Here is a 144179-nt window from a genome sequence, read left to right on the forward strand (position 1 = left end):
CTTAGAATATATTGTAATTAGTATGAACACAAAAATGAAAATTTAAAAATGGAATAAAATAAATATATATATATTTTTCTTTAACCGTGATGTTAGGTTTTTCTCAGTATAAGTATTGGTATACTATAGAGCAGACTGGATATTGTTGCTCACCTATAAATATTGAGTCATTGTTGATTGAGTCAACTGTTGTAATCTATAGGCTCTGGACCACTGTCTGTTTATATCAGTTGAGGTTGTGTTGGCGTGCGATGGCCGTGAGGGGGCTCATGTAGATGTTGAAGAGGGTGGGGCTGAGTGATGATCCTTGTGGTACGCCGCAGATGAGCTCGGTGGCCTCGGATCTGAACGGGTGGATGCGGACTCTCTGGGTTCTTCCGGCGAGGAACGAGGTGATCCACTCCAGAGCCCTCTCTTGGATTCCTATGTTGCTGAGGCGTTGTACTAGGGTACGGTGGCAGACAGTGCCGAACGCTGCAGAGAGGTCCAGGAGGATGAGGGCAGCTGTTTCCCCGTTGTCGAGCAGGGCTCGGATGTCGTCAGTGGCTGCGATGAGGGCGGTCTCGGTACTGTGTTTGGCTCGGAAGCCGGACTGCGAGGGGTCGAGGGATCCGTTTGTCTCGAGGAAAGCGGCAAGCTGTCAGTTATGTTGTTATGTTATGTTATTGGGGTTGCTTATACAGCGCACGGCTACTCCAGGGAGTGTCCCGGCGCTTTCTGACCCCAAACTGAGAAAGGAGATGGAAAAAACAAAACATAACAAGTTACTGCTTGTAAAACCAAGTTTTCAAGGCCTTTCTAAAGGCAAGCAGATTAGAGGTACGGCGCAGATCAACAGGCAGGGAGTTCCATAGTTTAGGGGCAAGATGTGTAAAGGAACGTCCACCTATCCTGACCCTCCTAATGGGAGGAACCGTTGCCAGGCCAAGACATTCAGATCGGAGAGATCTGGTGGGTTTATAGAAAAGAAGCCGTTTCTGAATGTACGAGGCCCCGACCAAATGGAGTGCCTTGTGGGCTAGAGTGAGAGCCTTGAAAGTAATCCGCTTCTTCACTAGGAGCCAATGAAGGGAAGAAAGCAGCTCTGAAGCCCGAGCTTGTCGAGGTAGGCCAAAGATAGCCCTTGCCGCGGAGTTTTGAACTACCTGAAGTTGATGCAGGAGGTAGTCCGGTAAACCCAGGTAGAGGACATTTGAGTAGTCAATCCTGGAACAAATCAAAGCCTGTACCGTCAGCTTCCTGTGGACTAAAGGGAGCAGAGGAAGAAATTTTCGCAGCATTTTTAACAGACCAAAACAGGTGCTGGTGAGACCTGTGATCTGTGTTTTCAGCGAAAGGGTGTTGTCGATTTTGATCCCCAAGTTTTTAGCAACCACAGAGGAAGAGGAAGGGGGTGACATACACACCGGCCACCGTTCCTGCCACAGTGGATCTGCTTGACAGCCGAAGAAGAGCACCTCAGATTTATCAGGGTTGCATTTGAGGCTGCTTCACTGAAACCAGTCGAAGACAGCCCCCAGGCAACCACGGATGCTCTCCCCGTCAAACTCCATGCCCTTCTTGCAGGTGAAGAGAAGCTGGGTGTTGTCAGCGTATGATATGATCTGGGCACCCATGGACTCCGCAAGTACCGCCAGTGGAGTCATGAAGATGTTAAAAAGGGTCGGGCTCAGTATCGACCCTTGTGGGACTCCAACATCCATAGGCGGCACCTCCGCGGAGTACGGCGGGGCCCAGACCACTTGTCGACGACCCGCTTGGTAAGATCTCAACCAGCTCAACACCGTCCCTCGGAGACCAATCTCGTGAAGTCTTCTCAAGAAGGCCTCATGCGGGACGGTGTCGAAGGCCGCCGACAGATCCAACATCACCAGCATAGCTCTTCCCCCTGCGTCGAGAACGTCCTTAATGGCTTTGTTTACTTCCAAAAGAGCCGTCTCGGTGCTCAAGTTGGAGCGGAAGCCAGATTGGGTAGAGTGGAGTAACCCCTGATCTTCCAAGAAGGAAGAAAGCACAGAGTGGACGTGCTTCTCGACGATCTTAGCCAGACTGGGCAGGAGAGATATGGGCCTATAGTTCGCGTGTATCTCTGGATCAAGGCCTGTTTTTTTTAGAAGGGGAACAACCATTGCCTTCTTCCAGGCTGGCGGAACCATGCCGCTGGACAAGGATGAATTCAAGACAGGGTAGATCAGGGAATTTAGAATCTTAGCATTCCTAGCTAGAAAACTCGCCGGACAGGGGTCAAGCGGAGAGCCTGATTTGATTCTGAGTAGGATATCCAGAGAAGTGGATTCCGATAAAGGTGGGAACTCCGATAGAATGGGGCAAGTATCAGATGGAAAAGACAACAGATTTGAATCAATCCTAGGTACATTGGGGACAGCTGGAGGAAAGGATTCTTGGATGAGTTTGATTTTCATATTAAAAAAGATGGCCAGCTCCTTTACCCAAGGTTCAGAAAACTTATGCTGGACTGAACTCGATTTGGGAGAAACAAACTCTTTGACAATGGAAAAAATTTCTTTACACGAGTTAGACGCAGCTTCAATTCTGTTGGCAAAATAATTCTTTTTGGCCTCTAGGATAGCCGCATGATAAGATTTGATAGATAATTTGTAAGCGGACTTAGCTTCCTGATCGTACTGTTTCCGCCAGAGTCTTTCAGCTAACTTACAGTTACGCCTAGCAAGAGTCAGTGATTTAGAGAACCAAGGAGCCGAGCTACGCTTGATGGATGAGCGAGGCGTTGAAAGAGGAGCAAGATCATCAAGCCTTTCCGTAAGCCATTTCTGAAAAGTTTCAAGGTCCCTCTCCAGATGGCCGGATAGGATACAGGGATGTTCTTGATACGCTTGAACAAGGCCCTCCTGAGTAATTTTATGAAAGGGTCTACTGGGGTGCCTCAGTTGGTCAGAGTTAGTACAAGAGATTTTTTGACGGTCTTCTCGATGACTTTGGCAGGAAACCGGTGGAGCGAGATGGGGCGGTAGTTCTTGAGGTCGGTGGGGTCTGCTGATGGTTTCTTCAGGAGGGCGCTGAGTTCGGAATGCTTCCAGCTCTCCAGGAAGGTGGCGGTGTTGAAGGAGCAGTTGATGACGTCTCGGAGTTGGGGTGCGATGACGGCTGCGGCCTTGTTGAAGACGTGGTGGGGGCATGGGTCGGTTGGTGATCCGGCGTGGATGGTGTTCATAGTGTGGAAGGTGTCTTCGGTGCTGAGCGGGGTCCAGGCTCGGAGGGTGGTGGTAGGGGGCGTTGGTTCGGTGGTTGGGTGCGTGGGCTGTGTGACGAAGCTGTTGTGTATGTCGGCAATCTTGTTGTGGAAGAACGAGGCGAGTGAGTCGCAGAGTTCTTGCGAGGGGGTGATGTCGTTGGTTCCGGCGCTGGGGTTCGAGAGCTCTTTGACGATGTTGAAGAGTTCTTTGCTGTTGTGTGCGTTGTTGTCTAGTCGTTCCTTGAATGCTGTTTTCTTGGTGGCGTGGATCAGCTGGTGGTGTTTGCGGGTGGCGCGCTTGAAGGCCGTCATGTTGTCTGTAGTCGGGTCTTTGCGCCAGGCTTTCTCAAGGGTGCGGCAGTTCTTCTTGGAGTTCCTGAGATCATCGTTGAACCAAGAGGCCTTCTTGCTGACGGATCTGCTGGGATGGTTTTTCAGGTTTTTTTGATTTGCTTCTTAGGGAGGTCACCAGATCTGTGTTCTAATCCACCATGGACTGAAGTATCAGCTCCCTCTAGGTTTGGCCTCTCTGCCGTGTATTGTGAGCATTGATGGAGAATGGTTTGATAAGCCCTGTGGGAGAATGTTTACAGTGGCTTATTCTTATGCATTAAGGGTTCAAATGAAAAGGTAATCAAGGCATGAAAACAAGGTGTATGCCAGGGAGTGTAGTGTGAAAGACCTCTCCTCCCTAAGCCATAATCACCAAATGTCACTCAAACACATGGAAGTCACCCACTCCAGTAGTGTGAAGGACCATGTAGTGGTCGTGGACCTAAGATGCACAATATTTAGGTGCTTATCCATTACTGCATTGAAGTCTCTCTTATTATGAGTTGGCTTGGGAGTAAGGTCATAAGGACTGTGGTTAAGGTTTACAAGGTGTCCTCAAGGAGGGTTGGGGCACGTAGACACTCAGCAGTGCGTATTTTTGAACATCCAGCAAATCTGTCACCAAAGCGTATCTACCTAATGGGTCTGTCTGGAAGTGATCTATTGTAATAGGAAATGATTTGTTTATCAGTTTTGCCACCCCCCTCGAACTGGTAGTGAAGCCCCCATTGTATATTCTGTAGTAACCGTAGCAGCCTGTAGTGCCCATTAAAAGGTTCTCTTGGATAAGTAGGAGATCTCGGCAATGGCGCTTAACGTATTGCATGACTGCACCTCTCTTTATTTCATTGTTGGACCCATTGACGTTTCAAGATGGTCTCTTATATGTAATGGGGGTGTGTGAACTGACTTGTTCAGCCATTAGGTGTTAACTTGTATTTACTAGCAATCATGCCTACTGTAAACTGTAAACAACCCTCCTATAAAAAAACTTGTAACTACAAATTCCACCCAACTCCGCCCTCTCTACACTTCTGCCACACAAGCATCTGTCACCCATGCTAACCTACAACCAAAGGGAAACCAATGTTAGAACTTAGCTACGTATGCCGGCCTACAATTCCAGCTAGTAACCAATGTAGCAAGTGGGACTAGCCTGGAATGGAAGTGTGCTGCTTGCATCATTGGTAAACATGTGAGAATGTCATTTGAAGGAAAGGGGATCACAAGCCTGTTCATTTAGCAATATATTGTCCATTGTGTCAATGGATGGGGAGGCTTCAGAAACATCCAAATGAAAGGCACACGCTGGCGTGGTGGTCACTCTGCAAGTTTTGATGGATTTCCAATTTTTCTCCCAGGATCTTTTAGTGCCTCGTCGTTAGAGTTTGACAGGGGATCCTCCCCAAACCCTCCTCGCCACATTTGGTTCTTTCTTCCTGTCTCTCCTCTGCCTAACCAGGAGAGCCCCGGCATGCATGTCTCCCCCACCTTGGCGTAAGGGTGTTTCCGGAAGGTCTTTTTTTGTGAATTGGTGACAACTGATGTTTTTCAGGATATGTAGGATGAGCTGCTTGTATGTTACATCCATGGCTTTGTGCTTATATTTAACCTCTGAGAAGGGATCTATGTTGCTGCTGGATGTTAATGATTCAATCTGGAAAGATCATTTTGGGGCCAGCTCCGAATGATTGGGCACACTTCTTCCTAGCTGCATGTAGTATATAATCCCGGCCTCTATAGTTAGCGAGACGTACTATGAAGCGCATAGGAGGCTCCCAGGGAGGGACCTATGGGCCCTTTCAAATGTGAAATATTGGAATTTATCTTCTACCAACGTTTACGACTGGAGTCACGTCATTATGTACTGGGTTGGCTGGGGGCCCTCCATCCCCTCTAGTATTCAAACTATCCTCATGTAATTTAGCCAAGAGCAGCCCTCAGACTCTTCAGACTTACCTGGGGGTATTAATAAGCTGTGTGACCTAATTCTGGAGTGTCTGCAGGTTATCCTCTGACAGAGATCGCAAACTCTCGGATGGTGTTTCAAAAAGGTAGGTACCTGTGCTCTATTGCTGGCTGGCACCCCATAGATCTCGGGCAACAGTATATCAGGATTTTTGTCTTTGTATGATGGGGGGTGTGGAGTCGATCCGGAAGGGCACAAGCAGCTCTTTGCTGCCCCAGAGCAGTCCCTGCCCTCTGCCTGCATCACTGGCCTAGTGCTTTTGTATTCCTACTGTTACAGAGCCCTAACAGCTATGTCTTATAATTGCCGCTCCAAGTACAGACTGATAAACAGGTCCAGGACGTCCATTTTCAATTCTAGGCTTGAGGCGACCACTCTTGCTCGGGCAGGCTCAGCTAGTTGGTGTTGAAGGCAGGGACACCAACACTGTCTCCCTCTGCATTTCTCAGTAGCTCACACTCCCCAGGTCTCCAGGCATCCCAGGGCACTTCCCCAAACAGGGCAGGAACCCACCTCTTCTGCTTCTGTGTGGCAGTGATCCTCCATTTTGCAGCTCATCTGCACTGCCCTGCAGGCCCGCATAAGATTGAATCACCAACCAGCCAGGCCAGGCCTTCCCAGATGTTCACCAGAAGATGCAAACGCTTCCTCTCTCGCCACATCCCAGTGGTCAGCCCTTCTTCGCTGGGGATTCAGGTACATTCCCACTGTGCCACCTGTGCTGGGTTCAGACCCCTGGCATTTGAGTCACCAGGCCACGCTCACTCCCAAGCACCCCAAGGCCAGGAGGCAAGTCCACAATCAATAGGCTGATCCAGGCCCCTATAGTGGGTTGTGGCAGACCTCTCCGTGCCCCTGCTTCCCAGTTGATTAGTTGCTTCACAGCCCAGCAGTCCCTGGGTGCTCAGTGGTCACCATACAGTCTTTTGTTCTCTGGGATACATTCAGATTCTAATGGACTTCACAGCAGCCAATGGGAGTCTACGGCAAGTATGGCTGCCATCTTCGCTGGTCAGGCTACACCCCAAACAAATCCCATTGTTGTCTGTCTTTTGAGCACATGGGGGTTGATTTATGAGCTTTGTGATCCCGTGCTGCACAGCAAATCACCTTGGTGCACTGTACCGTGTGACAGGGAAAGGGCAAAAATACATCTTATTCAATGGAATATGGCACATTCCTTATCTTTCTCATGCTTCGAGCCCAATGGGCTGCTTAGCGCCAATACAGACACCCTTGCATCACGGTACAAGGGTGTCTGCGTTGCATGCAGGATTGTTTGTGTGCACGAAGGACGACCTTGCTGCACAAAAACAATTTTGGAGGCATATTCCTCTTTCTATGTGTGCTGTAGAATGCAGCACACATAGAAAGAGGAAGAAACGAGGAGAAATAGAGCTATTTCTCCTCATTACACCTCCCTTGGGAAGGTGTAAGATTTGGAGAATACCCACGCAATACTCATGGAACGCCTTCCCAGGGCAGAGTAATGCAACACAGAGATTTGCCCTGCGTTGCAATACTCCCGATTTTTTAAGCCACTCAAAGCAACACAAACTGGCTTTGCATGGCTTCAAAAATCTGACATAAGGTTTGCGTCACTCTTGTACCATATTGCATGGTGTAAGAGCGAGACAAACCGAGTCATAAATAGGCCCCATAGAGTATAATTCTTAAATATATTTTTTGTTTCTCCATAAATTTTCTAAAATGAACAGCTGCTTCTCCACCTCTTGGTCAATGGGTTAGTGATATGGGAAGACACAAGGGTAGGAGAAGGAAAAGATAGAGGGCGGGAAGATAGCAGCGACTCAACACCAGCAAAGCAATTAAATATATTTAGCTACTAGCAAGTTTTCCCAGTCCTTCCTTACACATTATATGACTCTGTATGATAGTCAAGTATCACATCACAGCAATGCAGTTTATTACTTAGTGACAATATGCTGATCCAGCTGTTTTAAAACTAGTATTCCGTTTTGAATATTTAAGACATTCTGAGAATTATAGGGCCTTTTAAATATGGCCAATGTAGCATATGTAGCTTCACCATTGAGTCCCAAGAATTCAGGCACAGCAATGTGACCCATACAATAGAACAGTTCTCAAATTGCCACACCACTAACGTGATATATGCTATAACTTGCCCATATAGTCTTGTCTATATTGGCCAGACAACTCAGAAGAGCTGCATTAGGATTTGTCAACACCGGAGCCGTCTCAGGTGCAAAGTCATCTCAACTTCCCTGGAAGAGCCTTTCTCACAGAATCCTCATACCTAAAATAATCTTCAATGGCAAGTCATCTCTGTCATAACTCCACCCAGCAGAGGTAGCATCATTTTATCAATACTAAATAAAGAGGAATTGAAATGGAGCGGACAGTCTTAACTTGGCCTTAACAAAATAACTTTTTTATTATAATATCATAACTTGTCTACTGTATAAGTTGCTGCTGTTAACTGAAACAATATGCATGTTAATAACATAGGTTTTTTTTGCAAATCTCTGGTTATTCCATATTAATAACATATGAGGTTTTTTGAAACTCTCTGGTTTTTGAATATATCTATGCGATTTACATTTACAAACATGTGTTTATTTCCCTATTACCATTACATAGTGCGTCTACAATATGACAAAGGAATCCTATTTTATCTTCTTTCATGGCCCCTGTCACAAGAGTCTTTTCTTTATTTTTGCACTTCTACAGCAACCAATGTACAGCAGCTTCTGCACATGCTGCTGCTATTAGCAGAGACTAGGGGCCATATGTGGTAAATTCCAAATACCAAATTCTTAATACCGAATTTTACCGATTCGGTATTAAGAATTTGGTATTTCCGATGTACGTAAAAATTCGGTAACATTTACAGAATCTGTAAAAATCGGAAAAAATGTACCGAATCCTAAATACCGATCGGTATTTCCGAATCGGTAAATACCGAATCGGTAAATACTGAATCAGCAAATACCGAATCGGAAATTTAAAACACCAGCAATTGAGGAATCAGCTAATCCTGTGAATCCACCACCCCTCCCAACCAGGAAGTGGCCACACCCATGCAGGCACACTCAATCAGAACCTTTTGGAGAGGCTGGGAGTGCAGAGGAGAACAACTGAGCCACTGGGTGAACTTTTCCTGCAAAACTTGAACAATGGCTAGCCAGGACACAGAAAAGAAGGATGCGAAAGGAAGAGGAAGCTGAAATTAAGCCAAAGGGAGCTGCAGGTGCTGGTTGAGGAGGTGGTAAAACAACATACCAAGTTGTTTGGGAAGCAGTCCCTGCAAGTGGCTGAATCAGAAAAAAGGAAGATCTGGCTGGGAATTCAGGCACAGGTGAATGCCTTAGGAGTGACCCCTCGGGACAATGAGGTGCTTAAGAAAAGGTGGTATGACATCAGGAGCATCACCAAAAAGAAGATGGTGGAGAACAAAAAACAAGCCAGCCAGACAAAAGGAGGAAGGAACCTGCCCTGACTGCACTTGAGCAACTTGTGGAGTCCACCATAGAGCCAGAAAGTGTCTGTGGAATTGGGGTCGCAGATAGCTCAGCCAGAGCTGCTACCAAACAAGGTAAGAAGCGTGCACAGCAATGTGCACCCCCATTTCCCTATTCCAATCTCCAATTAGGCTGTGTGAATCCCACTCCAGTACAGGTTTTTGTAAAGACCAGCAATGCATTATGGGAGATGTAGTCAGTGAAACACCTATCATGACAGTAATCACACGGAACAAAAAGGCATGTGACACTTATCAGTGATAAGCAAGCAGAGGACATTGCAATAGTGTGCCAGAAATTTAAATTTATTATAGATATGCAGGGCTGCCGGACTACTGAGCTAATGTACAATTTCTGTCCACAGGCGAGACATTGCGCAGGTCTGCTCAAGACAAGGCAGGAAGGGGACCTCGGAAGGAAAGAGCCGAGGAGGCCAGTGCAAGTGCAGGGCACACCACACCACCACCACCGGCATTCCCACCACTGCCAGCCTCGCCACCACTGCCAACGTCACCACCACTGCCAGCTTCACTACTACTGCTAGCCTCACCACCACTGCCAGCGTCACCAATAGTACTAGCCTCCCCAGCAGCAACACCACCTGCAGTGGTAAGACCCAGGAGGCATGCTGTTGCCACGCTCCAGGAGATGGAGTCGTCCTCAGAAGACACAAGGGGTAGAAAAATCAACTGTGCCAGTGGATGGCAGTAATGCTGGTTTGCAGTCCACCTCTGAGAGAGCACACACAGGTGCCAGACGCCGCAGGGCCCGGGAAAGCAGTCCACGTTTATAGGGTGAGGATCATGGTGTCTTGGCAGGGCTGGAGGCAAACATGGTGAAGATGCAGCGCCTGCAAGGCAAGGCAATTCAGTCTGTACAGCGGCAAATGAAGCACCTAAACAACAACATGGGGAACATTGAGAAGGGCATCAGCACTATGACCTCCAAGCTGGCTGAGGGAATGAAGGAGATGGCTGAGGGCATGCAGGACATGTTCCAGTCAGTGATGCCGCTGTGCAGCGAACTGGATGAGGACAGGGTAGCACGGCGCAGGGAGAGGCAGAGGATATAACACCATACAAAGGCAGTGAACTGCCTAGCAACTGCCACTTCTCTGCTCTGCAGGCGCTCCGTGGCCATGCAGAAGGGGCTGGCACACTGCTGTGATGTCTCTAGGGGGCTGGTCAAGGTAACAACTGCACTTGAAGTGCTGCTGAAAACTCATTTTGCCAATACTGGTGCTGTGGATGTGGGGGACAGTGAGGAGACGACCAGTTGCAGCAGCATTACCCCCACTGCAACTGACACCCAGAGGAGCAGCAGACAGCATGGGACTGGCACTGAATCCACAGCCAGTGAAGACAGTAAGCTGATGGCATCCAGCAGTGTTGTGCATGGCCACAGACACTGATACAGCCCACACTTTGTGCACTTATTTGGGTGAAGTAACCCATGACATCCTCTTGGGGTTGTCATAATTTGAACTGGCTGGTTGAGCCCTTTGTGCAGTGGCGTAGTGCCCTATTATTAAAACTACGTCATTTACATATAACAACTGGCTGTGTCTCCTTATTTACTTAAAAATAGTTGCGTGTGATCTCTGGCCGTCTTTGTCTCCCATCTGGTGCTGGCGCCACTCCTGCTGTGTTGGGCTCTGGCTGTGCAAATTCATCATCATCGTCTTCAGAGTCAGTTAATTTAACTTCTGTTCCTTTCTTAGTGGCAAGGTTGTGAAGCATAGCACAAGTTGCAATGATTTTGCAGCAGATGATGGGTGTGTACTGACAGGCGCCTCCTTTTTTGTGGAGGCAGCAGAACCTGCTTTTTAATAGTCCAAACATGCGCTCCACAACATTGCGTGTTGATTTGTGTGCCATATAGTTTCGTCTCTCACTCGGGGTTGATGGGTTCAGGTAGGGAGTAAGGATAAATGACCCCACGGCATATGCGCTATCACCTGGTGAGAAAGAGAGTGCCATTAATTACATATACCACAACACAGTCATCTGCAGTATATATCAGGGTGGGTCACAATGATTTACCTAGCAGGTATCCTTCTCCAAATTCTTCTGCAGCCAGGCGTGTGTAGATCCCACTGTTCTGTAAGATGTATGAGTCATGGGTGCTCCCAGGAAATTTGGCCACGATGTCAGTGATTATGTTGGCAGCATCGCAGATTACCTGCACATTTATGGAGTGGGTGGACTTTCTGTTCCTGTAGATATACTCAGTGGCTGCAGGTGGGCAGATTGGAATGTGTGTGCCATCAATACACCCTATGACATGTGGGAACTGTGCCATTTGGTAAAAGTCTTTCTTGGTTTTCAGCAGTTCCGCCTGTGTGTTTGGGAAGCTAATATATTGATGCATTCTCTGCATCATGGCATCCAGGAACTTCTTAAGGAAACAGGACAGGCAACTCTGTGACACCCCGCCTACCGCAGCTATGACCCCCTGGTAACTGCCAGATGCAAGTAGATGTAGGCTACAGAGCACCTGCACATATGGTGGTAAGGTGTGCGCCCTTGGTGTTGGGTGCTCCAGGAGTGGGTGCAGGTCCCTTATCAAGTCCAGGATGATGTGGGGGTATAGCCTGTACCTTCCATGGATCTCAGCCTCAGTCAGTTGGAAGAGTGTGATGCGCTGTCCTCCCGTCTCCAGATCTTCACTCCTGCTGCCTGTAGCCGTAGCCGCCTTGCAATCACATAGAAAGTCGCCATAGTGATCACACTGTTGCAATTTGGGACTGCTTATATACACTGTAGCTGATTACCACCTGCTTTCAGTCAGTGTTAATTACCGACTTCTAAATACCGAATTTCATGAAATTCGGTATTACCGATGTTACCTACAATTCTTTTATCGTTTTTACTGTTTCTTATTTACTGATTCGGTAAATTAGGAATCAGTAATTCAGATTCGGCAATTGAGAAATCGGTAATAAGGAATCAGTATTTACCGATTCCTAATTACCGAATCCTTCCCTACATCGCGCATGCCATTTATCAGTCGGTAACGGTGAAATTTACCGAATTTCACCGTTTCCGACCGGTATTTGAGCCATCTACATATGGCCCTATATGCGTAATAATAACATATGTGTTTTTTTCTCTAAATCTCTGGTTATTGAAAATACCTTTGGAACTTACAATTCAAATGCATGTTGACCCACACAATAAAACAGTTTTCAAATTGCCACATCACTAACGTGATATATGCCTTAACCTGCCCATATAGTCTTGTCTATATTGGCCAGACAACTCAGAAGATCAGCATTAGGATTTGTCAATACAGGAGCCGTCTCAGGTGCAAAGTCATGTCAACTCCCCTGGCAGAGCCTTTCTCACAGAATCATCATACCAAAAAATATCTTCGATGGCAAGTCATATAAGTCATAACTCCTTCATAACTCCACCCAGCAGAGGCAGCAACATTTTATTGCTACTAAATGGAAAGGAATTGAAATGGTTCTTGTGAGTGGACAGCTTTAACTCCGGCCTCAACAGAAGGACTTCTTTAATATAATATCATTACTTGTCTTCTGATACGCTGCTGCTGTTAATTGAGACAATATGCATGTTAATAACATAGGTGTTCTTTAATAAATCTCTGGTTATTCCATAATAATAACATATGAGGTTTTTTGTAAATCTTTGGTTATTGAATATATCTATGGGATTTACATTTACATTTATTCCCCAATAGCCATTACATAGTTGTGTCTACAATATGACCAGGGAATCTTCTTTCATGGCCCTTGTCACACGAGTCCTTTCTTTATTTTTGCACTTCTACAAGAAACCAATGTACAGCAGTTTCTGTACAGAATTCTGCTAGTAACAGAGACTATGTGCATAATAATAATATATGTGTTTTTTCTATAAGTCTCTGGTTATTTAAAATATCTATGGGACTTTCAACTCAAACATGTGTTCATTCTCCAATAAGTACAAACATGTGGCAATTCTCCTTCAAGATGTCAGACAAGTTATTAGTCCGTTTTTTACCTTTTTCATGTCCCTTGCCATACTAGTAATTTCTTTATTTCTGAACTCCAACAGGCAACCAATGAGTAGGCCGGTTACAACATAGCAAGCCTTTTCCAATGGTTTCCACTCTCCCCGCCCTCACCATCCCAGTAGAGGACACCAGCACTGCTATCCTTGGAAGCATGTTTTTTTTTTTTAAATTTTTATTTTTGGTGCAAAACAAAGATAGTAGGTACATTGTCATCCATCGCATTTCCATACATAAGTTACTAGGTGAATGAGGTGATACAGTATTCACAAAGGCAAAACGTATAACATCCACAGTAGTATATAGCATTGCGAGTTTCGTTGACGATGTGATGAATAGGAATATACTTGTGTCGAAAAAATACAGTTTGCAATTTTGTGTTTTGTTGGCTACTATCTGTCTGAGTCTTGCCGTTCGCACCTTGCAATAAACATAAAACAGTAAAAACAGCACACTTTAGTCCGGCACGTACTTGAAGTAGTAGCTTTCGGCACTCGTGGCACAGTCCATCTGTAAAGAGAGCAGTGTATTGTTGCATAGCCCCCTAGTTCCCACTCCCTCCCATGCCACCGCCCACGGCTGCACCCACCCACCTCCGTTGCGCTCGCCCTGTTCACCTAGTTACAACCCAATCAACGTTCCTCGTCACTCTCTGACCCTCCGTCATCATCTTCCTCCAATGGTTCGCAGATATCCCCCCTGTATGCGTTCCAGGATTGCCACACCCCGTTCCATTTACGTGGGTTACCCCTCAATTTGTACACCGCCCTTTCAGTCAACATGAGCATGTCCATGTTGCGGAGCCATTGGGGTAGCGTGGGGAGATCAGCCGACCCCCACTTCTGTGCTATGTCCCGTTTCGCTGTTACCATCCCCACTGTGACCCAGGCTCTTGCATGAAAGGTGAGGTCTGTCGGCTCCCAGATGTTTAGCAGACAGAGCCGTGCGTCTAGGGTGAGGGTGGTATGAAGAGCTTGGGCCATCGTGCGTATTACCCGTTGCCAGTAGCCGACTAGCAATGGACATTCCCACACCGTGTGTATGAAGGTCCCTTCTGCCCCGCAGCCCCTAAGGCAATATGGATGATCCGCCCTGTGCAGTTTGTGAAGTAATGTACGGGTGTAGTAGATTCTGTGAAGAAATTTTAGCTGCACTAGGCGAAATTTAGATGATATGCCTGCTTCACGGGGGGATGCCATGGCTGCGTTACAGTCATTGTCATCCAGGTTACCCACTTCCGCCATCCATTTGTCCTTCAGTTTCCCCAGTGGATCAGGCATATTGTTAATCAGCTTGCGGTATGTCAGCGATGTCGCCCCTTCTTGCATGAAGTCAGTAAGTAGCCGATCCTCCAGAGGGGAGGATTCGGGCAGGGGTGCGTCTGGTGAGATCGCTGCCTGTAGTGCGTGTCGGACCTGGATGTATCTGTAGAGCTCTGTGTTCCCCAACTCATATTGGTCCTGCAAAGTGGCAAATGAGATCACTCCTTCCCTCGTCCACATGTCCCCCACCGTGGAGATGCCGATGCTGTCCCATTGTGCGAAGCCCTTGGAGCGCCGCAAATGGCCCAACGCCTTTGTGTCCCACAGGGGTGCAAGTTTCGTTATGACTCCATCCCACTTCAACTTTGCCTGCGCCTTGTACCATATGCGGACTGTGTGTTTCGTAGGCCCCGTGAGTTTTGCCGCCACTCCACGGTGATACAGTGGGGCCAATAAGGTGTTGGCACCCAGTTGTGCCCTGTCGGCCTTGTACGCTGGGTCTTCCTGCGGGGCATGTATCCATTGGTTAAGGATTTTGAGTTGGGCCGCCCAGTAGTACAACTGTACATTCGGGAGGGCGATGCCCCCGTCGTACCACCCCCTGTTCAGTTTAGTGTGGGAAATGCGGGCTGGCTGGTTGCCCCATAACAGGCCCGAGATTTGCGCCGTTATTTTCTGGAGGTTTGGAAGCATGTTTGCCGCCTTTTGCAAAAGAGAGAGCGCTGATGAAATTATCATGATCCTGAGTAGTCCACGTCACCGCTGGAGCCCTCACTTACCTCCCGAACGGCCTCCTTACTTTTAATGCTGCCTTGATTCAGAGATTTTCCAGTCGGGGGTGACAACATGGTTTGATTTAGAACTTGGCGGACAGGTTACTCCGTCGCAACAGTAACTCATATCCTGTCTGCTAAAATATAAATTTCATTACATCCTATGGAATTTACATTTTGACGGACGGAATATCCGTCACTATTGTGAGGGAGTAACCCATCCGCCGAGTTCTAAATCAGGCCCAAAGTCTTGTAACCTCCAGCTCCTAATTAAAGTAACTTTGAGCTCACTCTGTAATTCCTGCTTATTCTCTTCCAGTATTTGGTATCTAGCTAAAACAGGCCTTTCCCTCTACAAATTTTGATGATTGGTCACATCCTGTTAACCGATCTAGGTAACTTGACTTGACTATTCCTTTTGGAATTCACTGTGTATCTGGCTTCATCTTGCCTGTTCACAAAAATGATATACATATGAATTTCTAGTTCCTCTCTCATAGCTACTCAGCATGCCATTCCTGCGACAGTTGGTTTAACTTACAAGCATCATCCGATTATTCAGGTGTCTGTAATTGGGCCCCACTTGAACTACTATCTTACCTTTCAGATACAACTACTGTACCTCTCAGTCAGGGCCGGACTGGCCATAGCGGGCACCGGGCACTCTCCCGGTGTGCCGCACGGGTGGGGGCCGGTTTTGGGCCACTGGGGTCCGGTTTTGGGCCACTGGGGGCCGTTTTTGGAGCATAGCTGCAAAATCGGCCCTGTACCAAAATCAGCCGAAAACGACCCCGGCAAAGAGCTCGGTGGCACCTCCAACCCCCCCCCCCTCCCGAGTGGGGAGGGAGGGCTGGCCGAGCACTTTGCCAGGGCCGTTTGTGGTCCCAGTCCGGCCCTGCTCTCAGTATGCCATCCGTATATGAATCGATAGTTTTAAATAATAGAGGACGGTAATTATGCATGTACATTTGTATTTTGTCCAGTTTTTAATTTCCTTTTTTAATTTTCTTTTTGTGTTTGTAATTCTTTTTCTTCATGCATGTTTCTGTTTGTACTATAGTCTTGCAATTACTCCGGCCTACATTGTATCTATCCTGATGATGATCCTTTTATTCGTCTATGGATCGAAACACAGTTTTCAATATATACAGACCCAGCTTGCATTGCTTTATTGTACATCTTATTGGGTGAATCTCTGAAAATGCAATTGTGACACCGGCAGTGTTTTTTCTTTTCACACGTATTACAACTTTGCCTGAGCACTTCCCTCACTCTATTAATAACCTGGTATTTTTAAAGCGCAAACTAATCACCCCTAAGGGTCTCATGGCGCCGGGGGATGTTGGGGAGATTAAGCGAACTATTGCCCTGGCCGCTCCGCCTCTCTTCTCCAGTATATTCAGGTCACTTTGTTCACAGCACACTGCAGTAAATAGTTTCAGAATTTTATACATGAATTGGATTATTAAAAATATTGTTTTGATTTGCATATGTTGTTTGGCATTTTGTGTTGCCTTTTCTACCTATAGACCACTGTTGTTTCATAATATTTAAGAAATATGACATTAAAAAAGATGTAAAGTATTTGGGTTTCTTCTAGACTCTGAAAACCCTCTTAAAGTAACTGCTGTTTTGAGAATGTAAATCTACATGAATAGTGAAACAGGTCAATTTCATGACAATGAGACTGCATTTAAATATGCAAAGCTTTTCTTTGCTGCTGCAGAAAAAAAGATCCTCGTTTCAGTACCCCAGTTGGAGACATTACCACCATTTGGTCAAAATACCATGTCATAAGTGCCAGACTGTAGCACTGAACAGCTGAATGGTGACCATTTAACTTTTGCAAAGGGCCAAATGCTTCATTTACCTCAATCTATAACATATTTAGGTATTTTTTATCAGTATGAGTTAGGAACACGTATTTTTATTGAAATCTGAAAATGATGCTGCATATGGTGGATTCAGCTATGAGTGTGGGGAATTCATAATTACATGCAAAGCACAGCAGCAATGGAATTGCATAATGTTAGTGACCCTGACCAAAAGCCATGCCATGTATCCATTGCTGTGCATACACAGTGTAAGCTCCTTTATAGATAAGTGTGGCATAATAATCCACTGCTGTCAGTCAAACAGAATGACGTGCAATCCAGGAACAGGTTCTACCAAATTGTAAATTTTAACAGCAGGCAAACAACCCTCCGCGTTTTGGCCTCATCATGGCCTTGATCACGGATACAGGCATAGCGGACTACAATTCTTTTTGTGCAATGCAGGGAGAAAGCATAGAAAGTGAAGTCGGTGTGCACCACAAACAATTGATATCAAATGCGGGCGCCATTTTGGACTATAAAAACACATTGTATAAGTAGTTCATTCCCCATAATTCGTTGTCATATACACTCCTGTAAACACCAAAATGTGGCCTATAAATTTGAAAAACACATATTCTTCAATTAAATGATTGTACATTTTGTGTAGTTAAAAACACAGTGCAAGTCAAATGGAAAAAAAATATAGTCCGACAGGCTAAATTCCAAGATTGTATCATTGCGGATCGCTATAATTCCATATAAAACAAATCATTGCTCTCAAGCACACAATGAGAAATATATGTCCAGTATTCAAATATTTCAACATATAGGCTTCCAGCAAGAAATATAGCCCAAGTGGGTCAATAGTACACACGACAGTATATAATATTCTCCTTTGCCGCTAGCAAAAAAAGCACTCATGAAGGACCTACAAAGATTATAAAACACATCACATTATTTAATAATATACCAAATACACATCCTACAAATCTTATAAATATGTATCCTGTAATCATCATACAATCAATACCTCCCCTCATGGGTCAAAGCCATAAAAAAATCTATTACTATGAAAACCAATATAATATAGGGGTACTAATGGTGACTAGATTAAATAAATCATAATATAATAAACAGATATTCTTTTTTTTTTTTTATTTTTTTATTTTTTTAAAACCTTTATTTACGAATGCACAATACACAGCGCCTGCCTACAACCCCGCAGGGCCGGCCGCTATGACATAAACAGGCTGAGTGAAAGTAGAATCAGAGACAGCACGTTGTTGAAGCAAACTATCGAGTCCACATTGTCGGTAAAGCATAGTTTCATACAAAGAGGATAAGAAAGGTTTAATTTTATGTTTTTGTTGAAAGAACAACAACACACAAACACATGGTATCATAGTGGCAAGGGTCGCTGGAGGTGGGGGGGGGAAAAGAGATGTGGAAAGGAGGATACTGGCAAGGGGGGGTGGACGCGTGCGGGAAAACAAAACGTGCAGTGGGATTAAAGGAGGAACGTAAATCATGGGGATGAGGGGAGAGGGACCTCATAGTCAAGCGGAGGAGAACAGATGTCTCCGCGATAAGCATTCCACTGAGCCCAAACTCTGGACCACTTCCCTGGGCGCCCACGAGCCTCATACACGGTCTTTTCTCGGAACATGGACCAATCCATGTTCTCCTTCCAGGCACTTAACAATAGCAGTCTAGGGGAGCCCCAGAGCTGCGCAATATCTCTCTTTGCGACAATGTTCCCCAGGGTAACCCAAAGCGTCTGGGCAACATTACAATCAGACGGTTCCCACACATTCAACAGACAACGACGTGCTTCGGGAAGTAGTGGGATCCCCGTAACACGACTCATGACATCATGCACCCTGGACCAGTACGCTGCAATCATCGGGCATTCCCACAGAACATGAAGAAAGGTGCCATCCATCCCACAACCACGCCTACATCGACCATCCGAAACCAAACCCATTCGCACCAGTCGCATCCCAGTCAAGTACACACGGTGGAGGATTTTCAACTGGACGAAGCGAAGCCGTGCTGGGATAGCCACCTCCTTAGGGGAGGACACAGCTGACTGCCAGTCCTCGTCGTCTAATTCGAGTCCGTCAGCCGTCCAGGCAGCCCGGAGCTTCTCAAGCTGGTCAGCTCTGTTGTTGATAAGCTTTTTGTAGATTAAGGAGATGGTGCTATCCGGGACGTGGCCGTCAAGAACTCGATCCTCCAAGGGGGAGGACTGTGGAATAGCGGTACCCGATGGAAAGATGGAAGATAAGGCGTGTCTAACCTGCATGTACCGGAAGTGCTCTCTATCATCGAGCCGGTATTCCAATTTCAGGGACTCAAAGGACTTAACCGCGCCCCGTGCCCACTGGTCCTCCACCGTGCTGATCCCAATCATGTTCCATTTCTCGAACCCTTTTGTCTTCCACAGGTTCCCCAGCCGCTCCGAATCATACAGTGGTGTCTTACGTGTCAGCCTACCACCCCAGCCCGTAGCCACGGTAGCGTCCCTCCACGCCCGCACTGCACATTTCGTCGGGCCCGTGAGGAGCCGATAGGGTGCCTTCGAATACAGAGCCCTATTAAAATTGCCACCAGGCAACAATAATTTATCCAGGGCAAAAGCGGGTGCGGGCTCCGGAGCGTAGGTCGCGTGGTTGATGGCGCTAAGGTGTGAGGCCCAGTAATACCGTCTAATATCCGGCAATGCGATACCCCCATCATACCAGGAGAGCGTGAGCTTGGATAAGGCAATGCGGGCACGGCCATCCCAAATAAGTTGTCGCTGTAGACTCTCGACCTCACGGAAATAGCGAGCTGGAACAGGGTCAAAGAAATTTTGCAGGGCGTAAAGGAATCGGGGGAGCGACATCATTTTAAAGAGTGCCGCCCGGCCCAATGGAGATAAAGGCAGATCGCGCCAACGTCGAACGTCCTGCTTCAACCTACGAAGCGGAGCATACAAGTTTCGCTCGTAGCGGACCGAGGAAGACATGGATACATAGATCCCCAAATACTTGAAGCCATCGGCCGCTACCAGAATGGGGAACCTACGGGGTAGAGGCGGCAACGAGCCAGCTATAACGTAGACACAGGACTTGGTCCAGTTAATAACAAGTCCTGAGTTATTACCGAAAGACGTGAGAACGTCAAAGAGAACGTTGAGCGACTTCTGAGGGGAAGTGAGATAAAGGAGAATATCGTCCGCATACAAGGAAACACGATCCTCGAGGTCTGGGGACCATCGGATCCCTTTAATAGAGGGTTCCCACCGGAGCCACGCGGCAAGGGGTTCGAGCGCCAATGCGAATAGGAGCGGGGAAAGCGGACAGCCCTGACGTGTGCCACGGCCTAAGGGGAAGGGTTCCGAGCATCTACCATTCACAGCGACCTGAGCGAGTGGCCGTTCATAAAGAAGTTTGACCCATGCGATGAAGTTAGGGCCAAAGCCAAATTTAGCGAGGGCCGCCCACAGATAGGGCCATTCGATAGTGTCGAATGCCATTGTGGCATCGAGGGACGCAACCACCGCCGGCTCGGCGAGGATTGGAGCTCTCGCGAGAACGCTGTGGAGCCTACGCAGGTTGAGGGCAGTGTTCCTGTGGGGGATGAAACCGGATTGATCCGGGTGGATCAGGTCGCAAATCACCTTGAGCAGCCGATTGGCCAGTACCTTGGCGAGGATTTTGGGTTCCGCATTGAGTAGGGAAATGGGGCGGTACGAGGCGCAGCGGTCACGAGGTTTGCCGTCCTTATAAATGACAACTATGGTAGCGAGGCGCTGCTCAAGGGGGAGGCAACCAGCCTCAACCGCCTCGAGAAACATTTGACGCAGGTGGGCGGCCATCTTGTCGGGACAAAGTTTGTAAAGTTCAATGGGGAGTCCATTAGGGCCCATCGCCTTTCCCGAGCGAAGGGATCGGATTGCGAGGGCAATCTCATCAACAGTAAAAGGGGCCTCCAGGGCAAGGCAGTCCTCCTCCGATACGGTGGGCAGGGCGATGTCCCGCAGCAGTAGCCTGGAGTCGGCCTCATCTCGATCGCTGACAGGCGTATAAACAGTTCGGAAATGGTCAACAAAGCAATCAACAATTTCACTCGGATCAGAGACACTCTCACCAGATTCACGAACAATGGCAGGAACAACTCGACTCGCACGTTCAGTCTTATCCAGCCACGCAAGGAGCTTGCTAGCTTTGTCACCCACATCATACAATCGGCCCAGTTGATTCGCCCGCATCAATTTGGCAGCTTCCGTGACACAGGCTTTATAGTCCGCCTGCTTCAATTCCAAAGCGTGCAGCAAGGCAGGCGTGTCATTCCCACCCAGCTCACTTTCAAGCGCAGTAATTTCGGTTTCAAGAGCCACAACAGCCTCCCTCTTTACCCTACGCTCCGCGGCAATGAATGATAGGGCGGAACCCCTAATAACCGTCTTGAAAGCCTCCCAAAGAACAGTGGGGGAAGTGACCGAGCCCACATTCTCAGAAAAGTAGCAATCTACTGCCTTAACCAACTCTGAGCGGAGCCGGGGATTATGGAAGTGCCAGGGAGGAATTGGGGGGACCCTATTACCAAGTAAACCGCCTACAGAAATCGTAATCAGCAAGGGGGAGTGGTCCGAGATACCACGAGGAAGATGTCGTATCTCTCGAACTGTGGACAGGGTGGAGGCCAACATAAGAAAATAATCAATACGGGAGAGGCTACCATGCGCACCAGAGTGAAAAGTGTATTGCTGGAGTGTGGGGTGCAGTGAGCGCCAGACATCTACCAAGCCAAAAGTATCAGCCATCTCACTGAGCCACATCTGGGACTGCAACAACACCCTAGGGGGAAGTCGATCACATTCACCGGACATTACAGAATTAAAGTCCCCACCCAGGATTAACAATCCGTCCGGAAGCCCAAGGAGAGTCCTGCCAAGATCAGCATAAGTGGTAGCCTGCAGTCCCGGGGGAATATAGACTACAACAAACACGATCTGTTTACCCTCCCACCTCCCAGACACAGCAGCATACCGCCCACGGTCATCAAGGACAACCTCGTCAATAGCAAGAGCAAGGGAAGACTTTACCATGATACCCACCCCCGAGATCCTGAAGTGAAACCAGCGTGTGCAACCAGGCGATAACCCCGGCGGTCTAAGGCCTTGCAAGCATTTCCAATCAAATGGGTTTCCTGAAGGAATACAACATCTGGGGTGTGGCGCCTCAAGAATTGCAGTACAATGCCCCGCTTAATCCTATCACCCAAACCATTTACGTTCCAAGAAAAAACCCGCATTTCACCCCCCCCCCCCCCATTGCGGCAAAGACATTCCACCCCCACCCACCAGCAAAGCCCACAGTTCAAGGTCATTGCAAAATGTGAAATACCATGAAAACCAAGACAAAACAGACGAAACAAAACCCAACCAAGTCCCCAGAAACCAACCCCAAAACCGAAACCCATCACAACACCCCCCTCCCTGCACCCCTGCTGACTAAAAAGCCACCCCCAACTGCAGTGTGCCTGTCGCCCCATATTATCTACACAAAGAACCCCCCGAGGAGGAAGGGAGAAATCACCCGTTCCCGCACCGTCACGGGCAGTAACATGAAGCACAAAGTTAAGTTACACAGTATATTGCATAGTCTCAATCAGAACCTCAGGGGCCCCAATTACTCCTGGGCCGATGCACCACCTTCCGCGCCACCGGGGCCTCCGTTTCCAAAGTCATCCGCAGGCAGCGAGTCCAACCAGTCAGCTGCACGGTCAGGCTGATCAAAAAAGTAGGCACGCTCTCGAAATTCGACCCGTAGTCGGGCCGGAAACAGCATGGCGTATTTCAGACCCCGATCCCTCAAGCGACGCTTCACTCCAAGGAAACTTGATCTTTGCCTCTGCACTTGGGGAGTGAAATCGGGATATATGGAGACAGAGTTATTGTCATATTTTAAAGGGCCGTGCTTGCGGGCGGCCTGGAGGATAGCGTCTCTGTCTCGGTAGTGAAAAAGCCTCGCAATAATAGGCCTCGGTGGGTTTCCTGGCTTCACTTGTCCTCCTGGAAAACGATAGGCGCGCTCCACGGCAAAGAACTTACTGAGTCCTGCTGGGGCCAGTTGAGCGACAATTAGTTCCTCGACCAACAGGTCGGTCGATACAGCACCATCACATTCCGGCACTCCGACCAGGCGTATGTTGTTCCGCCTGGCCCTGTTGTCATAGTCCTCCATCCGCTTGACCAGCAGATCGTGCGAGGCACGCAGATTACCAATCTCGGATTGCGCCTCAGCCATGTCCGTTACCAAACTCGATGCTTTGAGATCCAGAGCCTTCACCCTCTCGTTCGTTTTGGCTAAGTCGGCCCGAATAAGAGTTACATCCACCGCCACCGTGTCTATCTTGGGCACGACGGCTTCGAATTGCTGACTCATATCGGCCTTAAGTCCAGTGATGGCAGCCAAAAGATCTTGGAGCGATACCTCCGACGAAGATGGCATGTCAGTTTGAAGTCCTTCAGCACCAACGCTTGTGGCCCCGGGGGAGCCTCTCGGCTGGGTGTAGCGTTCGATCATGTTGGACTGGATCGATCCCCCCCGGGTCGCAGCCTTCCGGCGTTTTTCGGCCTCCGCTTTAGTCGCCATCTCGCTTTCAGTGTTGGTCGGATAACCAGGAGAAGTGGCGAGAAGGAGGAAAAGTCTCGAAACTCCGACGTGCCAGTGAAATGGGGGTATCGCGACCTCCGTGCCAGTCCTACGGAGGAAAATGTGGGCTGTGAGGGCAGCAGGCGCAGGCAGAGTAGGAGGAGACAAGAACAAAGAGATGGAAACCGAAAGTGAAAGCAGTACACCTCCGGTGGGCCAGATGCCAGTCAGCCGTTGTTGTTCAATTACAGGTCGGCCACAGTGGGTAGCCGAGTCCCCGGTCGCGCCCGCGGGCAGGCCAAAAAGTTGCAGATGTCAGAAAAATGGTCCCCAGGGTCCGATTTCGACCAAAATAGGAACGTTGGCATCAGTGAAGATAGCGCTACAAAAGCCCGTCAAACTGACCAGGATAGGTGAAGGATAAATGAAGAAGGACGGCGCGGGTCTCGGGAGCTCTCTGCTCACGCGACCATCTTGGATGCCCGCGTAGCTCCTCCTCCCAATAAACAGATATTCTTAACTAATCCTCATCTTCTCGCATTCTTGGTCCCAGGACCTGTGTGAATAAAAATCACTGTTAAAATTGCCCACTCACAACCTTAATTAAGAATGAAAGCAAAAACAAGACCAAGGAAAATATAAATAGGATCATAGATAGGGCATAGAGAGAGTAGGAATGTGCCATATTTACAAATGTATGGCAGATTCCTTCTCTATGTGGTGGTGCACTTTGTGCTGCTTGGTACCAACACAGACACCCTTGCACCATGGTGCAATGGTGCCTGTGTTCCAAGCAGTTTTCTTTTTGCCCAGGAAGGGACACCTTCCTGCACAAAAAACAACCCTAAGAGGCATATTCCTCTTTCTGTGCGTGCTGCAAAATGCTGCACACATAGAAAGAGGAAAAGACGAGGAGAAATAAAGATTTTTCACCTCGTTGTGTGTCTATTGGGAAGGTGTACAATTTTGACCACATTCCCAGGTTTACTACCCGTAGTAAATCTGGAAATGCTTTAAAAGCATGGATGGATGTGTGGGAACAACCACTCCACCCATGTAACGCATTCATGGCGCAGGGTAATGTAAGGCAGTGACTCGCTCTTCCTTGCGTTACTGTAGATTTACTGAGCCATGCGCGGTCATTCGGTGGCCTTGCGTGGCTTAGTAAGTCTCACTGAAGCCCTTGTGTTGACTTGCGCCGCCTTGCATGACGCATTGGCAACTTCATAAATCTGGGCCTATATTTTTTCTGGCCTTGTGGATGAGTGAAGAACTCCCACTTGATTGAATTTTTGGTCTGCTTCTCTCCCTCACAATCACCAATTCAAACCACTTCTTCTTAATCTAGAGAAACAGAGGGTGGTCCAGAAGACTCCTCTTCTGCTCTCTCTGTTGTGTCTATCTCCACAATGGGAACTGTGACTATCAGTATCCCCTACTCAGGTTTTCTCAAAATGGTGGATATGCCTCCTGTTGCTAATGAGCATGTTTTTTGATATGGTGGAAGTTAACATGAAGAGTCAAACAAAGAAAACCCCAGAATTTTCTTTTAGAGTGTCAAAGGTTCAGCAGACTCTTCTACAAGTCCTTGGACCTCAGACAAAGTCTTGTCCTCATTGCGAGGCATTCTGAATGCACAGACTTGAGTTTGAATGTGTGGGCCTGGCACATTGAAAACAAACATTGGCATAGCCGATAGGTCTCGCTTTTGGGACCTTGTAAGTGTTTAGCCATACAGTTTATACATACATGGAGTGGCCAATCAAAGAGCGACACACACTTCTATAGGCCAACACTGAGGAATGTAGAATTGGGTAGAAAAGGCACCAAGAGTGACCGCTGTGTTTAAATAGATAAGTCATCAGTGGGAGCGTTGTACGACTCCTGCAGCACTTAGGCTGGCACTAGTCAGGCTGCCTCTGCCCCTGTAAACTCACCAGACATACATTAGTGAATAAAAAAGCCTATCTAGCAATAAAAATCGAGAAAGCATTACAGAAGTACAACAGCACGGGCAAACACAGACATAACATCCATGCCATGGCTTATAAATGCACACAAGCAAGGAAGTTAGCGCTAAATTGGTTTCCTGTAAATAGTCAAAAAAGTTATATTTTTTTAAGGGATTATATGCACACTTTAAAAAATGCAGCCAACTTCAAAGCAAACAGTTGTCGTGCACAGAACAGGATTCAGACCTATGACCAACAGCCTTTTTAAAATTTCCAAACTTGATTATAAACATGCATCACTGGGATGGTGCTAACACCTACTATTTACAGTGCTGAGTAACAACAAGACTGGAGTGGAATAACAGGTGCCATTGAAGAATAATCACAAACGTGCTGCGAATACCTCTACATTTGTATGTGTGTATTATAGGAGTGCGTAAATTAGTGCTGGAAAGGGAATTCAATTTTTTAAGTGCACATTGTCAAGGTGTAAACCATAGAGTAAATGTTCTTAAATTCACTGCACTGCTTGCACGTACCATGTTGTAGGTATTGTTGCAAATGGCCCAGGATTACGGCGCTTTATACACTGTCATCGTGTTACTACTGATGTGTTACTCTTGTTGAGGAAGACTGTATTTATGAGTTTGTCAAGCACGGGTTTCTGTTCCTGGAGTATTAAAAACAGGAAAAACTATGGCGTAAAATGCTACGTCTACGTATTATTTACAGCATGTAACAAGAATAAAGAAGGTATAAAATAACTATATCCAAAAAGGTATTTTTATGGCTGTGTCACAGGAGAGGTCTGCGGTTCTCGAAGCATAGATCCAATGAATGCCAAGTGCAGGGCTGTCCCATGAGGTTTATGGGTGTTGCAGCCAAACCCCTGCTTACCTGGGACCCTGCTTCTCCCCTGGCCCATGGCCGCTTCCCCCGGATGGGCGACCGTACAGAGCATCACATAGCCCCGTTATGGACACATGTCCCAGCTCCTGGCAATGGAGGGGATTAGGCCTGCGGTGCAGGGCAAGAGCAGCAGGGCCTCCCAGTGCGTCTGTGCCGCTGCTCAGCAGACTACACTGAGTCTGCTCCAGTGTAGGCCACAAAGAGCGCATGCACAAGGCCCAGCCCGAGGGGGTTGGGAGATTAATTTAGCTAGCAGACAGAAATGACTACGTACAGCCTGATTCACGGTTGCAGCAATCTTGTACTGTTCAAATGTATGTATATAATCTACAAGCATCACTAAACACAGCCAACGTTTTTTATAAAATATCAATGTTGACGAGCATGCATTATTTTTTCAGCAAAGATACAGATGTATTTGACCCTATTAATTGCAGAGCTGGTGCAATATGTAAAACAAGCAATGCTTGTGAAACTGCAATATGGATTAATGCATAAAAATAATATTTATTAATTAAATGTTTATTTTTGCCTAAGCTCCAACTATTGGAAAAGGAAGAAGTAGAGGCGGGGGTGGAATCAGCAGTGTTGTGCTGGCTGCAGGGGAAAAAAGAGCCTGACAAAAGAGGGAGAAGGAGAAGGCAGCCACAGCCCGAAGAGAGGGAGCGAGCATTTGCATATGTGAAGAGCCGAGCAAAATAAAAAAAAATAAAAAAAGTTCCTAACTCCAAAAGTAAAACTGAAAATAAGCAGAAGCCGACAAGTCCTGGGGCGATACTCTAGGAGAGTGAACAAGTTACAACAAGTGCTGGCCTAGCGCTGAAAGGAGGCAGCAGGGGAGGGGAGAGAGGAAGGGGCCTGCGCCGGTTTCCCTTGCGGGAGCGAGCACAAACCATCTGTTAATTATTAACAGATGGTTTTGAAAGCTTGCTTGTGCAAGGGAATCACCAAACGTGCACGCGTTGCCATTGAAAGCAATGCAACGTGTTCACGTTTTTGGGCGAAAAAGTGAACCGATTGCTAGAGGTCTCTCCTATGCAGTGCATTCGAGCTACGTAGGCGAGACCTAAAAACGTTTCAGTTCATTATGAACGCCCCTTCTAAAACTCAGTTTTACCTAATCCCACTCCGACTCTAACAATTTTATGAAGACATAATTCAATTTTAAAATATTAAATGGGGCCCAAGTGTGTCAATACTATTATATTTTGAAATTGCAGACTTGATACACCCAAAATGGCATGTTTAGTCCTAAAACTTAGTACGGAGTCTGTGGACTAAAGAAGAGGACCTTACATGGGCCTCCAGGTTTCATAGTTTGCAGTCTCTGATCAGGGTCTGCTGTCTACAGAATGAGTGCCACCATGGGTCACAAACTCCATAGGCTGTAAACTTTGAACAGAGTCCCCAGACTACACCAGGCGACCCATCATGGGCCCATGAGTTCCATAGTTATAGAACTTAGGGGCATATTATCAAGGGGGTTTATCTCCGCTTTTTTGGCTTTAAAAGCCAAGAAAGCGGAGATAAAATTATCTCCCTATTACCTAGCTGTCGCTAACACCAGTTAGCGACAGCTAGTAAGAGATAGCGACCATCTTGGGCCCCACTTTGCATGTCAGTGATATTTATCACTAATGACATGCAAAGTGGGCGTGCCAAGATGTTAGCGACTGGAAACAGTCGCTAACATCGCTATCTCCTATTACCAACTTTTGGAGATATTCGCGCTAAGCGCGAATATCTCCAAAAGCTAACACCTGCCCTGAGCAGTTCTTAGCCATGTTATCCAATGGGAGGTGGATAACATGGCTAAGAGCATTTGCTCGGTAATGCATGAATACCGCAGACTTTTCAGCGATATTCATGCATTTCGGCCGATTTTTATCGCTTAGGAGATAAACCTTGATAATAGCAAGGTTCCTAAGCGATAAAAATCGCCGCAGCTTAGCGATAAAAATATTGCCGCTAAGCCAACCTAGCGATAATTATCGCTAGTTGTTGGTAATATGCCCCTTAATCCAGAGTCTCTGAACTATGGAAGGATCCCCAATCAAAGATGTTCATGGATTTCAGACTCTCTATTAGATCCACTGGCTTTGGAGCAAAAATATCAAAGTCCTATGTGCTGGTAAGGTTTGTGAAACCTGTGGCAAGTTTATGGACCCCCCACCACAATCTAGGGGCCTCATTTAGGAGCAATTGGCGCAGGGCAGCGCTGCAAGTCTTTACGCTGCACTGCATTACGCCAATGTGAAAGGGCAGGAATGCACAGTATTTATGAAATACGGTGCATTGCTGTTCTTTGCCTGGCACTGGCGCACAATTTGCTGACTAGCACCAAGGTAGGCACCCTTGCACCATGGCGCAAGGTTGCCTCCATTGCAGGCAGGGTTGTTTTTGTGCAGGAAGGAACACCATCCTACACAAAAATAATCCAGAGAAGCGTTTCCCTCTTTCTATGTGTGTGCTAGAATGCAGCACACATGGAAAGAGGGTAAAAAAGGAGACATAAGCATATTTCTTCTTGTTACTCCTGGTCTGGGGAGGCGTCAGGTTTTGACGCTTCCCCATATTTACATGATTATGCAGAACTGGGGCAGCGTCAAAATCCATGGGTTGTGCATGGGAAGGCCCACCTCCACACCCATGAAACGCCTGCTTGATGCAGAGTATGGCAAGGCAACGACTTGCGCTGGTTTGTCTCTTCTCCATATCTATAAGGCCATACAAAGCCACGCAGAATGGCTTTGTGTCGTCTCATAGATATGATTGAGAGGCTTACGCTGCTGGAGCCTCAAAAAAGTGACGCTCCGGCGGCACAAACCTATCATAAATAAACCACTTGTTTTGTGTGACAACATGCCCCTTCTGTGGCCTTTGATATTGTTTTTCTGGACACTGGGACCATGTCCACATGCTGTAATTGCAGCCTCAAGAGAAAACTTGCTCATGCAGCCAGCAAATCAGAGCCTCCAGATCCTAGGACTCAGCTTTAAATTTCCAGGCCCGAAAAAGATGTTTAGGAAAATTGCTCCTCTGTTCAGTGAAATGTTTTTTTTTATATCTGGTTGCTTTTTTCAGACCGAATCTGTGACCTGTACCCCTTCCCGGGATCGTGAACAACTGGTAAAATACTGGCTCAGTCCTACTCGCCACATTTTATAATGCTTATTTCTAAAAAAAACTACTGAATAGATTTTCACCCATGCAACAAAGGCACTACCTTGATCAAAGTTCTATTAACAGGCCATGTTTGATGTAATTCTGTACAGAATTTGTTTGTAAGATTAAATTGGAAACGCCTCTTTTTTAACCTCTTGCACGAAACTGAACAAAACTAGCCATGCAGAACCCAGACTGGCTGAACTTTGGAAGTCGAACAGCCCTTTAGCTATAAGTACATCAGTTGCTCTGGTTATGTAGAACTTGCACTACTTCTGTTGCCTTTGCTGCACCAGCATTGTGGTTTGAGGATGAAGCTTGGTAAAACATTTTCCCTCCACAAAAGCCAAAACAATTATTTTTATCATTGCTTGCTTTATAAGCAAGTGATGACAAAAATGGTGGAATCCAAGGAAAGGCTTGCAAGATCTTAGAAGGGGCGCCATGTTGTTGCGCGCGGTTGCCTGTCCGACATGCGCCCTGCCCCAGGCCTGGTGATTGCGCTGGCGGACAATGCAAGAGTGATCTGATCAGGGGTAGCTGAGCATCTCCTGTAATCTGCTATGTTGTCTGCTGAGCAGTGGCAGGCGTTCCTTATGAATAAAACTATCATCTGGGCAGCGGATCTGTTCCGGTAGCTGCCCATAGTGCTTTGCCTTTTATACCCCGGAAATGGCTTTCTCATAATTGAAAAATAAGGCACCGGAGCCTGAAAGTTGAAGCGACCCTGAGGGACCACTCAGGACCGCCTCTGCACCTCTTCCCCTCCTAAGGCGTACCCAGGGCCGGTTTAAGCGCTGTTGGCGCCTGTGAGACAGTCTTTTTTTGGCGCCCCCCCATGACCGCCTTCTCAACCGCGGCCGGCAGTGGGAGTACCTACAGGGCGGTGATGTGGGGAGGGGGAGGGGCAGGGTGGGGGGTAGTAATGTATGGATTACGGAGCTTGCCAGGTAAGTAAACCTTTAAATAAATAAAACGAATTTCGTTGAGTGCACTGCATCACCAAATGCAATGCAGTGCGCGGAACGAAATTCGTTTCATTTATTTAAATGTTTACTTACCTGTAAAACTCCATAATCAATACATTACTACACCCCACCCAGCCCCTCCCCCTCTCCACGTCACAGCCCTGCAGGTACTCCCACTGCCGACCGCGGCTGCGCCTTCTCCAAGAATACTCTTACTATCACTCTGCAACAGTGCGCCTCATCTCTCCATAGCCTCTCTCTGAAATACATTGCATTTTAGCGCTACTCATAGTTCACTCACACTCACTTCTGTGATCTGCACAGTACACGTTCTTTGCAGCAGGTACGTTAACCCTCCCTGCTACTTTAGGATAAAGTCAAAACAGCCACTAGACAAAATTCTCTCAGCAGGACGAACATTAATAGCTAGAGTTATCCTGACATTTTATTTGTTGCCTGAAAACTGCTGGACTCACAAGTAAGTTCACCTCTTTTTAAAACAAAAGGTATTTTTAAACACAGCGTCCCCCACCAAAGTCAGCGCCAGGTGAGGCTGCACCGGTTGCACCCTCCTAAAGCCGGCCATGGGCATACCCAGGTGTCCTTCCCCGCACACTTTTGTCAGTAAGTGCTAGAATTCAGGTGTGTGCTCTTGATTCCGAAATCAGCTGAGCTCAAGACTTAAAAATTCACGTTCTCAATGGATGTCAAGTGACCAATGAAGGAAGCAAGGATAATGCCACCCGACCTTTGGTTGCATAGTAAAAGGCAACAGTAATAAGTGTGCAGCTCCCCTCACTTCCCTAGGCCTAGTGCTACTGGGCCTGTTGCGCATAGCTACGCCCTGCACATTCTGGGGCATGTTTACAAGCTCCTTTCACCACCGAAGCATCACTTTTTTTGACTCTCTGGTGGCTTGGAGCCACTTTGTAAATATGCCCTTCATTGACACAGTCCTCTGCGGCAAAGGGGAATGCAATGGATGTTGCAGTTGGCGTTGCACCGCAAAACCTATTTGATGCTGCCTCAGATTTACAAGGCTGAGGCAGCGCCAAAACTAATGCCAGGGAATACCTGGTCTTAGTATGGCGATACGAGGAGAAATTATTTATTTCTCCTCGTATTTTGCTCTGTCCATGTGTGCTGCATTCTACAGCACACATAGAAAAAGCAAATTGTCTTTAATGATTTTTTATGTGCAGGAAGGTGTCCCTTCCTGCATATAAACAAACGCCCCTGCAGCGCAGGCACCCTTTCAACATGGCGGCAGGGGGCCTGCGTATGTGCTAGGCAGCTATTTTATTGCCAAAGCTAGAGGAAACGCATTAAAAATGTCAGAGCGTGGCTTTGCCAAATTTGTCGTAACACCGCGCTCCAACAACTTTTAGTAAAAATGCCCCAGTGTGTTGGTTCAGCATCATGTGAATAGGTGTTGTTTTTTGCCTGATTTCGCTTCATTGCGATCCCAACACATACATTATGAGTACTTTCAATTTTGCAGGTACGACCAACCTGGGTCCAAATGTACAAAGCAATTTAAAGGCTGCAAACAATGTAATTTGGCATTTGCAACCGCTTTCTTCAATCGGAGAAAATTCCAATCTGCGACCTAACTTATTAATATTCATAAAGTAGGTCAAATTCTGATGCAAGAAAACTTGGGGCCATATTATCAAGAAAGGGCGATACATTATCGCCGCTTTTATCGACAGGAAACTGCCGCTAAAGCGGCGATAATGGGCTTGATAATATGCCTTTGTGAATTCCCAAAGAAGCCCAGGTTCTGGTGTTAACCTGGGCTTCTAGGGGAATTCACAAGGGCATATTATCAAGCCCATTATCGCTGCTTTAACGGCTGTTTCCTGCCGATAAAAGTGGCGATAATGTTTCGCCCTTTCTTGATAATATGGCCCTTGGATTTTTAAGAACCAACCAATTAGTGCATATAGCAAGGATGGATGATTGTTTTTTTAGATGTTGCATTCTTATTTGTATATGGTTGGTCTCCTTTTCTAATGGCGCAAAGGCGCTCAAAATGATTCAACTGAAAGTTACCTACAGGAGTACCCATTGGGAAAGATTGTTCAAGCATTTCCAGCCATCTTCTTCGTTGTCAATTAATAAACGGAGACCTGTAGGCAGCGTGACTTCTGAACTGGGCTGAGAAATATCACCAAGTAATTTCAAATGCTTGACAGAAACTAACATAATTGATACAATAAATGTAATTGAACCCATTGAAAATGGCAAACGATCAGGTTCCAAATGCCAAGTGGTAACCAATACTGAAAACTATCTACACTTGAGTGCCTATATTTATTGTCAAAATGTGATAGAAAATTAATGCAGCTGCCATATTTGTTTGCAATTGCATTAATACAGCGTTTGATACAGTGTCGGCTCCTCTGCTAAGGTGGAGAAGGGTCGCCCCACTGCTCTGTGAGCAGTTCAAAAAGGAAAAATAACATGATAATAACACATTGTTATTATCATCTTAGTTTTCCGTACTGGCTCAGTTGTAGGTGCGGGCGAGGCTGGCCAGAGCAGGAGGAGGAGTGGTAGGCACTTTCTTAACTGCCCATGACGGTTTGGCTGGCTGTGTTGGGCCGGCAAACAGTTCATGCACACTTAGCATGTTCTCCACCCGCTTGTATTGCTCAGCCTGGGTGGAGAACATTCACAGGCTCCCAGTCCCTGTCTGAGCGCCGAACCACGGTGTTCAGACCAATCACGATGCCTCTGTCATGCTGGTGACAGCAGTGTCGTGATTAGCTAGGGGAGTCTGGGAGCCTGTTTGCTTCCTGCTTCCCTGCGTCGTCGACAGAAGAAGGACGGAAGAGAGACGGTGGCAAACCTGCAGGTAGGTGATTTTTTAAAATATCTTTTTCATCTCCCCCTGCCTCAACACCCCCATTAAGTAGCCGCCGCCCCTGGTTTGATATCTCCGACGCAGTACTGAAGCACTTTCAGCAGATGTTTGGCACGTTAGTCTGTACATTTTGGAACATGATTAAAAGTTTTAGAGTTATAACTAAATCTATACATTGATACTCTGCAACAGTTAGATAAATAAATACTACTGCAGGCATCTCCTTGCCCAGTGAAATGTGTGGCACATTTTAGGTGCTCACAATACAAGCACAAAATGTACTGTACTTCTTGTGGAAAGTGGATGGTGCTACCTTAGCTTCATATACTGTAACGATCAGTCAACATCAATGGTAATCCCAAACTACAATGTCTGGCATTTGAGTAGCACTGCAGCATTATTTTCATGCTGCACTAGACTGAAAAAGGGGCTAAAAGTGTTTGAAGCGCATTTGAGACCTGGTCTTCTTTCAGACCAGGTCTTCTTTGTATACTGATTAGTACATTAAAAAAAAGAAATAGAAGCTGTGCAAAAGCGGTTTTAAGGAAGACGGACCAACAGCAATTTATTGCCTGGGCCTCTGCAAAAAAAAACATTTTTCAAAAAGACCACAGGTGAGGGGGAAGTGGCAGCAATGGGGACTGGGAGGTTGGGAGGGCGAAGCAACTGGTAGCATGCAGGGAAGGGAAAAATCAGCATTTGATGCAGAAGCACTTAAGCGAGAAAGCACTACTGGGGGCTTGAGAAGCACACAAGGGTGAGCGCAGCAGGAAAAGTTTGAAGGAGTTATGTTCTGGTGAGTGAGAGAAACACAGCATGGCAAGGGAGAAGTACACAAGGGAGAGAGCGGGCAAACAGATAGACTGGCAGGGAGTGCTTATTCAAAAAGAAAAATGCAGTTCCTGAAAAGTAAGTAGTGGAAGGAAACAAGTAAAGAGGATATGCTCCAGGGGAGGGACAACCACAGAAGAGGAAGCCAAGCCCTCACAAGACAACAAATACAAATCAAGCTAGTAGGATTGACAATAAAGCCAATAAATAGTAAGCAATTGGCAGGCTTTAAGGCCACTGTAAGTTCACAATAGGTCTTTCACAAGGGGGGTTTGGGGGGCAGTCGAGCCGCGAGGTCTGCCCCCCAGGCAGTTTTGGGAGGGGGAAGGAGCGAGACATGGGCCCGGCCATTTTGCTCTGTTGGGCTGCATGGGTATAGCCCAAAAGCAGCCCAATTCCATGTTTGTAGCCCAATTATAAAAAGGAGCTTCCCGCGTTCCCCAGCCACCATTTTAGGTATTGAAACCTGGTGGCTGGGAGCGGTGTGTAGGTTCTTTGGAATTTGTCTAGCGTGGAGTTTTTAGTCAGCGTATTCATAGCGTTTCTGAGTTGGTCGTTTCATCGGACGATAGGATGGCTGCACATGGGAATTTTAGAGTATTAGAGGCCATCCGCCTGCTGGGCGTGGTGGGGCGGATGGACCTCCTGGTCGGCCCGGTAGCGACGACGCACCCACCGAGGCGTGCCGTGGCAGGTGTGGCGGCGATCCTTGCCTGCTCGCCGCCGCGTAAAGCCCCAAAATTACAGGTGGGTGCTGGGGGCCGCACCGATACCAGGAGCGAGGCCTGCGTGTTGGCGGGATGGGGGGGCGGGTCAGTCGGCGGGGGTGTAGCGCGCGGTGAAAGGCGCCTTGCTGCGGGAGCGCCACGCTATTAAAAAAGGAGCGGAGCACTGGGGCCTGCCGCATGTGGAGAAGGCCCCAGGTAAAGAGTCGGGGCAGCGCGGTGATGCACGGGATCTCCCCAACACGTCGGCTGATGGCGGGGAGATCCCTCAGAAGGGCAGGGACTCGGCGGTTAGGCGGCAGTCGGAGAGGAAGGCCGTGGGGGGGCGGGGCAAAGGGGGGAGGGCAGGATGAGCATCATAGCAGGCACCAGGCGGGGGCGCAAGAGGACGCAGAAGAGAGCAGGGCCCCCAGAAAGAGGGCAGGTAGTGGGGACACAGCTGAGGGTGAGGAGGGGGAGGCCCTCCCCGGCCAGACAAGGGGACAGCTTGGAAGGTGGGAGAGGCAGGAAGGAGGTAAGGCCAGAGAATAGAAGAGGGGTGCAGGGGGGAGTGGGGCAGGGGAGTGGGGGGGGGGGGTAGGAGGGCAGCAGGTGGGAGATTTGGGGGGGTCATGGGGTGGAGAGAGGAGCAGGGTGGGAGCGGTTGGGTCTCCCCATTATTAATAGAGTCGGGGGATGGGGAACAGGATTGGGAGGGCCTGGATGTCTTTGATTCCTGGGGGGAGGGGTTGAGAGAGGCTCAGGGTGCGACAGGGGGCAGGGTAGTGAGCGGGGAGGTGGCGGCGCCACGGGTTAGGCAGGCGGAGGGTCGGGGTGCAAAGGAGGTGGTGGAGTGTTCCCCACAGATAGGGGGGTCTGGGGTTGGGGAACTGGCATGGAACGATGAGGAGGAAGTGGGGGAGGTCGTGGGGACGCGGGACAGGTGGCAGGAGGGCGGGGGGCCGCGCAGTGGCAGGGACCCAGCACATCAGCAGCACCGTTTTTATTGCAGGGGGGTGATCGGCGCGGGGCTGCAGATTTGGCCAGGCTTGGTGCTGCGGAACGGTGCCAAGGTGAAGGGAGGGCTGTGATTCTTGCAGCAGGCTCGGAGACAGCGAGGGAACACAACATGGCTGGCACACGAAGGCTCCTGGCGGGCTCGCTGGCCCATCACCCCACAGGGCCCCCACGGCTTGGGGTCCAGCGGCGGACGGAGAGCAGCATGGAAGAGGACTGTTTTGTATGGTCTGGTGGTAGGGTACAGTTGGCGCCTCCGCTGGCTCGCCAGGTGTATAGATGGGGCGGAGTAAAACTATGTGAAGGTGATGAGGAGAGTTTGGAGGAAGGGGAGTTATGAGATGGCGAGGGCGGAAGGGGGTCCGTTAATGGTGTGAGCTCTTTTTTGCAGGTGTCACGGGGCCTGGGTGCTGCAGCAGCCCGTACACAATCCAGGGACTGGTCAGCGATGGAGCGGAGAGGTGTGGAGCGCCACGGGGAGGCGTTGGTGCCAGGTAAAGGCAATGTGATGCGCATGGTATCCGTGGGGGTGGAGGAAGGGGGCGTGGGGGGGGGGGATCGATTGTGCAAAGGCACGTATGTGGTGGATAAGGGTGTGGGTTCAGAGGAGGTTTTGTTGGCGCCTGCGGGAAAAGATACACCGGGAGAGTCAGGGCCGGTGGCCGGGGGTACGCCCGGGACCTTGGGGAGTACAGCGGGGGCGGCGGCGTCAGACGGCGGTGTGGAGAAAGTAGAGAGCAAGGAGCTGAAGATAAAGCGGCTCCCTTATATGGGGGTCACAAAGCCACTGGGGGCGCATTTAATGGCGTCCACCAAGGAAAAGATATGGAAAGGGGAATATGTTGAGCTGTTGAAATTGCTACACCGCGAGGTCAGATCGAAGGAAGGGTCAAAGGAGGAGGAATATGAGCTGCAGAAGCGGCCAAGGGTGCCCTTAACGATTGAGAATTGGACGGCGGCGTTTTTAATTTTCGCAAGTGTCTATTGCGAGAAATTCCCTGAGCGCTCGGTGTCCATGTTTAAGTACATGGACGTTATACGGAAGGCGCAGATCACGGGGGGGGGGGTTACGCATGGGCACAGTACGATGAGGAGTTTCGGGCACGAATGGCGTGGGATCCAAAGGCCAAGTGGGGGGAACTGGATTGTGACTTCTGACAGCACACGATGGGGCTGGCGGGGTCGGGGAAGGCTATCTTTACCGCCAGCGGTTTGCCAATAGTGTACCAGCCCTTTCAAGGGCGCCCCACCCGTGGGGGGGTGGGGGCAGGGGCCAAGAGCCAGCCCGGAGTGGCGGGCGCCTGTTGGGATTTTAACAGAGGAGCATGTGCCAGGGAGCATTGCCGTTTTAATCACGAATGCTCTGGTTGCGGTATGTACAGACACCCCGTGGTACATTGCTGGGGCCCCACACGACAGCAAGGGGGAACCCAGGCGCCGGGGGGAGGCACGCGTCCTGGAGGCACCCCACAGGCAGGCAGCGGGCGAGGGGGTCAGGACTCTGGGACCCAGGGCTCGTACTTCGGTTAAGTTGGAACAATTGGGAGTGGCCCTGCGTACATACCCGGACGTGGGGCCCGCCGAGTGCGTGCAAGCCGGTTTTCGGGTGGGGTTTCGTTTAGGTTATGCGGGGCCGCGGCACAGGCGTTGGGCAGACAATCTGCGGTCGGCAAGGGAGCACCCGGAGGTGGTACAGAGCAAGTTGGACAGGGAGGTCCGGGAGGGCCGCATGGCAGGTCCGTTTTCGGATTGGCCGTTGGAACACTTGATAGTGTCCCCCATTGGAGTTGTGCTCAAGAAGGAAGCGGGGCAGTTTCGCCTCATCCAACATTTGTCATTGCCAGAAGGTGGGTCGGTGAACGACTTCATTGATGAAAATGAGACCACGGTGTCGTACTCCTCGGTGGAGGCGGCCATGGTTTTGGTGGTGGAAGCAGGCCCCGGTGCGCAAATGGCCAAGTGCGATATCAAATCCGTTTTCCGGCTCTTGCCGGTTCACCCAGATGACTGGTGCCTACTGGGGATCCAGTTTCGCGGCCACTGGTATGTGGACAAGGCTCTGCCGATGGGCTGCTCGATGTCTTGTGCCATTTTTGAATGTTTTAGCACGTTCCTCCAATGGTTTTTTACGGAACGCACGGGTCACCAGGGAGTTACGCACTACCTGGATAACTTTTTCTTGGTCGGGGCCCCAGACTCCATGGACTGCCAGGTGGCGCTGGACAGGTTTCAGGAGCTCATGGAGGACCTAGGGGTGCCTTTAGCACCGGAGAAGACAGTGGGACCAGGCACTGCGCTGTCGTTTTTGGGCATTGATCTTGACTCGGACAAAAAGCGGCAGATGTTGGGCTTGCTGGAAGTGATGGTGGTAAAGCACATGGTGGCAGTCCTGGACATTCAGGTGCTGTTGGGACACCTAAATTTTGCATGCAGAGTAGTACGCGTGGGGAGGACATTCTGTAGGCGTTTGGGTAGGGCGCTGGCGGGCAACAGGCCTCCACACCACCACGTGCGTATGTCAGCGGGCGTGCGGGAAGATCTGCGGATGTGGCGGTTTTTCTTGAACCAGTTCAACGGTGTGCCCTTACAGCGGGACGTGGACATGGTTTGGGATGTGCAGATTTTCTCAGATGCGGCGGGCAGCGACGGTTTCGGTTTGTACTGGAACGGGAAATGGTGTGCGGAAAGTAGGCCCCTAGAGTGGCGCGGAGGGGGCCGGAGCATTGCTTTTCTGGAGCTTTTCCCTTTGGTGGTGGCGATTTGGCTGTGGGGGGAGGTGCTTGCACACCGACGGGTGACTTTCCATGTGGACAATATGGCTGTGGTACAGGTGGTAAATCGGCAGACAGCCAGGGACGAACAGGTGTTGAAGCTGTTGCGTGTGTTTGTGCTTGGCTGTTTGCGGCATGACATTGCTTTTCGCGCAGTGCACGTCCCGTAAATCGACAATGACATTGCGGATGCCTTGTCTCGTTTGCAGTGGGGGAGATTCCGTGGGTTGGCAGAGGACGCAGAGCGGGACCCGACGCCCATGCCGACTCGGCTGTGGCGAGTGGGCAACACCTGATGATACAGCTGGTTCTAGGATCGTTGGCGGACTCGACCAGGACAATGTATGTGGTGGCATGGGGGGAGTTTTTGGCGTCTGGGGCGTGGTGGAGGCCGCCGGGAGCTGACAGACGGGAAGATGTGGTCCGATTTATGCTCTCCTTGATAGATAGGGGTCTCCAGAGGGTGACCATAGCGGGCAAGTTAGCAGGGATATCATTCATGGGAAAGCTGTGTTGAGGCTACTCACCTTCCGCGGGGGAGCTCGGGTCCAGGATGTTGGAGGGATGGGACCGGGAGTGCGGGCGGGCTGGGGTGTTGCGGCGGCCATTGTCAGAGGAGCTGTTAAGGAGAGTGGTGGAGGTGTTGCATTTGGTGTGTATGGATGAGCGGGAAACATACTTGTTTGCGACACTGATGGTGTGGATGTTTGCGGGGGCCTTTTGGGTGTCCGAAATGGTGGGCTGGAGAACGGCCAGGGTCTGGGGTGGGCAGAGGTGCGGTTGTGGCACCGAGAAGTGCGCATTTGGTTGCGGCAGTCTAAAACGGACTAGCGTTGTGTGGGGGCCTGGGTGACGTTGCAGGAGGGGGGGAACTGGCGTGCCCGGTGCGCTGGGGTGGAACTGGAATGGCGTACGGCAGGGGGACGGTTTGGTGTTTCAGCATGCAGATGGAACTCGGGCACCGGGGCCGCAGCTGCTGGAGGTGCTGAGGAAGGCGCTGGACAGGTTGGGGGTCGATGGCAGACAGTATGGCACGCACTCTTTCCGAATTGGGGCGGCGTCGGAAGCGCATCAGCGAGGTTGCGGGCGAGGGGCCATCATGCTCTTGGGGAGGTGGTCCTCGGCTTGCTACCGGCGGTATGTGCGTAGCTCAGAGTTGGCATAAGGCGAGCGCAGGAGGTTGGGGGGACAAATTTACTTACATTTGTTTTTCGTTTCAGGTTCGGTGGCGGGTCTTGCGGCACAGGGAATGTTGATTTCGATTGTGGGCCATTCATTTGTGAAGAGAGCGAAGTTGCAGGCCCAGGATAGTTATTTCGGGGAGAACTTGGGCTTTAATCCTGCTCTGTTTCAGGTGGTGTGGCTGGAGAGGGGGGGCATGCGCTGGAAGGAACTCATGTCTACATTGAATGGTATGGTGCAAGGGGGGCGGTGCCCAGATGTCTTGGTTCTCCACTTGGGGGAGAACGATATGGTGCGGGAGACTGGCCTGGTGTTAATGAGGGGGATGCTGCGGGATTTGGCGGAATTGCGGAGACGTTGGGCCGGTTGTTCGGTGGTGTGGACGGAGTTGGTGCCGCGAAGGGTGTGGCGCGGGGCGAGTCGGCCGCAGGCAGGTAGACAAGGCGCGGAAGAAGATAAACGTGGAAATGGTGCGTTTCTGTCGGCATTTGGGGTTTGCGAGGATTTGGCACAGGGATATTCACTATGATGCAACGGAAATGTTCAGGGGTGATGGGGTACACCTCCCGAGGATTGGGATGGATTTGTACCTGTTGGAGCTTTGGGAGGTGTTGGCCCGTTTGTTAGGCGTGCGCCGTGAGTAGGACCCTGGTTTTCCGTGTTGGAGCTGCTTCGGTGCGCAGAACGGAGTGGGGGAGGGGGGCAGGGAAAGGGGGAGGCGGTGTATTCACCTGCAATCCACCTTTCCTTGGGTGGCGAAGTTTGTTTGGGATGTTGGCCAAGTTTGGCTGGAGTTCGGTATTTTGTCGTTAAGTTTGGGGACTTGGGGAATGGGAGCGGGGAAAGGGTAAACAGTTTGGGGGTTACATTAGAGGGTAGTTTGGTTACAGTTGCAATAGGACAGATAGGAATGTAGGTATTGTGAGGTTTTGGATTTAAGAGGTAGGGGAGAAATTTGGATATTCATAGGATATAATGCTGTTATATATTGTTATGTTGCGGGGTGGAGGGATATTATCATGTGGGATCGTAAGGGTGGAGGGAGAAAAACAAAAAGGTGGTCAGGTAACTCGATGTTTAGAGAGGTTTTAGTTTTGTAAGGCGGTTTGCCAGTTTGGTAATAATGTGATGTGCACCTGTTTCAATAAAGCAGCCTTTTACACACACAAAATGGTAGTCGGTAGTGCTTGCCTCCCTCTCTCCCTCCCAAGAGGGGGTTTGGTGGGCAGCCGAGCCGCGAGGTCTGCCCCCGGGCAGTTTTGGGATGGAGAGGGAACGAGACATGGGTGCGGCCATTTTGCCGTGTTGGGCTGCATGAGTATAGCCCAAGAGCAGCCCAATTCCATGTTTGTAGCCCAATTATAAAAAGGGGCTTCCCGCGTTCCCCAGCCACCATTTTAGGTATTGAATCCTGGTGGCTGGGAGCGGTGTGTAGGTTCTTTTGCCCCACCCACCCTCCCTGGGGGTTGTCAATTTTTCTAGGGGGGGGTTTTCAGATGGGGTATTCCCTTCGGGAAATAACAATTTTATGAAGGATGCGGGATTGGGACAGGTGCACAGGGTGGGGATATATTTGGCCTCATTTATGAGAAATGACGCATCGCTGCGTGAAAGCAGCGATGCGTCACTTCTCAGTGCGCACTCCTTGCGACATTCCTGATGTGTCATATTTAATGTATGACGCGTCATGTTGCAAGGAGTTACAGATACGTCAGTATTTCTGACGTATCTGTAAGGGCAAAAGTGACGCATTGCTGGAGTGTGTCACAAAAGTGACGCAACTCCAGAAATGCGTCCTTTCACATGGGACAAGCCCCTTGTGAAAGGGCCTGCATCAGCCTTACGTCTGCTGTGAGGCAGGCGCAAGATTTTGACGCAACGGTGTCCTAAAAGTGATGCAGTGAAATCTCATAGATTTCACTGCATCACTTTTACGACCCTTCCTTGCGTCAATACGCCCCCCTTGCATATATTATACCTGGCGCAGGTATAATGTGGCGCAGGGGTTTACAAAGTGACGCATCTACCTAGATGCGTCACTTTGTAAATATGGCGTAACAAGGCGCATTTTTTACGCCACTGGTGCGTCACAAAAAGTGACGCACAGGTGGCGTAAAAGTGACGCACAGCCTCATAAATGAGGCCCCTTGTATGTTATCGCTGGAAGCAGGTGCAGGCGGAGTTTGTTTGGGATGTTGGCCAAGTTTGGCTGGAGTTCGGTATTTTGTTGTTAAGTTTGGGGACTTGGGGAACGGGAGCGGGGAAAGGGTAAACAGTTTGGGGGTTACATTAGAGGGTAGTTTGGTTACAGTTGCAATAGGACAGATAGGAATGTAGGTATTGTGAGGTTTTGGATTTAAGAGGTAGGGGAGAAATGTGGATATTCATAGGATATAATGCTGTTATATATTGTTATGTTGCGGGGTGGAGGGATATTATCATGTGGGATCGTAAGGGTGGAGGGAGAAAAACAAAAAGGTGGTCAGGTAACTCGATGTTTAGAGAGGTTTTAGTTTTGTAAGGCGGTTTGCCAGTTTGGTAATAATGTGATGTGCACCTGTTTCAATAAAGCAGCCTTTTACACACACAAAATGGTAGTCGGTAGTGCTTGCCTCCCTCTCTCCCTCCCAAGAGGGGGTTTGGTGGGCAGCCGAGCCGCGAGGTCTGCCCCCGGGCAGTTTTGGGATGGGGAGGGAACGAGACATGGGTGCGGCCATTTTGCCGTGTTGGGCTGCATGGGTATAGCCCAAGAGCAGCCCAATTCCATGTTTGTAGCTCAATTATAAAAAGGGGCTTCCCGCGTTCCCCAGCCACCATTTTAGGTATTGAATCCTGGTGGCTGGGAGCGGTGTGTAGGTTCTTTTGCCCCACCCACCCTCCCTGGGGGTTGTCAATTTTTCTAGGGGGAGTTTTCAGATGGGGTATTCCCTTCGGGAAATAACAATTTTATGAAGGATGCGGGATTGGGACAGGTGCACAGGGTGGGGATATATTTGGCCTCATTTATGAGAAATGACGCATCGCTGCGTGAAAGCAGCGATGCGTCACTTCTCAGTGCGCACTCCTTGCGACATTCCTGATGTGTCATATTTAATGTATGACGCGTCATGTTGCAAGGAGTTACAGATACGTCAGTATTTCTGACGTATCTGTAAGGGCAAAAGTGACGCATTGCTGGAGTGTGTCACAAAAGTGACGCAGCTCCAGAAATGCGTCCTTTCACATGGGACAAGCCCCTTGTGAAAGGGCCTGCATCAGCCTTACGTCTGCTGAGAGGCAGGCGCAAGATTTTGACGCAACGGTCTCCTAAAAGTGATGCAGTGAAATCTCATAGATTTCACTGCATCACTTTTACGACCCTTCCTTGCGTCAATACTCCCCCCTTGCATATATTATACCTGGCGCAGGTATAATGTGGCGCAGGGGTTTACAAAGTGACGCATCTACCTAGATGCGTCACTTTGTAAATATGGCGTAACAAGGCGCATTTTTTACGCCACTGGTGCGTCACAAAAAGTGACGCACCGGTGGCGTAAAAGTGACGCACAGCCTCATAAATGAGGCCCCTTGTATGTTATCGCTGGAAGCAGGTGCAGGCGGAGTTTGTTTGGGATGTTGGCCAAGTTTGGCTGGAGTTCGGTATTTTGTTGTTAAGTTTGGGGACTTGGGGAACAGGAGCGGGAAAGGGTAAACAGTTTGGGGGTTACATTAGAGGGTAGTTTGGTTACAGTTGCAATAGGACAGATAGGAATGTAGGTATTGTGAGGTTTTGGATTTAAGAGGTAGGGGAGAAATGTGGATATTCATAGGATATAATGCTGTTATATATTGTTATGTTGCGGGGTGGAGGGATATTATCATGTGGGATCGTAGGGGTGGAGGGAGAAAAACCAAAAGGGGGTCAGGTAACTCGATGTTTAGAGAGGTTTTAGTTTTGTAAGGCGGTTTGCCAGTTTGGTAATAATGTGATGTGCACCTGTTTCAATAAAGCGGCCTTTTACACACACAAAATGGTAGTCGGTAGTGCTTGCCTCCCTCTCTCCCTCCCAACTGGGCGCTGTCTGGTAGGCTCAACCTAAAAATAAGCAGCACATTAATTGCTACAAAAAGCCATTTTCAGACGCGTCTGTATGTACAATAGCAGTTGGCACCAGAATTGCACTTTTCCATTTTTCCCTGTTCGGGGGTTCCAAAGGATTAATAGGAAACATTGCTTGATAAAGGTACAGCACCACTTATCGTCCCCCCCGCATAGCATCGATCAGTGGGGAAAGGAATGTCGACCTCAAAATAGGAAATTCCTTAAACCCCAACAGAGCAGCTGCAACACTGTCTTTCTGTTATCCCTCTCGTCAAAACACCTGGAGACCCCAATCAAATTTAGGTCCAGAGTTGGAAAAGTGAGGGCAGTGGTTAATGCGGGCCGGTGCTGGGCAGCGACACTCATTTCTGAGGGCTTACCTGTTGATCCACAGAAGAGAGAGAAAGAAAGATAGGAAAACAGTAATATAGGGAGAAAGCAGGGATAAAAAAGAAACTTCAAGAGTAAGATAAAAAGAAACGTAGTGTAATGTGGTGGATGAAAGAGGCATGAGGTGGAATAAGAGAGGTCTGCTGTGGCATTCAGGAACCGTAGAATTTGGCTGTGAGAGTGGTGGACTCCTAAGATCCAGCATTCAGCATTTATACTTATTTTTTAACAAATGTAGGGCATCATTTATGAGAAATGACGCATCGCTGCGTGAAAGCAGCGATGCGTCACTTCTCAGTGCTCACTCCTTGCGACATTTCGGATGCGTCATATTTAATGTATGACGCATCATGTCGCAAGGAGTTACAGATACGTCAGTATTTCTGATGTATCTATATGGTGCAAAAGTGACGCAATTGCTGGAGTGTGTCACAAAAGTGACGAAACTCCAGCAATGCGTCCTTTCACACGGGACAAACCCATGTGAAAGGGCCTGCGTCAGTCTTACGCCTGCTGTGAGGCAGGCGCAAGATTTTGACGCAACGGCGTCCTAAAAGTGACGCAGTGAAATCTCATAGATTTCACTGCGTCACTTCTACGACCCTTCCTTGCGTCAATACGCCCCCCTTACATACATTATACCTGGCGCAGGGATAATGTGGCGCAGGGGTTTACAAAGTGACGCATCTACCTAGATGCGTCACTTTGTAAATATGGCGCAACAAGGCGCATTTTTTACGCCACTGGTGCATCACAAAAAGTGACACACCGGTGGCGTAAAAGTGACGCACAGCCTCATAAAGGAGGCCCGTAGCATTTAGTGTTGGACTGAAGATAGTTGATCACAGCTTTAGCAGGGGGGTGGGGGGCTTATGAGTGACAAGTACAAGAAAAGTAGCACTGAATAATAGAGTGCAAGAGGAAGAGGTCGTATGTTTATCCAGAAAAGGAAAAACAATTCGAAATGTAAGAGCAGGATCAAGCGAAATCCAAGGAAGAGAGAAAAGATCAAAGTATAGGTATAAAGTCTACCAAAAGGGACATTTTAGGACAAAACCGCTCTGCAAATAAACTGAGGTAACCCGACTCCGCCCTTGGGCAAAGGGAGAATGAGATGTGCACATGGAAAACATGTTCATTTTCAATGATATACCCAGGGCAACTGAAATGATGAGATTCTGTGGCTGTGCAGTTTCTGCGTGATTATGGATTTACTTCTGCACTGCAACAAAAGCTGCCATGTTTTCACAATTCTCATAATTTTCAGAATTCAACAAGAGATGCTTCCGCTCAAATGGATCATCAAAGCTTACTAAAATGAAAGCACCACACTTAAAGCTGTGCAATAGCAGACTGTTTGCAAAGTTGAACAGGTCACCTTTCATTTGCTGATTGCTGCATTCAGGTGTTGAACTGATACTAATGAGGAGAAACCTTTGCCTGGATTGCACTAATGTCAGTGCTTTAAATGGGAAAAAATAAGTGCAGGTAGTCATCAAATTGAGCTAGGTGCGGTGCTAATGGGCAGGGTTAGAGGCGGAATGAGACATGATGATAAAAAAAACACTTCTATTGAGTATTGATGTTGTCCTTGCATTGTCCTGGATAGTGGTTTCAAACTTTCCATATGTGCAGATTAACAACTAAAACCCTAAATGAGCCAAGCCATCAACAGTACTTTTAGCACTTTCAGGCGGTAAACATTCCGGCAACTTTTACCACGCAGTGCCTTTACGACGCTACTTTTACAACGCAAACCATTACATCGCATTGCGCTGGGGGGCGCTCTAGGATAGGGTATAGGTTTAATTTACTATCCAACACCTTCCCTACTATCCACGGGGACTGGAGTTGGTATAGTAAATTAAACTATTCACTATCCAGCGTCCCAAAGCACTATGCGTTGTAAAGGCATGCATTGTAAAAACCGCGTTGTAAAGGCATGCGTGGTAAAAGCATGCATTGTAACATCATACATCCCTTTCAGGCTAATAATCAATGTGGCCTAGGACGAGAGAGTCTCTGGCACTTACACCGGTTGCGGGACAGAACAAAACATGTGAGAAATGTATCAATCCAAACAAAATGTGTCAATTTGTTATACAAAATGAAGGCCAAATACCAAATGTTTTCTTGTTTTGTAATATTTGCAGCTTCTTAATATCATAATATTTCTAATGTTCCTACTTGGTTGCATTTGGCGCAATCCTTATATATTTTAGGGTGCCCACACAAACAAGCATTAAACGCATTTCTTTTCAAATACCTCCTGATTATGTTCCTCTCAAACACACTCTGTCTTCACATCTCTGAACTCGAAGGGGCAGATTTATGTTGGACTTGCGCCACGTTTACGCCGCTGTTGCGTCATGCAACAGCGCGGAAACGTGGCGCATCCCTGCGACCTATTCACAACGTGACGCATCTAGGCAGATGCGTCACGTTGTAAAGCCCTGCGCAACATGAAACCTGCGTCAGGTTTCATGTGGGCGTTCTGTCGCAGGGTGGGCGTTCCCTCGTAGGAAAGCCCCGTAAAACTGACGCAGTGAAATCTACAATATTTCACTGAGTCAGTTTTACGACGCTGCTGGGTCAAATCCTTACGCCTGCTTGAAGCAGGCGTAAGGAGTGACGCACCACGTTATGTATGGGTGGCCTCTGTACATTGCAGGAGTTGCGTCGCACTTGCGACGCTACTCCAGCAATGTGCCGCCCGTACACCACAAGATGCGTTACGCATCTGCCCTTCCATGCAACATGGTGCACTGAATTGTAAATGCGGCGCATCTGTGGTGCCGCAAGGAGGGAATTGCGTGACGCATCAGTTCTGGCGCATCCCTGCTGATTTGCAGAGATGCGCCAGAACTCATAAATCTGCCCCGAAAAACCCTACCACACTCACCTCCCTCCCGTTTGTAGCTAATTCTGTCCCACTCTCGTTACCCTAATTGTATCCTATCACTCTCTCTCTCTTATCACTCTTTCTATTTCTAATCTGCCCTCTCCGCCCCTCTCTACCTCTTTCCATAGCTGTCTGGATCTCTTCCATATCTCTGTTTGCGCTTACCCCTTCTGCTTCTCTACCTTTTCCTACTGTAAACTCAACTCACTGCTCATTCCCCCTCACTCTTCACCTTCATTCACCCCCATTTTCCCTCCTCCCCCTCGACAGGAGGCCCCATAGCCGGAGAGCTTGCAGCGGCAGGCAGTGAGCACTGCAGGGTCCCGAGTATGTGCAGAGTCCAGCAGGGTAGAATTCAGGAGAAGAATAATACTGGCCTCCAATGGGAAGGTCAGTTGACCTCCTCCCATCTCACCTGGGCAACAGGGAGGCTGCTTAAGCCATCTTCACCACCTCATCCCCGCCCATCATGGACTTAATGTCCCAGCAGGCGGGTGGAGTGGAATCGCAGTGGCAAGTGAGTCATGAGAAAGACAGTCAGACTCCAGTGGGGGTTGTATGGCATTACAACGCAGGCTTTTACCATGCGTGCCATTACAACGCTGTTTTTACAACGCAAGTTGTTACAACGACTTGCGCTGTAAGCGCTGGATAGTGGAATAGTTTAATTTTCTATTCCAACTCCAGACCACTTTACAGTAGGGAAGGTGTTGGAATAGAAAATTAAACTAATCCCTATCCAACAGCGCCCTCCAGCGCAAGTCGTTGTAACGACTTGCGTTGTAATAGCAGCGTTGTAATGGTAGCGCGTGGTAATACCCGCGTTGTAAAGGCTGTTCCCCCAGTGGGAGGCTAAGGGGTGAACATGGCCCTTTGTACCTGCGTTCCTCCACGGACCCAGCATCGATGACTGGCAGGGAGGTGGTGAGGACAAGCAGAGCCTCCATCTGGATAGAAAGGGAGCAGAGGCCCTCTTGCCCCTCGCAACAACAGCTGCCTTAGTGGACGCAGCCTCGCAAAGCTTCAGATTAATTCTGTTCGTATCCCTGGATTGATTACGGTCCTCAATAATTACCCCAATGAATGAGATTCGACGGTCCAACTAAGAAGGACCACTGCATCGCCAATGCCGCTTTGCATTTTTCTGAGTCGCACTAATAGTGACATCTCCTTTCTACCTACCGCAACTTTGGAGAGCCCTGGAGCTCCCTCTTCTCCCAACAGTTGGACTGTGAGAGTTGCCCCTCCCCGCCGCTGCACTCCTGGTGCCCACCTCCCCTCTCACACTACAGTAGTCCTGATGAAGACCCCAACAGTAAAGGTACAAACACCTATGGACAAGGGGTCGAAACGTCGACTTTAGAAAATCTGCCAACATCCGTTCAACAGTGATTTATTAACTGTGACTTTATATGTGTTAAATGGCATCATGTTTTTAATATTTAGAAGTTACCTATTTGGTATATAAGCATCTCTATACCAGAATTACCTATGATTCATTGTCACTACCTCCCAAATACCCTACCTATCACTAACTACCTTGCACTCCCTCCCAAACCCCCCCCCCCCCTCTCCCCCCCCTGGGCACCGCCTATGCAAGTAATTATGAGTGGTTCTCATACAAAGTTATATATGTAAATAAGTTCCTTTTCCAATGTGATTAAATAACATTGGTTGCAATTCATTTTTTCTCTCGTCTCTTTGAAGTTTTGCTATAAATTATTATGATTTAAGTTTTCTTTCCTATGTTAATTCAAATCTCTAGCACACTGGGATCCTTCTTTTGCATACTTGCAGCAGGCCTCCAATAGGCCGTCCAGGTTGCCACACCCGAATAATAAATAAGGCAATGGCCAACGTGCTACCCAAAAAAACGGAAATCAGCTGGCCCTCAGGAACCAGACCAGTGCCTACCTTATTAATCTGACCCTGAGTACTGGTACTCTCCTTGAGAGTGGCGAAGTGCCGGTACTCAGCTCGGTAAATTTAAGAATAGACGGTACTCAGAACCGGTGAGTACCAGCCCATTTAAAGCACTGACTAATGTTTTTTAAAATTACGAAATACAGAGAAGCCAGCCACGGGGTGTGCAACATTATGCCACATAATTTTCCTTTTATTGCTGTACAATTTGGTTACACTTACCACAACATTTTTGTCTGCTGTTCTGTATAATTTTAATGTACCTGTATAAACCCTTAGAATATAGATTATGGTAGCCAGGGCTTTAAACATGTGGCAGATGACGTCATCAATAGCAAAAGGAATTCTTATACACAAATTGAAGGAGTAGTGTCAGCTGCAACACCACTGCTACCCATTAAACTTTAACCCCAGCCAACTGTGATGTGCCTAAACCAGCTAATGACACTGATAGGGATCCACCCTTCAAATTCAGATAGGAAGTTTTACTGTTTCACTTGTTATTTCTTGTGTTAAAAAAGCTAAAATGAAATCAGACGAGCTGTTTATTTCTAAAATGTGTTTGAAATCAACCTAGTGCCAGTTAATTCCAGTCAGTGCTTGGTTGGTGCTTGTGAGGAGTGCAGCAGATAACCTTCATTAAACCTCCATTAAGCCTCAGCCTATTATTTTACAATAAAGCAAGCTGTACGGCATCTGTACATTTCGAATTCCATAGACGACGTTTTCGCATTTTAATGAAGTGCGACTGCTCGAGAGGTAAATAATTGCAAGGAACAGAGAGACTTACGCATGTATCATGAGGTTCAAAGGTCAAGAACAGGTCTCGAGTGGCCTTAATGCAACCCTTGGAATTTCTGTAATCACATGACCACGTCTTCCGGCTTGATAGGTTAAGAGCTCCAGACATGGCTTGGTTTATTTTTAAACCTGTGTGGCTTGAAATGACTCCTTGTAGAGTCCTCTCTCAACATCCACTAAGAAGTCTCTATCCCTTTGAGCTTAGGTTCTCTCTGGCCAGGGGCCCTATGGGATGGATGGTAATCGCAAATAAAAGTGGATACAGGCAGTGGTGTAACTAAACTTAAGGTGGCCCCCGCATGGTCCCGCTCTGAATTTAATTAGGAGTTTTGAGGCCTGAGTACTGTGCTGAGGGGGCCTACTGCATCTTGGGAACCCCACCCCCCCCGCACTGTGTGGGCCTATGTTACGCCACTGGATCATATATATCTCCAAATATATAATGTAACAACATTTAGGGAAGTTGGTCCTTTTGAATGAAGTGGCAAATTCCAACAGTGAGATGTGAAGCAATCTCCAACGCGCCACATAGGGCCAGATGTAGGTAAGTATATTTTACCGATTCATAAATACCGAATTTTACCGATTCGGTATTTATGAATCGGTAAAATAGAAAGGGGGAGATTTAGGAACAATCGGTAATTGAATTACCGATTCTGCAAGAATCGGTATTTACCGAATCGGTAAATACCGATTCGGTAATGCCCATTGATTCCTATGGGCATTGAAGCCCATAGGAATCCAATGGGCATTACCGAATCGGTATTTACCGATTCGGTAAATACCGAATGTTGCAATGGTGCAGGGGTGCCACTTTGACACCCTCTAGCACCCCGATTTCAGGCATGTGTGACACAGACATGCCCTAAGGGCATGTCTGTCTGTTACATGCCATAGGTGTGCATGCACACATGTGCATGCACACCTGGAATCGGTATTTTACCACCCAATTGGATTGGGTGGTAAAATACCGATTCGGTAAGGCCTGTGGGACTCAGAAGAGTCCCACCTACATCTCAAAATTACCGAATCGGTAAAAATACTGATTCAGTAAATTTACCGAATCGGTAAAATAGGGCCCCTACATGCCAAATACTGAATACCGGTCGGTAACGGCCGAAATCGGCCAATACCGACCGGTATTTTGGCTCCTACATCTGGCCCATAGTCCTTAAAATGTGACAGCACATATAAAAGATTATTTTGTAGGACTCTAGAATTGTTTTTAAATACATAAATTCCTAGGAATGTAAAACCCCATTTAGAAATTCGGAGGAGGCCCGCATGCTTAGATGCCCATTATCAGTGGTGGCTGCTACCATAAATATTTGGTGGGGCAACCAACCAACCACTGACCAGCATGAAGTCAACACCAAAGCTGTCTGCCATGGCTCGTTATAAACAGTGTTTATAATAATAAGCCAACAAACCATGACTGAGAGCTCTGGCATTGAGGCTGAAGGCAGTGCCAGTCAGTGGGAAAGAAATCATTTTTTTTTTTTAAATGTACTTACCCACTCCTCTGGCTCGCTTCCTCCACTCCTCTTCGTGCTTCAGTCACTCGGCGCTGGTGGTCTCTGCCCCATTTGAAGTCTCCACACCAGTCCAGATGCTGCTCTCATGCTGCTGATAATGTTAAGCAACATGGGAGCAGCACCAGGAATGGCTGGAGCGGCTACCTCGACGCTACTGCAGGCGCTGAGGGCACTGGTCTCTGCCCAGCTTGGAGTGGTTTAAAGTGTGCATGTCAGGCTGGCTGTCGCAAGACAGCCGGCCAAAATGAAAAGCACACTGTAAACTGGTGGAGTGAGCACCACCCCTCTGATGCAAGTCAGCAGCAGTGGCCCGCTCCAAACACAGCTGGCTGGAGAAAGGAAAAACTAAAATTCCAATAAATTAATTTTATTACCATTTTATTTTTTCACCTTTGCGGCACTGGCAGCAGCGGGGGCGACGCTCCTCCGCCCTACTGGAGGGGCCGCCGCTGCACATTATGCAAGAACAAGCAGGTATTGACTGCTTCGTAGGATGGCTTCTGGATCAACAATATAGTGTTAAATGTTGTCTCTGGAAAAGGATATCCTGCCATCCCGTCCAGAGATCCATCTAAATGCTCTTAATATGGAGTCCTTTGTAAACATGAAAGCAGAAATGCTCTATATTTACCAAAACATCTGGGGCCAGATGTAGGTAATTCTAATTTACCACTTCTAAAATACTGAATCATACCGATTCGGTATTTAAGAAGTGGTAAATTAGAGGGGGGGAAATGTAGGTAATTCTGAATCGGTAAATACCGAATCGGTAAGATTCGGTATTTACCGATTCTGTAAATACCGAATCGGTAATGCCCATTGATTCCTATGGGCATTGAATCCCATAGGAATCAATGGGCATTACAGAATCGGTATTTACCGATTCGGTAATTACCGATTGTTGCAAGGGTGCAGGGGGTGTCACTTTGACACCCTCTAGCACCCCGAATTCAGGCACGTGTGCCATGTGGCACACAGACATGCCCTAAGGGCATGTCTGTCTGTCACATTGCACAGGTGTGCATGCACACCTGGATTCGGTATTTTACCACCCAATTGGATTGGGTGGTAAAATAACGATTCGGTAAGGCCCGTGGGACTCAGAAGAGTCCCACCTACATCTCCAATTTACCGAATCGGTAAAAATACCGATTCGGTATTTTACCGATTCGGTAAATTTACCGATTTGGTAACTTTACCGAATCGGTAAAATAGGGCTCCTACATCAGGAATGACCATTTACCGGTCGGTAAATGGACACCTACATCTGGCCCTTAGCGTTTCTGATCTCTCCTTGCACTGATGAATGGTGTGCTGCCTAGCACCTACGCAGGCACCCTTGCAACATAGTTCAAGGGTGCATGTGTTATAGCCAGGATTGTTTTTGCGCAGGAAGGTAGCCCTTCCTGCACAAAAGTTTCCTCTTTCTATGCGTGATGGAGAATGCAAGAGGAATAACAGGGAGAAAAGAAGATTTTTCTCTGCGTTATGCCATGCTCTGGGAGGCGTACCAATTAGGCGCAAACCCTTTGTAAATCTGGTATTGCGCCATATCCATCAGTGGATCGTTCATAATCCACCCATGTTGCGCCTCCCAGCTTGAAATGTAACATAATGCAGAGATTGAATCTGCATTGCGTTACATTTCTTTACAAAGTCATGCAAGGTGCTGAAAATGGCCCTTTGCCTGGATTTGTAAATTGTACTGAAGCCTTTCGGTTGTCCTTGCATTGCCTTGCACGACGCAAGGACCATGCAAAGGCTTAGTAAATCTGGGCCATAGTGTTTTTGCTGGTACATAGTTTATGTCATCAATAACTGAATTGGTTGGTGGGAAAGCAGAAAGTGGCATTTTCATTTGTCGTGCAAAATGTCATTTATTCAAATACTGCTGGCAACGTGCAATGTATTGGTGACCTTATAAAATACTGCCAACAACTTTTTACCACTGATAAATTCAAATACTACTGACACAAATCTCTTTTTTTGGTATGACTTTCAAATTCTAATAGCACTGATGCAAAACTACGTGTGTGATATACCCTAGGACTGAAAATGATGGCCTCTGTACATGGTCGATAGACAATCCTTAAATGCAGACGCATGTCCGCAGGTGTGTCGTTATTTTGCACACACATTACGTTGGTGTTGGACATAGTTTGCCTATATGTGATCTGTAAGCCACCCATGTGACCTTCATTTTGTGTATGTGTACTTTAGGCTGATGTAATTGTTGAGCATCCCTCTGTCTTGCTGGTCCTCCTTCATTCTGAAAGTGAAAATGGCGGCGATGTCTTATTAGGAACACTTGACAGAAAGAGAACGCAAGAAATGTGTAGCACTGGGTGAAACTTCGCCATGCTCTTTGGTGGCGCCTCGTGAAACCTAGGTTTTGTTCTTTTTACTCCTCAAGGGCTTATTTACAAGCCCTTTGCGCCGCCGGTGCGTCACTTTTTCCCATATTAAAAGGGAGCTTGTATAAGCATCATAGGATGCACAACAGCACCGGTGTGAACAGCCAGCCCTTCACTGGCGCTGTGGGTGCTGGTGAGGTATCACCACACCCCCGGCAGAGTAATCACAAATGCCTGCTCATGTCAACAAAGCTTCTTGCGATGAACGTGCTTGATGTCGACATCTATCAACTGTCTCAGCATCTGTCGCACCAGATGGCGGCTGCTACACAATAGCGCCCTGTACAACTATGACCGCTGAGGCCAGGGAGAGTAATACTTAATTGCTGCCATACTCCATTACAGGTGTGAGTGCTCCTCTGGTGTGACGCTGCCTGGGGGTGCAGAACCAAATATCCACGGCGGAAGCGAGATCATGTCACCTGTGACATTCACATATCTCTGAGGGTCACTCCACAGTATTCACCCTTTGCAGGAGGTGTGCTGTTTCCATACATAAATGTGCATTGTGATGATAGGCACTATGGGGCAGATTTACTAACTTTTCATGCAACGCAGCACAGAAAGCAAAGTTGCAGGGCCGGTCTGCGAACCCAAAGCAGCCGGGGTGAGTTTGTTGGACTGGCCCCCACCCCCGGGTTGGGGGGGTGGGGGGGACAAGCGAGCGTGAAGCACTCCTGCTTAACAAAACTGATCCCCTGAACTGCTGCTTTTGTTGATGGGGACCAGAGGCGCAACTAGAGGCAAATTTCGGGGGGGGGGGGGTTGGGCAAAAAAAAAAATTCGGGGGGGGGGGGTCTGAACCTTTAATCAGTAGTCAGAGTGGAGCTGCAGGGGCTCTTAGAAGGGGTGAAACAACTGCAAGGCCTAATTAACATTCAAATGGTCTTTAAAAGACCTGTGAAATGTTCGGGTGCGGCTCTGTGTGTGCCCGGGATCTGTCTCATCCCGGGCTGCCACACACGACGGGGGGGGGGGGGGGGGGGGGGGGGGCTGAAGCCCGGTGAGTTCAATGGGTGTTGCCCGCCTGCTGGGGACCGATGTTGTAGCATCACTGCAAAACTGGCCCCTTGTAACAAAACCGGCCCCCACCGCTCCAAATCCAGCCCCCAACCTTCCAGCCGCAGGAGCAAACGCCTGATGCCCGCTACTTCCAGTCCGGCCCTGGCTGCACAGCATTCCGTGCAAGGGGTAGAGCAGACCAGCGCTTTGCCTATTAAACTGTGGCACTGTTTTCCTCTCTCCCTGCACTGGCACACTTTAAATTACTGTGCACCAATGCACACATTCTTGCATCACAGTGCAAGGGTGTGTGTGTGCATGACATACAAGCATAGGTTTTGTACTGGAAGGCGTTCCTTCCAGTAGAAAATACTATGCTTTGACAAAGTTTAACACTCTTACCACATTGTAGTGTGTTGTACAGTGCACCACACACGCAAAGTGGGAACATTTTTGAGAAATAAAACATTTCTCCAAGTTAATGCTAGCCTCAAAGATGTGTTTTTTTCAGAGCAAAGTCCTGTCAACAAGTGTCAGTAGATGGCACTTTGCATTAGAAACTGTGGGTGGTTGTATAGCAATGCCCATGTACCACCCATTGAACGCTCCCTTCATGCAAACTGAAGCAAAGCAGGGCGCTGTGCTACTTTATGTGACTTCAGTTTACTTTCCAGTGCAAAATAGGTTTTGAGTTGGAAAGTAAATCTCAATTCTACACAATGCGGCAGTTAGAGGTATTTTTGTGATGCAAACCTGTTGCAAAGTGTTAGTAAATCTGCCCCAGGGTTGGACTGGCTGTACTGGGTATAGGGCGTTTCTCCGGGAGGCTAGAAGGGTGGGGGCAGGTTTTGGTGATTGGGGATGGGTTTTATAGCAGTGCTGCAATATCGGCCCCCAGTAACAAAAGCAGTAAGCAATCGTTTCCAACCTCCCGAGGCAGGGGTGGTCTGAGTAGATTGCCAGGGTCGCTTTGCGTTTCCAGTCCGGCACTGATCTGCAACTTTGTAGTAAGGGTCCGTTTTGTGTATTTGCTAAATATTGCAGGTCCACACTTACACAAATAGGTGCTCCTTTAAACATGAACACCATTATTGTGCCCATGGAAACTAATTTTCTACAAACAGTACAATTTACACATTTTATTTTAGCAGTAAATCTTCCAGGTGGGGCAGATGGCACCTCAACCGCGTCACGGTGGAACCACCTCACATATCAGAGATATTAGACCAGCTGCAGTTGTAAGTTGTGCTGCAAGTCCTGTCTTCAGATTTAGTCCTGATTACAAAGGGGCTAGCAATCCCGTTTTGGGTGCAAACTCCTGTTTTCGTCCTAAACGTAATTTCATTGTGGGGGGCAATTGTGGGGTCTGATCCTGCGACACACTAAATTACCGGAGCAAATAGCACAAAATAGCTTTTTTTGCACAACCTGTAATAGATGTGATCATGTGTAAGTTGTGTGTGAATCCTTTACTAAGCTCCCCACCCACGCCACACTATTCCAGGAAGCACAAACCCTAGACAGATCTGGCCTACGTAAAAGTACTAACAACTTGCACCCAATTTATGTGGCCCAATATGAATCATGTCCCAAGTCCTAAATACTACGGGGCAGATTTACAAGCCCCTTGAGCCACTTTTGCGTCACTTTTAACATGGGAAAAGTGACGGAAAAGTGGCGCAAGGAGCTTGTAAATCTGCCCCTACATGCGGCCGTTATCTGTGTCAGTCACATATGGGTAAAAGTGGGTTTAGGCAGTCAGTCCCCCTGTCTGTCCAGTGCCATGTGTTAATGGACATAAAGTCATGGAGTTGGGCATGTGCAGACATTTTGGTAACACCCTACAGCACATCTTTTGGGCAACTGTGTAGGCTGTTCCTCTTTTCAGTTCTTCAACTTGCGGTGGTCCAGTGGGCTGGGAACATTTTAAGGTGCATGTGTAATGGTGCTTGCACCGTTCATGGCAACCATGCTGTATTATATACATATCCCAAGGAGGTCTTCTTCTGTCGTTGGCTTCTTTGACTCAGGTAGTGACATAGCAAGTGTGCCAGGTGCCCCGGTGCAAGCAAGGAAAAGGCCCCTCCATAAATGCTGTTTGGGTAGCAGGAATCAGGATTTAGTAGCCCCCCTGAGACCTCTGGAACCCAACACCACTAAGCCTGCAGTACCATTGACATTGACTGCTCTCCCTAGCCGCCTCTCCAGTTTCTCCTTTCTCGTCTTTCACACTCCCCCCTCTGCCCCATATCATCCGCGGCCTGTGAAAGTAAGAGCGGTGGGGCCGAGTTGGGGGGTGGGAGGGATTCTACAGATGACCACGAGGAAAATGAAATAATTAATTTTCCCTCGTTGCTGTCTTTTGAACCCCTCCCACCCCACCACACTTACCTGCACGGGCCACGGCTGCCCCATATACATTCACTTCCCAAAGCGTCATCATTCTTCTAATTTGTCTACACCCTTCTATTTCTACCTCCACGCTCTTCTCCTCATGCTTCTTCCCTATCTTACCAAATTCCACCTTTCACTCTCAAAAATCTTTTGCCTGTGTCTCTCTACTTCTCCTCCCATCACTTCATTCTCTTCTGAATTTCCAATTCTTCCATGAATGTAATCTTCCTCTCTCTTGCTTCTACTGCATCACTCAAGTCATGTTATCCCCTGATCTCTCATCATCTCTTCACCGCCATCAACGTTCCTCCAGTCTCTCCTGCAGCTCTGCATATGTCCACATCTAGTGACCTTCCACTTTTCACTCTCATCCTATACCTCTAAGCTCTTGTCCATCTCTTATAAGTCTTCCTGCAGCTGTACGCCCTTCTTTCTCTCCCCTATTCTATTCTCTTTTCGCTCTCCACCTTATCTTCTCCTAACTACTTATACGTCTCCATCATTTCATGTGCTTTCCTCCGAATCTCACCATTCTCCCCTTTTTTTACACTCTTCTGTATCACTTTCTGTCCTACATCTCTCCACCCCCTTTGATTTCTTCACCACTCTCCAAGGTATTTCTACATTCTGACCTATATCCCTTTCTTCTGTTTCATTGCTCTCCTCTGTGCATTTAATACACAAAGGAGTTCTTTTTCAAATGATCTTGTAATGCAGCATGCATTTTTTGTTTTTGTTAGTGCCAGTGCTTGTTTCATCTGGAGTGAAGTGGATCAGGTCGTGTGTTATCCATTTCACACATGGTCACTTCATCCACCAGCACTTCACCTTCATATACCTTCCAAATCACCTTATGTTCTGCAGCAAAATGTGATCCATATCTCACTGAATGGCATTGAATACAACATCAACATGGTGCACTGTGGTGGGATGCCTGGTTTCAATGCACACATGGAAGAATCACAAAGGCCCACCCTGTTATTGACAGCTTGTTATTGGTTGATAATGGTTATTGTCCCTGGTGAACCCAGTAAAGAATGTATCCGCAGGCACTGTGCACATTGACATCAATCCACCAAAACTCAAGGGGTGAGTGACATCACATGCCCTTTGACTTTCACTTACACACACACACATTCGCTCTCACATAAACACACTCTCACCCGCAAGCATGCACACAACATACATTTAAAATTAGTTTTTTTTACTTACCTCAGCTGCAAGAGAATGTCACATCCCAGCTGAATGTACTCCATTTTTTAATACACTTGGGGAATAATGTAATAATTTTCATTATTAGTGTAATAAATAAAATTACACAAAGCAAGGAGAGTAGAGCCCCAACCGACGGCCATTAGGCGGAGCTGCCCCTTGTGTTCCTGGCACTGATTTTGCCACCTCTGGGGCCAGAGGTCACAAAGGGCAAACCACTGGTTGCAAGGGGTCGCAGTTTGACCCTTAAATGGCGTCCATGAGTGTGCATGTTCACTGGTTGGGTGTTCTCTGTGTATTATCCACCCAGAGCTGTGCTGTTCTTGTGGTTCACTCCAAGCTGAGACCTTTCAGACTTCAGGTGGAGGGGTTCTTCTCAGTAAGGACAGTTTCCATTGGACAAAGTGGAAGGCTGGGCATGACTTCCAGATGTTGGTTTTATTTCCTACAATTCAGTGCTGCGTTGTGCCTGCTCGCTTGTATGTCTAGTTTCTATATTTGGCTAATTTGAGACTTGTGATAATGAAGCCTTGCTTTTCGTCGCTAGTGATTGGAGGGTGAGCTTGACGTGTACTCAGATTTGATCGCTGGTTGCTAGGTGGGATGGTTTTGAAGAGCTTTGCTAAATGGCATACTGAAATTATTGCTGCTGGCTGTGTTAATAGAGCATGTTTAGCATAAAGCAGGGTGATGTAATCAGCCTCGAGGACATTCCGGGCAGTGTTATTATTCATCTTGTAATTAAGCCAATTGATTAGAGGGATTTCTGCGTATGTCCACGTTTTGTGAATTTTTGCTATACACCGCGGCTGTCAGATTTCGCAATGCAAACCTCACGTCCTCACCTGTACTCTGTATTATGAAGTAGCAGTATTTCTATAGCACAAACATAGCTGGGAATACATGGTGTGGAGAAAAAAGAGTGAGAGCCTAAGCTGTAACTCAGGTCGTTTACAATGTGGCAGATAGTAGATTAATACTACCGTTTGATTGTACATGGCTTATGCTGTGGGTGTTCACAGACCTGAATGTCTTACAAGAAGATGAACTTCCGTGAAAATTTAGCCTTTTGTGGCAGCTGTTTATACCAAAAGATCAGGAACGGGACCCACATGAGCCACAATCTGAGGACCACAAACAAAAGAGGATGAGGCCACGGTCTCCCCCCCCCCCCAAACCCAGAAGGATCACAGACTCATTGATATGTCCAAGGAAGCTCAGAGTCTGTCCATAGACGCGAGAGGATTTAAGATCTGCTCCATTTGTTGAATGAGGCGTGGAGGAATCCAAAAGCCTAGGGTGTTATAGACCCACCCCAAAGGTTACTGTCCATGCAGAGATAGCCGAAGAGTACAATGAGACCTCTAAAGAGCGCCCAGATTTTGAAAGTACTGTGGACCAAACACATGGTAGCAGGTGCCTATAATGTAGCATAACCAACCATAACGATCTTGACACGAAATATTAGGGAGAAACAACATACAAATCTTTAAGAGATACTATGAAATCCCATTAGTCCAGAGAGGCCCAGGACCACCACCATTTGGTGAGAACATTGGGGGATATGCTCAGATAACCAGCATTATCAGTAATGTCAAAGGTATCCTGAGCGAAGAATTCCAAAAGTCCAAGGCACAAAGAACCGGGCCTTGAGCAATTTGTGCAGTTTGTCACCTATCTCAAATACCAACGTTAAAATGTTGCGAGGAAAGGGCAGCTGATGTGATATTCCACTATATAAATGTATATTTCCCTGCTGCTGCCTCCTAGAGAAGAGACTGATCAAACGTTAGCTCATGTTAGAGAAACAACACTCCTCTTAAACATAGCCTGTGGTGACACTATTAGAATCTTGGTTGAGCTAGAAGGGATGTTCATCTGAAAGATTTTAATAACAAGGTCCAGCCAGGGGCTCTGGTAGGCGATTGGGTTCATCCGTGGTCCTCAGAATGGAGTGATACTCCTGTTCCTCTCCTCTACGGAGCATTATCTCAGGCAAATACTAAAATTGGAACCAAAACCCGTAGCTGAAACCACACGTAGAAGACTGCCTGAGACGCAGTTGTGGTGCCGGGATTTTCAGAGCCATAGGCATTTTGCTGTCTGGTACTCATCTCCTCCTACGAACAAGGCGATTCCTAACATGACTTCACTTGGCTAAAAGGAGGAACGATGTATTGGTAAATGCTTCCTGAAACCCTCTCGTCCCATGATTTGCAGTGTTATCCTGTTCAGAAAATAAAGGCAGATTTGCTGACATTCTTCTATTTCCACATCTTTATTTTGCATTCATGCTCCAGCACATGATCTGCAGAACCTGATGTAAGTCTTATGGACTAATGGATGTGCACATATGTGTGTTTGCATACTGCAGTGTGTACATTTCTTCCTCCATTCCAAGGTGCCTGTTTTTGTGTCTGCCTTATATTTGTATTGGTTGCAGCCCCTCCAGGAAGTAAGCACTTGTCAATTTGAGGTTTTCCAGGTTGTCTACAAGGCCAAGTGGGTTCAAATGTATTTTTCACAATGTGATGAACCCATCTGAATGAGCAATGAGTCACGAAAAACAGGTGTTACTAGTCACCTCTTTTAAACCTGTCGGACATGTGCACCTGAGCCCACATTTGGTTATGCGATCTTTGAGGGATTTGCATAGTTTTTTTGTGATTAGTTGTAAAGTGATCATTTTTCAGTCATCTCTCTCTGTAGCCAAGCAAGGGTGAAAGTGTTTTTTTGATGCACCGTTGATGTGCACATTGTCTGTGGTGACTTTTTTGTAGTCTCTCAGAATAATATGCCTGATATACATTCAGAGACCTCATTCCATAACCCAGAAGTGTATCCTTATGTTTGCATCTCTTGGTTACCATAAGTCCATCCATGTCCTTCATCTTCAAGGCAAGAACAGCATCAAGCAGACAAAATTGATGGAAGATGTTGCTGATAAGCGTTGTTGACCACGCTTGGCAGTAAAACTGGGTGGCATCAAGTAAGCAAATGGTAAAGTCCTCCATCCGCCATGCCTTTCCAACACCAACATTATATAGCCACTGCTCAATAAACAAAATTTGCCCTCTCAACCATCCAACAAGATCACAGATGATCGCTTGGCAATGATTCCATTACATTTAAACAACATAGCCTTTATTGCTAGCACACAATTAATATGCAATATTTAGAGATATAATTATATATAAGACACAACCTCAAATCATTCGAACAAATCAGTCAATTAAAATAAAGCAATAACACAGAGGCAAATGGTGCTCAGTGGTGTGAACCACTCGGTGCCCAAGGCATACAGGGAAATAATTCTGCACCCAAGGGTTACAGGCCAGTAGCGAAAACGAATTTGCGGCCCTATCTTTGCACTCAACACCGCCCGTCAACACATCTAAGCACCATTTGCCGCTGTGTTATTGATTTATAAGAATAGATTTATGTACTCATGATTTCTGGCTGTGTCTTGTATATACTTGTTTCTGTAAACCACTTACATTAACTGTGTACTATCAACAAAGTGCCTGCTACTTTAGCCAATATTCTCATTTAAAGGCCACATTTTTGTTATGTATGCTTACTAAGGACCCACACCCACTATTCCTATTGTATCATCCTGGTATAATTTACAGAAGCCAGACTAATGTTTGAATGAGTGTTATACGCCGGCAACTAGTTTAAAATAATATACATATATATTATGATGATGAATACATTTACTATGTTTCTGGTGTCTGAAATCTGCAGGCTGAAATTTCTGGAAAGTGTGTAAATTCGCAAGCAGGTAGTTTAGTGGCAATTGTGTCATCTCCACAATGTTGAATGTGTAGGTACAATTTAAAGTCAAAACTTGGCTGATTGCAAAATAGAGTCTCCATTGTGATGGTCTTTCACTTAAGAGAAAGGATAATTCGCAATCCCACCAGTGTAGGAGTCTTAAAGGGCGATGGGTCGCCTTATTTTAAAAGTCAATTTGATGGAGAAATTATGAACACTTGCCCCACCTGCATTTAGTGACTGAAGAGGAGAGCACTGGACATCTGGAAGCTATCATCATACTTATCTGTGGCCACACAGTGCAAAATGGAAGGCAGCTGTGAAAGAAAGACACAAGACACCTCACAAATTTCTGGAGCAGGAAATGTGGAATATGCCATTGCGACATCTAAGGAAGATGATGGGGTTGTTGGTGGATGGTTAAAAATTATCAGCAATTTTAGTCCTGCTCGAATTCCTCAAATTATCTAATTAGTTTGGGGAGAACTATCATACCTTTGTCTTTTTATGTTACCAAGGACCATATTTACTATTTTTTGCGTCTGCTTTTTTGTGCGAGGCAAATGGAACAACATGATATATATGAAAAAGCATTGATAAGTTTTCATGTGCAAAATATTTTTCATTGAAAAGTTGATACAAGTGCATTGTAAAAATAGTTTGCGCCATGTGGTGCCAAACCGCTGTTAATGTGTACGAAAGGGGTGCAACAGGATTGGAACAGTGCAAACCTAGCTATGATTTGGCGCAAACACAGATCTACATAGTGTGGTCAGGCCTTACATGAAATCCTAGCACCTAATGAAAGGAGAGACAAAAAAAAGGCAAAATAAAAATTGTGTGATTTTTGTACGTGTAATACATGAAGGGCCAGATGTAGGTAAATCTAATTTACCGACTCATAAATACTGAATTTTACCGATTCGGTATTTATGAATCGGTAAATTAGAAGGAGGGAGATGTAGGTAATTTTTTATTTTGAATTACCGAATCTGTAAGATTCGGTATTTACCGATTCTGTAAATACCGAATCGGTATTCCCCATTGATTCCTATGGGCTTTGGAGCCATTAGGAATCAATGGGAAAAACCGATTCGGTATTTACCGAATCGGTAAATACCGAATCCAGCAAGGGTGCAGGGGGTGTCCCTTTGACACCCTCTAGCACCCCAAGTGCAAGCTTGTGTGCCATGTGGCACACATACATGCCCTAAGGGCATGTCCGTGTGTCACATGGCACAGGTGTGCATGCACATATGTGCATGCACACCTGAATTCAGTATTTTACCACCCAATAGGATTGGGTGGTAAAATACCGACTCTTAAGGGCCTGTGGCACTCTGTGGAGTGCCACCTACATCTTGATTTACCGAATCGGTAAAATTACCGATTCGGAATTTTACAGAATCTGTAAATTTACCGATTCGGTAAATTTCCAGATTCTGTAAAATAATGGCCCCTACATCTCAATCACCAATTACCGGTCGGTAACGGCCGAATTCGGCTGTTACCGACCGGTAATTGGCGACCTACATCTGGCCCGAAATGTCCTCATGATTTCCACATGACAGGTTTTTGAGCATTGAAATTTGTGCTGCAGTGTAGCCCTCCAGTAGAAATCTCACACCAGACACTGCTGACTTGCCTTTGTACTGTGGCTCAATGGTGAGAGTTACACAAACACAAATGTTTTTCACAAATGCCGCCCTTGCAATTATCGGTAGGTGCAGGGGAATAGCCATTGCAATGTACGAGGGCCCAGAGATGGGAGGGGAGCCATCTACCACACCCCTTGAGCCCTAAGAGGGTAACTAAAAGACCATGCTGGAGGTCACGAGCATTAAAGATGAATTTACATTTTGTTTTTATCTTGTCATATTTTCTGTGCGTTCAAAGACAAAGGTCAAATGTCAGTTTAGTCAATTGACAAATTGCTACTTATTCTTTTAACATGATGACTGGGGTTTACTTTTCCTTCCCTTACTGCAAAGTAAGAGGTTTTTGAATTGTAAACTATGTGAAAATGTTGCTGGTGTTAAACAAACTGCTGTACAATGCTTTTGGCTTCAAGTACACAACAATATTTAAATACCTATGTATAGCAGTGGCGGCTGGTGACATTTAAAAGTGGTGGTTGTAAAATGTTTGGTGTACTGCACTGTGGTGAACGAGCGTAGCGAGCAAGCCCGAACAACCTATGGGGGGTTCGAGGTGGGGTTGTCCCCCTGAGAAAAATTTGAAGAAAGAGTGGACAAACGGTGCAAATTTGAGGAAGCAGGAAGGTTAATAAAGCAATGTGATTGAATTATTTATCATTTAGGAGCTTGACAATTTTTATGAGCTATAGAGGACAATCTTTGCGTATGCTCATGTGGGGGGGGGGGCACATTGTGCCTGTGCATGACTGCCCCATGTGTGGTTTGGTTTGTGTGACAGAGTATGTCTTTTATGAATGGATGCAACAGCTAGCTGCTTTGGATGTGTGGATACTTATTGGTTGTCGGGTGCCCCATGTTAAGCCTAAGCGAAGCCTGCACCGTAGTTTCTGTGTCTGACTGTTCAGTGTGTGGATGCTCTGCGATATGGCTGCTTGTGACTGACCCTGGACGCCTGCGCTGTTAAGCACCAGTGTCCCTACTCCTAGATGTGGAGAAGGCGGCCTACTCTTCAACGCCGCTGTGTGTCACTGCTCCACAATGTTTTTCTTCATTTGTTTGTATTTTTTAATATTACTGTGATTTGTTGTTGCCATTATACATACATAACAACGTTCACTGCCTTTAAGCGCTATAGTTAATACATGTTTCCTATTAAAAAATTTGCCGACCTGGGAGAAATGAAGGGCTGAGTTAGACTTGTCGAGATTTGAAACTGTGATCCGCTGATGTGCAGGGTTACAGCACTATATATCTGTTTGCCAAGACTACCTCTCGATGTGCCTTCTGTCTTCTAATATTCTTGTGAGTGATCCCTGGTGTCCATGCTGTGGGTGACTGCACCCTGGTGTGTCTGATGCTCGTTGTCCCCGGCCCGGACACCCTTAGAGCCATGCCTCCGAAAGGGGCGCACAGGAGCAGATGGGAACCGGACTACTTCGCGGCCTCATGAGGGGAATATGTAGGAAAAAGGGGGCAGAGTCAGTGGTACGCGAAGACATGTGTTATATGTGCTAACAGAGACTTGGATTGTTGCATGTTGGCTCCCAGTCAGACGCCATGGACGCCATGCTGCGTGATGTTAGCAGGAACCCGACAATAGATACCCGGGGCGCCCGGCCACTGAGGCAGTGTAATCAATAGCGCTTTTCGCTCCATGTTGTATAAATAGTGGGATTAAGACTCGTCTTCAAGGAGCTGTTGACAATGAGCAGAAAACATACACTGTATAATTGCCACTTTCAGGCCCATTTGCAATTGCATGCGCCAGAGTTTGGGTTTTTGCTTGGCCATCTTGCACTGAATTATTCAGTAAGCAAAATCTGTAGTCTGCATTTCATATATAAAGATCGATGTATGATGTACCTCAAGTCTGTATGAGTCTAGATACAGTTCTATTTATTGGGGAGTTTCACTTTACATCATTTTGTAGGTGGGCACCAGCACGGTTACTGTTAGTGGAGGTCAAAAGTCTGAAGTCCCATTACTTCCCCTTTATGATCTGTGTGCTGGTTGCTTTTAATTCGGTACTAGGTAGGGTTTTCCCAACAGTAGCCACAGTCAATTGCCTTCAAAGTATTTTTTACATGTCTTGCCGATGGCTTTTCCCAGAACCCTGCTATTTTCAGGGCATCCATGTAAGATAGTAAGCACAGGCAGGGCTTTAAGTGGGCCGGGTCTCAGAACCGTAATAATTAAAAATGGGCATTGAAACAGGTCTATATTTGGCCCTATATTCTTATCTTTAACAGTGATCTATTTCTGAACAATGAATGTAAAAACGGCAAAGTATCCCATGTGGGTGATTCAGTTCCTTTTATATTTCACGTTTTACTTAATCTTGCATTAAAACACTGGTCGGGCGGCACATTATTGGGATCACAAAAATGTAGCTTGTGCGTTAAGCCACGCTATTAATTATATAGGCCACACCCCGTTTAGAGCCCCCACTTTTTGTTTCCCATTTAAAGCCCCAAGCACAGGTTTGAACACTACTCTGTATGCAGTTTTTTCGGAGGCGGTCTCGGGGAAGTCGTGCTGTACCATGTGTTCAAATGGACACAGACTAATTCCAACTCTAGCTGTTTCAGTCACATTGGAATGCGATGGCCTTATTAAAATTGTTTGTGCTTTCTACAATAATCCCAAACCTCTGTACCGTATGTTGCAGCCACAAATGTTTTTAATCTGTATACCTCCAGGATCGCTTCAATAGAGTCACAACCTAATTTGTTTTTGCAGCGTAGCATCGCTCCCATATTCTGTGCCATTTTATATGTAGTCGCGGCTGGCATGACGGGCAGTAATAGGGGTAAGCGGGACGGTGATTACTACTAAAAAAAAAGTACCTTCCCCCGGGTCACACACCGCCGCCTCAGCTCCTGGCCAGGTCCCGCCTTTTCCTGTTGCGCCTGGCTGGGTCAGCGTTTTCCACAGGCAGCCTCCCTCCTTTAAGCCAATCACAATGCTGCAATGGCAGCATTGTGATTGGTGCGGGCGGCACCCAGCCAGCCGCCTGTAGGGAGGCCATTTTCTCTACATGGACTGCATGCAGGTAAGTGCAAAAATATAGGTATCAAATATTGTTGTTTAAAATATAGTTTGTTGATAAATATTGATATTTTTAAATATGTTAAAAGTAATATTAACTTAATTAAATAATCAATATACTTAAAATTAATTTAAAAATATAGAAATTAATAAATAATATATGTCATGTCTAAAAATATATTTACATCAGTGTTGGACAGCGGGAGGGTAAAATTTACTATTCCCATTCCAGTGAGTTCAACAGTAGGGAAAGCGTTGGATAGCGTAGGGGTAAAAATTACTATTCCCACTCCAGAGAGTGCAACGGTAGGGAAAGCGTTGCAAAGCAGGAGGGTAAAAATTACTATTCCCACTTCAGAGAGTGCAACAGTAGGGAAAGCGTTGGATAGCGTAGGGGTAAAAAATACTATTCCCACTCCGGTGCTTGCAACAGTAGGGAAAGCGTTGGATAGCGTAGGGGTAAAAATTAGTATTCCCACTCCAGTGAGTGCAACAGTAGGGAAAGTAATAATTACATTTTTAATTAAAAGTAAATTAATTATCAATACCAATTAATAAAATAATTAAAACGAATTACCAATTACAAAATATTTAATAAACAATTAATCATAAATACCAATATGTTATGTTATGTTATGTTAAAATTTGGTAGAGCGCAAAACAGCTGCCCCAGCAAAGGGGCGTCCCGGCGCTAAAGAACCACGGAATCTTCACAGAGAACAGAAACAAGGGGTCGGAAACCTAAAGGGGAGGAAATAGGAGGGTTTTGACAGCTCTCCGGAAGGCAGACAGATTTTCTATTGAGCGAATGTTCACCGGCAGGTTGTTCCAAAGTTTGGCTCCTAGCACTCTAAAGGAGCGCCCACCAGTGCGAACTAACTTTGTGAGAGGGACTGTCAATAGTTGTTGGCCAAGTGAGCGCAGATTGCGCTGTGGCACATAAGGTATAAGGAGTGGCCGGAGAAGTTTTGGGCATCCAGTTTTAAGAATTTTAAAGATCATTGAGAGAGCTTTAAACTGGATACGGGACTCGATCGGAAGCCAATGCAGCTTTCGTATTGTGGCTTTAGCCGAGCACCTGCGGGGAAGTCCGACCAAGGTTCTTGCCGCGGTGTTCTGCACACGTTGCAGACGCGCAATCTCTGCTTTGTTGGCGCCCAGGAGTAAGACGTTAGCATAGTCTAGGCGGGACAGAATTGTGGCTTGAATGATTGTTTGACGAACCTTGGAATCAAAGAAGCCGAGTATGGGATTAAGGCTCCTCATCAGGCCCACACAGGTGGCCACTACTCTTTTTGTGTTGGTCTGGAAGTTGAGTGATGAGTCCATCCAAACGCCCAGGTTTTTGACCAGGGATTTGGGGGGTGGAATGGTGCCTAGCGACAGTGGCCACCAGTGTTGGTTCCAGTAACTGGTATTCTTTCCAAGGAGCAGTACCTCCGTCTTGCCTGCGTTAAGCTGCAGGCAATTATCCGTCATCCATTGGGCTACAGCAGCCAGCCCATCCCTGAACCTCGCTGCAGAGATAGATGGGCCCTCGGTGAGAGTGATAGCCAGCTGCGTGTCATCAGCGTATGACACCAGCGAGAGGTCCCATTCTCTGGCTACAGCCGCAAGCGGCTGTACATATAGGTTAAAAAGGGATGGGCTGAGTGCAGAGCCCTGAGGAACTCCCTGTCCGATGGAGTGGGACTGGGAGAGGAATGGAGGGGCTGACACCCGGAAAGACCAGTCCTCCAGAAAGGAACGGAACCAGTCCAATGCACGGTCCGAGATACCTGCCATGGTCAGACGATACAGCAGAATGTTATGTGATACCGTGTCAAAGGCCGCGCTGAGATCTAATAGGATCAGCGCAGCACTTTGGCCGGCATCAAGTATCGTCCGGAGATGTTCTGACGTAGCTAGGAGGGCAGACTCAGTGCTGTGGCCTGGCCTAAACCCGTTTTGAGATGGATCTAAGGTGTTATTTAGATCCATATGCTTGGACAGGATGGTGTTAACATGAGCTTCTGCGAGTTTGGAAATCCATGTAAGCAGTGAGATGGGTCTATAGTTCTCCAGTTTGGAGGGATCGAGGGTCGTTTTTTAATGATGGGAGAGACCCATACTTGCTTCCAGGCAGTCGGGACAATGGCCGAGGAGAAGGACATATTTAGTATAGATGCTAGAGAGGGTAAAAAGAAATCAAGGGATTCTATGAAGTGGGCCGGTCTCATGGGGTCTGCTGGGGAGCCAGACTTGACCTTCCTGCAAAGTACAGCTAGGTCTTCATGAGAGATTTCAGGTATAAGCTCCATCCTGGTGCATTTATTGATGGATAGAGGGGAGTTGAGAGCTATAGCAGAGTGGCGTGGAAAAGATTTGTAGATGTTTTGTACTTTATCCACAAAAAAAGAAGCAAGATCCTCACATTGCTGTGCTGACATGGTATTAGAGGAAGGAGATCTATTTTTCTGCAGCTCATCTACTAATTTAAACACAATTTTGGAGGGGTTAGGACTAGAATTAATTTCTTCAGCATAGAAAATAGCCCTAGCGGAACAAATAGCTTTATGATAAAGCTTTTATTTGAGTCGATAGGCAGATTTGTCTTTGTTACTATATTCTCGTCTCCATGTTCTTTCGGCTGTCTTGCAGTCCCTACGCATGGCTTTCAAGGTGTTATTATACCAAGGGTTAGAGGGGGAACTGCGTCCTTAAGTCCATTTAAGAGGTATAAGGGTATCTAATCCCTGATTAATCCAATTATGAAAAGCAGCATATGTGGTGTTTATGTTTGTATATGCTTCTTGATGAAATTCTCCTAAGGTGGCGTGCAGGTCATTAATTGAGAGTTTGTGCCATGCTCTTTTGAGATGACGAGAGGGTTCAGCCCTGTTAAACACTTCCTTAATCAGTATCGTAAATTTGATTAAGTGGTGGTCAGACCATTCCATGGGTTTGGGCGCCTCTGTTATAGTCTCCGAGAGGTTTGTAAAAACAGGGTCTAGGATGTGACCAGCCGAGTGGGTAGCATCCTGGATCAGGGGGCAAAGTTGTAGGGCTGACGGGTCGGCTAGAAGATTTTTAATAATGGGATCTTGATTCCGGTCAAAATGGAGATTCAGATCTCCTAGTATAGTGAAGTTAGCCGAGCTCACCACCAGGGAGTTCGCAACTCCAAGGAGAGCTTCTATAAATTTAGATGAAGGACCGGGGGGCCGATAAATATAGAGGCCAGATAAAGAGAAATGGGGGCCCGCTGTGATCTTAAAGTGAGCGCTTTCACAGTTCGAAATAAGTTTTTTAGTGAAGGAGCAAAGAAATTGCTTTCTATAAATGACAGCAATGCCACCTCCTCTAGTGTCTCTATTTATCGATTTCATGTGATAGCTCTCTGGTAGCGCAAGATTGATGATACTGGTCATGTCATCATGTAGCCAGGTTTCGCAGATAAAAAGAATATCAGGGTTTTCTTCAAGTAGGAAGGTATTAACCTCTTGATGGTGCTTACATAGTGATCTCACATTGAGTTGTAAAATAGTGAGAGGGGTGGGTTTGTACGCAGCTGAGAGATGCTTGGAGGAGCGGGGGTTGGGTGTGGAAAAGTGGCACGACTTACAGTGTAGGTATGTCTGTCCAAAATTTCCCGATATCCTCTCGCAGTTTCTTCCCGGATTCAGAGCGAGAAGGCGGTCTCTATCGTAGCGATGGACTTCCCGGGTAATTTGACCAGGGGGACAGGCGAGAGGTGATGTCTTAGCGATGACGGGCGTAGATGGGCTTGCCTTATGCGCGCCTTTGGCGCGCAAACGGCGCGCCCGCTGCGCCCGTCCACTGCGCGTACGGTGAAAGCACATGTTTATCAGGGGGTAGGAGTGGCGTTGGGCATGGCCTCAGAGTGGGCGTGGCCTCACGGCTCGCTAGCGATGGCGGCGGGAAATGTTTGATTGCTAGGGTCCGCTACCAGCGTTTACTCGGCTGTGCAGTGTGCTCAAAGGACGAAGTCCTGGGGTCCCAGAAACCAAGTGAGTGCTTTTAAAATCAGCAAATGAAAGTGACATCAAGTTTTTAAAAATTACACAGAGAACTCCCGGCTTCCGCCTCAGGAGGATACGTGCTTCTGACTGCGGCGCTTGTGATCAGCGCTTTTATGCACGGCGGGATGGCGGTGGGTGTGGCCTCAGAGTGGGCGTGGCCTCGCGGCTCGCCAGCGATGACGGCGGGAAATGTTTGATTGCTAGGGTCCGCTACCAGCGTTTACTCGGCTGTGCGGTGTGCTCAAAGGACAAAGTCCTGGGGTCCCAGAAACCAAGTGAGTGCTTTTAAAATCAGCAAATTAAAGTGACATCAAGTTTTTAAAAATTACACAGAGAACTCCCGGCTTCCGCCTCAGGAGGATACGTGCTTCTGACTGCGGCGCTTGTGATCAGCGCTTTTATGCAGGGCGGGGTGGCGGTGGGCGTGGCCTCAGAGTGGGCATGGCCTTGCGGCTCGCCAGCGATGGCGGCGGGAAATGTTTGATTGCTAGGGTCCGCTACCAGCGTTTACTCGGCTGTGCGGTGTGCTCAAAAGACGAAGTCCTGAGGTCCCAGAAACCAAGTGAGTGCTTTTAAAATCAGCAAATTAAAGTGACATCAAGTTTTTAAAAATTACACAGAGAACTCCCGGCTTCCGCCTCAGGAGTATACGTGCTTCTGACTGCGGCGCTTGTGATCAGCGCTTTTATGCAGGGTGGGGTGGCGGTGGGCGTGGCCTCAGAGTGGGCGTAGCCTCGCGGCTCGCCAGCGATGGCGGCGGGAAATGTTTGATTGCTAGGGTCCGCTACCAGCGTTTACTCGGCTGTGCGGTGTACTCAAAGGACGAAGTCCTGGGGTCCCAGAAACCAAGTGAGTGCTTTTAAAATCAGCAAATTAAAGTGACATCAAGTTTTTAAAAATTACACAGAGAACTCCCGGCTTCCGCCTCAGGAGGATACGTGCTACATATTATTTATTAAAAATTAACTACCTTTTAATAATTAACAACCAATTAATCTTCAATTCCAAAAATGTAATAAGTAATACAAAATTACCAATTAATAATTAACTAACAATACATTAATTATCAATACACAAAAATGATTTCAATAATTGCTTAATTATAATTAAATTACTTCCCACCCTATTCCCCTATAAACGGACAATCCGCTCCAAATAATCAATTAATACAATTAACATAATTATCAATTAATCAATTAATACAAATTAATTACCAATTAGTAATTAATTAACAATAAATAAATTTTCAATACCAATAAATAAAAATAATTTTTACTTAATTTCAATTAAATTGCTTCCCACCCTATTGCCTAACTCGCTACAGAACTAAAACGCAAAATTACATTAAAAATAATTAATAATTCCTAAAAATGTATATATAATTTACTATAATTAAATTACTTCCGACCCTATTCCCCTATAAACCCACAACTGCTACGGAATTAAATTGCACAAAAATTAAAAAACATAACATTAATAACTTTAAAGAAATAAAGATACATTACAAAAATAATATACACTTTTAACACATATACTAACATACAAACTCTAAAAAAATCGATATTATTACAAATTCAATATATTTTAATGCCTATATTATGTACTTCGATATTTTGACAGTCATATTACTTACCTGCATTTCGATATTATTAACCACTATATTATGTCCTTTCGATATTATTTCCAATCTATATTTTGACTTCGATATTCTGTCCATTCTATATTTTTGATTCTATATGGTTTCTAGTTACCGTTCTGGCCTGTGAGGCTAGGGGGTTAGCAGAGATTTTCAAGAAGGCGTAAATGTCTGACAGCAAGTGTCGGCTGTCCTGCCACAATAGAAGCCATTGTTCAAATGAGGTGAGTGACCTGCTTGCATCTGGGCTTATCGATGGGTTACCCACTGACGGATGGCAACATAGTGCCAGTGCTCAGTATCGGGCAACCTGAAGTCCTGTTGTACCCTTGGAAACTCCAGCAGGCCCTATATGTCGAATAGATCCCTTATTCATTTGCAGATTGCCTCCTGCCACTGGGAGTATGCCATACCGTGTAATGGCGGAGGAAAATCTACATTCCCTCTGGGTGGGGTGAGTGACAATATAGGGGTGAAAGTTGTTTTAAAACACTGAGTTTATCCCATGCCTCAACAGTGGCTCTGACCAATGGAGATATATACACCCCTGGTTCTCTGCAAGAGCCACAGGCTTTTCCTAATATGGAGGCCTGCTGTTGCCTGATCTAGAAAACACCAATGCTTCTCTGTATATGAGCATTTCCATTCCACCAAGAATCGCAGCTGAGCTGCCTGGTAGCAACGCAATAGGCGGGGAATGCCCAATCTACCCTTAGGCACTGGTAGATAGGCAGGCTCCCTGGCCATTCTAGCAAGCTTACCACCCCAGATGAAGGTCTCTATGGATTGTTGTAATTTCTTCAGCACAGAAGGAGATGGTTGAAGCAGCATCGCCTCCATAAAGTTTAAGATCTTAGGTAGTATGGACATTTTTATAGCAGCTATGTGTCCCAGCCAAGAAAGAGGGCCCCCATGCCAAGACTGCATCAGGGAGCGAGCTGCAGCCAGCAGGGATGTTTAGTTGTGCGTCACCGATTTCTCTATGGTGGAGAACGAATGGATTCCCAAGTAAGAGATTCACTGCGTCGCCCATGAAAACGGAAAGATCGCGGCTAGGTGTGCCCGTTCGTCTTGTGATATGGTTAGATTAAGGGCCTAAGATTAAGGTTCGCCCTAAAACCTGATGCCCTCCCAAATAACTTGAGTTCCTCCAGCAAAAGGGTTAACGATTGACGAGGCTTGGCAATTGCTAACTGCACCTCTGCCCTCTGGGGTGGGTGGGGATGCCGGGTACCACTGCCTCGTCTCGGACTCCGCCGGAAAACTGCACCCTCCTCAGCCAACGTTCAGGCTGCTCCCCTCTGCTGCCTGCTCCACGATAGACTACTCGGGGCACGTCTACTGGCGGAGCGCCGCCAACCCCCAGCAGAGTCAGGACACAGGGGTAGGGGATGGGACAGGTCGCTGCTCTGAGTCGGGGCTCCCGGAGTTGGGGCTGAAGGCCTACACCGCTCCCCCCAGCCTGGCTACCATCATGGTGCCGGGAGTGACACTCCGTGCTAAGTCACAGAGACCAGCAATCCGGCCTCCCCGCAGCATTAAGGAGTAGCCAGCCGTTTTCTCCAGTCATCTCCATATTGCACTGCCGAAGTTTGATCGACCTGGTTCCCCAGATCTGCCAGCAACTGGGTAGGTGCGGCGGAGCTCCGCAAGGTTGCTCCTAAACGCGGGCCCTCTTGGACACTCCCCAAAACAAATAATTTAATAGATTTCATTAGGGTATATAGAAATCAAAGCACTTTATTTGGTGTTGTGCAACATCGCATGTCTGTGCAAACATAGTGGTCCTTTTAATGGAAAATGTGCCTTCTGTAAGTTACAGTGACTTCCACACCATATGTTAGTTATATAATTGTGAGATTGTGCTACTAAATGCAACACCAACTACATACTACAACCTTACCACTCTTCTGCTGAATGGCTGTGGCTCATTGCAGCACATGTTTTTGTGTGATACTTGGATTTCCGATTTTAGAGAATCCTTATGAGTTCAGTGATTTAAGATAGAGGCACGCTATTCCTGGCTGATGAGCCCTAGCTAGGGCAAAACTTGTCCTTAGTTGCTTGAATTCTGGCCTAATAGTTTGGGCTGGACTGTTCCCATTGGAGCAGGGTTTGGGCTGATTTGCATATGGCTTGGTGTGCAAAATAACGATGGGTTGGGACACGGCCTGAGTAATTACCAGTGACTAACATTAATTCAAGTATTCCATCCATCACTTTTGTGTATACTTTAACATGGATGGCAGCACAACCAGTCTGAAAAGTGTTCCAGCACCAGTGCCTGCTAGGGCTTCAGGAGTTCTTAGAGCAGTGGGAGCTTGCTGTTAGCTCTGTCCGATCTCCTCACTGCAGGAGTCAACTTCTGTGCTGCAGCAGAATCTACTGAAGCACCTGCGGGGGCACCTCAATGTCCTCATTGTGTGCACACTGAATGGCCAAGCAATACTCATGCTCACTTCTGTAAATGGCAAGTGCTCCATTGGCCCTGACTGAATGATGCCAGCAGAGGTCTACTTAAAAAGTTATGCCCATGCTGCTTGGTGGCTACTGAAGACCCGACAGTCACAGTAATCTCCCCATTCAGCCTAAGGGGTGGAGGGCAGACAATGGCAGTTTGTAAAGAGACTTAGGCCTACTTAGGACATAGGGCTGGAACAGGGAATAATTTGAGCTTTGTTTGTTACATTTTATGCTAAAAAATGCACCGATAACTTAAAACAACTACTTGGCATCACTGATGCACAACTTTTCCTTATTAAAAGCAGAAGTAGGAATAGTTATCCTTCTGAGACCTGTGGAAATCAGCCAGGATATTGGAAAACAAGATGCTGCTCCCCAGAACGAGATCCTGAGAGAGGGGGAACTCGAGTAACCGCTATACATAGTAATGTAACAGAGATGGGAGAGCCTACAAATAAACGAGAGGCGAGTTAATAGTCTGTCTTGGCTTTAAAAGCCCGTGCTGGCTCTAAGAGCCCAGGCACAAGGTTAGCCATAGGAACATTTGGCATGGAAATTGTGCAACAAATATTCTGCAAAAAAGTGTCTTCTTGATTAAAAAAATATATTTTTTTTTATGACAAGCGTTTCACCTTAGTATTTCAGATTATAACACAGCATTCAGAGGTGCTTATTAACAGTGGCAGTTTTTAAACATGAAACATTCATGCCCCTGCTTCCCACTCGGGCTACAATGCCATTGGTGAACTAAGAATCCAGTCAGTTGTCCTGTGCACCCTATATGTGGGCTATATTCTCATTTACATGGAGCAGCATTATAGTCCATTAAGTCAAACACAAGAGAGATTTTTGTACAGCACACATCCTCACATGTTTCACGGTTTTCTCAATAATTAAAAATTTGAGTAATTGCCCAGTATCACACAATTTGGGCAAGTGGTCAAGCCAGGAATGATCCCAGTTTTTCTGGTCTCACATTGTGAAATGTAGCCACTCGATTGGTATCCCTTTCTCGCTCCTGTTTAACATTAAAGTTTAATGCTTTGTCTCTCTTCTTGGTGCAAGAGGTTAGAGCGTGGGTAGCAGACAGAAGCCACAAGAAAGCTCAGCTCATTTTGGGCTGGAGGGCTCAAGAGGATTTCAAGCTGAACAAAAACCTATCATCTTTCACAAGCCTTCAGTTGCTCACCCACCTGTATACTTTGCTCTAGGTATTCTGTTTCTTAAATAAGCTTAGATGCTGCTGCCGCCAGTTTGACACCTGTTTTGTGTTTTAGGATAACTTAGCTTGGACAGCTGATGACCATCTTGTACCAGTGCTGTGCTGCGTGATGGGAGCTTACGCTGCTATCAAATGCTGCACATTGTGCGTGTATTTACACACAGGCTTGGACTGCTACTGCAGATGATGTACATGTTCTGTGTTTGCAAGAGAAGCTTGCATTCTTTTTGACCAAATCGGTATGAGTTCTATGGGTGTGACAGAAGCATGTACTCCTGCCTGGTGCTGTACACTTATATTTGTGACGTCTTAGTGGCGGTGGGGTCACGGGAAGTTGAGCATCTCTACTATGCATATTTGAGAATTAAATACACTGGTGCAGCCCCAATTTGCCCACACTGCTGTTTGCATAACTTCTGGTTCTGTACCTGCTTTGTGTGTGAAAATCTTACTGTGGGTGTGAGTCACGTCTGCACTCAGGCACCCCAATCTGCTCCTTACACTTGTATCAAATCTGAAATGCTGCTTATTTGTTGTATTTAAAGATGGAGGTAAATGGTGCTGCCCAGTGCCACACTTGTTACATGTCTTTGAAGGAAGATAGCAGTAGCCCTGCAGCACTACACTTGTTTCATCTCCTTGAAACAAGCTTGCACTGAACCTGACTACCACATTGGTTCCAAGTCTTTGACAGAAGCTTTCATGGACCTGCAGTGCCAAACCTGTCCCATGTTTTTGAATGAAGCTTGCACTGGCCATGCATTTCCACATTTGTTCTTTTTCTTTGCAGGAAGCTTGAACTGACTAGCCCTGCAGTAGCATTCTTGTTCCATATCTTCGAATGAAGCATGCATTGGTTGGCACTGCAGTGGCACACTTTTTCCATGTCTTTAAAGGAAACTTGCATTGGTTCTGCAACACCACACTTGTTCCATGTCTTTCAGGGAAGATTGCGATGGCATTGACCAGTACCATATGTGGTCCACCTCCTTTTATTCTGTCTATTGTTGTGTGTTTTATGTCTGAGTAAAAGACAGTTTTTTCTGTCTTGCCAGCCTTGGTAATGCTTTTTAGGGTTATGGCTTTGACTTGCAAAAATGCAGTGCAGAGAATGGAAATACAATAGTGTGTAGGAAATGGAATCCAAACGTCAAGGACTTCAGAAAGACTCGCACACCACAATCTAAATTCCACAATACTATATTGCTCTCCAATAAAGTATTGTGGAATTTGCATTGTGGTGTGAAGGTCTTTCCGAAGTCCTTGATGTTTGGAGTTCGCTTTCCTGGACATTATTGTGGGCTCTGCACCTTTGAACTTTCACTGATGCCTCTGGGTGGATGTGGCTGGACGTTGCAGAACTGTGATTTTCCAATATGTAAACAAAGTGTCCCTGTAACAAAGGCTACAGGTACGTTATAATTAGGAAATAAATTAAAAAACCTTAGAAATTCCGTGAAAAAAAACAAAGGTTACAGTGACGTTTTTGTTAGGCTGGCATTTCACTCTTACAAAACCAGAGAAAGCTTGCATTTTCTTCAGTGGATTAGTAAGTGTTATTTTTTTTTTTCTTTAATCTTCCATATTCGTGATGACGTCGGGATCCCTGTGGACACATCGCGAAAATGGTAAACAAAAGCAGACATTCAATGACTACCAACACTTCCAAAAATAATATGTATAAAAATCAATTCGGAACATTGTCATGCACATATTACTATACACATACTTCTTTCAAAGCATGTTTAAATATATATTTTTATACGAAAGTTCTTTAAAAACCATCTTTCAGACCTATTTTCCGTTTCCACGGTTATTCGGGACGTCGCAGCGTCGCCATTAACCGTGACGGTTCCGCCTTTTCCATAAAATGAAAACACATATATGCACACATATTAAAGTATTTCACACACTAGTTCTTTATTACTGTACACCTTAAACTCATGTTATTCTAGTGTATTTCTAGAACAAGCATCTCTAAAACTAATTTTCCGTTTTCGTGGTGAGACCGGCAATTGCGATAATGTTGGTAGCCGCAAACCCCACAGTTACGCCGTGAAAGAGGAAAGCAGGAATTCAATAGCCATCAGCACATTTAAAAATTATAACTGCATAATTATTTTAAAAAAACACAGTAGATAACTCAATATATAAATAACTCTATAAAACATTTATCTAAATCTCAATATCTCTATAACAATGCGTAGTAATGATTCACTGATATATTATTTTTATATTTTCACCAATATTCCCAATGAGGTTGATAGTCACGATGTCCCAGATGAGGGTACACGTGGACCGTGTTGGCAGTCACAATGTCACCGTGAATATCGTACAAGATTAAAAACATACATTTTGGACACATAATTTGTGTTATTAACACCCCATTTCTCAAACATGAGGTCAGAGTACCTCTACTCTGACCCCTCATGCTAGCTTTTTCAGAAGTATTTAGCCCTGGGAACCATTCTTGATAAATAAAATGGCAGCTGCACCTTTCTGTTCAGGTTGCGTCCAGCCAAGCAGAGCATTCCCGTTGGCACGTGCATTCCCGATTCAACGCGAAACCACCGCAAAATATCCGCGACCAGCGATATCACTATAATTTTAAACTTACATTTCTCAAAACTACTGAACTGATTTACACCAAATAAGCAAAATGCACTTCCTTGAACCAATGTCTACATCTCTGCCAAATTTGGTTTAAGTCCGTTCAGCGGTTCTGTCTGTAGGTGCGTCTAAAGGTTGATATGGGAATTAACATTACACATGTAACTTATTTCACTACCCAAATTCTCGGTCCACACTGCTTAGATTGCCCCTAAACTTTCCATAACAATTAAACCCTCCTTGACACTTTTTTTCAGACAATTTCATGAGATTGGTCTAACAACGCCAAAGTTATAGCCAAGTCAAAAAATGCTTTTCCTATGGAAAGAAGGTCCTAAGTATAACTCCCTACTGGCGACCGCCAGTATTTTATATATATATATATATATATATCATGTGATCAAGGCCTTTGGGAGGCCGAAACGCATTATGGCGGTAGTGCAGGGCAGCAAATAAATTCATTTTTGCACCATAAACCTTGGGTGCACGATTGTCTGTTCCAGGGAAACTGGATGTCAGAATATATATATATATATATATATATATATATATATATATATATATATATATATATATATATATATATATATATATATATATATATATACATTGTGAAATGTTCCGCCAATGGAATTCGAAGGGTGTGTAATTATGCTTAGAAAATAAAAGCTATCCCAAGGTATATCATCATTTAGCCCATACATATCTGTCCGTAGCCTATACACCATATTTCCTTAAAGATTAAGACAGGTCCTCTCATATATGTATATGTTCTCATTAGTCTTTCTAACACATACCATTCCATCTCATCATCACCATGGCCTTTCTCTGTCCAATTTTGGGTTTGTTTTGTGGCATCTCCCCTATACGAATAGTACTTTGGTGCACACGATGTCCGTGGGGTCCCTACTTACTCACCTTGGGTGGTTCCTTGGGTCCACAGCACTTCTACATCCTCTCTACACTGTCTTGACCCGAGTTGTGGTTCTTATACCACTTTCTTAGTATATGGTTTGGTCCCCCGTGGGGTCCACTGTGTATTTCGTGCTATGTACTTTGTTTATTTCCTAAAGTATTGTGTGCATTGCGTTTATCGTTGTGTTGGAGATATTTAAACGTACTCGAGAGTATTGGATAATAAATTAATTTCTTTATAAATAGTGGTTGTGGTTCTTTTCATTTAATCTATACTATAAGATTGCATATTGGTAAAACAAGCTGCTTTGCACTCCGTCTGGACTAAGCCTGAAGGCTGCTCTCGACAGCTACCACTTAGAGAGCTTTCTAAGGTTGTCTAAGACCTCTTAAATCACCATAGGGGCTGTCTGGACTGGTGCAGGGTGTCCACTTACATAAGTGTACTGCATATACCAGGCTAGCTTCTCACAATGGTGAATGCAGATTTATAAAGCTTGCAGATACTCCTGGGAGTGTCCCGGCGCTTGTTCAACAGCAAGTAGAAGATTACAGAGTGGATATCCCAGTTTTTAACCCTTTCCTAAAAGCAAGTTCACAACTTTTCTGTCTCAGGTGCAGAGGAAGTGAATTCCATGCAGATGGCCCTAAGAAGTAAAAATAGCGTCCGCCAATCCATGTCATCCTCACTCTTGGCACTCAAGCAAAAGCCAAATGCGAGGACCGGAGGCTCCTGGTAGGATTGTCAAAATGAATATGGGAGGCCAGGTAACATGGACCAATATTGTGCAAAGTACTAAAAAATCAACACCAGTGTTTTAAACAAAATTCTCTTCCTTACAGGAAACCAGTGCAAGGAAGAAACATGCCTAGAAATCCTAGTTCTCCTTGGCAAATTCAGTAGCAGTTGTGTCTTATCGCTTTGCACCATTTGAAGTCTGCGGATGGCACACTAGGGAAAACCGAGTTTAAGGCATTAGAATAGTCCAGGTGAGATGTTATCAGAGCCTGGATAACTGTTTTCCTGGCAGAAAAGGAAAGAAAGAACAAAACATTTTGCAGAGCCTTCTGGATACCAAAACACATTTCCCAAATTCTTGGCTGTGTCTGTGCAAGATGAAGGCGGAACAGAGCCATCTGGCCAGCATGCCTATCAGCTTGTAGGTACCGTAGTGGCAAAAAAAGAATTACAGTTTAGTCAGTTGTTTCTGATGCAACCAGACAAACACAGCAGTTGGCACAGTTTAATAGAGTCGAAAGCCAGATCCTCCTATCTGTAAAGAAGAAGATAATCTGCGTATCATCTACATATGAAACAATCCTGGCACCAAACAACTCAACTACCGAAGCAAGCGGGGTAAGATAGGCATTAAACAGAGTTGATCTGAGGGCAGAGCCCTGCGGACCCCAACTGAGATTGACCTATTGCCGGAAGCAAACGGAGGAAGCATGACCGCCTGTTCTTAATGTCTATGAAGGAGATCAGCCACCTAAGGGCCAAAGTCTTCACTGCAATCCTAGAGAGTCAATCCAGCAAGAAGGAGTTGGGAACAGTATCAAAGTCAGTAGACAGATCTAGCAAAATCAATACCGCCTTGGCCTTCACATCCAATGTGTCTTTGATTTTTTCTGCTACCTCGAGTAGAGCAGTCTCAGTACTTCAATTCTTTCAAAGCCTGATTGACTAAAATGAAGGAGATTGTTAGACTCCAGATAACAAGAGTTGCCTGTTGAATGATATCTCCAAGATCTTTGAGACTGCAGGCGAGAGGGAGATAGGACTGGAATTACTTGGCAAATTAGGGTCGGCCGAGGGCTTCTTCAATAGGGGAAACATTTTAGCCTGTTTTCAGTCTCTGGGGACTATTGCGGAGGACTGCGACTCATTCAGCAGCTTATTTACCCACAAATTGATTACCTCTGCAGCCACGATTAGTACACTGATGTGGCAAGGATCAGCGGGTGAGCCTGACTTAAGACATAGGATGACTGCTAGTGACTCCTCAAGAGCGATAGATTCAATGGAAGAGAGGGAGCACCCTATCTCTTTGGTCTCGTCCCCAAGAGGGAAGAAGCCAGTAAGTAAGGCTTAATTGGAGGTTTGCAACTTTCTCCAGAAAAAAAAGACAGCTAACTTGTTACACCATTCCAGAGACCAAGGAGGTTCTATACTGCAGGCCAGTGGAGACATAAAGCTGTTCACTATCTTGAACACTTGTTGTGTCTTATAGCCTGCCACTTCAATCTTGCTGTCAAAGTATTCCTTTTTAGCAATCTTAAGCAAGGCATGATATTTCCTCGGGTTCTAGTCATTGCACCACCCTCTTTTGGACTTTTAACAACGTTTCTTTTCTTCCACAAACCTTTAGTAAACCAGGGAAGTCTACTTCTCTAAAGTTTCCTGATTTTAATAGGAACCATTGAATTAGATGAATCACAAATCCAGCCGTCCATCCTTCTAGTATCTACAGCTGCATCCTGTGCAGGTAAGAGTGGTGGGGCTGTGAGGCCGGTTGGGAAGCGGGCGCGGGGGAATTTTGATGGACGATGACGTGGGAAAATTAAATAAATAATACATTTTTCCCTTGTCATTGTCCGTCAAAATCCCCCCCACCCGGCTCCACCGCCCACCTCTCTTACCTGCATGGGCTGCCGCTGAGTATCTATCTCAATGTTACCTGTGAACTTGGGTGTAGTCATACAAAGGAAGGCCAAAAGCTCAGCTTTTTTACTTTTGTTGTTAGGCTTAAATAGCAGGGCTGCCCGAATTGACGTTATCAAAGTATCCTAGAGAAAAAAGGCTGGGCTACTAAATCTAATCAAGTAGTGGTCCGTCCAAGGAAGGGGGAGGGAATCGAGAGTCTTCAACTTAGGACTGGAGAAAACCAGATCAATTAAATGACCCGCTCCATGGGTAGGCTGGGTGATAAATTGAGTCAAGGTAAGGGAAGAGGAATTCTCCATTACAGGTACTGAATGTTTATTAGTAGTGCAGTCCATATGAATCTCAAAGTTTCAAAGTACTATGAGATGCGAGAACTTTATTGCCCAAAGAGAAAGGGCATCTCCCAGACAATTAAGAAATGCTCCAGCCTGACCAGTGGGTCTATATAATAAGACACCACCTGAAGATTGTTGAGGAGTTAAGGAAAGACAAAAACATAAAAAATCTCAGCATCTATCAGTTCCTTGAGCTCAAATACTGAACAGTTATAATTTTGTTTGAAAACAATGCCAATACCTTCACCCCTCCTGCAAGGGCTGTTCCAATAATAGATTTTATAATCAGAGGCAAAGGCCATATCCAAACGTGTGTAGCTTAGTAAATATAAGTATGATCAATTATTTGCATAAGTGAATAGGATAACTTCATAAGTGGATATGATGTGAGCTCCACCACTAAGTGTTGCTCCCTGAGCCCCATGAGCTCCGCTGCAGGGTGTTTGAGGCCCTCCTCCAACCGCAGGTTCCTACCTGTGCCTCATCCCTGGCGGTCCAGTGGGAGAGCACTCTGCTCTTCTGCTGCTCTGCCTTTCTTGCCTCTTCTTTGTACTCTTTTGCACTCTCCTTCGTTTTTCACTCTTTCCCTCTGCGCTCTCCTTCATTGTTCACTCTTTCCCTCTGGTTTCTCCTTTTCTTTCTTACTCTTTCCCCCTGTTCTCTCCTTAGTTTTTCACCCTTTCCCTCTTCTTGCTCTTTCCTTCTTTTTCCCCTATCGATGTTGCCCCCGCTGCCCCTCCAGTGTGTCCTTCTCGCTCCCGTCTCCCAGCTGACTCGCCCTCCTCCATATCCCTTTTTAATGGCGTTTGCTGCGCAACCGTGCCACTGGCGTGCCAAAGGTGCACCAAAGGCAGGTCTGTCTGCGCCGGTGCACGACCCTGGTCCCCTGACCCGCCTCCGCTACAACTCCAGCACCCACCACGATCTCAACCCCGGACACAACAACAACTGCGAGCTCTCGACGTTGACTAATACCCATGCCCCTTTCTACTATCTACCACACCTTCAACCTCCTACATACTCCAGCAACATCTCCCAGCCTACCGGACATCACTGTTCACAAACCATTCAACTGCATCCTCTTCAACGTACGCTCCCTACACAAGCATGCAATAGAAATCTGGGACGTCCTCAACACATACTCGCCCGACGTCGCCTCCCTCACGGTAAACTGGACCAACGCCAACTGGGCATGCAACATTGCTACCGCCATTCCAGACAGGTTCAAGATCTTGCATAAGGACTGCCCAATCCACCCATGAGGAGGCATCGCCATCGTTCACAAAAGTACCCTCAAATGATCACCATCCCAGACGGCATAACGAACCTTGTGGAGCACCTCTACTTCCAGATCTAGACCAACCCCAAAACGACTCTCTGCGGGCCTCTCATCTACAGGCCACCCGGCCCCCGCACGCCCTTTACCGGTGCCACAACCGACTTCATCGCACCCCACTCCCTCGTATCCACAGACTACATCCTACTCGGAGACCTACATTTCTACCAGGATAACCACGATGAATCAAACACCGCCTCCCTCCTAGATAACTTTGCCAACTTAGGACTGATTCAACTAGTCACCGCCCCCACACACACACAGCGGGACACACACTCGACATCATCTTCACTGGAGGAAACAGCGTCTCCTACAGCCACACCACAGAACTCCTCTGGACAGACCACCACTGCATCCACCTCCCCTTAAAAAAAATCACTGTACACACAAGCACTCCCACCTCCTCCCCCGCAGAAGCTGGCACAAAGTCACTGAAGACCAGCTCACCTCCACCCTCGTCAACACCCTACAACCGACCACGTCAGATGCAAACACAGCAGCAAGGATCCTCCACCGCTGTATCACGGACGGCGCCAACACATTCACCCCCCTCAAGAAAGCCACTGGAAAACTCATCAAGAAAGTAAGCTGAGGGGGAGTGGTCTGCAGCCGAGAGGAATGGCCGCGTTCTGAAGCGGCTCCTCGGCCCTCGCCGATATTTCCGACATTAGACGCTAGCCTGTGCATCCAATTCCCCCTATATCTAGGGGTATTGATTCCCTTGCCAGCTAAACCCCAACATTTGATCCCCGGACGCCTCCGAGCTCCAGTGGTCGAGGCCGGTCCCCGAGGTTCCACTATCACTCGGCCTCAAAATGGCGACTGAGGATGCCGACCACTGTGGTGCAAGACACCGGGACTGCTGCTGGAGCCTGAAAGCCGCTGAGGTGTCGATCCGGCTGTAGCGGAGCTTCAAGGGACGACTGCCTGCTGTCCCGAGTGGGTCCCATCCTGCTGGTCCAGGTACGCGCTGATTGCAGCTGCTGGAGGTGGGCCCCCCCCGATATGCGAGGCTAAAATCACGCGAGTCCCCGGCTTTGGGCCTACCGCCGGGGACCGCTCAATACGGCCCGAAACTAACTCAACTGTCTGAGCTGGCCATCGCCTACTACACCGACCGACTGGTTTACCCCTTAACCCCCGTGGTGTATGGTGGGGGCCACATATCGCGATGTGGCACTCTGTGGGGCCGCCTCGGCCATGAAGAGTCTGCGCAGATTGGAGCTTGATCTAGCTACTATTGAGGTGGTTACGACCTAATACTGCAGGCTCACTAGAGCTGCCTTTTTTACACAGCGGCTTTTGGAGAGCGCTATGGTTGTAGTGACTTGCTCCGGGGGGGGGGCCCTGCCTCCTTTGCCCTGAGGGTGCTAACGGGACGCTGTAGCTGGATAATTGCTGTCTATTGACTCAATTCTGACCCTTGAACACACTAGGGGATCGCCCTGGCACTCCGCTACACAGCACATTGACTTTGTGAGCTCTACCCCTGACTGTGGATTTCAATAACGTGGCCTGGTCCCGGGGGGCTCCTACTGGATGGTCTGGCTGGACTACCTCCTGTGTGGCGCATCTACACACGCTGCCTCTGACCTGCTTCATAGTGAGTGGCACGTGGGCACTCCCCTACACACTGCTGTTGCTTTGCTCCCTTTCCCCTGCTCACGCCTGAACCCTGGAAAGTCTGGTCGCGACGACCCAGTGGGGGTGGTGACGGATTGCCCGGACAGGGGGAGTGAACAGCACCTTCTGTCTGATCGTGTTTACGCCCGCGCCACTGGACTACCCCGTGCGAGTTGGTTTCCACGATGGCTTCCAATAAAGGCACCAGACCATCCAATCAGAGACAGATCAATAAACCCTCATGGGGATCTAAGGGTGAAAACAAGGAGGCAAACCCCGAGACTGCACCTAAAACCGCAACCCCTCCTACGGCAACACGAACCCCTACACTGGAGGACGTGATGGAGGCAATAGCTGGCGTCCGTTCATCACTGGAGATCCGCATAGACTCAGTAAACATAGAGGTTACCCTACTACGCGCAGATCTCCACAAAATGGACTCCAAAGTACGAGACATAGAAATTAAAACCACAGCACTAATAGATGACACTTCCACCCTCCAACAACAGGTGACCCAACTTCAAAAACAACAGCTGCAAATGGGAGAGCTCCTCGACGATTACGAAGGGCGTGCAAGACGCAACAACCTCCGCATCCTAGGGGTTCCGGAACGGATGGAGGGACCAACCACTGATCTCTTTGTTGAAAACTTGATCCTGAAACATCTCCAGCTGTGTAATTATTTCTCCATAGAGCGGGCACACAGGGTCCCGGGAGGTCGGCCGAAACCAGGCGCTCCGCCCGCCCCATAATTGCTCGGGTGTTTAACTTCCGAGACCGTGATGTCATCTTTCAAACGGCACGAGCGGGGCCACCCCTGCGCCTGGAGAACGCTCAGATCACGCTCCTTCCCGACTTCACGGTGAAAGTTCAGGCTGGTGGGCGCAGTTTTCTTGAGGTCAAAAGGCACTCCGTGCCAAGAACATAAAGTACGCCATGCTGTTTCCTGCTAAACTACGCGTGGAGTCGGAAGGCAAGACTTGGTTCTTTGTTTCCCCTGCAGAGGTCTGGGACTGGCTAGAGGGACGGCGTCAATCAGACACCACTCCGAATCATCACCAGGGTTTGGCGGATCAATCCGGCCCGAGCTTGCTCCCAGAGAGCCAGGATTTGTTTACCGAGGGCAATCAGGATGACCAGTGACGTTTTCAGTTGCCCGGTCCTTCTTCGATGGTCGGTCAAGGTGTTGTCCCAAGACCCACCTCATACTGCTGAACCCTTGTATCCTAAACCAGCTTTGTATTGTCTGATTTATATTCTCCCATGGTCTCCATGCATTCCTCCCTTTGGTCCGGACACTATGGACCGTCCAGTTTTTGCACTGTTTGCTTCTGCTGCTATAAGTTGACTTAAGATGCACTAGGCTTCATCATCTTGTATACTTTTGGCGAGGGCACTCATGGCTCTTCACACACCCCGTATATGTTTGGGAGGGCGACAGGCACTCTGCCTAGTTGGGGAGTGGATAGTTTCAAGTCCGCGGGCAGGGGGGCAGGGTGGGGGGTTGGATTGAGAGGGAGGGGGGTCCTTAGGTGTTTTGTTTTGGTTTTGTTGGTTCTCTTTGGCGCTTACAGCAGAGTCTTCCTTTGTCACAATTCACATCTCCTACAGGTTTCAGTCATGGCGTGCCAGCTCTTTCAGGTACCACCTAGTCCCTGAGAGGTCCGGTGGGCCCCAGATCTTGCTTTCCTCCCTATCACGACCAGTCAGAAATGCGCGTTTCCTCTCCTCTCGACACATCTACACAGACCCCACACTATACACCACCATGCCACAGACCCTCTCTAGGACCATCACGATAATGTCGTGGAATGTTAATGGGTTGGGGAACAAAATAAAACGCGGTATCGTCCTTCAATATCTAAGGTGCCACTCCCCCGACATCGTATTGTTGCAAGAAACGCACTTAGTGGGCGACACTTGTCAAGCACTTCAGAGAGGGGGCTACAAACTACTGGTACATGCGGGGTTCACCTCTGGATCCCGTGGCACGGGGATTCTTGTCAAGAAGAATTTAGCACTAACATACACGAAGACATGGGCTGATCCTCTGGGCCGCTTTGCACTAGTTGAGGCCACATGGGAGGGACGTCCTCTGAACCTCGTATCGGTATACCTCCCACCAACTCTAGGTTGAGATTCCCTCAGAGAACTGGGCACCCGGCTGATAGGCCTCCCCACCGGTACACTTCTCATTGAGGGAGACTTCAACATGACAATGAATGACGAACTTGACCGACATCCTAGGCGCAGCTCACACAGACATAGTTCTGACCTCTCAAACTTTGTACAGGCGATGGAAATTGAGGATGTTTGGCGAACCCACTATCCCGACACGCCCTATTTCACGCACTACTCTAACGCACACAACAGCATGTCCCGGATTGACTATTTCTTCTGCCCCACAACAGACGTTGGCTTCTTTACACAGCCGAAGAGCCTTCCCCGGGGCATCTCTAATCACTCTTCTCTTAGTGTAGATCTAACATATCACCATCATTACACCTGAGGTCCTATCATTATCAATCCGTGACTTGTGTGGATTGCGGATATTAAAGATAGCCTGATAGAGGAAACCGACTTCTACTTTGAGGAAAACGTCGGATCGGTGGGCTCGGCAGTTACAATCTGGGAGGCATACCGAGCGGTTATTAAGGGTGTGGCATTAGCACTTAAAATGGGATACATACAGAAGCACAACGAACAGATCCACCAGGCCGAATCTGACCTTCTCAGTCTTGAAATGTCCCATAGCGCTGCCCCCTCGGATGAGATGGCTCGCCGTCTCCGAGCCCAGCAAATTGTCTATAAAGAACTAGCACAGGAAAAGGCACAGGCTTGATTACTCCACACACGTCACCGAGTATACGAATTCGGTGACAGCGCGGGGAAGATGCTTGCGTGGCTGGAACGGCGTGATCAGGGAACTAGATGGGTATCATCCATAGTAAGACCGGATGGGTCCTTGATTGTGGATCCACAGGAAATAGAGGAGGCCTTCACCGACCATCTGGAGCTAATCTATACAGCTGGAGTGCATTACACCTCGGAGGAATCTAGACAACTCCTGGAAGAGATGCGCCTACCCACCCTCTCAGAGACTGAAAAAGAGACTCTAGACGCCGACATTACAGAGGACGAGCTAACTACGGCACTTTTTGCCATTAACTCTGGCAAGGCATGGGTCCTAATGGAGTTTCCATCGAATTTCTGAAAGGGATGGCTCCCGTAATTGTCCCTCATCTAAAAAATATGTTTGTAGACAGCCGAGAGAGTGGTACCCTGCCTCTCGATCAAAGACTGGCCTCCATTGCGGTCATCCTCAAGCCGAATAAACCACCCACCGATTGCGGTTCTTATAGACCGATCTCTCTGATCAGTTGGAGGCCAAGATCCTGGCTAAGCTTCTGGCTAATTGCCTCCTCGTCGTACTTCCCTCCCTAATCCATGATGACCAATCGGGTTTCCTTCCGGGACGAAATACAGCCCTGAACTTACGAAGGGTCAACAATGTTCTAAGTCGACAACCTATTATACAACAAGATGCCGCCATTTTGTCCCTTGACGCCACAATGGCGTTCGACTCGATCGAGTGGTCCTATCTACTTGAAGTCCTTCGCAGATTTGGTTTCGGACCCAAGTTTATTCAATGGGTATGACTTCTGTATAAAGACTTATTGGGCCAAGTGCGGGTCAACAACCATACGACTCGGCAGATTAGACTTCATAGGGGAACCCGACAGGGATGCCCCTTGTCACCGCTGCTGTTTGCCCTCACCTTGGAACCCCTGGCCCACTGGGTCCACACGGACGTTTCCATCAGAGGCCTCCAATGGACAGACGAGATCACAGACAAAATCTCCCTTTAAGCCGATGACATTCTGGTATATGTAACTTCCCCCCGGTCCTCTATTAATAGCTTATTCCATGTCCTCACCAATTTCGGGAAATATTCGGGCTATTCGATCAATTGGTCTAAATCAACATTATACATGCTACATGGCCCCCCGCCCATGCTACTCCGAGGGTTTTCCACAACGGTGGCCTCAGACGGATTTAAATATCTAGGTATCTTTGTTACACCAGATCCGGAAGTGTTCCATGACCGGAACCTCTTGGGTTCCCTACGCAGACTACACAGTGACGTAGCTCAATGGCGATCTCTCCCACTCTCCCTCCCTGGCAGGGCGGCCTTATTTAAAATGTTGGCACTCCCGCGTTTCTTGTACGCCCGGCAAAACTGTCCCTTTTCGGTCCCTGACTCCTATTTCAGCGCTGTAGAGAGTGACATGCGTCTTCTGTTATGGGACGGTGGGACAGCCCGTATTGCCCTCCATAAACTCACCCAAAGCTGGTATGACGGAGGCATCGCCTTGCCTAATCTGCGCCTTTACTATTGGTTGTCGCAACTGGTGGCCATCAATCACTGGATACATGGCTCGCCCATGAATCCGGCCTTCCTCCTTGACCGATGTCAGACCGGGCGTGAAGGCTACTTGGGGGCCCTTTACAGCAAACCAGTCAGGAAAAGGTATGTTGGACCCATGGCACACATGGTCGCAGTATGGCATAGAGCCAACAAGTGTATGGGGTGGTCGGACACACTTACCGAAGCGACACCACTATGGTCATCGCAACAACTGGGCTCCCTTTGCTTCCTTTAGGGGTTCGATAAATGGGACACGATAGGGATTTCGACGGTGGGTGACTTAGTGCATAGGGGCAAGCTACTGACATTCGCGGACCTACAGACTAAGCACTCCCTTGCACTGACAGAATCTTTCCGCTATCTCCAAATCAAACATGCCATCCTCACTGCCATCCCTGACCTCACCGCCATACCGGAGATTTCCCCCCTGGAGGATAGACTGTTATCTGAACCTCTCCCTGAAAAGCCCATATCCTACACTTACTGCAAGCTCTGTAACAATCTCCCTGACACCTTCCAACCACTACGTGACAAATGGGAGTAAGACCTGGGTCTCTTACGGTATGAGGAATGGCGAGCGGCCGTAATGTCTCCTAGGAAAACAGCAATCAATCACCGGTTCCGACTAATCCAACTAAAGATTTTACATAGAGCCTACATGTCCACTCCAATACTGGCCAAAATTGGAAGGCGCCCTGACGCGTTGTGTCTAAGGGGTTGTGGCTTACCTGGTACCTTCTATCACATCCTATGGGATTGCCCGGTAATACACCAATTTTGGGGGGGAACAGTTCGTAAAATGAGTACTTCCCTGTGTAAGCCAGTCCCACTGTCACCAAAATAAAGTGTCCTTAATATATGGGGGGCTACGGATCTGAACGAATTGGAACTACAGTGGATGGCATTGGGTTTCCTGCTTGTTAAACGCTCCATTGCTATGAAGTGGGGCTCTTCCGAAAGGCCGCTGGTGGTGGGTTGGATGGCTGAGATGGACCGCTGCATGCCTGCCGAAAAAACAGTGTATACAATTAGAGGTTGCCCCACGAAGTGGGATAAAAAATGGGGACACTGGAACAAATACCGAGGTGAATTCTGTGAATCTCCGACAGCTGAACTAGCCATGACCCGGGTTGGACCCGTATGTCGAAATGTAAGCTGATTTATCATCCTGATTACTCTGTATTCTGATTTAATTGTGTCGATTTACATGTGACTGATTTATTGACTCTGCTTTTTCTTTCCAATAAAATATTATGTTAAAAAAAAAGCAAGCTGAATCACCCCTGCACTCCAAGAATCCAGACGCTCCTGCAGAAGACTAAAAAAGGCATGGAGAAACAGCAAAACCCCGGAAACTTGTGCCGCCTACAAAGCAGCCACCACCGCACACCACCAACTCATCAAATCCACAAGGAAGAAATCACTCTAAGACAGAATCCTCACCAGCACACTTAACACCAAAGAGCTCTTCTCCATCATCAAGGAATTTGCTAAACCTTGCAACAAAGCAACAGACATCCCACCCTCCCAAGACCTGGTCATTCTTTACCTTTAAGCTACCAGTGGTGTGAACTCTGTTGTGTGTAGCTGCTTAGTGCGTAACCTGGGACCCGTGACCCCTGGCTACGCATGAACGAGAGACGCCGAATTCAGGAACCCGAAAGAGGCTGAATTCAGGAGCCCCGAAGACGCCGCATCTGATGCCAAACCCACCGAACCGCCGAACCGCCGAACCTCCGAATCCGGGCAGACGCAAAGGTCAGGGTGCCTGCTGTAATTGGTAACCGGCACCACTTTCCCGGTACTATTCGGCTCCTTGCGAGGCGAGACGGAAAGGGCGCAGAAGGGCGCGGTAAGCACAGAAGACGACGAGGAGGACGTCTATCCTCTCTTTAAGGGCGGTGAACAAAAACAAAACCGAAATGCCCTGCATGCCCCCCAAGGGGAATAACACTTAATGAACAAAAGCCATTGAAAAGCTCGCTAAAGCGATAAAGCAAGTTTGGCAGGAAGGAGTAATCAGCCTTCAAGAAGGGTCCCCTAAGTTCAGGAGGGGAAAGGCACGGGCACAGGTTTACGCATAAAGCACAACAGAGGTAAGTGGAAAAATGTTTCTTTCTTCCAATAGTATAAATTGGTGGCCACCCCTGTCCTAAGGACTGAGTTTGGAAACGGGGGCAGCATAAGGTGGGGCACAGGAATCTGGTCCCTGAGACGGCGTTATATAACCTGAAGAGTCTAAAGATGGCTCCCAGAAAGACTAAAAGCCCACTGGAACATATACAGAAGCAAAAGGAACCCCCCATAGATCAATAAGCCTCAGGAGAAAGTCTAGTGTGCCCAGGGACAAAACCAAAGCGAGTACAGAATAAAAAAGAGAAAATATCTAAGGTGTCATCGCAAGTGGGGCAAAAGGGGGGTACAGCATCAAACTCCTTGAAAGACTTTGTGGGAAAGCATTTTAAAAGGGTCTTTTCACCTGCAAAGTCTCCAGCTGCCGATGTAGAAGTAGTAGGGGATGAATCATGGAAAGGAGATTCCTCCTTAATTTTTGATGAGCACATGATGGACTCTGTAAATCTGGTTAACCAATCCTTACAGTCCTTAACGGGTCATAAGGGACTAATAATGTCTCCTCGATTATCTTCCTCTCCGAGGCTGTCATTACAGTGTGTATCCCTGGTCACCTAGGAAATAAATAGTGGGGACTTATGGCAGGATGAGGAAGATGTCCCAGCCTTGGATGCAAGACCAAAGGGAACTGAAAGACAAGAACTGGATGGCGACCAGAATCCAGTGTTGATGGGCAGTAATGGCTGTAATCAATTTTCGGAGCTTAATTTAGAATCCTCAGTAACACCGGCCTCATCAATGTTGGAACTGATGATAATGTTGCAAAAATCGCTCCAGGGGCTCTTAGAAGTCACAATGTTAAACAATGATATTCTAAAATCACAAAAAATACATCCCTCTAGGATTGAAGGGGCGCTACAAGGTTTCAGGGGTCAAATGCCATCAATGTTAAGACCTGTCCCTGACCCACAGCCTCTAGCCCCAGTTGTGGTGGGGGAGGAGGCTGGGAGTGTAGAACCTCCAATTGCCGACCACAAAGTCTATATCTCGAGATGGCCGAAGTTGGTTAAAAGAAGGGGTGTCTATTTTAGACATGGCTTATTTAAACGGGGGAGACCCGTAGGAACAGGTGATCAAAAAAAGGGTATTGGTAGATTTGTGAAAAGAAGCAGGAGGATAGATGAACTATCAGGATTAGCTGAACAAGAGATAACACCAAAATCCTTTAAAACCATGAGTAAAAGAGCGAGAAAAGTAGGAACTGGGAGTTTAAAGAAACCACCAAAAAAGGGGATTCATAGTAGTAAACAAACTTTCCAGGAGAAGTCAATAATGTATATAGCACCCAACACAGTTAGAAAACTCGGTTTTACTCGCTCCCTCAAAGAGAGGCCATATCTGGGCAACAAATTAGAGGGACGGATTAGAAATAATACCCGACAGCCACTAAGGGCGCCTATAATGTTTGGAATGGAGGACAAAGGGAATAGGTGGCTATATTTTGAACAAGTGATGAGATCGTATTTAAATAGGTCCCATCTCCTTAACTCATTCGCCCACTGTCCTAACCTGAATGGAATAGGATCAAAAGATCTTCGACAGGTGGGCTTTCAATCAACCATTGACGGAAAAGAGTTTACCAGGGTACAAGTTTACTCGACCTGGTAAAAATTGCCATAGAGAAGGCAGAGAGAGAGATATTAAAAGAAGGGATTCGGCTAGTACCCAAAGAAGAAGTAGTGCCAGAACATAATGTTCCGCAAGAGAAAGCCTTCCTAAAGTACCATGCAGGACTAGGAAAGAGGCAAGTGAGACTACTAGACGGAGAAGTAGGATTAGGCTTGGGAAATCTTAACATAGTAGTAAATAACTCAGATATAGAGAGATCCTGGAAGAATTGGAGCTATAGTACAAGCCCTGTAGGGCCTTCCCTGCGATATTTAGAGGAAATTGATGAAAATGGGTACCTTAGCGATGTAGACCAGTTTTATGCCACATTGCTTAAAACTGGTCTTTTGGAATACAAGCATTGAAAATGCAATAGGTCTCGCCTTTTATTAAGTTGAAGACCATTTGCTTTGCTAATGGTATCGTATAGCAAAGCAAATGGCTTTACCTTAATGAAAGGCGAGACATATTGGATTTTTAATGCTTTTTTATTAATAGCGCTAACCTCTACCGGAGTTATGAAAGCGCCACAATGGTCGATCATGCTGGAACCCGATTTACTATCACTCATGTCATGCTATCAGAGAGTAGGGAGTGAGTAGTAGAGAGTAGAGTGAGTAGTAGAGAGTAGTAGAGAGTGAGTAGTAGAGAGTAGTAGAGAGTGATTAGTAGAGAGTGAGTAGGAGAGAGTAGTAGAGAGTGAGTAGTAGAGTAGTAGAGTGAGTAGAGAGTAGTAACGATTGAGTAGTAGAGAGTGAGTAGTAGAGAGTAAGTAGTAGAGAGTAGTAGAGAGTGAGTAGTAGAGAGTAGTAGAGAATGAGTAGAGAGTAGAGTAGTAGAGAGTGAGTAGTAGAAAGTGAGTAGTTGAGAGTGAGTAGTAGAGAGTAGTAGAAAGTGAGTAGTAGAGAGTAGTAGAAAGTGAGTAGTGGAAAGTGAGTAGTAGTGAGTAGATGAGAGTGAGTACTAGTGAGTAGAGAGTGAGTAGTAGAGAGTAGTAGAGAGTGAGTAGTAGAGAGTAATAGAGAGTGATTATAGAGTGAGTAGGGAGTGAGTAGTAGAGAGTAGTAGAGATTGAGTAGAGAGTAGTAGAGAGTGAGTAGAGTGTGAGTAGTGGTGAGTAGTAGAGAGTAATAAAGAGTGAGTAGTAGAGATTAGTAGAGAGTGAGTAGTGAGTAGTAGAGAGTAGTAGAGAGTGAGTAGTAGAGAGTAGTAGAGTGAGTAGTAGAGAGTGAGTAGTAGAGAGTAGTAGAAAATGAGTAGAGAGTAGAGTAGAGAGTGAGTAGTAGAGAGTGAGTAGTAGAGTAGTAGAGATTGAGTAGTAGAGAGTGAGTAGTAGAAAGTGAGTGTAGTAGTGTGAGTAGTAGAGTAGTAGAGAGTGAGTAGTAGAGAGTGAGTAGTAGAGAGTAGTAGAGAGTGATTAAAGAGTGAGTAGTTGAGAGTAGTAGAGAGTGAGTAGTAGAGAGTGATTAGAGAGTGAGTAGTGGTGAGTAGTAGAGATTGAGTGGAGAGTAGTAGAGAGTGAGTCGTAGAGAATGAGTAGAGAGTGGAGTAGTAGAGAGTAGAAGAGAGTGAGTAGTAGAGAGTAATAAAGAGTGAGTAGTAGAGAGTAGTATAGAGTGAGTAGAGAGTGAGTAGTAGATGTGAGAAGTTGGCCTGATATATCATGTTTCCAATTCTGGAACCACCTTGTATGAGTCCAAACAATCCCTTATGGTGTCTGGTTGTAAGTCAACTCAAACCATATATTATAAAAGTGGTATAAGAGATACCAATCGAACAGTGGTTAGGCCTAGGGCCTAGGGAATCGCTGGGAGCAGTCGGGACAAGCAATGCTGAAGTCGGGAAAAGCCCGCGGGCTTCGGGTGCAGCGCTTAAAGCGCGGCTTGCACCAATGCAATGTCAATGGTGCGTAAAAGTTACACAAATAGAGTTTAAGGACACTTCCGCTGAACCTAGAAGAACCAAACTTTAGACACAGACCCTAGAGGTGTGTACCAGTGTGGGAACACCGGCGTTGCAATGTTACCTCACCCACAGGAAGCGGGTGCATAGGGTCGAAGTGGCGTCGGGTTTTGACACGCAGGCTCTTGGTGCTTGAAGCTGAAGATGCTGCAGGCGATGTGATGGAGAAGTGTCCGGTGTGATCCAAGGGTGGATCAGAGTAGAAAAGTACCTGAAAGCAGAGGGGACAGAGTCTGGGTCACTCAGCAGTGACCAGGGTGGAACCAGGACGGAACCAGGCAATGTCGGGCGCAATCAGGTGGTTGTTGAGGAGCTTCTCTCCGCTGTCACGTGGGCTCTGGGGCATCTGCGACGTCTAGGAGCAGGCCACGCAGGCTCTCACCGTCGGCGCAGTCGGCTTCAAGATACGAGTAAACAACACTTGGCAAGAACAATGCACACAGGACCGGAAGATTGCTTCTCACTCAGACCAGGAGGGTCAGAGCAGGGGCTCCTTTTCAGAGGAGCTGGTGCAAGTCTGGAGCCACCAGAATAACAAGTCGGTTTTAGGTTTTCGTCTGCACAGAGGCCACAAGCCAGCTGGCAAGTGACCGGGCCAACGCTTTGAGCCAAAGAAAGCAGAAGGGCCCCACGCAGCACTCGTCGAGTGTAGAGGGGTGAGCTTCGGTGCAAGAGTGGCTCAGGGTTGGGGCTTCTCAGACCCCGGTGTACAGCTTTAAGGGTTACTCATGGGCTGCACAGTCAGCGTCTCGTGGTATTTTCAAGATGGCGTGCCCCACGCTTCTGGTCACCTCCACGGGTCTCAGCTCTGCAGGGACTGTGGATCGGGCTGTAAGAACGCAGGCAAGCTTGATCTCGTCGATCTCTGTTGCTCGAGTTCTGGCAGGAACTGCAACAAAGCAGATGTCGAGGTGCTGGATGGTGCCTGTTTGCACAGGGTGGTCACTCCTTGACCACAAGGGAGATTCTTCAGTCTTCTACGTTGAGTAGGATGTCGAAGGGTCCAGAGTTTTGTTTCAAATGTTTCATCAGGATAATCTGAGTGCGTTGGCACTGCTCCCATTCTTATACCACTCTAGGGGGCTGGACTACCTGCTAGGTCCACTCCTATGGGTGGGACCCAGGAAGGGGGTCGATACACCCCTTTCCTTTGATCCAGGCCGCGCTGGGACAGGGGCTGGTGTGCCCCAGAACCGGTTTGGCCGGATTATGCAAGGGGCAGCCTTGTGCTCCCCAGGCAGTGTCTGGTTTCTTTCAAACCTCCCTGCTACAATCCACTATCTCCTGTCTGGGGTGGTGTGACACCTCTCTGTGACAGGAAACCCTTTGTCCAGGCCTCCTCTGCTGAATTTGAGTCGGCAGCAGGAGGTCAGACTTGTGTCTGTGGCAGAAGCATCCATTTTGTGGATCTGAGGCTCTTTTTAAAATCAACCGCGTTTTAGCCAAGTAACATGTCGTCTCCCTCTAGAGGGGTGGAATGCTACCCCCGTCGCCAGGACTGGCGAGGGGGTAGTATTCCAAATCGTATGACACCTTACACGACATGTTTTGATAAAGCCAAACCAAAGTTAACATATAACCGCGAGGATTATAATGCACTTAAGAGTATATGGTATGGCATTATCCCGGAACAGCTTAGGGAATTGGTCCCGACAGCTGCAGACAGGCTCAGCTCATGCTAGAGCACTATCTCACATAAAACCAAGCACTCTGCCTCCAGGATTGTTAAGGCCTGCCATAGGAGTGACTGATAGGTATATATGTGTCCAGATAGGTTTAGCTATAGGCATACTATATCTAAGCAAGGGGTGATTACACCACCTTGCCCCAGCTGAGTGATCAGCCAGTTGTGTCAATTTTAGATAGCCAGCCAGGGGTGGCAAAAGATATGCTGCAGCCCCTGGTAGGCCTTGGATGCACCTATGCCCTGGGCACCTATAGTGCTCTGTACAGGGGCTGATAAGGTGACCCAAGCCAATCTAGTTATGCACCTAGGGTACATGGAATCCATTTTACAGAGAGAGCAGACAGCCTGGGGCCCTGATTAGCAGGTAACCAGGCCAACTAAGTCGAAAACCAGCTAAACACAAGGCAAAAAATCTGGGGCAACCATAGTCGGGTAGCCACCTTCCTACATAACCCCCCCCCCCCCAAACGAAAGGAGATAAGGCTATCCTTGGCCAGGTAAGCCTATATTGCCTGAGTGGCCATATAAGGAAGTACCTGAACTAGCATGTGTACTCCCTGTCTCATGGTCCACTAAGCAGTCCCTCACCCTTGGGGTATTAGAGGGTCTCCACCATAGGGAATCACTACCCTGGGTGTGTTTATACAAAGTTAAAGGCTGGTTTGGACATGGAGTATTGAAGTGAGGCTCCACTAATTTTGGGCTCAACTTCCTCCAATTATCTTCCACCATGAGTGACTTTCTTTCTTCAACTGAGTTACACTGAGCTCTCAGGGTCAACCTCTGGCTACCTAAAGCTGGAGGCTGGGTCCCTCTGTTTGGCTTGCTGGAGGGACAGTTCAGGTTTGGGCCCTTTGGGTCCCAGGTTTGGCTGTGCCCAACAGAATCCATCTGTGGGAGGTCCCTAACTACTTTGAAGGGGGTCCCCTCAGGAGTTTTTAAAGTTTTCACCTCACTAGGGCTACTAGTTTTGGTGCCCCTAATCTATTGATGGGGGTGCTTTATTTGACAGGGGGCCCTCTGGGTCTCACTGTCCTTCTTGTCCTCTGCAGCCCTGGGCTGACTAAGGCAAGGTAGAGAGGGGCAGATTACCTGCTCCAGACTGGGTCCCACCTGAGAAGGGTCCACTGCCATCAGAGGCTCTGTCAGGCCAGGCCTAACAACCTCTGGGGCAGTTCCTTCATCAGGGGTAAGATCAGTTCCCTGAGGAGGCTGATCCTGTCCTAATGTCTGGTGAGGGGAAGATTTCTCTTCCTCCTCCATGCTCTCAGTTTGGGTGGAGTGATCCATCATTTCAGGCTTCACAACACACATATCTGTTTGAGTTTGGGCTGTGGCCATCACAGCCCCACCAACCTTTTCAGGAGGAGACTCAGTTTGGGTTTCTGCTGTTATCATAACAGCTTTGCTATTCTGTTTTGGAAGAGCTTCCGTTAAAGATGGGGCAGAGAGTTGCTCAGCCCTACCAACCTTTTCAGGAAGGACATCTTGGGTTGGGGCTGTAGCCATGACAGCCCCACTAACCTTTCCATTGGAGTTTACCATTCTAGAATGGATTTCCTGTTCAACCTCAGCCCAGGCTGAGATTTCTAAATCATTACCAAGTAGGCAGTCTACAGGCAAGTTTGGTGACACCGCCACTCTCTTTGGGCCAGTGACACCTCCCCAGCTGAGACTTACTACTGCCATGGGATGATTTGTCTGGATTCCATCAATGTTTGTTACTTGGTATGTGGCACCTGGTAAAAGTTGCTTAGAGGGGGCTATACAGTCAGCCACCATGGTGATGCTAGCCCCTGTGTCTCTAAAGGCTTCAACTTTCAAACCATTGATGATGGGTTCTTGTCTATATTTGCTCAAGGTATTTGGGCAATCAGAGAAGTTGGCAAACCCCATGCCAGTCTCATAAACAAGATCATTTGGGGATGGGGACCTGGATAGGCCAGGGTCCACCTGTGCTCCAAAAGTAAACCCACCCAGATTCCTGGGTGTGCTCCCACTTCCTGGGGGGATTACTGCTGACAGTAACAGGAGGTGTTGGAGCTGGCTTTGGAGGTATATTCTCTTTATTGCCATTCTTGGGACAACAGCTGTCTGTTTTGTAATGCCCAACCTGTTTACAGGTATGACAATAAGGCTTTTTCTGGGTTGAAGAAGTGTCTTGGGACCCACCCCCATCCTTGGAGTTTTGGGGCCCTGGGGAAGTCTTTTCTTTATTTTTATCCCCACCCTTATCTTGAGGCTTGGTAGACTCCTTCTTCTGGTTATGGTCCTGATTCTTAGGCCTAATCCTGGTTCTGACCCATTTATCTGCTCTCTTTCCCAATTCTTGGGGAGAGGTCAAATCTGAGTCCACCAGGTGCTGGTGTAAGAACTGGTTCTGACAATTACTTAGGATCTGCTCCCTCATAATCAAATTATACAATCCTGTAAAGTCATGTACTTTGCTGCCATGTAGCCAACCCTCCAGAGCCTTGGTAGCACAATCTACAAAATCAGTCCAGTCCTGTGTCTGTGTCTTCTGGGTGTCTCTGAACTTCAACCTGTACTGTTCAGTGGTTAAGCCAAACCCATCTATTAGAGCACTCTTCAGGACTTTGTAGTTTTTAGCATCCTCATGTCTGACAGTGAGGAGCTTATCTCTCCCTTTCTCTGAAAAGGAGTACCATAAGATTGCTGCCCACTGTTCCTCAGGAACCTGCTGTACCATGCAGGCTCTCTCAAAAGCAGTTATCCACTTGTGGATGTCATCCCCTTCTGTGTAGGGGGGCACAATCTTTGTCAGGTTTCTAGTATTATAGGACCTGTCTTTCTCTCTAGGATTATTGCTGCCACCAGTGGCATCTAAGCCACACATTTTCTGTTCCCTTGCTAAAGCAAGTTTAGCTTGGGCCAGGGCTAACTCTTCCCTCTCTATCTGGAGTTCTACAGCTCTCATCCTGGCCTTATGCTCTCTTCTCTGGGGGGAAGTCATTCCCCTTTGAGAGTTTCTGGAGACACTAGAAGTGTGAGAATCCACTGAGGGAGATCTCACCCTTCTATTGCCTGTGGGAACTATGTTATAGGGTCTGGGGAGGTGCTGGCCCTCTCCATTCCCTAGTAGGTGCAAGTTGGCTTGGCTAAGCCTCCCCACTGGGACCTGGTTACTCCTCTGACTCTGAGCAGGCTCATCTACCTCTGAGCCCTCCTCCTCCTCTTCTTCATCTTCTGGAGTTATCTCATTCTGAGGGTGGTTCACTCCATCTCCTAAAGCTAAGGGAGCTATACTCGCCTTATCTAAGTCATCCTTTTCCAGGATGGCTATCAGGATAGGAATGGTGGGGTGTCTGCCCCTTTTTAGCCCCCTTGCAATGCACAAGGCATTCAAGTCTTTGTGGCTAAGTTTGTCATAGCTGGAAGTTGCCTTGGTAGGGTCAACTGTCACAGGGACAGAGCCTGAGGCTCCACCTGCGTCAGACATGACTGCTAGTGAGGTGCAAGTGGTGCACTTACCTACACTAAGTGTTTTCCTACTGTACCTTGCTAGTGAGTTGTAGTCAGGGTGTGCTAATCCCTTTATTCTACAACTACTAAGTTCAGTAGAACTTAATATGCTAAGCTTTTGATTTATATGTACCTAAGGTACTTGATGTGATCTTTCAATTTGATAAAAAGATTGCAATGGTAAAACAACAGCAAGCTCAAATCCGCACCGCTGCACACCAATGTGAGAAGTTGGCCTGATATATGATGTTTCCAATTCTGGAACCACCTTGTATCAGTCCAAACAATCCCTTATGGTGTCTGGTTGTAAGTCAACCTTATTAGACAAGCTATCTTAAGGGTAGCATAGACTAAGCAGCCTTAAAGGCTTAACTCAAGAGGTCGTGTTAAGCGAGCTGTTTTACCAATCACAGAACTGTAATATCAAATGAAAGGACACCACACAAGTATATATTATAAAAATATATGTATTTATTTCTAAATTAATCCCCAGTACTCTTTATGAGCAAAGGGGCACAAGCGTTAAATCAAAAGCACAGTATAACATACAAAGTTGCACAATTATGGATGAGGGCGGGTGGCCACTCAAACCATATATTATAAAAGTGGTATAAGAGATACCAATCGAACAGTGGTTAGGCCTAGGGCCTAGGGAATCGCTGGGAGCAGTCGGGACAAGCAATGCTGAAGTCGGGAAAAGCCCACGGGATTCGGGTGCAGCGCTTAAAGCGCGGCTTGCACCAATGCAATGGTGCGTAAAAGTTACACAAATAGAGTTTAAGGACACTTCCGCTGAACCTAGAAGAACCAAACTTTAGACACAGACCCTAGAGGTGTGTACCAGTGTGGGAACACCGGCGTTGCAATGTTACCTCACCCACAGGAAGCGGGTGCATAGGGTCGAAGTGGCGTCGGGTTTTGACACGCAGGCTCCTGGTGCTTGAAGCTGAAGATGCTGCAGGCGATGTGAAGGAGAAGTGTCTGGTGTGATCCAAGGGTGGATCAGAGTAGAAAAGTACCTGAAAGCAGAGGGGACAGAGTCTGGGTCACTCAGCAGTGACCAGGGTGGAACCAGGACGGAACCAGGCAATGTTGGGCGCAATCAGGTGGTTGTTGAGGAGCTTCTCTCCGCTGTCACGTGGGCTCTGGGGCATCTGCTATGTCCCGAAGCAGGTCACGATCTGTCCCACGCAGGTTCTCACCGTCGGCGCAATCGGCTTCAAGATTGGAGCAAACAACACTTGGCAAGAGCAATCCACGCAGGACCGGAAGATTGCTTCTCACTCAGACCAGGAGGGTCAGAGCGGGGGCTCCTTTTCAGAGGAGCTGGTGCAAGTTTGGAGCAACCAGAATAGTAAGTCGTTTTAGGTTTTTGTCGGCACAGGGGCCACAAGCCAGCTGGCAAGTGACCGGGCCAACGTGTTGAGCCAAAGAAAGCAGAAGGGCCCCACGCAGCACTCGTCGAGTGTAGAGGAGTGAGCTTCAGTACAAGAGTGGCTCAGGGTTGGGGCTTCTCAGACCCTGGTGTACAGCTACGAGGGTCACTCGTGGGCTGCACGGTCAGCGTCGCATGGTCTTTTCAAGATGGGGTGCATCACGCTTCCAGTCACCTCCACGGCTCTCAGCTCTGCAGGGACTGTGGATCGGGCTGTAATAAGGCAGGCAAGCTTGATCTCGTCGATCTCTGTTGCTCGAGTTCTGGCAGGAACTGCAACAAAGTAGACATCGAGGTGCTGGATGGTGCCTGTTTGCACAGGGTGGTCACTCCTTGACCACAAGGGAGATTCTTCAGTCTTCTACGTTGAGTAGGATGTCGAAGGGTCCAGAGTTTCATTTCAAATGTTTCATCAGGATAATCTGAGTGCGTTGGCACTGCTCCCATTCTTATACCACTCTAGGGGGCTGGATTACCTGCTAGGTCCCCTCCTATGGGTGGGACCCAGGAAGGGGGTCGATACACCCCTTTCCTTTGATCCAGGCCGCGCTGGGACAGGGGCTGGTGTGCCGCAGAACCGGTTTGGCCGGGTTATGCGAGGGGCAGCCTTGTGCTCCCCAGGCAGTGTCTGGTTTCTTTCAAACCTCCGTGCTACAATCCACTATGTCTGTGGCAGAAGCATCCATTTTGTGGATCTAGGGCTCTTTTTAAAATCGACCGCGTTTTAGCAAAGTAACATGTCGTCTCCCTCTAGAGGGTGGAATGCTACCCCCGTCACCAGGACTGGCGAGGGGGTAGTATTCCAAATCGTATGACACCTTACACAACATGTTTTGATAAAGCCAAACCAAAGTTAACATATAACCGCGAGGATTATAATGCACTTAAGAGTATATGGTATGGCATTATCCCGGAACAGCTTAGGGAATTGGTCCCGACAGCTGCAGACAGGCTCAGCTCATACTAGAGCACTATCTCACATAAAACCAAGCACTCTGCCTCCAGGATTGATAAGGCCTGCCATAGGAGTGACTGATAGGTATATATGTGTCCATATAGGTTTAGATATAGGCATACTATATCTAAGCAAGGGCTGATTACACCACCTTGCCCCAGCTGAGTGATCAGCCAGTTGTGTCAATTTTAGATAGCCAGCCAGGGGTGGCAAAAGATATGCTGCAGCCCCTGGTTGGCCTTGGATGCACCTATGCCCTGGGCACCTATAGTGCTCTGTACAGGGGCTGAGAAGGTGACCCAAGCCAATCTAGTTATGCACCTAGGGTACATGGAATCCATTTTACAGAGAGAGCAGATAGCCTGGGGCCCTGATTAGCAGGGAACCAGGCCAACTAAGTCGAATACCAGCTAAACACAAGGCAAAAAATCTGGGGTAACCATAGTCAGGTAGCCACCTCCCTACAGTAGAGAGTAGAGCATAGGTCTTCAAACTGTGGGGCACGCCACCCTGGGGGGGCGCAGCATCCCTTCATGGGGGGCGCGCACTTCACCACACCACTTCACCTTCGCGAGTCGTGTGTCTCGCCTGGGCTGCTGCTGCTCCAGTTGCTGGGAGCTCGGCAGAGAGTGTCTGGAGTCAAAGGTCAGAGGCCAGAGGCGCAACAGTTGGGGAGGGGAGTGGGGGCTAATTCTTCCAGCAATAGGAAAAGGAGACATGCAGGGGCTCTAAGAAGAAGTGAAAAAATACAAAGTCTCGGAAATGGTCTTTTAAAGTCCAGCTTCTAAATTGCACAGATTTTAGGGTGACCAGGTGTCCCGGATTTGCCCGGACGGTCCCTGTATTTCCCCTGTTGTCCCGGAAGATTTCAGGAAATTTAGGTCCTATCCCGGTTTTTAGAGAGGGCCAACTGAAAACTTTGGGTGGTGATGTTTTATGTTTTACAAAGCAGTGATAGTTAGCAGTTGTTCTCGGAAAGCAATTTAATCAACAGGCAACCTTCTGGGTTTAAACATTGCATTTTATGTATGTTCTCACTGCCCGTTCTGTAATTCTGTGCTGAGGAGCGCTGTCATTGTGTGCGCCTGCTTTAAGTAAAACTGCAGTCCTTCTTCTATTTTCGTGAAATGTCCTGTTTTTTGGCTTCAAAATTTTGGTCACCCTAACAGATTTGGATTGTAGTTCAGCCCTGCAGTAGTAGTCTGTGATGGCGAACGATCATGTTTGTAACACCTGAGCAACTTTCACATGATCCAGTGAATTGTATTGTACCTTCCACTGCATGTACTACTTCACGAATGGCATTGTTTGTAAATGTGGTCATAGAAAAGTCATTTTAAATTAACTTGCTTTGACCAACCATGGTCGGCTGAGAGTGTCTGGAGTCCAGGTTAGAGGTGCAACAGTTGGGGAGGGGGCGGGAGGGGATAATTCTTCCAGTAATAGGAAGAGTAGACATGCAGGGGCTCTAATAAGGGGTGAAAAAAAGCCTCGTTAACACAAAATGATTTTTTAAAGAGCAGCTTCTGAATTGCACAGATTAGGATTGTAGCTTAGCCCTGCATTAGTAGTCTGTGATGGCGAACGATCATGTTTGTGTGAAGTACTCGGGTGCGGCTGGCAGCTCCAAAACTGTCTGTGTGTGTGCCCAGGAAGCGGTCTTATCCTGGGCTGACACATATGACAAAGCCCTTTGAGCCCCATGGGTGTTGCACGCCTGATGTGAAGGCATTTGTATCCCCCAGGTCTTAGTCAGAAGGCCCTTTATGGGCAGCACCTTTATCTGGTCAAAATACACCACTGGGCCCAGCAGCTACCTCATCCCTCTGGTCTTCGCAACTGCAACTTGTCAACAGATGCCTTTGTTCTGGATTTCTCTTATCTCCGATCTACACTTTGGGGACCCTCCTGCACCCACAGGGTGTGTCCGTACTGCGACCCTTTGCAAGTAGAAACTGGTCAGACAGGAGGTCCTGTATGGTTTTTAAGGCCTTTGACATGGCTGCCGCCACCGATTCAGATACTGACAATTTACACATGATAAAATCCGTGTCCATAACATATCTTACTGTTGTGTCCTGCCTCATGTACCCATGCTCTTCAGCCATGTCTGCGTGGAAGTGAGTGACAAAGGGGATTATCAGTGTTTAGCAATGCAATCAGACCCCACGGACCTAGCTGCTGTTGAAACTTGCAGGGGGGCAGAGATTGAAATGGGACAGCTCACAGGGGAGACTGCCCACTGGAGCTCTCCTTGAGCCATGTGACATCTAAAACTGGAAGCATGGCAACACCTGGCCGTACTCCACATAATCATGGATTTTTCAATTGTGTCAGAAAGCATGTTTTGTGGAACTTCTTTTTCTGATATCTTGTTTAAGGGCAAGGATGTGGCACAACAGCCAGAGCTGATGATTATAGAGCTGGGAAACCAGGTTCAATTCTTGATGTCTGCTCAACATCCTGTGATTCTGGGCAAATCACTCAATTTCCCTGTGCTTTCAAAAAAGCAATGTGTGCTTGTGTAATGTAAAAGATGCTCCTGTAAAGCGCTCCAATACCTTTGGGTTGTGTTCACACTATATAAAACTGCAAAAAATATATTACAACATTTTGTGAGCACTCCCGTTTAAAGGCCCTACTCAAGACTGGAACTGGAGCTCAACCTAAGTATGGCAGAAGCAAGAATCAATCCACACATTGTCTCTGTGGAGAAAAACATGCACTCCCACACCTGTGTTTTGGGAGTGTTTTTGCTAATCTATCCTAAATTTTGTGTTTTGTGTGAACAATAAAGCACAAATGTAATTTTTTTGTGCTCATTTTTTTCTTTGAGACTTTTCATTTGAATAAGCACATGGACAACCAAAAACTTCAGTTTACTGGACACTCTACCTTTATTTAATATTATTTGCCCTATATGACCTGGGCTCTGCAGGAGGGAATGGCCATCAATGATGCAGAGTGCCAGCTTCCCAAACTTTTTTGTCAGGTGGTGGTGGCGGTGGCGGTGGGGGGGAGGGGGGGGGGGGTGTTTGACGTGTAAAAAGGTTTGGACGGGGGGCTCGGCCGACAAACGTTTGAAGACCTCTGGAGTAAAGTATTAGAGAGTAGTAGAGAGTGATTGCAGAGTGAGTAGAGAGTGAGTAGTAGAGAGTAGTAGAGATTGAGTAGAGAGTAGTAGAGGGTGATCAGAGAGTCAGTAGAGAGTGAGTAGTAGAGAGTAGTAGAGAGTGAGTAGTAGATAGTAGAGAGTGAGTAGTAGAGAGTAGTAGAGAAAGAGTAGAGAGTGAGTAGTAAAGCATTAGTAGTAGTGAGTAGTAGAGAGTTAGTAGAGAGTAGTAGAGCGTGAGTAGTAGAGAGTGAGTAGTAGAGAGTGAGCTTTAGAGAGTGAGTAGTAGAGAATAACTAGAGTAGTAGAGGGGTCGTAGTGGAGAGGAGTAGAAAGTGAGTAGTAGAGAGTGAGTAGTAGAGAGTAGTAGAGAATGAGTTGAGAGTATAGTAGTAGAGAGTGAGTAGTAGAGAGTGAGTAGTAGAGAGTGAGTAGAGTATTAGAGAGTTAGGTTAAAGCCATTTGCTTTGCTAATGGTATCGTATAGCAAAGCAAATGGCGTTACCTTAATGAAAGGCGAGACATATTGGATTTTTAATTCTTTTTTTTAATAGCGCTAACCTCTACCGGAGTTATGAAAGCGCCACAATGGTCGATCATGCTGGTACCCGATTTACTATCACTCATGTCATGCCATCAGAGAGTAGGGAGTGAGTAGTAGAGAGTAGAGTGAGTAGTAGAGAGTAGTAGAGAGTGAGTAGTAGAGAGTAGAAGAGAGTGATTAGTAAAGAGTGAGTAGGAGAGAGTAGTAGAGAGTGAGTAGTAGAGTAGTAGAGTGTGAGTAGTAGAGTGAGTAGAGAGTAGTAACGATTGAGTAGTAGAGAGTGAGTAGTAGAGAGTAAGTAGTAGAGAGTAGTAGAGAGTGAGTAGTAGAGAGTAGTAGAGAATGAGTAGAGAGTAGAGTAGTAGAGAGTGAGTAGTAGAAAGTGAGTAGTAGAGAGTGAGTAGTAGAGGGTCCGAGTTGGCATTAATCCTTGGAGACGGAAGGAAAAATAAGGACAGCAATGATTCAAACAGATGGTATTTGTAAATGTGGGCTAGGAACAAGAAATGACATTTTGCACATATTGCTTGATTGTACATTGGTTTTAGCTATACGGAAATTGTTTTTACACCCCATATTTTTGAAACACGAGGTAAGCTTTCATGTCTAAGCGGTTTGTCTACTTACGGAAATGCCATCTCTAGACATTGCAATTGCAATGGGAAAATATCTGAAAGCAATAAAAGACTTTGTAAGGGAGAAATTAAAGGAGGGGCATTGATTTTAAACGTATCTTAGTTTTCTCCCATTAACCCTTTGCGTGCCTCGGACGGCCCCCGGCCATCCGACGTGACGGTGGACGTGTGTGGAGGATGGCCGGGGGCCGTCCTAACAATATGCCCAGTCATAAATGACCTGCGAATTCCGCCGCGGTCAACGAGTTAATGAGAGTTTTATGGATTTAGGTGTTTTTACAAACTGCGTTTAATGAATTACGATTGTATGTGGGTGCCATCTTTTTTTTAAAGTATTTTAATGGTAACTTATCTGCTATAAAATTTATATTGTCACCATTACTTGGATCCCTATTGTGTTTTGTGTATTGTTTAAAGACTATGGCCTAAATAAACAAAGTTTTTCTCTCTTTCTCTCTCACCCTCCCGAGACCTCTGCAACAGACTCAGCATCTTCTTCCACCGCAATATTAAGATGATCTACGACAACTTTGGCAACCAAGACTACCTCAGCGTTTCAGATCCCTCCTCATGCAACGTCACCCAACAGACCCTGCTCAAATGGATCATGCTCACGACAGAAGACACCTTGAAGACCATGAAAAGCATCCACTGCCCACACCACATCTTCTGCAATCGCACCTGATCTATTTCGGATGATCAATTGCTCCTTCGAGACCGCCACCTTCCCCGACGACTGGAAACACGGCGAAGTCAACCCCCTCCTGAAGAAACCCTCCACTGAACCACTGGACTTCAACATCTTCTGGCCCAGCTAGCGAACTTCATCGAAGCTAAAAACATCCTGAAAATCTCACAATCCTGATTCCGAAGTAACCACATCACTGAGCCACCATACTCGCCACCACCGACGACATCTGCTCCCTCCTCGACCAGAGTGAAATGGCAGCCCTCATCCTCCTGGACCTCTCGGCAGCATTCAACACCGTCTCCCACTGCACCCTAGCCACCAGCCTCCACGCCACTGGCATTCGTGGCAAGGCCGTCGACTGGATATGATCTTTCCACACTGGCAGAAGTCAGCGGGTTAGAGTCCCTCCCTACCTCTCAGAACTGACAGAGACCAACTGTAGAGTGCCCCAGGGCCACTGCCTCACCCCACCCTTCTCAACATCTACATAGCCCTCCTCACAACCATCAGCAGGAAACACAGGCTCAACATTCTCTTTTACTCCGACGACACCCAGCTGATTATCTCCCTCACCAATGAACCCAACATCACCAAACACAACTTCCAAGAAGGGATGAAAGCCATCTCCACCTGGATGAAGAAAGCTGCCTGAAACCCAACTCAGAAAAGACAGAAGTCCTTATCCTTGGCTCCAACCCCTCCACATGGAACAAATCTTGGTGGCCCTCCAACCTCAGAAATATCCCCACCCCGACGGACCACGCTCGAAACCTCGGCATCATACTAGACTCATCGCTCACAATGAACTGGCAGATCAACGCCGTATCCTCAACCTGCTTCAACACTCTCCACATGCCTGAAAGACTTTCTGATGGATCCCAACTGAATCCAGAAAAACCATCACACACGCACTCATCAGCAGCAGACTGGACTACGGCAACGCTTTCTACGTTGGAATCAATAAAAAACTCCTTTGCAAACTCCAGACTGTCCAGAACTCTGCAGCCAGACTGATCCTCGACACCCCGTCACAGTCACATCACCCAACACCTGCGCGATCTCCACTGGCTTCCAGTTGAAAGAAGAATAACCAACAAACTCCTCACCCACGCATACAAAGCCCTTCATAACACCTGACCCACTTACCTGAACAGTCGACTCTCATGCCAAGCACCCAAAAAGACACCTGCAATCAGCCCATTTCTCCTTGGCCACCATTCTTCATATCAACAAGACTATAACGGGTGGAAAGTCCTTTGCCTACCTCGCAGCCAAAGTCTGGAGCACCCTACCCATCCACCTCTGGCAATCTTCCACATTGCCCCAGTTCAGGAAGGACCTCAAGAGCAGGCTCTTCGGATGACCTCAGCACACTATAGAGCTGCCCCTCCTCCCCCCACCACCTTGAAACCCTCATGGGGGAGTAGTTGAGCTTTACCAACCCCTGATTGAGTGATTGATTGACATAGAGGAATAAAGTGCTATGCAAATGCTACAATACTGTACATAACACAACTTTCACAGTCAGACACAGTGGGTATGGTGGATGAAAGCAGATGATAACTTCTAATAGTGCTTCAAACTGTGCCGCCACTGACTTTAAACCCTACAAATTGTATTGCCTCGTGATGGCATTTATATACTGCTTTTTATCGCTGGAGAAGAGCTGACACGCTTGCAGTACAAGTAACATCCTACACAGTGAGAGTACCATGGATTGAAGACTGTACCTGTCACATTGGCCTGTATGTGTATACTGATGCCATGCGTGAAACCAGCATTGTGCCCTCATCTTGTTTTGTCACTGTGCCTACGCATGAACTTGATGCAAACAGGAGTGAGAGATAGGAAGCTTAAGGATAACAGAACTACCATGGAGGTAGTCGGTAGTCATGCAGACAGCCATCAGGGCAGGACCGGGAACCCAAAGCAGCCCTGGCAATTTTGTTGGACCAGCCCTAGGGCGGGTGAGTGCAAGCATGAAGCACTGCTGCTTTTGGTACTGGGGCCGATAATGCAGCACTGCTGCAAAACTGGCCCCCAGTAACAAAAACGCCCCCCCCACCCACAGCTGCAAAACCGGCCGCCAGTAATAAAAAACAGTCCCACCACTGCCAAACCTGCTTCCGCCCTTCCAGCCTAGTGGGAAAACGCCCGGTGCCCGCTACAGCCAGTCCAGCCCTGGCAGCCATGCAAGTGAACAATAGCAAGTGTTACTAGTAACCAGTTCAATGGTACTCACATTACTGACCTCAGCAAGATGGGATGCTGAGTAGACCGTTTCATGATTCAAATTCATGATTTACGTTTTTTTGTCAATGGTGCTCATCTTATCTGCCCATCCTATAGATAAAAAACTGTGCTATGCCCACCAGTTTAACCTCTGAAAGACAGAATAATCTTGGTCACATTGAAAGCATTTTTTTCAATCCCCACAAATATGTTGTGGCCTGTAGCAGGATCATACATGTATTGTCTGCTGTTGGCAGAAAGCTATGCACCATTTGCGCCTTCCGCTTGCACCCACTGAGCAACATTCGTATGCATGTTTATTATACATCTGAGCAAATTACTGTGCATGACAAAAATATTTGTATTTAGTGGATTTGGCATGAACGTTTAGGAGGATTCCAAACAGTTTGTGTATCTTCTTTTTTAGAATTTGTTCGAGTAGTAGAAATGCACCTATTCAGGATTTTTTTCAGATTGAAGCACAGTATTCAGATTTATGTATTTCTTTTTGACTCTCTAGTCATCCCTCGGTATTTCCAACAGTATCTTTTGCATTTATTCTAAATACATTCCAGTCTATTATCTGTGTTATTTACTGCATCCTACAGTTACAAATGGGACTTTTCTGATGCAATTTTACATACTCTCTGCGTGTGAACTTTACTTCTGCGTGTTTGAAAGCAGGCTTGACCACAACTGAAACATACCATAACATACATGCTTCACAGACACATGGCATAAACATAAACCAACATAACAAGCTCCCAGAATTTGTAAGATCATTGTTCCCGCAGGAGGTAGACTTGCAAACAGAGGCTATGTTACAAAACAAGAAGAAAGCACTGATTTACGTTGCATGAACAAGGACTGTTCAATCACAGACTGCACCCCCACTGGTGCAGGCGTTCAATGCTCTCTTTAGAGGTGTGGAAGACCCAAAAGGGTTCAAGGTGTGCCCTGCAGAGATAGTAATAACCCTATTAATGTCACACTGTCAGGGGCATATGTACAAGCAAGCCCCTATCTCCACCACAACGTCACTTTTATTTATGTTGTGGTGGCGATAGGAGCTGCGCCTTATGTACAAGGCAGCGTTAAGCCACTTAACGTGGCTTAACGCAGCCTTGTAAAAAAGGCACCCGTTCACGCTATGATTAGCGTGAAAGGGGTGGGCAGTGGGCGTTGGGGTAGGCGTTCCACAACAACACCCATTCATTTTGACGCTGCCCCCTATGTACAAGGATGGCGTACATAGGATGCAGCCCCAAAATTAAGACCAGGTAAATCCTGGTCTTGAGTTGGCGAAACAAGGAGAAATGCATTATTTCGCCTCGTTTTTGCTTTTTCCATGTGTGCTGCCTTGTGCTGCACACATGAAAAAAATAAAAATGCCAGGGTAGGGGTTGTTTATGTATAGGAAGGTGTCCCTTTCGGTACGTAAACAAACCTTTAAAAAACAGTTCCATTTTGTCACTTTCATGTGTGCTGCATTAAGCGGCACACACAAAAGTGACAGAATGGCATTTTAGGATTGTTTATGTGCAGGAAGGGACACCTTCCCACAAATAAAAAATCCTCTCCTGCACGCAGACACCCTTGCACTATGGTGCAAGGGTGCCTGCGTTGGCGCCAAGTTGCTAAACCTAGCGCCATTGCAGGGAGAAACTCAAGGCTGCACCACATTCTTGTAAATATGGTGCTGCCTTGTGTTTCAGAAGCGGCGGAGCCCGGCGTTAAGCCAGGGCGGCTAACGCCACGCCCCACCACTTCCTTGTACATATCCCCCTCAGTGTCACTGCATGAGTGCCCCTCGCCTGCCATTTGGAGAGGGGCCAGGGACACCTTACACGTTAGTGCAGCATATGGTTGCATTACACCCCCCCTCTCCCCCCCCCCCGTCACCCCTACAAGCATGTCCATGGGACATTGCCTGCCCACGCTGGAAGGATGTCTCTGTGTGGCACCCAATGAATGGAGCCCATTTCAGTGTCTATTGAGGGCCTGTATGCCTGTTTATGTAAATATTTACAACAAGGGGTGGTGAGGGACAGAGTCTCTGAATTAAGCAGAAAGCTCTCACCCAGTCAAGAGATCAGAGCTAGATCCAACACCGTTTTTTAGCTCACTGCACCATCCCAGTTTCAGAACCTGGCTGTATGCAAATTAGTCTGTTCCTGTCCCAGTGCATGATGGGAACAGGGCAAACCAAACTACAAAAGCCAATTCTTACACTTGGAAGGAAACAAGCTCCCGGGGACCGGTTTCTGGCATTACAGCCGTCTTCGGCCCGGTTTGCTTGAATCCTGATGGTGCAATGAGCAAGGGTCTCACATCTGAGAATACCCTTCCACGCTTAGGGTGGACAAAAATATTTACAACAAGGGGCGGTGAGGGACAGAGTCTCTGAATTAAGCAGAAAGCTCTCACCCAGTCAAGAGATCAGACATGAGTCCCTTTCTCACTGCTCCACCAGGATTCAAGCAAGCCGGGCCGAAGAGGCTGAAATGCCAGAAACCGGTCCCCGGTAGCTTGTCTCCTTTCTGGTAAAGAATTGGCTTGGTAGTTTAGTCTGCCCTGTTCCCATGATGCACTGGGCCAGGGACAGACTGATTTGCATATAGCCAGGTTCTGAGCTGGGATGGGGCAGTGAGATAAATAACGGTGATGGATCAAGCCCTGATCTTTGGACTGGGTAAGAGTGGTCTGCTCAATTCAGACACTCTGTTCATCACCACCCCCTTTTGTAAATCGATTTTGGCCACTATAGGTGTGGCAGGGTATACTCAGACATGAGTCCCTTTCTCACTGCTCCACCAGGATTCAAGCAAGCCGGGCCGAAGAGGCTGAAATGCCAGAAACCGGTCCCCGGTAGCTTGTCTCCTTTCTGGTAAAGAATTGGCTTGGTAGTTTAGTCTGCCCTGTTCCCATGATGCACTGGGCCAGGGACAGACTGATTTGCATATAGCCAGGTTCTGAGCTGGGATGGGGCAGTGAGATAAATAACGGTGATGGATCAAGCCCTGATCTTTGGACTGGGTAAGAGTGGTCTGCTCAATTCAGACACTCTGTTCATCACCACCCCCTTTTGTAAATTGTTTATGTAAATGGCACGGGTATCAGGGCATAGCCATTCCCTCATTTGCATGGGGGCAGATCACATACAAGTTAGGGAACAACTGCTTTACCAATGTACACCACAGCAGTGCACATCACAGAGTAGCCTCACAAAGATCTTTGGCCCCTGCTGTAACCCCAAAGGGGCCAAGAGTGCCCTTTACAGGGGCAAACCCCTGCTGTGAACCTTTGATGACATGGCCCAAAAATCTGGACTGAGGCTTATGAAGCTGTGAAAAATTACTGAATTTTCTTTAATGCCCCTTTCATATCTCAGAGCTTTTCATCACTCGGATCCCACTGCGAGTAATGCGGCTATAGCTCCTTGAAGCAGATGGTGAATGGCAGCAGGGTGGGGCAGTGCGAGGCCTGAATGGTGAGAGGATTAGGGTGGCAGTGTGCAGGTGAAGATGCGGCCTGGCAGAGGGAGCCGTTGGAGGGGGCTGAGCAGGGACCAGGGTCAGGCTGCACTCGCAGCTGAAGTCTAAAGTGATTTTAACTTCCAGATTTTCTGGCTGCTAAAATTGAGCCAAGTGTTCCTCCAACCAGGAGCTGTGGGGGTGGGAACACTGGGTCCCTTACAATGAGGTAGAGTGGGACCCCACATTGGACTACTGCTATGCCAGACTCTTAGTACTCTAAAGCAGCATGGGGTACCTCGGGGATTACCAATAAACACATACATATCAGCCACAATACAAACATGATAATAATATTGCACACCTAACATGACCCATCTGCTCCTGCAGGTTGTTTGTTTCTGAAAGATGTCCATGTCTGTATTTCATATTACAGCCTGGCCAGACCTAGCCTCTTATTTACTAGCCAATTGCGCTGCTGGTGCATCACTTTTAACATGGGGAAAAGAAACGGAACGGTGGCGCAAGGGGCTTGTAAATAAGCCCCCTAGTGTTTGGGAAAACGTATGTTGTGCAGGAGCTCCTTAAGTTCTTTAGACAACGGTATCAATTCTACCTTTATTGAAAGAATTCAATCTAGATCCCAGCAATACCAGTAATTACAGACCCATCGCCAGGATTCCTTTTCTAGCTAAGGTTTTTGAAAAGATTCTGAACTCACAATTGTCTGCATTTGTTTCCTCAGCAGACCTGCTGGACTCCTCGCAACATGGTTTCCGTCAGGGACATAGCACGGAGACTGCCTTGCTAACAGCAGTAGAGGAGCTCCGGGCAATTTTGGATACGGGTGCCAGGGCCGCCTTTATCCTTTTAGATCTATCTGCGGCGTTTGACACCGTGAGCCATGACATCCTTATCGGGAGGTTCCAAGAAGCAGGTGTCAAAAACTGTTCTTAACTGAATCAAATCCTATCTGAACAATAGGTGTCAATATGTTCAGATTGGTGACTCTGGTTCTGAGAGGTTTTTACTTCCTTGGGGCACACCAGTAGGTGAGGGGGGGGGAAGCACTGACACAGACAACCAAATAGTGTGATAAAGGCCGCTTTATTGGAATCAGGTGCACCTACAACAATGTCCCACCTGGCCTGTGCCGAACAAAACTACTGCTCACTAAATAACAACTGCCTGACAGCCCCCCACCCCCACCCCTAAAGTTAACCCCAACATTGCAACTGAAAATACAACACATCCGCTCAGCAACCTACCCCTCGACTGAATGCCACATTGACCTCCATGACCTCACCCCCGCCTACCATACAGTCCCAGGCCTCCAGCAAAACCACCCTATCTCCTTAGGAAAGCGCCACTCGAAAGTCGCTTACGACTTTCGACCCCCCTTTAGGACTCCTGCCTCCTTGGATACCTGAGCACCCCCAACGCCCCATCCAAAGCCTCCTTCAGCTGGACTATGTACAACTCCATGCCATACCTGGACAGGTGAACCCCATCCTCCCGGAAAAAATAGACCGCGCCATAGCGCAAATCCGGGTGCTCCATCCTCCCCACCCCCTCCCTGGCACAGAATTCACGCATCTCCCGATTAATTTTCCTCCGTGCCCTGTCTATGGCTCCTGGGCGCTCCGCCCCCCTCCACACCCGCCTGGGAATAAACTCGGACCAGATAATGTGACAGCCCGCCCATTGCTTCTTAATTTCCCTCAGGTCCCTCTTCATCTGCTTGAGCAGCGCCAGCCCCTTGCACTGCACCAAATCGTTCTCGCCCAAATGAATCACCACCACATCCGGGCACACCCCCCCTTTCACCAACGTGTTCAATAAGGGCAATAACTCATGCCAACGCCTACCCCCTTTCCCCCTCCAATGACAACGGTACAGCCCTGCATCCAATCCCAAATTGAGTGTCCGATGCCTGTCCCACTCCGCCTGTTCTGCCCTCTTGACGAATGAGTGTCCCACAATATATACATTCAAAACAGCCACTTCCGGCCCCGCCACAGCACCTGTAAAGACACACATATCAAAATCAGAAATCACTGTTACAACACCCCCTCCGCCTCCCTCAACCGCACGTACGTCCGGTAACAATCCGACTTCCACCGTCCTAGCCTCTGTATCTCCTCCTTGCCCCAACCCCTCCGTGCCGCCTCCGATCCGAAAAGAATGCGTCCCCAAAGCCAGCGGGTCCTCACCCATGTACCGCAGGGCGCACCGCAGAACCCACAAAGCCTGAGACGCTGTCACTCCGTCACCCCCACCTCGACCAAAAACCTCCCCTCCTTCTCGCCGCTGCCTGCCATCAACCTCCGTCCCCACGCCGCTGGGAACACCCCTCCCCGCCGCCAAGGCCCAGTACCACCCAAGTCCTGACCCCCCGCTGGTCCGTCTTCGAGCGCCGCAAACGCACCGCCACCTCTTGAGCTTGCACCTCCACATCCCCCCACAACACCCCCCGCCTCCCCTTTGCGCCCAGCAACTCTGACACTCGAAACACTCCATAGAAAAGCCAGGACATCAGGGTAGAAAAACGCACCGCCTCGTCCTCATCCCTGCACACCGCCGGGAGCGCGCCAATGACTCCTCCCAGCAATTCCACCGTGATGGGACGACGCAGCCGCACCTTCGCACCCCTCTCTCTCGCCCACCCCTCCAGCAGCCGGGTCCCCAATTCCCCCGCCAACGGGGGATAACCCCACCACAACTTTCCCATGAACGCCACCGCCGACAACTTGCCCGCAATCGACACCCGCGACAGCCCTCTATGCATGAGCGCCAGCATAAACCTTACCACCTGTTCCTCGCGCCGCCACCGGTCCCCTCGCCACACCGCACCTGACTGCAGGAATTCCTCCCACGCTAGCTGGTATGCCTTCCACGTGGACACTGCTACCGACGCTTTCACCAACTGAAAGACCCGGCCTCGCCCACCGACCACAGGTCCTCCGGCACCGGCGTCCTGACTTCCTCTGCCGCCGTGGCTAGCCCATGGAACCTCTCCCACTGTGAACGAGACAAGGCATCAGCAATGTCATTGTCCACTCCTGGAACGTGGCGCGCCTGAAACAGTATGTCATTCTCCAAGCAACGCAAGACAAACACCCTCATCAACTTCAGAACCTGCAGGTCCCGCGCCGACTGCCTGTTCACCACCTGCACGACGGCAATGTTGTCCACTCGAAACAGCACGCGCTTGTACGCCAGCGCCCCCGCCCTCACCGTGACCGCCACCACCAACGGGAACAACTCCAAGAACGCAATGCTCCTGCCATCCGCCTGCCACACAATTTCCCCTCCCAATACAGACCGAATCCGCCGCCGCCCGCCGCATCCGAGTACATGGTGACGTCCCACTCCCAGTCCTCCGCCGGGGCCATGGGTACACCATTGAACTGTTCCAGGAACGCCCGCCACATGCGCAGATCCTCCTTCATTCCCGCCGAGAGGCGCACATGGTGATGAGGCAAAGTCAAACCGGACAACGCCAAACCCAAACGCCTGCAAAACGTCCGGCCCGCCCGCACCACGCAGCAAGCAAAGTTTAAATGCCCCAACAGCACCTGTACCTCTCGCACCGTCATCTTACTCTTTGACCACATTCCATCCACCAGAACCAGCATTGCTGACCTCTTATCTTCCGGTAGGCGCGCTTCCATGGCGACCGAGTCGAGCTCGATACCGAGAAAGGACAACACCGGACTGGGACCGCACGTCTTCTCTGGCGCCAGGGGAACCCCAACTTCCCCCATCAACCCGGCCAAACCATCCAGCTGCCGCTGACAGTCCGCCGCTCCGGGCCGCCCCACCAGGAAAAAGTCATCCAGATAGTGCGTCACTGACTCCGAGCCTGTGCGCCTGGAAAAAACCCACTGCAGGAATAAGCTGAAACGCTCAAATAGCGTGCAAGAAATGGAGCACCTCATCGGCAGCGCCTTGTCCACAAAGATGAGACCCTGGAACTGGATCCCCAGCGACTGGTGATCCGCCGGGTGCACCGGAAGGAGTCGGAACGCCGACTTGACATCGCATTTCGCCATCAGCGCGCCCCGTCCCGCCGCCACGACGAGCCTCCGCGCCACGTCCACCGACGAGTAAGTCACCGACGCCAAATCTGCCGAAATGTATGCATTGACCGACTCCCCTTCCGGCCAAGACAAGTGCTGTATCAGTCGGAACTGTCCCTACTCCTTCTTGGGCACCACCCCGATGGGGGAGATGATCAAGCCCGGCAAAGGCGGTGCCGTGAAGGGGCCCGCCATCCGACCTTCTCTGACCGCTTTGAACAGTTTCCCTCTCACAATGCCCTTGTGCGCGTTCACTGACTTCAGATTGTCCGCCCAGCGAGCAATCCGAGGGCCCTCGTACCCCAGCCTAAACCCCTCCCGGAAACCACCACGCAGCACCGCAGCATCCTCCGCCCACAGATACGCCGCCAACCACGGCTCCATCCGCTCGATCCTAACCGGCGTACAAGCCTTTTCCCAGAGCCCCAGCTCCCCCCCTGCCCCCTCCCCTCCCCCAACCTGTCCCCCTCTGGCTGGAGCAGCTCCCTGCCCGGGCTGCTGCCCCGGATGGCCACCGAGCCCCCAACACTGGATGCCGTCGTCCGCATGACGAGCACTCAAGCCGGAATCGGCATGCCGCCCGCCCGCAGGCTCCTCTATTAAAGTCCCAGCAGGCCCCGACTGTGGCCTGGCCGCCAGAGTCTCCCTGCCCCACCCCCCCACGGGTGGGGCGAGCCGCAAAGGGGGGCGGCACCAGCGGCAAACCGCTTGCCGTGTAAATGGTGCGGCGAAACTTGGCCCCTCCCATCGTCTGCTGGTACAGATCCGAATCCAGCTCCCCCCATTGCGCTTCCGGGTCCGCCGCCATGTGCGCCCGGAATTCCTCATCGTAGTGTGACCACGCGAACCCGCTGTAAGTCACCTGTGCCCTCCGCACCACATCCATGTATTTGAAAAGCGCGACGGACCGGTCCGGGAACTTCTCGCAATACACGCTCGCGTATATGAGGAAAGCCCCTGACCAGTTGTCTAGTGTCAGGGGCACCTTTGGGCGCCTAGCTAACTCCTGCTCCTCTTCCTTCGACCCCTCCTTGGACGTCAACTCCCTGTGGAGAAGCTTCAAGATGTCAATGTACTCCCCTTTCCAGATCTTTTCCTTCGTCGCTGCCGAAAGGTGGGCCCCCAGCGGCTTGGTCAGCCCCATGTACGGTAACTTACGCACCGGCACCACACAACTCTCCTTCCCCCCCCGCCTGCTCCTTCTCTCCACCCGCCGTTGACCCGCTGCCCGCGCTAGACCCGTCTCCGCCCGGCGCCGTGCCGTCCGTGCCCACTCCCGCGTCCTGCACGTACCGTCCCCGCACCAGCCACCATCCATCTTCCCCTTTGCCCCCCGTCCCCACCGAAACATGCACACAGCGCCGCTTGCCACTCCCCGCTCCGTCACCCGTCATACCTGGCATCAAGGTCGGCATCCTTGCTGGGTCCCGCCGCCTAACCAGTGGAGCTGAGGGGGCCGTCACTCTGGGCGCTTCTTGCCTTGCTGGCACCTGTAATACACTGCTAACAACATTACAAGACCCCCCGTCCTCCCGAATTTCTCCTTCCTCCTCTGACTCTCCATCAGCCGGCTCCACACCACCCCGGCCCCCCATTTGGGGTTCAAGCCGGCTCAAACCCGCTCCCTCACGACACACCTGCATCAAATCCATGAAGTCCGCACTCGCCCTCCCATCCGCCACACTCGTAGTCCAATCAGAAATATTCGCATCCATCCTCGCTCCCCTACCCCCGGCGGCCGTAAAGACCCTTCAGGGAGGGGCCGGTGGAGACGCATCCCTTCTCCATTCGCCGTGGTCCTGATTTAGGTCCCTCGCTGGAGCTCGGCCGCCCGCATCAAACAGATCAGGCCCATCCTCTCGGTGGGTTGGAGCCGCATGCAGCTCACCCGAACGCCTCGCAAACAGCTCCTGCCAAGGAAAAAAGGTGGAGTCCAGCATGCCAGGGCGAAAACACCCCCCTTTTCCCCCCCACGCCGCCCCCTCCCCGCTCCCCCATCCCATATCCGCTCCCCTCCCCCGCCCGCCGAATGACCTCCGCGCCGCGACAGGATCCCCCGCCACCTAGGCCCCAACCCCCCTCCCCCCAGCCCCCCCAGCCCCCCCGGCCCGCCCCACCCCCCGTAACCCCAGCTCGGCCCGCACCCCCCCACTCCCAACTCCCCAAGCCCCCCCCTTGCCCCACCCCCGCTCCCCTCGCCGTAGCTCCCCCCTGGCCCGCCACTTCCCCCCGCCCCCCACTCCCCCCTGCCTCCCCTCTACTACCCCTAGCGACCCACCCCCCCACCCCTCCCGCCCGCCGCACCTCCGCCTCCGCGCACCCCCCCTGCACCTCTGGTCTGCCACTGCCCTCCGCCTGGCCCCTCCCCCCACCCCTCCCCCGCTGCCCCGGCGACGCCAGCCCACTCGGGCCCCCCATGCCCCCCCTCCTCCACATCCGTCTCCTCAGTCACTAGTGGGGAAACCACCCCCCCACCCCCGCATCCCCTCCCCCCAACCGCCCACCTTGCTCCTCGCGCCTCTGCCCCACTCCCCCTCCTGCACCGCGTCCCCCCTCCACAACATGCCCCTCACCACCCTCAGCCCCCCGGCCCCCACCCTCCACCGGCAAAACTACCTGGGCCCCGACCTCATCCCCCACCCCCCCTGCCCTCCCAGCTCAGCCCCTGCCTCGCGGGCCGCCCCCCGCCCCCCCGGCACCTCCCCCCTCCCCGCCACCTCCACCACAAACTCGAGGGCCCGCTTCCTCCCCTGTCGCCCGGCCCTCTTGGCGCCTCCCTTCGCCTTGCCACGCGGCGCTGTCTCCTTGCGCTGTCCTCCGCCCCTCGCTCCTCCGCCCCCCCTCCCACCCCGCTGAGCCGGCCGCGGCCGCGACCGAGGCGGCTCACACTCCGGCACAGCTGCAGCGGCGCCGTTGGCAGTGCGCCGCTGCGGCCTTACCTTGAGGTCGGGCCGCACGATGTCCATGCGGCCCGCCTCGCTCAACAGCCGCAAAGCCTCGGCCACCCGCGGATCGGAACACGCCGCCATCCCGCACTATTAAGACACCGCCTGGATCACAAAGCGCACGACCACGCTCGCAGCACGCCCACGCTACAGTCCGCACAAACCACAAGCAATTAACTAATACACGAAAGCACCACAAAACTGCCTACGGACCCTGACTGCTGTATCACTACACCACAAACAGTGTGCAGTGACACAAAATGGCCGATTAAATACCTGGCCAGCCCAAAACAAGCCCAAGGAGCCCAACCAGCCCAAATATCCCCAGCTACGGCGAGCGCCGGGTGTCAAACTTCCTCCCCCCCTCCCCTGGTGCCCCAAACTTCCCCGGGGGGGAGAGCCTCCCGCTGGTCGGCCACCGCCCCAAATCCCCATTGTGGAGTGCCGCAGTGCTCAGCATTGAGCCCTACATTGTTCAATCTATATGTCGCCCCCCTAGCGGACATCATTAGGCAGTTTGGTTTTACTTTGGTCTCCTACGCGGACGACACCCAAATAGTGGTGGCCATCACAAACAACTCAGAGGAAACCGCGAACGTTTTAATCAATGTATGTCCCAAATTGACCAGTGGATGAAAGCAAACTGCCTAAAGCTCAATGGGAGCAAAACTGAAGTGCTCCTGTTAGGATCTGACACCTCCTTTTGGACACAGAACTGGTGGCCTTCAAATATGGGATCACTCCCGTTCGCAGTCTGTAAGGTGCGTAACCTGGGCTTCATTCTTGATGATAGACTTACGTTTCAACATCAGGTCAGCAAGGTTTCCTGCTCGGTCTTTTTGATACTAAAAGCATTTCGAAAAGTACGTAATTTCATTCCCTGCGAAGCAGTTAAAAACCTGGTAACAGCATTAGCCCTAACCAGACTTGATTATTGAAATGCTTTGTACATTGGCCTTCAGAAGCAATATATGATCAAACTACAACAGGCCCAAAATGCAGCTGCCAGATTACTGGTGGACATTGCCAAATTCCAGCCTATTGCCCATGGTTTAAAGAAACTTCACTGGCTTCCCATGACAAAAAGGACAGAATTCAAATCCCTTTGTTTAGCTTATAAGGCTCTGCAGGGAACTGGACCAAGATTTCTGAGACAACATATTTCTTGGTACCAGCCTGCTAGAAACCACTGTTCATCCCAAAGTAAACTTCTTCAGATACCCAAATATAAGAAAGCCCGTTGGGGCGGAAGAAGTTTCATTTTGGGTACAGTGAAACAGTGGAATTTACTCCCAACAGAGATCAAGAACAGCCCGACTGCTCACCTTCAGGAAATCACTGAAAACCTGGCTATTTGCTAGCTAATTCTACGTTATAATCCAGATGTAGGTTGACTTTCCGCTGAGCGCCTAGACGCCCCCGGGCAATCGTGCGCTATACATATCCGAAAATCAAATCAAATCAAAATGAAATCAACTTATCCTGGGGCAGATTTATTAAGGCTTTGCGTCGGGGTAGCGTCACTTTTGTGATGCAGCCCGAAGCAAAATCCTTTCTGCCTATTGAGGTCCAAGTATACACAAATATGCATTTTATATATTGCACTGTACACTTTGCACCTCTTTTCTTCTCCCCAGGTAGATTCTAGAAACGTAGGGGCTTATTTACAAGCCCCTTGGGGCAGTGGTCCCGCGTTTTAAGTTGAGCAGAGTTGGTGGCCGCTCCTTTCGAGTCCTGGCGGCGAGCTGGTGGAATTCCCTTCCTCCACAAATCCGGGCCATCGATGATTTCCTTCAGTTTAGACGGGCTATCAAGACCTTTTTATTTGTTTAGCTCATCTGTTCTGTCCCTTCTCCTTTCTGCCTGCTTTTAATGCTGTGTTGTGTTTACCTTCTCAAAGCGCCAGGACGCCCCTTTGCTGGGGCAGCTGTGAGCGGTACAAATACCAATACCAATAACCTTGTGCCGCAGTTGCATCACTTTTAATATAGGAAAACGTGACGTACAGACGGCGCAAGAGGCTTGTAAATTTGTCCCTCAAAGCATAAGTATGATCGCATATGAAATATTGACTACCCAGAATCCTGCACAGTGTTGCTGCTGTATGAGCAGTCCTGGGATTATTGCCCAAATTGTTGGCAACTAGTGGTACTAGTTCAGCATATCATGCACTTTATACTCCACATTTGACACTTTATTTAATTGTATGAACCATCCTGCATTAGAGATGCCTTAACTCACTGGGTATGCTGAGACTGTTGCCCAATTGTTGCCTAATGAGGTTAAGTATACACAATGATGCACTTTATACCTTGCACTGTACACTTTCTTTACATGTGCGAACCTTTTTGTAACTGAGAGACTGTGCCACTAAACGAGGATACCAGAACGAAGGTTGCTCTTTTATTTCGACCTAGAAGAATTCTTTTTTTATCAATCTTATTGTTTTAATTGTTGTTATCTGCAATTCTATTTTCTAATGTTTTAACTATTATGTGAAGTTGTGATGTCTTAAATTGCTGAAAGAAAGCTTTACAACAACAAAAACTATAAAAGGTTTGGGGTAACCCTGCAAAAAGGGCCATTTCCAACAGTAAATACAAAGTAACACAATTACATAGTGCTGCCTTTGCTTACCTTGCATTTGTGAGGTCTTCCATGGGTGGAGCATGGGTGTTCCCATGCGTCCACCTATTTGCTACATTCTCAGATTTACTAAAGCTATTTAGTCTGGGAAAGCAACAAAATACTACGCCTTCCCCAGTGAGGCATAACGAAGAGAAATATAGGGGCATATTACCAAGCAATAGCGATAATTATCGCTATTGCTTGGTTAGAGACAAAAAATTTACCGCTAAGCTGCGGCGATTTTTATCGCAAATAAACCTTCGTATTACCAAGGTTTATCGCAAATGCAATAAAAATCGGCCGCAATGCATGAATATCGCTGAAAAGTCAGCAATATTCATGCATTACCGAGCTAATGCTCTTAGCCATGTTATCCACCCCCCATTGGATAACATGGCTAAGACCTGCTCAGGGCAGGTGTTAGCTTTTGGAGATATTTGCGCTTAGCGCGAATATCTCCAAAAGTTGGTAATAGGAGATAGCGATGTTAGCGACTGTTTCCAGTCGCTAACATCTTGGCACGCCCACTTTGCATGTCATTAGTGATAAATATCACTGACATGGAAAGTGGGGCCCAAGATGGTCGCTATCTCGTACTAGCTGTCGCTAACTGGTGTTAGCGACAGCTAGGTAATAGGGAGATAATTTTATCTCCGCTTTCTTGGCTTTTAAAGCCAAAAAAGCGGAGATAAACCCCCTTGATAATATGCCCCATATTTATTCCTCCTAGCTACTTCTTCTTTCTATGTGTGCTGCATTCTGCAATTAGTAAATAACAATTTGTGGGTGAGACTCCGTCCACCCTCTCCCGAGCGTTTACGAGGGCGGACGGAGTCTCCCCCACTAATTTTAGACAGAGGACGCCATCTCTTTGGACAAGGCTAAAAGAAGCTGATGTTGTCCCTTTATTGTATATAATATGAAGACTTTGCAGTCACCTTGCGTTTTCATGACTGTTTTCAAGGGCAAACTTGCCTTTACAAATACTTCCACTGTGGCTCACAGTGTTTTCGCCCAACAGGCAACATCTTTATCCTTGAGAAGAGCCCAGGTTGAGGTTAATTCAGTCAGGGTGGACTGCCCCGAATTAACCCATCTCTTTCTTAAGAATGTCGGGAGTGTGTTTTTTTTGCACTGTTAAAAATAACAACAGGAGACAAACATATAACACCAATCGTCTCTTTATCAAATATACATCAAACACCTTTTATTTATTCATTGAAAACTACAGTTTTTGAATGTAAATAAGATGTTTCTAAAAATGTTGCAACTTTGCGTAGTTTCTAAAGCAAAGTACCCCTTTCTGTTTGAAAAAAAGGTTTACAAGGAGTAAAACAAATAAAAACAAATGTTTGTAACATTTTTATGTATGATTATATTTATTGTTTTTGCATTGCTTTTATACTGTCAGGAGACCACCTCAGTGCGGGCTGATAAAACATATCATGGAAAATCATTTTTGAAACACCTCAAATTTTTAATGCATTACATGCAAAAGCGTTGTGCCATTTCTTCTCTTGACATTGGTTCTTTTGACATCACTTTGAGTGACGTCACTTTTCATTGCTTATGTAAATTTTCTGGGACTTGCTGGAACATCCTCCATAACGTTACTTGAGGTGCAGCACCTCTCACTTCCTTCTGCAGAACATGCAGCCACATTGCCTTGAAGTTCTCAAGTGTAACTCAGAAGACCTCATAACAAGGCAATTAATGGTAAGTTTTTTTAAGACCTCAGATATGAAAAAGACCTAGGGGCATATTACCAACAACTAGCGATAATTATCGCTAGGTTGGCTTAGCGGCAATAATTTTATCGCCGTGTAGCGACGATTTTTATCGCTTAGGAGCCTTGATATTATCAAGGTTTATCTCCTAAGCGATAAAAATCGGCCGAAATGCATGAATATCGCTGAAAAGTCAGCGATAATCATGCATTACCGAGCAAATGCTCTTAGCCATGTTATCCACCTCCCATTGGATAACATGGCTAAGAACTGCTCAGGGCAGGTGTTAGCTTTTGGAGATATTCGCGCTTAGCGCGAATATCTCCAAAAGTTGGTAATAGGAGATAGCGATGTTAGCGACTGTTTCCAGTCGCTAACATCTTGGCACGCCCACTTTGCATGTCATTAGTGATAAATATCACTGACATGCAAAGCGGAGCCCAAGATGGTCGCTATCTCCTACTAGCTGTTGCTAACTGGTGTTAGCGACAGCTAGGTAATAGGGAGATAATTTTATCTCCGCTTTCTTGGCTTTTAAAGCCAAAAAAGCGGAGATAAACCCCCTTGGTAATATGCCCCCTAGTGCTGAAGCTGGATCGCTCTCTGCCCAGGTCTGTGCACTCTGGAACAGACAGCGGGTGAAATAAGGCTGAATGAGAAACCAATAAAGAAATTCAAAAACACTGATGTCCAGAGTGAACCAATCGTACTGGTCATTCTTTGCGACTCTACGATGCTTCTCCGAAGCGAAAAACGATACATACTTGGCTTGGCTTGACTTGACATTGAACCACCAGGTTAGATTGGATTATTTTCTGTCCTTACAGACCCTTACCAGACCTCAGCGAAGTCTTGACAAACAGCATCCGCGTGGTACTAATTCACATTCAGGGATGTATCTTCCTCACAAAGGCTCTGCAATGGATAGATGAGCAGCAGATACCATCCTATTTGCTAGAGTAACAATAAGGTAATATGTCTGGGATATAAAGACCTTGAAGCTTAGTGATAAAACTGCATTATGCTCAGCAGTGCAGGACAGGAATACGATCTGAAGATTACAGGGAACAATAAATTGACCATGAGATCACCAAGTCTATGAACAGCTTTTAAGCCTTCTGTAATTGTATTTTGTGGAGTATCAGAAGGATAAAGAGGGGGGCGAATCTCACAGGCAGTGAAATAATGCCTCCTCTGTTAAGACTGTATTTTGATTCCACGTAAAGGCATGGGTCCGCATCACCGAAGATTACTTTTATTAATATCGCAGGGTCCGGACAGCGGCTTGCGCTGGTTTCTAGCTATGTTATTCTGAGAATATTGGCAAGGCTCAGCTGCTGCAACATGCCTTGAGGGAATGGGCAGATGGAGGATGGCTTTCACATCTGCAGGAAACCATTTTTATTTTCACACCAATCTATGTCCGGAATGGTGGTACCAGTGAGAAATGTGTATAGCACTGGTTTTGGCTCCGAGTCATCAGTGCTTAGCAAAAATGCTGTAGTACTTATGGTGAAGTAATGTGATGTATTCTACAACATTATAGGTGGGGTACACCGTTTACAACGCATCTTTTACCACGCAGTACCTTTACCACGCAACTTTTACAACGCAAGTCGTTATAACGACTTGCGCTGGGGGGCGCTGTAGGATAGGGAATAGTTTAATTTACTATCCAAAACCTTCCCTACTGTCCACGGGGACTGGGGTTGGAATAGTAAATTAAACTATTCACTATTCAGCGCCCCCCAACGCAAGTCGTTGTAACGACTTGCGTTGTAAAACCTGCGTGGTAAAGGCATGCGTTGTGAAAGCATGCGTAGTAACAACATACATCCTTATAGTTGGCTGCTTAGTAACGGGCTTGAGAGATGCATCAGTGCCATTCCATATGATCACTGTATAAAGGTCCTTGATCAACTATATATCCATACAGGCAAAATATGGCCACAAGCTGGAGAGGAGCGACATGCAGCAAACCGTGTCAAGTTGGACTCAACCTTTGAATCAATCAACTGGGTGCAAGCCTAGAAATGGTTGCGCTGTCCTCCATTGAGCCAGAAGTGGTTCAATATCTATGCTTTAGATGGCATATACATGGCTACCTTCTGTTAAAGTACCATGATGTGGGAGTGCGAGGTCCATCATGTCTCCAATAGGTAGGAAAATCAGCGGTCCATTACAGAGAGGTGTTAGACATACCAACATGCTGGTTGTTTATGTGTTTGTGAACCACCATCCTCAACAGTGATCTGGAATCCTATCTCCCCCACTGTGCCATATGTGTGTCGCTTTAAGTTCAAGCCCATCTCTGCTGAGGCTCATGCCTCCTTCCAGATCTTCGCTCAGCCATCAGGAATGCCATATTTGTAGCAAAAGAATGTGCCACCTCACTAGCCTCACTGGGAGCAGCAGAAACGAGATCTCTAAACATCAGCTGTAACCACAAGACTGTTAAGGAATCTTTCCTCACTCCTCTCCCTCAGAAATCATATCAGGGCCATTGACCCAAGCCAACTATCCTCCCCCTCAAACTCCATCCAGGCTTAATTGTGGTTCACCTCAACCTGCAGGTCCACCAATATGGATTCTATCTTAGATTTTGTGCCAGCCTCCTTCATGAACAATGTCCTATTCACAGCAGACGAAGGATTACACAGCACAATCATTTTGTTTGATGTTTTTAATTTGTTTTCTCATTCACTTTTCATTTATGTGTGGGATTATCTCCCCCAGCCTGCAAATGGGCTGTTTAGCTCTGGCTTTATACACTTTTGTCCCCAACCTCCAATGGTTTAATTGCTTCCTATCCAAAAGAACACAGGTAGCGTAATATGACAACATTAGCACAGCATCTACCTTGTCCACTGTGGTGTTCTTAACCTCATAGATGCTAGTAAACATCCCTCCCCAGTGCTGCGCTGTCCATTGGAACTAGTGCTGAATGGACGTCCAATGGTCGTGCGCAGCACTGGGGAGGTAGTGCTGCCGTCGGCCAACGCACCGACGCAGCACTTAAGGGGTTAATACATCTAGACCCCTTTCCCCTGTAGTCCTTACACAATTCTTCTTAAATAGCTATGTCATCCTCAAAGATATCTTTTCCTATGCCAGTGACACACAAAGCTACCTCTTAGTCACTGGCATAGTAGTGTCAGGAATCGTAAAACTAATCAGAACTCCGCCTCCCAGGTTGTGAGTGCAGTTTTAAAGAAACACATTGACTTAACTAATCAACTTGAAACAGAAGACAAAAAGCCATCTTGGAGATCTTTAGGGCGAAAAAGGTCTCTTAAGATGGCGTCTTCCTTTGACTACAGGGTTGCCACTCTAGCGGTTTCCAGCAGTAGAGCAGTGTGAAGTGTGCGCGTAGCCTCTCTAGTGATGCACTTCACTGAAGATTCTTCATGGAGTAGTGGCTTTTTCCACAACGCGGGCCAGGTCTAGATTAGTGTTCATGTATAGTCTGGGTTACTCGTGAATAATAATGAAGAATAGTGACACATTCCCCAGTCGAATTTCTTCACATTAGAATGAATAGAAATCGCCGCTAGGATAAGGACGCACATTAACATTTTTCCGAGTACAGAAAAGGTGATAATATCCTAAGAACAGAAGAGGACCAAAGGCCAGTCTCAAAGGGTTATGCAAGTATTATTGTTAGAAAAAAGAATGTAGTAGTAATAATATTCATAAGGTAACAGGTTAGAAGAGTGTTATTAGTTTGCTTGCTTTGCAGTGTACTAATCCCTCCCCTCAAGGCTGTTCCACAAGGAGCTCGACCAGGAAGTTCTTTGCAACCCTAAGAAAAAGACGAGGCAGTCTTTTCTTTATCTTCCCATTCCATCCCCCCCCCCCCCTGGAGACCCTTTAATCTCTTTAGGTCATAATTTGAGGTTGGAAGGGGCTCGATAGCGGCATTGGGTTCAAGCGTCATTCTGCTCCTGTGAAGACTGGGAACTTGAAGGTTGACTCCTGACAAGTAGAACTTCTACCTTTGTTTGAAGGGTCTGGGAAGCCAAGAGGGATGGATAAGAAAGAGTGGACTGAAGTTGCTGCTGGGATCATGCTACATCAGGGGTCTCCAACCAGTAGCTCGTGAGCTACTGTAGTTCTTGAGCTAACTCACCTGTGTGCAGCCCAGCTTATTAAATTAGAAAGATTTTGCATGGTTGAATTAATATACATATAAAGAAATTGAAATTATACTGCACTAATAATATTAGTAGCTGTTAATGTGTTTTATTGAACATAAGTAGCTCTCAATACAGAAAAGGTTGGAGACCCCTGTTCTACATGTTGTGGCTCCTCCACGGCCATTGCACCTTCTTCAGACACATTATGTCCTGAGCCAAATGAACACAAACCAATTCCATGGCCCCACAATGAACACACAAGTCAATGCAGCAACTAAAATTACTTTCCTCTGAAAAAGACTGTTCCAAAAATCCTCCCACATACCTCACTTAACTTTCATGAAACATTCATGTACTCTGACCTAAATAAACATTTTAGAGTTTCTTTCATTGCAGGACTTGAAACGTGTGGACTGCACATATAAGTGCCTCTGTGGGTTCGTACACGATACTAAAGATCTAGGGGGCAGATTTATGTTAACTGGCGCATCTCCAGGGATGCGCCAGTTAATGTGCGCCACAGTGCGCCACAGCTCCGCCACCCACGGTGCGCCGCATTTATAATGCGGCGCACCATGGTGCAAAAACGGCACAGATGCGGCACAGATGGCGCATTACTGGAGTTGCGTCGCAAGCGCGACGCAGCTCCAGCAAGGCTCGGGGGTGCCCCATCTTCACAATGCTGCGTCAAGACCTACGCCTTCTTCAAGCAGGCGCAGGGTTTAGACGCAGCATTGGCCTGAAAGTGACTGAGTGAAATCTCATAGATTTCACTCAGCCACTTTCAGGAGGCGTTCCTGTGCAGGAACGCCCCCCCCCCCCTTGCGCAGGAACGCCTCCTTATGGCGCAGGGCTTTACAACGTGACGCATCTCCTAGATGCGTCACGTTGTAAATAGAGCGCATTGTTTGTGCAGCCGTTGCGTCAAATAAAGTGACGCAATTGTGGCGCAAAGAGGCGCAAGGGCATCATAAATCTGCCCCTAGCTTTCTTCTCGTACTTAGAGTGCCATATTTCAAGAAAGTAAGTTGCTTAGGGAGGTCCTTTGGGGTACTCACCTTACCAGTTGTGGATCAATATTCCCTTACAGCTCCATATGATACCTGACTACGGTGATGCTTAAAAAATGTCCAGTTTTGTTAAATGCCTTTTAGTTATATGTGTTTCTGACAGTTACTGTCTTGGTTTTGTGACTTTGGCCCTGTATTTTGTGTATGTCAGTGACGACGGTCTGGTCCTATTGCCATGATGCCCTTGGCATACGTATGTTCTAAAAATAAATTACACAAGACAAGGCTGATGGCTTCCAAATCATGTTCAGAGCATGTTCAGGAATCAGATTACAGGAGGACAGTCTGTTGTGAACTATGGTCTTACTGGCTTTTTTGGTGAAGATCAGTGTTGCTGGAGTTTGTTGCTTAGCTAACAAATGCCATTTTGGCTTTCTACAGAAAATTCAAATCAATGCTGGCCTCCTCTTTGGAATTTAACCTATATATTCCTCATTATTTCTGCCCACTCAAACTGGGTGACACATTCCCCTCTACATACAAAACCAAAACCTTCTCAAATATGTGTTCTAGTCCTTCCTTACAAAATGGACTTCAGGCGATTTGGGGATTTACTGGAATTAAGTGATTTTACAGTCAGCTATTCAGAGAGCCAAACTATTGAGTTATGATGTCATGTTTCTGACGATTAACGAGAGTCCCAGATACATAACATTTGTAATTTTCGGTCTATTTAAAGATGTTCTTGTTGTAAATGCAGTTCATTATCTCCTTTAAGCCATGTTTCAATCATATTCCTCTTCTAGTCTGCTGATCTAAAATTATTTTATCATTTGATACCCTCTCTTTCTCTAGGACGTAATTCCTCATGCTCTTCTAGCCACTAGAAATTCTCCCAGATTGCTAGGCTTCTCCCACCAGAACAATTTCTGGCATTACCTCCTTCACTATCCCAACCATCCCACTTACTTGTGCTCTCCTTCCACAGAAGGCCACCTCCTGTGCGCTCCTCCTCAATCCACCAATCGGCTTCTTGTTTCCACTGCCCCTAGTGTTGATTTGCATTTAAGTCAGCCCAAAATCTGGAAGCGGTAGCCAATTCGCATAAAAACACTCCCATCCTCTTACTTACAGAGGAGGTAGAACATGAGATATCTTCAGTGAAATCTTCTGACCAGGCTCAGTTCCACGACCCTCATAAATTTGAGGGAACAATACTCTATCCACATTAAGATAAGATACTCTAAAAAAGACTACTCCAGGCATTGGCATCTAAAACCCCAGCCATAGAGGTCCCTGCATCTAATCTGCACCAAGAGGCTGGTTAGTTCACTCAAACATGTTAACAAATTAGAAATGCTTTCTGCTTCATCTATGATATAGAAAGAGGTTGCATTGCTCTTGCACCTAACATGGTGCATGCGCGACGCAAGCCCAATATGTGATTTATGAAGCCACGTACGGCCTCGTGCGTGGCCCTGAGTGGCTTCATAAATCTGGAGTAACACAATGCAGCACAAATCACTGTGTTGCGTTACTCTGCCCTGAGAGGGTGTTCTATCGGCGTTGCATGGTCCACACAACTCCCATGGTTGTTGATGTATTCCCAGATTTAGTAAAAGTGGTATACCTGGAAATGCAGCAAAAAGATACACCTTCTCAAGGGAGGCATAATGAGCAGAAATATCTTTATTTCTCCTTGTTACTTCCTCTTTCTATGAGTGCTGCATTATGCAGTACACATACAAAGAAGAATAAGCCTCTCAGAATTGTTTTTGTGCAGGAAGGTGGCCCTTCCTGTACAAACACAATCCTGCATGCAACACAGGCACCCTTGCACCACAGTGGAAAGGTGCCTGCATTGGTACTAGGCAGCCAAAATGGCGCCAGTACAGGGACAAAGGCTGGAATACACCGTATTCTTTTAAATACAGCACATTCCTGCCCTTTCTCTGTCATGCAGTGCAACACAGCAAGGTGACTTGCTGCGCGAAACTTTTTATATATATATGCCCCTGTATCTTAATTTCCATATTGGATGTAAGCTATAGAGCTTGACTGAGAATAACTGCTGTATTTCTCCCAGCAGACTTTGCTGAATGTTTTGCCTGTGGGCTTTGCGGTAATATGAAGAGTAGCTTGTCATTTAATATGGACGTTCGTTCAGCACTTTTCTGACAGCCAAGACCACAAATGCTTGTACTTGCCGTATTTCAATAATGCGATTGCTGCTGCTCATGAATGAGGTCTCTATGGCCATATGTATGCTTTGGCAATACATATTCTAGGTCTAATGTAGGGTTTACCAGTGCTTGATAATAGTGAGATGCACTTTAAATTCTAAAGGCCAGATTTACTAGCACTTTGTGCTAAATTTGTGCCACATAAATAACGCAAACCAGCACAAAGTATTGTATTGAGATTTACTATTCAATGCAAATCTTGTTTTGCGCTGGAAAGTAGCCCAAAAGTAATGCAAGCTAGTGCAATGTTCTGCTTTATATCAAGGGATGTACCATTGGTGGTACATGGGTGTTCTCATGCAACTACCCAGGAATTTTGACTCAAATCCCTTTTTACTAACACTAGTAGACAGAGATTTTTATTTAAAAATTATACTTCCTTGAAGCATGTGTAACACTGGAGAAAAGGCTTCTTTTCTCCAGATTTCGACAACTCTGCATGTGTTCACATACAAAGTGGTAAAAGAGGCACCCTTCCAGTTCAAAACCTATGCCAGCCTAAAGCGGGAGAGAGAAACAGCGCCATATCTTTCGTAGATATGGTGTTTTCATGCAAAACAGAGCAGTGACTTTAGTTGCTGCCCTGCGTTGCATGACAACTTTAGTAAATCTGCAGTGGCGTAACACAACTTGAAGTGGTCCCCCTGCAAAGGTACATGGAGGGGCCCGCCATCCTAAGCAGTCAGGTCAGGGTACTGTGCTGAGGGTGCCCCCTGGAGATCAGGGCCCCATGCATCTCGGGGGCTGCAGGAGCCTATTTTATGCCACTGTAAATCTGCCTCTAAGTTTGAAAATCATGGTCAATGACCACATTAAAGAGCGGGGAACATTCTTTACAACGAAACCCTTACAACGCTGTACCATTACAATGCAGGTTTTACAACGAAAGTCGTTATAACGACTTTCGCTGGAGGGCGCTCTAGGATAGGGAATAGTTTAATTTACTATCCAACACCTTCCCTACTATCCACGGGGACTGGAGTTGGAATAGTAAATTAGACTATTAACTATCCAGCGCCCCCCAACGCAAGTCGTTGTAACGACTTGCATTGTAAAACCTGCGTTGTAATGGTACGCGTGTTAATACCACGTGTTGTACCATCATACATCCTTAAAGAGCACATCTTTGAGGAGAGAAGTGGTCATTCTGAGGCAGTGGTTGATTTAAACCTTTATGAAATATTGTAAGAGGCTCTGACTTAAGATATCATTACTTATAAGAGACAGATTGGAATCTTGGCTTAGCAGTGGTGAGCTGTTTAGATAGGCAGGTTTTTCAAATATCCTTAAAGCTTGGAATCCCTCTTGCTGTCCTCAGAATAACATACTTTTGCCAGCTCATGAAATGTTCAAAATACGTTAACCGTGCCACCCATGAGAAGCATAGAAAGTGATTGGAGCTGCTGACTTGGGGAATTGAATTCGAATCCCAAACTCGGCTAAACATCATGGGCCTTATTTATGAGCCCTTGTGACCAATTGATGCTGCTGTTGCGTCACTTTTAGTGACACTGCGGAGGCGTAAATAAAGCGCCACTTTGTGCCATATTTACGTCAATGCGTTACTTTTGCACCTACAGATATGTCAGTAATACTGACGTATCTGTAACTCCTTGAGACATGAAGTACTGTACTTTAAATACGGTGCATCCATGGTGTCGCAAGTAGGGCACACTGAAAAGTGATGCATCACTGCTTTGTCACAGGGATGCAACACTTCTCATAAATAAGGCCCCCTGTGATCTCCCTGTGCCTAACTATGTGTAGCGTTTGGTTCTTTTGTAAATTGCTCTGATGCCCTCGAGCCAAGACTGTGCTATATAAAACTGCAACAAAAAAAACTATTGTATGGCTCTGGTTTCGAGAAACCAGTCACCCTTTCTCTTGTACTATATGCAGATTGTGGTTTTTCATCTGCATTAAACTAGTTCAAGTGGTGTATATTTATTTTGTAGAATTTTCAAGCAATGTCAGTTAACTCACTTTAGAAATACGAGTTCTCTGCTACATTTTTGTTACTACAATTGTTAGATATTTTCTATTTTTGCATGGTTAACAATGGAAAGTCCTCCATTGCATAATTTTAACTGAGGCTTGTGCTATATCACCTTACAAAAATCAATAAATCAATCAAAAAACTAGCTAATCGAGCACTGAATCCCTCCAACTACCAAGCACCTAAAACATTCCATACATTTGCTGTGAGGCGTGGCAAATAAGTTTTTTGTGCGGCTAGCTTACTACTGTCTTGCTTGCCAAGGATAGACTTCAAAGTGTTATCAGATATCTCTTTGAGAGCGCTGATCCTGCCGTTAAGGCTGCTCTTGACACTGTGCATGTGGCTCTGTCATCAATCCAGTTTTGAGATGGTTATTTTGGAAAAGTGGGATTATGAGTCTTTTTTAAAACCTTATTGCTCTGATATCACTTTTGGGCATTTCAAGGGATTTAAGTGGGATGAAAAAAACTGGGGGGGTCTCTCAAGGGGCGTGGTCATTGTAATTAAGGACGTGGCTTAAAACACGTAAGCTAAAAGTTTGTGCTTAGCATAGTGAGCCGCCCAACTGGTATTTTGCTGTTTCTGTCATTGCATCCAGATATACGATACAACAAGTAACATCATACCTACAATAAGTCAGGACTATTGGCTTTGTCAATGGTTGTTAGTTGCATAAGATAAATAAACAGCAACTGTGGCTTGTAAATAGTATTGAAAAATCTTCCACATAAAGCCCCGGTGACACCAGGACAACATTGCTGCTCCTGAGTTCTGAAAAGAAGAGAAATCCACAGAGAAAATGACTCTCTTTAAACGGACCGCCTGTGCCAGGGTATAAACAGAGCCCGATAGAAACCCGTTTCGAGGCCTCTTGAAAAAACTGCTGGTGCTCAGACCCGGTGAGACCCGACCCACTTAAAGCCCTGGGTATATCCTTAGGGAATTCCATAAACTAGCAGCTTCCAGTTGTTAGGTTCTGGACCAGTGAGACCTATAGCAAGCGGCTCTTGGCTGACCGAAGCTGGTGTTTTGGTGTATGATTATAGAAAGCGCCTAATTCATGGGTGTGGTTGGAGCTGCTGGGCACCCGCAAACATTTTTGGGGACCAGGACTTTTTCATTGTCAGACTTTGACCCTTAGCAAGAGAGAAAAAAGGCAGAAGGAGAAAGTATGAGGACAGAAAGATAATACATTTGTGACTAAAGGAGAAAACAGGGATGCAAAAGAACCTGTAAGAGAGAGATAAAGTGACAGGAAGTGGATAGGGGAGGAAGGAAGTGTCATGAGGTGGAATGAAGACGAGACAAATATGTTATTGTGCAACTCCGGTATTCGGCAGCACTAGCAGCAAACTCTTAAGAACATTTTTGGGCACACACACTTTTTTTTCCCACTAAAGGACTTTTTTTTAGAGCTTTTTAGTAAAGAATAAGGGTCAGTTTGCCAGATAGCATCTGTGCACAAATGTTTACTTGCTCTTCATCAAAAATGTTGACCCACTCGTCATCAACAATGTCAATCTTCTCTTCAACCACCCAGTCTTTGCTCAAATGGGGCAATCTAGCATTTGGGGACAATCCATCCACTCCCACCACTAAAATGTCAGGCAAACTTTAGCTGCTCTCTGTTGCCCACCACCTCTCAATCTCTGCACTCAGTGGTGTCTGCCTCCACTCCTGCAGGAGCCGCTTAGCAAAGCAGGCCGACTTGCTTTTCATGTTCCGCAGGGTTATAATTGCTTGTCAGTTCTGCCTTTTATGATTGATACTAATCTTTTATTTTTCCCGGAATAGCCGTGCTCTGATGGAGCAAACTGATTTAAGTGTGTCAGTCAGAGCTGCTTCCCCACTGAGCGCTAAAATAGCACGCGAGGTAAAGTTAACCTCACTCAGCGTCACGCAGGCAGAGTTGATATTTTTAACCTCTGCCCTCCTTTTTCATTTTTATTGGACAAGGTCTGTGACCTCTGATTGGCTCCTGGAGCTGCACCACAGTCCACTGTGCAATGAAGCAGGGTGTTTGAATTCATCCAAAACCAGAGCAGCCTTTGTGGCCCTGTAGGCAGCTTGTTGCAGGGAGTGTGCGTTACTCTCTCCTTGCTTTTTCCCTAAGGGCTTCCAGGCACTAGAGCCGGCTGATAGACTTAACTAAAATATGAATTCTGCAAAATCATGCTGCAAAAGAGTTCCGCTTGCGGGACAAATTTGGCTGTTTTACAAATATGTTCATTTAGATAACATTTTGGTAATTTTGTGATGTTTACGAAATTTTCAACTCTCCATCTCCAGAAAGTAGGAAAACATCATGAAACACTATGAATTGGTGAAATGTGATCTTTCGCAAAAACAGAAAATCGCGAAAGAGAACATTCATGCTGAATTTCGCTAAACAAATTAAAAAAAACAAAATCACCCATTCCTACCAAGAACTCTAATTATGAGGTGTGCTTTATACTTTGATTTTAACTGATGTCTTGGAACTGGTGTGGGTTACATCTGTCTTCTAGGCCTAAAGGTCTATAATTAGATAATGAGATGGTGTTTGCTCCTGGGTGATGGACATTCACCAGTGGAAGGTGATTCATTCTTTGACCCTGGTCAAATTACAGAGTGAGTGAAGAGGGTAAGCACAGCACACCTCAACCCAAGGTATTTCCAGGGCGATAGAGTGAGTCCTTATGGGAAGCCTTTGAGAATAATCTGGTCAAATACTATATTTTCTAACTCAATTGTTTCAGACTTTTTGGCTAAAAAAATGCAAATGTTCAAAAAAACATTTAAGATGCTCTCACGAAATATAGGTCTACTATGTAAGCTACACTGTCCAAAAGTTTGATAGGAATTTTGGGGAACCCTCAAGTAGCTTTACAAACATTATACCAAAATATTTTATAATACATTTTGCCAAAGAAATTGGATTAAAAATAGGTATTGTAATCAGTTCACATAATCTGGGCAAACAATTTGAAATGCCCTCCCATTCCCAAAAGATATAAAACATCATCTTCCACTTCTTCCATCCACGTCCTTTCCTATCTCTTCCCTTCCAACTTATTTTAAAGGAAAGAATGGTAAAAAGAAACGTTTAATTTGTATATTTACCTCTAGACATATCTAGATAGTGCAGCTATTCGGGTTGACAGATCTTAAAAGGCTCAGTAGAGAAAGGTTACACCATCTCAAAGGCTGAGGACTCACACACCAGTAATAATATTATTAAATCCATAAAACTATAAACGAAGATCACAAAATGCCTTAACATGAATTCGAACTGCCACCAGCAAGTAAGTGACCACTCTTATCAACAAAATTATACCATAACACCAGTAATAACTTTCCAAAAAGTGCCATGAATTAATACTGTAATATCAACTTGACATATTTAAGGAATGCACTAATTTTTTCCCCAAAAAATCAGTTGATCATTTTTAGTAAAGAAACCTATTCTGTCCTCCCACTAAACAGTAGCGTACTACTATTTTCTAAAATGCAGCTACAGTCGCAAAATGATAGTCTTATGTTTTAGTAAATAAACTCAATTTGCAGGCTCTGATTTATAATAAACGCATTTTATCATCTGCTTATCATTATTTTCTTTTTCAAAAACTATGCCTATTTCTTCCTTCATAACACCTTAGAATGTTCAGAAAAAGTACTCTTTTTACACAAAAGTTTAGCTTGTTTTTTTCAGTAAATGCACTCATTTTGTTCTTAAATATTGCTTTTTCAATTTTAGTTGATACTTCTTTTACATTATCAACATGCTTCCAGGGATGCTCAACTTATGCCAGTTATTACCATTGTGCATCCTGATAACCTCTATGCAAGTCAATGCTATTATTTGCTCGGGATTGGTCTAACATATGCTAGTCCTTGGTCATCTAGGGGCATATCATCAACAGCCGGGGATAATTATCGCTAAGCGCACTTAGCGCTAGGATAATTATGGCCGGCTATCGCTTGTTTTTATCATGGAGATAGCGCGCTATCAGCGACGCTTATCTCCAGAGTGATAAAAACAACTGAGTTAGCAGCCAAATGTGCAATTATTGCTGGTATTCCAGCGATAATCGCACAACGTTTGGCTCTACGTTGATGATAGGCGTGAGGAAAGTAGCGATAACGGCGGTTAGCGCCACTTTTCTTATCGCTTTGCTTGTTAGCGTGCCCATTGATAATTGGAGAAATGCCGGTTAGCGACATTTCTCCAGTTATTTTGGGAAGGAACGCCCCCTTTGTATCTCATTAGAGATGCAAAGGGAGGAGTAGGGAAAAAGGGTGCTAACATACGATTATGCATGTTAGCACCCTCTTTTTGATAGGGCGAAAACGTTATCTCAGCTTTTCTGGCTTTTAAAGTCAAAAAAGACTTAAGGCCCGTGAGGATATGCCCCCGGTTATTGTTTCAGCTTTGCAATAAAGCCCTACAATAATTGCGCTTAAAATGTGCAAATTACAGATTAACCTAATACATGTAATATCTGAAAACAATACATACCCCGTGTAATACAACAATTTTTTAAACATTCCCATAAGCAAGATCCCTTAATAAAAAAATGTCTCCCTCCTGCATATTTAAATAGGAGTTACAGCCTATATGAACTGTACACCTCGGTAGACTTCATCCACATACATTCACTATATGACATAGAGGACTAATCCAAGAATTTAATGTAACTGAGTTGAAACAAAGGTGATTCGCCAGTGTCGAAAGGAGCGAGAACGAAAAAAAGCGAATCAGGGGGCATTTTATCAAGACAGGCGATAAAATTATCGCAGTTTTAGCGTCAGAAAACTGCTGCTAAAACGGCGACAATGGGATTGATAATATGCTCTATGGAATTCCAATTGAAGCCCATGTTAGATGTCCTTCACATTTAACATGGGTTTCAATTGGAATTCATAGAGCTTATTATCAAGCCCATTGTCGCCATTTTAGCAGCAGTTTTCTGCCGCTAAAGCAGCAATAACTTTATCGCCTGTCTTGATAATATGCCCCCTAGTGAAATAACGAGGGCTAATGGTGCAAACGTTCTGCAGGATAAAAACATAGAGGTGATGATATTATAACTGTACGGAGAGCAGGTAAAGGGCTATGTATGATTGTCAGTTAGGGCGATTGAGGATTTAAAAGTATTAGTCCATCTCAATGGGTTTATCAGCAGGCCTGTAGCCAGGGTGGATGCTAAGGGGGAGCGGAGGGCATTGCCCCAAGGAATAACTGCATGAGGATTTTGAATCTTGGTGTTTGACAGTGGTGTGGTTCCCCCTTACTATTTTTTATTTTATTTTAAAGAACACTGCATATATAGCTTTTTTTTGTAAGTGTTACCATCATTCTACATTATCAACTGTTAGTGATAATAAATAGGAAATGGTACCCTTTAAAGCGCAGAGAGGAAGAAGCACTGGGATTTTTAATGAACTATGGGCCAGATGTATCAAAGGTTTTTACCCATTCTGTGCCTATGGGAAAATGTGTTCATACATATGGCCCTATGTGTAAGGGTATTTTCCAAGCACAAGTAAGATTGCAGAAAACTAAATACAACATAAATGCAATCATGCATTGCCCTCTGCCAAGACACCTTTGGGAAAAGTAAGGCAAATCCAGCGATTCTAGGTACATTTTCTAAACAACCATTAACAGTTGGCAGTTCTAAATCATGTTTGGCAAGAGAGTCCTCAATGGAACAGTCAGCAGGAGAGATAGGCAATGTATGCATATGATGTTGGGGGAGCATTGGCATAGCTGAGGGAGTTAGTTTGGCAATATGCCCCTTCTACTGATTAAAGCAGCAGGAACTAATAGAAATATCAGAAAATGATGGCAAAGACATGGATGGAAAAGATCTTGCAAAAGTAAGAAAAAGAGGCAGAATGTTTATGGTGGTGGAAGAAAGAGGCACGTGGTGGAATCAAGACTCTGGGGCATATTATCAAGGGGGTTTATCTCCGCTTTTTTGGCTTTAAAAGCCAAGAAAGCGGAGATAAAATTATCTCCCTATTACCAAGCTGTCGCTAACACCAGTTAGTGACAGCTAATAGGAGATAGCGACCATCTTGGGCCCCGCTTTGCATGTCAGTGATATTTATCACTAATGACATGCAAAGTGGGCGTGCCAAGATGTTAGCTACTGGAAACAGTCCCTAACATCGCTATCTCCTATTACCAACTATTGGAGATATTCGCGCTAAGCGCGAATATCTCCAAAAGCTAACACCTGCCCTGAGCAGTTCTTAGCCATGTTATCCAATGGGAGGTGGATAACATGGCTAAGAGCATTTGCTCGATAATGCATGAATATCGCTGACTTTTCAGCGATATTCATGCATTGCGGCCGTTTTTTATCGCATTTGCGATAAACCTTGTTAATAGCAAGGTTTATCTGCGATAAAAATCGCCGATGTGCGGCGATAATTTTTGTCTCTAAACAAGTTAGAGACAAAAATTATCGCTAGTTGTTGGTAATATGCCCCTAGGTTTTCTTAGTACTCAGAAACCTCTATATGCAGCAGCTCTGGCCTCACTGAATCCCCACTGGACTTTGACCGTATAAAGCATGTGCATTCACTATTTCTAGAACCCAAAGTTGTATATAGTCAACTCAAACTGTAACAGGCAGAGATTGTGGTCACTTTAGGCAGGACTGAGGGGTCATTGCTAACAGGCTGCCATAATATCTCAAAAAAGTTAGGAAGTATTGCTAGTGATCAGCACTTGCTAACATTATGCCTTCTTGGTGCTGTTAAAGAATGTTGATTAGATAGGACCATAGACATTGCTTATTCCTATGTCTATATTCTGAGTGTTTGTGGTCTCCGGTGTGTCTCCCTATGTTTGCATCCATGCATTAGTCACTCTGTGTCAGTGATCTTGTGTACATTTTAGTGCCTGTAAAAGTGCCCTTGTGTCCGTGTAGCCCTATTTCCTAACTGTGAGTGCCACAGTGTCAATGTTCTGATTTTAGTGTAAGTCTGTCTTTCAGTATCACCATATCAGTGGCAAAATGTCAATATCCACATTCCAGTGTTGGTGTCCACATGTATCCCTTTGACAGCCTTGGTGGCCCTTCATCAGTTTCCCAGTGATAATATTACCATCAATGTCTGTGGCATTTTCTAAGTGCCATATTTCCAGTGTCAGTGCCACACAATATCTGTGGCTGTGCCTCAGTGGCAGTGATGGACTGCCCCATTTCTGTGCTACTGTTCCATTGTCAGTATTGATATCACTTTGTCCATTTGTCAAAACATTCCTAGCAGTCTGCTTGTGTTGGTGTCCCATGGTCTCTGTCCCTGTGTTACTCTCAAATGCCATTGACCAAGTGTCAGTGCCTCCATGCTTGTTGTTCATGCCCTCGTTGCATGTAGCATCTATCATTCAGTATCCCAATGCTATCGCCCTTGTGTCAGTGTCTTAGCGTTAGTGTTTGTGGGCATATCAGTGTTCTTGGGTTAATTACCCCATGTCACTGTTACTGCATGGGTCCCTTTATTTCTTTTCCATCTTGAGTGTTCGCATATCAATGTGAGTGTCTTTATTTCCCATGTACCCGTGTCCCAGTGGCAGGGCCTTGGCGCTAGTGACCAGCTTCCCTTATTAGTTTTTCTGTGCCATTGCCCATATGCTCATGTCAGTATCCCATTTTGAATGTACCATGTGAGATTCAGCGTCTCTGTGTCCTAGTGTCTGTGACTGTACACAAAAGTTGCTTCTGGGCAGTAGCCCCTTGGCAGTGTAGCAGTGGACAATGCCCATTTCAGTGTCAAAGTGCAAAGTTCAGTGTCTGTGACCCTATGCATGTGCCCCCATGTGAATGCTTTTGTGTGCATCTCCCAGTGACCCATCTCAGCAACCACAGGTCAATACCCGAATGTTGCACTCCCCTAGTAAGTGCCCTTGTTTTACTGTCCTTCTATCACCTCGTATTGTGTTCAAGCATAAGTATCTAAGTGTTATTGTCAGAAAGTCCCTATGGCAATTACCCAATGTCACTGCCCCATGGCATTCGACCAGCATCAATGTTTGTGTCAGTGTCTTTAGTCAATATCACTCTGTTGGTGTTCCATTATCTGTGTCCTAGTGAAAATGTCCTTGTGTCAGCATCACTGTGGTGCTGGTGTGTTAATGTCCTAATGTGTCCCAGTGTCAGCGTTTGTAACTCATGCAACAAACGACTTTCACTGCCACATTGTCAACATCCACTTGGCCTTGTTGTTGTCATTATCAGTGTACAAGTGTTTGTGTCCCAGTATCTTTATGTCAGTGTCCTTACATCAGTAACCTTTGTCAGCATCCACAGGTACACTACCCCCAGTCAGCATCTCCCAGTCAGTATATCATGTCACAGTCTAATATAATATCCAACTGTTTAGTGTCAATATCCATGTTTTCTGGTATCTATGTGTCAGTGTCCCAGCATCACTGTCCTGTGTCGGTGTCCCAGCTTTAGTGTTTGTGTCCCATGTCCTGAAAGCAGTCGCTAACGTCGCTATCACCTATTAGCAAGGATGGCGTAGCGATGGAAATATTCCCACTATCGCCAAAAACTAACGCCTGCTAAGACCAGTTCTTAGCCATGTTATCCAATGGGAGGTGGATAACATGGCTAAGAGCATTTCGTCGCTAATGCGTGAATATCGCTGTATTCTCAGCGATATGTACGTTATCGCCGGAAAAAGTATCGCTTTGGAGATAAACGTTGATAATAGCACGTTATCTCAGTGATAATTTCAGGCGATGCTTAGCGATAAAAAAAATCGTTGCTAAGCCTAGTTAGCGATAAATATAGCTAATCATTGGTAATATGCCCCTAGATGTGAAATACAATTTTAGGAAGGAGATAAACTTAAAAAAAGGGAAAATTGAAAAGTAAAACAAGCATTTTATTAATATGTTACTTAAAGTGATGCATGCAGCATTATGATTATCCCCACATCATGCTAATATTCCTAGAGAGCTATAAGGGAGCGGTTTTACTGTTCAATTGAAAATCAAAGTAAGTTTAAGGTTTGTTTCACAATGCAGTGGAGCAGAGCTTAATTTGCAAGACATAAATAAACAAATAAGTAGATGTGCCCAAAATGTTTCATAGGAAGCTACCCACTTCCTTCCCAAGTGCATCCCACGTCTACCAATGGTGCCGCCCATTTCCACTACTGC

The 144179-nt window shown here is 47.2% G+C and overlaps 1 protein-coding gene across 1 annotated transcript; it reads right to left on the bottom strand.

Annotated features, from left to right (window-relative positions):
• Positions 1-17805: 17805 nt before the first annotated feature.
• Positions 17806-118298, bottom strand: LOC147722620 (uncharacterized). Its single transcript, XM_086967333.1, has 2 exons — positions 117569-118298; positions 17806-17816 (listed from the first exon to the last, which is right to left on the bottom strand). The coding sequence occupies exons 1-2, from the start codon at positions 118296-118298 to the stop codon at positions 17806-17808; spliced, it is 741 nt and encodes a 246-aa protein (XP_086823459.1).
• Between the last annotated feature and the right edge of the window lie 25881 nt (positions 118299-144179).

Source organism: Lissotriton vulgaris, chromosome 4_1 (genome assembly GCF_964263255.1).
Source record: "Lissotriton vulgaris chromosome 4_1, aLisVul1.2, whole genome shotgun sequence".
NCBI lineage: Eukaryota > Metazoa > Chordata > Amphibia > Caudata > Salamandridae > Lissotriton > Lissotriton vulgaris.

Coding starts and splice junctions, on each gene's coding strand:
- LOC147722620 (XM_086967333.1), bottom strand. CDS start 118,298: ATGGCGAAATGCGATGTCAAGTCGGCGTTCCGACTCCTTCCGGTGCAC.